The sequence below is a fragment of the Pan troglodytes genome, chromosome 23, assembly GCF_028858775.2.
Source record: "Pan troglodytes isolate AG18354 chromosome 23, NHGRI_mPanTro3-v2.0_pri, whole genome shotgun sequence".
NCBI lineage: Eukaryota > Metazoa > Chordata > Mammalia > Primates > Hominidae > Pan > Pan troglodytes.
In genome coordinates, this window is record NC_086016.1 from 29,649,099 (window position 1) to 29,775,429 (window position 126,331).

The 126,331-nt window shown below is 49.8% G+C and overlaps 1 long non-coding RNA gene across 2 annotated transcripts; it reads right to left on the reverse strand.

The window, feature by feature from the left end:
- Positions 1–11,844: 11,844 nt before the first annotated feature.
- Positions 11,845–121,688, reverse strand: LOC107970337 (uncharacterized). 2 transcript variants are annotated; one of them, XR_008541886.1, is made up of 5 exons: positions 121,434–121,688; positions 73,652–73,800; positions 40,362–40,485; positions 33,504–33,633; positions 11,845–18,869 (listed from the first exon to the last, which is right to left on the reverse strand). It is a non-coding gene; the product is annotated as an uncharacterized LOC107970337 (long non-coding RNA). The 2 variants fall into 2 exon arrangements; XR_008541887.1 differs by having other exon boundaries at positions 121,338–121,688.
- Positions 121,689–126,331: the final 4,643 nt, after the last annotated feature.

Genomic DNA, 126,331 nt, shown 5'->3' on the forward strand with positions numbered 1-126,331 from the left:
CGATTCAGGTGTCCACCATAAGCCTTTGTCCTTAGCCCATGTCCCCACCTGAAACCCCCCAACGAAATTATGCCAGCCAGGCTGAAATTCCAGCCTGGTGTCCAGGATCCACCCCTTGGTCATGTCTACTCTCTGAGAGAGGTCCTGGCTGGCACAAAGGGGCCACCCACAAATGGGTCAGTGGGAGGATCAATTACCTTGCTTGGGAATCTAGGCAAGTGGCCAGAGATGGTTTTGGCACTGAGCGGCCCCTCCCACTTTACATCTACCCTGAAGCCATCCTGACAGAGGTCATGGGCCAGGACAAGGAGGTGTCCAAATAAATAAACAAGCCCGTAGCCAGGAGGTGCAGCTGCTAGGTGGCTATAAACAGGGAGCATATTGGGAGGCTGAGGCAGGCAGGCAGATCACAAGGTCAGGAGATCAAGATCATCCTGGCTAACACAGTGAAACCCCGTCTCTACTAAAAATACAAAAAATTAGCCGGGCATGGTGGTGGGCGCCTGTAGTCCCAGCAACTTGGGAGGCTGAGGCAGGAGAATGGCGTGAACCTGGGAGGTGAAGCTTGCAGTGAGCCGAGATCCTGCCACTGCACTCCAGCCTAGGCAACAGAGCAACACTCCGTCTCAAAAACAAAAACAAAAACAAAAACAAAAAAAACCCAACAACAACAGGGAGCATAGAGCACTGGATAGACAGCCCAGAGCCCCCCGTCCTTTTTATTTTCTTTTTTGGTCGGGGGTGGAGATAGGGTCTCCCTCTGTCTCCCACGCTGAAGTGCAGTGGCACAATCCTGGCTCACTGCAACCTCAAACTCCTGGCCTCAAGCGATCCTCCCACTTCAGCCTCCCAAAGTGCTGGGATTACAGGCATGAGCCACTGTGCCTAGCCTGCCCAGGTGCTATTTATTCACTGATCCACCCCCATGGGCTGGGCGCCTGGGTCGACACGCCCCCTCTGCGCCTCAGTTTTGGTCTCAGAAAGCTCTGGGAGCCCTCCCATTTGAGCTGCACATATGCTTTGTGTGGGGCTGTTTCTGGCTCCTGGACAGCCTGGACCATGCTGGTGTGGCCCGGACGTCCCTCTCCTGCTAGATGGGGCTGGGCAGCCGTAACAGATGATCACAAACCTGTGTGGCTTTGAACAACAGGATTTAGTGTCTTACATTTCTGGAGGCCAGAAGTCTGAAATTGAGGTGCCAGCAGGCCGTGCTACCTCTGAAGGCTCTAGGAGAGTATCCTTCCTTGTCGTTTCCGACTTCTGGTGGCTCCAGGCATTCCTTGGCTTATAGCCGCATCCCTCCAGTCTCTATCTCTGTTGTCACCTGGACTTCTCTTTTCTCCCTGTTTCTTCTCTATGTGTCCCTTATAAGGACACTTGTCACTGGATTTAAGGCACCCCTGGATAATCTCAATGATCTCACCTCGAGATCGTTAACTTCATTACATCGGCAAATAAGTTCAATTCGCAGGTTCCCGGGATTAGGATATAGATGTATCATATACATGTATCATATACACCTATATCCATAGGGTACACATCTTTCTCCACCCCTCATGCCCTCTGCTTCAGCACAGTGCCTTAGCACATGCTTGTTTTCTCAGCCCGGGACACTCCTTCCCGCATGTGTCAGCAGTTTCTTCCTGACCCTGTCTGAGCTCCCAAGGTGGGCCTAACTCCAGCTACAAATCGTTAGCACTCCCAGAACTTCTCCCTCGAAAAACATGTTATCTTAAGTGAAATAACTCTCAGTTTCTTTATCTGTGAAATGGAGCCAATATGATACCTCCCTTGCCAGGTCACTGTGAAGATTCAGTAAGGCCCTGGCTGGCCATGTGTTCAGCTAGTGGCCCAACATGTACCAAAGGCTCAGTAAGAGGAAGGCTGTGTATCTGTTTTAATGAAAAGTCAAAGCTCTTTACCACTTGTCACCCAGATCTGAGCACTTGTTAGGCATTCTGGCCTATGACAGAGATGGACACCTCAGAAGGGGCTCAGGAGGGTAACATAGGAGTTTACTGAAAGGAACTCAAGTGCAATGAAAAGAATAAAAGCAGGATGTGGGAGTGACTGGGACAGTAGAGGCAAGAGGCACCTTAGTTGTGGTGGCCATGGAAGGTCTCAAAATGCTGAGTGACAAGAAGGAGCCAGCCGAGTGCAGCATGATCCTGCAGAGGCAATAGGTGAGGCAAAGGCCCCGAGGTGGGAAGGAGCTGAGTGCTTCCAAGGAAGAGAAGTAAGGTCAGTGTGGCTGGAGCAGAATAGATATGAGCAGGACTGGCGAGGCCTGAAGTCAGAGAGCTGGCCGGAGACTGGGTCAGGAGACACTTGTAGGCTGGGGTAGCGTGGAGTGGGCTGGAATAGGATGGAGTCTGTTCCCAGTGCAAAGAAGAAGCCATTGGCAAGTTTAAGAAGATATAAGATCCGTTTTAAAAGTTCTTTGATCCTAAGGGGAACAGTTTGGAAGGCCCCAGAGTGGAAGCTGGGAGACCAGGGAGAAGGCTATTGTGATAACAAGGTCTCTGGGACGTGGGATGAAGGGCAGATTCTAGAAAAATAATGGAGGGACTTGTGACAGAATGTGCTGGCAGGTGGTGTCTCCATTGCTTATTGTGTGTAACAAATCACCCAAACTTAGTGGCTCAGAACAACAATCATTTTATTGCTAATGGTTCTGTGGGTTAGGTGGGCTCAGCAGGGATGGTTCATCTCAGCTCTACAGGGTGTTGCAGGGGTAATTCATAAGGCTACATACACTCAGCTGGGGGCTGAACTGGCCTGGAAAATTCCAGCTGCATCTACCCATGCCTGAAGCCTTGGGGCTGGCTGTCAAGTGGGGCAACTCAGTCCCTTCTAGGTGGCCTCTTTGTCTAACAGGATAGCCTTGCCTTCCATCCCTGGCAGCTTAGGGGAGCAGAAGAGTGAAAGTGAAAGTCGCTAGGCCTCTTGAGGTCTAGGCCCAGAAATATTGGAGTCACTTCCACCACATTCTGTTGACTACAGTAATTCACATGGTTGAGTCCAGGCTCAAGAGCAAGGAAAATAGACTCTGCCTATTGGTGGGAGAAGCAGCATGCACGTACTGGTGGGAGGAATTGATGGCCACCATATTTGCCAATGACTAGCACAGATGGGATGTGGGTGGGGGTTGGGGGTGGAACTCAAGACAATGCCCAGGGCTTTGGCTGAGCCCTGGGTGCACAGTGGTGCCACTGAGATGGGGAAGACCCAGGGAGGACCAGCTTGATGGAAGGGAAGGGAATCAGGAGTTCTGCTTGGGCCGTGTGGATGCCAAGCTGCCGGGTGGCTGATGGAGCATCCCCCGTAACAAACAGGACTACATGTGGAAGAGGAGGGAACTCCTTGTATGTGCAACGACCCTAAGAGTTAAGGCTAATTTGCCCCATTCTAGACATGAAAGAGCCTGAGGCTCACAGCGTTTTACCCACAGTCACCTGACAATTTAGTCTCAGAACAGTGATTCGAACCTTGGGTGAGAAGCAAAAAGCATTTGATCTTCCCCCTCTTGCTTATCATGGACCTAAGGGAGGCTGGTTGGGACATAGTGTGTTTCTATTAAAAACGAAAGCAATCACCGGTGTGGTGTTCCTTCAGGGCTCACCATGCACCAGGCATTGCTAACTTGTCATCCCAACAATGAAGTAGAATAGGCACTGTTACTGTCCGCATTTTACAGAGGAGGGAACTGAGGCTCAGAGAGGGGAAGTGGTTGGCCCAAGGTCACACAGCAGTCGCTCTTCAGAGATAGGAATCAAACTCAGGCCTGTAAGACCTCAGAGCTTGCAACCATTCACCTCACCCATCTGTCTATCATTTGGGACTCATGGCATGGCAACCCTGTGAAACTTTGCCCAAAAATCTACACCAACGGTTGGCAAACCACAGCCCACCGTGGGCCAAATCCAGCCCACTTCCTGTTTTTGAAAATAAAGTTTTATTGGAACTCAGCCACACTCATTTGGTTCCATATTGTCTGTGATACCTTTCGTGGAATGGTGGCAGAGTTGAGTAGTTCCAACTGCTACTACTGCATATCCAAAAACATGTACTGTGTAAAGGCCCTTAGAGAACAGTTTTAGAGAAAAGGTGTACCAAGCCCTGATCTAGAACAAAGACAGTAGGATCCTGGCTCTTCATTATGGAAATGAGGAGAGTGATGCCTGAGGGGGCATCCCTCAGCCGAGGCCACAGAGTGGCAGGGCAGGGACAAGAGCAGAGGCCTCGGGACTCTGTCCCTCACTCATGTAGCTGATGGAGCTCTCAAGAAGAAATATGCTGCCAGGCTGGGACTCAGGAGAGATATGCTTTGATGGGAAGGCAAGGGAAACTGAGAAAGGCTCTTTGCCCAACTCAGAGGACGTTCTCATCCAGTAGAGATGAAAAGCCAGAGATTTGGGCTGCTCTGAAGTTTTGCTGGACTGGTTTTCAGGCAGCTCACCCACCCTGCCCCTTTCTCTTCAGCTCAAGGGCTCCTTTCAGGGCTCTGGCATGTTCTAGGGAATGTAGCCCCTGACTTTCTAAGTCATCAGGGACCTCCGCCCCCAAGGGAGCCCACCTTGCAAGGACTCTTGGAATCGAATGAAAGGTCAGCGAGAAACCCAATCTGGGCTATCAGGTGGGGGCTTAGCCAGCGCCTCTTTCTCCCCGAGATGGGCAAGATCCCTTTTCCTCTCACAGCCGACGACCATGCATTCCAAGCACCAGTTGGATTCTCCCAGTCGAAAATAAAAGTCCTTCGAACATTGCAGAGGTTCAGAAGACTTCTTTTAAAAGTAACCCCCCAAACAGCAGCTTTGCAAGCCACCCACAGACAGAATCAAGCTCCATTTGTTTCCAGAAGGCCGAGGGGCAGGGGCTTCGAAAAAAGAACCTTCTCTGAAACTCACGGGGAGGTGAAGGCAGGGTCAGAGGGCACATTCCGATTGCTAAGATGCATTGACGAGAGCCCAGGCCCCCCTGGGCCCTGCCAGGAGACCTGGAGAAAAGGAGGGGGCTACAGCAGGGGGCACCGGGGCCTACAAGGCAGCCGGCCTCAGAAACACTCCCCCGGGAGCTGGCCACAAAGAGTCGGAGAGCAAACCATCCTCCCTAGCTGGGCCCCTACCTCCTGCAGATATACCGAAAAAGAATCCTCAGGTCTTCTGGAAGGAACAGAAAGCAGCGAGGTTTTGCTAAGAGGGTTATTTATTATTTATTTATTTTTGATTGGTTTGGTTGGTTGCATTTTGCCCCAAAATCGGAAGCTGCAAGGGGGAGTGATGAGTGATGAGCAAAAGCTGGGCAATGTTTTGTTTCTTTACCATTTGCAAGAGGGGAGCAGGCAGGATGGACAGGATGTTCTGGAATGAGTCCTGGTTCGGCCATCCAGGGCTGGGTGATCTTGGACAGACGTCCTCACCCCTCTGAGCCTTGGCTTCTTGCACCTTGACTGGGCCCCTAGTTCCTGCCTCCCGAGGTTGAGACTATCCACTAAGATGACAGAAGGGTACAAGCGCCTGTGTGTGGCTAGCACAGAGGAGCTGCTCTGAAATGCTGAAGGTGACGGTAGCTAGAGGGTCAACTGGGAGGCAGGATGGCACGGGAGTCTGTGAGTTGAGGCCCCAGTGCTGGGCAGGGAGGAATTCTGCTCGGAAAGAAGGAGCAGCTGGTGAAGTGATCTTGAACTATGAAGTGGCTCAAACAGAAAGAAGCTCTGAGAGCATCTTCTGAAAATCTTTCCAGAGGTAAACTGAGGCTGAGAAACACATGGGCAAGTCAGTGAGTGAACTCTTGGTGTCATCTAATGCCCCAGTCCATAGTTTTCTCAGCTCACCTTCTCTTGGAAGCACTTTGGCCAAACGCTTCGGTCCATCCCTTTAAAGGTGGGTCAGGGGTACCTCTTTTCCCTTCAGAAAAGTGGGGCTGGGGGGAGGTTCCCTAAAATATTAAGAAATGAGGAAAGAAAACTTGCCTTACTCCCTACTAAGGAGAAGAACTCACAGCCTATGTATTTTGGCCTCCGCTGGAAAATAGCACAGAAAGTAATAGCCCATTATTCAAAATAAATTCAAGGAGCTTGATGGTGGAGTCACTCTGGGCTGGGGCAGCCCAGGAAGCCTTGGGCCCTGCAACTCCTGTAGGTGCAGAGGGAAAAAATAACAATAGGCAATGGGGAGTGAATTTATAAGACAACTTCTTGTAATCCCAGTGCTTTGGGAGACCAAGGTGGGAGGACAGCTTGAGGCCAGGAGTTTGAGACCAGCCTGGGCAACACAGTGAGACCCCCACCTCTACAAAAACTTTTAAAAGTTAGCCGGGCATGGTGGTGCAGGCCTGTAGTCCCACCCACTTGGGAGGCTGAGGCAGGAGGATTGTTTGAACCCAGGAGTTTGAGGCTGCAGTGAGCTATGATTGCACCACTGCACTCCAGACTGGGTGACAGAGCAAGAACCTGTCTCAAAATAAAATTTTAAAAAGATGCTTTGAACTCACCTCTGTTGACAAATAACTGGGAACTGAGTTCCATGTACTTAGGGGGAAATAGTATAGCACAGTGGCTCCTCATGGGGACTGAACCTCCACAGGATGAATGAGTGATCTCATTTTCGCCAATGAAATTGTCAAGATTGGAGGTGATGAAAAGGCCCTGGGGTAGGTAACCCCAGCTCATGGGTCCTTCCTGGGTGTTTCCCAGCATGTGTGTCATCCCTGTTTCTTGCACAGTGCCTGGGACCTGGCCTACGCTGCTCTCATACAAACTGCTCACTAATAGGTGGCTCCAGGCACTGAAAAAGGAAGGCCACACCTCCAACTGCCCCCTCTGGGTCCTTAAACTCACTGGCCCCAACAAATCCCTAACAAACATGTGACAACTCAACCCCCTCAGTTCCTACCCATGTCTCCCCCATCCCATCTCAAAAGCTCTTCCCACAAGGAGGAATTTGTACTTCTGGAATGTCTTGGGCCTTTCCTGTCTCTGCAGTTCTTCCATCAGCTCTTTTTTATATGTTTAATTTTTTTTTTTTTTTTTTTTTTTGACTGTGTCACTCAGACTGGAGTGCAGTGGCACCATCTCGGCTCACTGCAACCTCCACCTTCCGGGGTCAAGCGATTCTCCTGCCTCAGCCACCCAAGTAGCTGGGACTACAGGCATGCGCCACTATGCCCAGCTAATTTTTGTACTTTTAGTAGAGATGGGGTTTTGCCATGTTGGCCAGGCTGGTCTTGAACAACTGACCTCAAGTGATCCACCCACCTGGGCCTCCCAAAGTGCTGGGATTATAGGCATGAGCCATTGTGCTCGGCCTCTTTATGTTTAATTTTTAGAGACAGGGTCTCACTCTGTCGCCCAGGCTGGAGTGCAGTGGCACGATCATGTCTCACTGCAACCTTGACCTCCTGGGCTCAAGTGATCCTCCTTCCTCAGCCCCTCGAGTAGCTGAGACTATAGGTGCACACCACCACAACTGGCAACGTTTTTATTTTTTTGTGGAGACAGGGTCTTGCTATGTTGTCCAGGCTTGTCTCAAACTCCTGGCCTCAAGGGCTTCTCCTGCCTCAGCTTTCCAAAGCACAGGCATGAGCCACCATGCCCAGCCCATCAGCTCTTTCTGGGCCTCTCTTAAGAGAGGACACTTTTTTTTTTATTATACTTTAAGTTCTAGGGTACATGTGCACAATGTGCACGTTGGTTACATATGTATACATGTGCCATGTTGGTGTGCTGCACCCATTAACTTGTCATTTACATTAGGTATTATCTCCTAATGCTATCCCTCCCCACTCCCCCCACCCCCCGACAGGCCCCAGTGCGTGATGCTCCCCACCCTGTGTCCAAGTGTTCTCATTGTTCAGTTCCCACCTATGAGTGAGAACATGCGGTGTTTGGTTTTCTGTCCTTGCAACAGTTTGCTCAGAATGATGGTTTATGAGTTCATGTCCTTTGTAGGGACTTGGATGAAGAGAGGACAATTATCGTTCCCACCACATAGGGTTGGCAGAAGGATCCTGAAGCTGCGCAGTGGCCCCTCTACTGGGATGTCTCTGAGAATCAGCCCCCTAGAAGATGCTAGTGGTGACAGGGCACCAGGGGGAAGTGTAAAGGGTAACTCCCTGAAAATCATCCTCAGTTGCACGTGCAAATGAGAGGCAAAGCCCACCCTAGGCTGGTGCACAGCCCTTCAGAGTTTGCAATATGCTTTTCCTTCCCAAGAGCTCCCTGGCTTCTCTGAGTGGCCTCAAAAGGGAGGGAGGAGAGGGATTCTTATCCCCACTGGACAGATGAGGATCCTGAGGTCAGAGAGGACCAGGAGGACTAAGCTGGAAGTAACACTGGACAGGAGACAGGAGTGACTGATGGAAGCCCTGACTCAAGGGCCAGGCTGTGGGGGAACAAATCATGGATCCACTACAGATTAGCTGTGTGACCCTCAGTAAGTGACTTAACCTGTCTGTGCCTCAGTCCCTTCATCTGTCAAATGGGGATACTAATAAATTCCTACCTCCTGGGGCTATTGTAAGGACTAAATGAGTTGATGATCATAAAGCACTTAGAACAGGCCCCAGTGCACAATAAGCACGAGAACTGTTGGTTTTTATTCTTATGGTTGTCGTTGTCATCATCGTCATCATCATCATCATCCTTGCCCCACAGCCAACCAGCGATGGGAACTTGGGTACGTTCCTTTTCCTCTCTGCGCCTCAGCTTCCCCACAGGCAGAATGATCTTGGTTTGATGGTCTCTAACAGTTTAGTGTGTCCAGAATTCCTGCTTCCATGCCCAACGTACAGACGAGAAGCGGGGTAGAAGCTGGGGGCTCACAGAGTCCCCGCAAGAGACCACCTTCTCTTTTCTAGGTCTCAGTTTCCCCATCTGCCAGGTGAGGAGGTGAACAAGCAATGCCCTGAGAAACACAGAGCACTGTGACCTCCCCAGATCCCCAGAAGCCTGTGGAGCCCTGGGGGAAACCGAGTCACCTGGCTTCAACTGCCCTTCTGCAGTGTCCCAGGCCTAAGGTCAGAGCAGGGTACAAAGGGTTAATCCCCATGGGCAAGGTGAAGGGAGCCCTGTGTGCTGTTTTCTGACCCTGGTCTGCACAGCCAGAGCCCCGGAGGGAAGAGCCCCATGTTTGTGTTGGCACCTGGGCCAGACGGTGGGAGGAACCGGCGCTCAGTGGGGCCTGGAAAAGTCGGCTCATCCTGCAGCGGGGCTGGGCCAGCCTCGCCCGGGTCCCTGTTCCGCCACCTGCTGCCCCATTACCTAAGCCCCACACAGGACATGAGCACATGGGCCGGGCGTGAACAGCAGCAGCAGCTCAAACAGGATGGCCATTCACACAGCCGCCCCCAGCCCAGCCCAGACACAGCCCCAAGTGGGGTCTGCAGCCGGCCTCCTCTTGCTCTGCCATTCAGCATGAGGCCTGTGGGTGCCAGGCATGGAAGGAGCACACCTGGCAGGGGAGAAGGGGACAAGACAAACCAAACGTGTGCCCCCCACCCCCGAGAGCTTGTGGGCCAGGAGGAAACGTGCTTTAACAGGGGTCTGAGGCACCAGTGATTAAGGAGCAAGAGGAACGTTCCAGAGACTGAGGAATGGGGGCCTCCATGAAGGCTTCTTGGAGAGTACAAGCCCTGAGCCCATTTAGGAGCTTGTCCAGGAAAGGTGATGGCTTCAGGGAGGACCACGGAAGGCTGCAGAACAAACACAACACTTGAACTGACCCTCGAAGGATAAGGGGACGTTTGACTCATTACACAAATAAGGGAGGACTCCAGGTGGAGAGAGCTGCATGCGCAAAGCCTTGGCGGTGTGAGGCCCTAGGAGGGTGGAGCACACCTGAAGCATCACATGGGCATCTCTGACTGGGAGGGGAGGAGTATTCCCTGCAGTGACAGCCACAGCCCCCTCCTCAAGCAAAGCTGTGGGGTACTGTGGTCTGAGTGGCAGACTCAGGCCCAGATCTCCTGGGGGTAAACCCCTGCTCCACCCCTTGCCCTCTGTGAGACCTTGGGTGAGCTCTGAGCATGGCAATTTGTCTTGCCTCAGTGTCCTCATCTGTAAAATGGGCACAGTCAGTGGGTTACAGATGAGGTAGAGTGTGCCTGACTTAGGTAGACTCCCTAAGTGGGTGGCCTGCCCTCCTTTAGCCCTGGGTCTCCCTCCCAGAGGCACTGAGTGGAGGCTGGGAGCCCTGGTTCTAGGCCTGCCCCACTGAGCAGCTCCTCGTGCCTCTCTGGCCCTTGGTTTGCTCATCTCTGAAATGGGCTATCCTCTACCCCTGATCACCACAATTGTACTCATGACGGTCCCTAGGATGGGAAATCAAAGGCGCTTTGCCAATAATGGAATTTGTTTTCTTACTGGGTCCCAGACTGGGGCTCTGGGTTGACACCAGCCTGGGCTCCAGTCCTCACAGCAAGTCACTTTGCCTCCTTCTGCCTCAGTTTCTGCATCTATAAAATCAAGGCCACTGCACTGCCTGCCTCACAGTGGTGAGGGTGAAATGAACTAGACAGGAACCATCTCTGGGGCTCCTCCAAACACAGACTGCTGGACCCCACCTTCAGAATTATCATTCAGAGTTTGCGTTACTGACGAGCTCCGAGGTAATACTAATGCTGCAGGTCCAGGGGCCACACTTTGAGAACCGCTCATCTACTGCACGCAAAAGGCTTGACGTGGCCAGGCACGGTGGCTCGTGTCTGTAATCCCAGCACTTTGGAAGGCCAAGCAGGAAGAATCATTTGAGCCCAAGAGTTTGAGACCAGCCTGGGCAACATAGTGAGATTCTGTATCTACAAAAAAATAAAAATAAACAAACGAGCCAGGTGTGGTGGTGTGTGCTTGTAGTTCCAGCTACTTGGAAGACTAAGGCAGGAGGATCATCTCATCACTTGAGCCCAGGAGTTCAAGGCTGCAGTAGGCTATGATCACACCACTGCCTTCCAGCCCAGGCTACAGAAAAAGGCCCTGTCTCAAATAAAATAAAATAAAATAAATAAGAAATTTTATTAAAGGCTTAACACACCTATACTAATATAGGAAGCATTCAAAATTATAGCTCAGGACAATCATATTCCTGTTTCAGTTTGAACTTCTGGCCATGTAGATCCTGAAATTTGACCCAGACCCTGTGCCCAGTTTTATGCCAGCCCCAGGCCCCCAGCCAGGTGGTCACAGCCCTGGGTCAGCAGCTGCAGCCCCTGAGCTCAAGATTCCCCCTAGTAGTGTGCCCAGCTCTTCTCACACAGAAGGAGGCAAAACAATTAGCTTCTGGGGAGGTATGAGCCAGTCTCAGGCCCTGTTCCTCCTCCCTACCCCCACCGACCTCCCTACCCCCAACCTTACCCTTCACTCCCCTGCTCCCCCACAGCAAAAAGACCTCTAAAAGGAAATTTGAGCTGCCCCTTTCTCTCCCTTCCCTTTATCCTGCCCAGGCTGGGGGCTGTCACTGGAGCTGTTTGCTCTCCCCAGGCAAGCCCAGACACCCTTCCCTGGAGCCATCCCTCGAGGTCCCTTCCTTCCCTAGAAAATGTCCGAGCCAGTAAGGAGATTCAGACATTCACATGCCCCTCCAGGGCAAAGCTCAGCTTGCTGGGATGGCAGGTGACATTCTGGGTCGCTGCTAGCAAACTGAGAAGGCTTAGGGCCAGACAAGGAAGGTAAATATATAACTGAACAGAGTGCAAGGCAGTAGGGCATGGTGGGAACTGTGGCAAACAGCAGAGCAAAGGCCCTTCCTGCTCTACAGTTATCGCCAGGCAGGAACGTGGGCCCAGAACGCACACTTCTTATTTCTTAGAGCAAAACTGCAAATTTAGTTTTTAAAAATGTTTGGCCGGGCACGGTGGCTCACGCCTATAATCCCAGCACTTTGGGAGGCCGAAGTGGGCGGATCACGAGGTCAGGATATGGAGACCATCTTGGCTAACATGAAATCCCGTCTCTACTAAAAATAAAAAAAAATCAGCCGGGTCTGGTGACGTGGGCCTGTAGTCCCAGCTACTTGGGAGGCTGAGGCAGGAGAATCACTTGAACCCAGGAGGTGGAGGTTGCAGTGAGCCAAGATCGCCCCACTACACTCCAGCCTGGGCGATAGAGCGAGACTCTGTCTCAAAAAAATAAATAAATAAATAAAAATTTAAAAATAAAAATAAAAATGTTTAAATAAGAGTTATTGCCTTTTAAAACCCTACAAGGGCCTAGTGAAAAATATCTGAAGCTGGATTTGACCTGTGAGACAGTAGTTTGTGACCTGATTCCAGGTCAGTGTGTCCTGCAGACCAAGAATTCCACAAAATAGTCACTGATAAAAGCATCCCCTGGTCAATACCACTGGGCAACTCAGCACTCTTAATCCCCTCTGGGAATCCCAGAGTTTATTAGCATATTAAAGGCTCTGAAAAGGTCTGTAAGAAAGAGATCTGATTAACTTTGTGAAGACCAGAAGGGCATTAGTGCTCCATAGGACCTGTCTTGTGACATAGCCGCTCATAGAGCTGTGATCTCTTCAGTGTGCTCACCATTTCAAAGGGTCACAGGCCCCCGGAGGCCCATCTCAGCCCTGAGTTAGGAACCTACCTCTTTCATCTGCTAATCTGACAATAGTTATGAAGCCTGTTTCTGGGACAGGCATGGTGTGAGCACCAGGGACACAGTGATGACCTGACAGGTGTATGTCCCCTGCCCTGCTTTGTAGAGACCACACCTAATGACCCCTTTCTGTAGGTTTACTCTCACCTCCAACTCCAGCCCTTCCAATCGCACAGCATTAATGCACACATAAAGGCCTTGTCAGCCCAAAGCAGGCACCGGTGTTCTCTCCCAGAAGAGCCAGGTTCTATCCTGGCTCTATCCTGAACACACTGTGAGACATCCAGTTTACATTTAGCCATCATATACCTGCTGGGCAGCTACTATGTCCAGGCATTGAGCTCAGTGCTAGGGACAAACGCAAGAAGAGGAGAGACTCCAAGAGCTGGCTCTGGCCATCATGGAACCCGCAGCAGAAAAGAGAGACAGAAAATGATAATAATAATAAGGAACAGCAAGGACGAAAACACAAAATAATTAAGTTGTTCTTGGGTTTTTGTTTTGTTTTGTTTTTTGAGACGGAGTCTCACTCTTGTTACCCAGGTTGGAGTGCAATGGTGCAATCTCGGCTCACTGTAACCTCCACCTCCCAGGTTCAAGTGATTTTCCTGCCTTATCTGCCAGAGTAGCTGAGATTACACCATGCCCAGCTAATTTTTTTGTATTTTTAGTAGAGACAGGGTTTCCCCATGTTGGCCAGGCTGGTCTCGAACTCCTAACCTCAGGTGATCTGCCCGCCTCAGCCTCCCAAAGTGCTGGGATTATAGGCATGAGCCGCTGAACCCGGCCTGTTCTTGTTTTTATTTTAACTTTTATGAAGCACATAAACAAGAGATTGAAATAGAGAATGTAATAGACTGAGAAACTTAACTTTTGATGGGATGGTCCAAGAAGGTCTAAGGAGGTGGCATTTATACTGAGACCTAAAGGGCAGGAAGAAAAACATGACAAAAGCTGTCCAGATGGAAAGCACTATATGGGCAAAGGCCCTGAGAGAGGGAAGAGCAATAATTATAGAGGAGAAGGACAGGAGATGAGATTGGAGAGGTCAGAAGGGCCCAAATCATGCAAGGGCTTATAGACAACATGTATCAGTTAGCTTTGCTGCATAAGAAACAATCCCAAAACTTGATGGTGTGTAACAGCTATCATCTATTATTATAGCTCACACTTCTAGGGGTCAGTAGTTGGCTTGGGGAGTGTTCTTCTCTATGTTTGGCTTGGCTGGAGCATTTAGCTGGAGCAAATTTGCCCCTAGCTTTCTCATCCTCTCCTGGGATTGAAAGCTAGCCTGGGCATGTCCTTCTTATAGCCATGGCAGAATCTCAAGAGAGTGGAAGCCACAAGGCCACTGGAGGTCTTGACTGGAACTGACACATTGATACTTCTGCTTCATTCTAGTGACAAAGTCACATGGCCACCTTCAGGAGCAGGCAATTCCATCCCAACCACAGTAGGAGAGCACAGCAAGAGAGAGGGAGAGGTGGTGGCTTAGACAAGGATGGTGATCATGATGAGTAGAAAAGTAGATTAATTCTGGAGACATTTAGGGGGCAGAAACAACAGGAATGTTGATGATGGGTTGGACCAAAGAAGTGGGGAAAAGGATAGACTCAAGTTAGGCTTCTCAATGTCTTCCAGAGTGAGGGGTTGGATGGTGAGGGTATTGGAGGCAGGAGAAAATAGGTGTGGGACTGACCTCAGCCCACTCTGGCCCCCAGCTTCCTCATCTGAACCATAAGAAGATAGGGAAGGGCCTCCCGGGCTAGCCCATGCCCCTCTTCACCCCCAACCCCAGACAGAGCCCAAGCTGCCTGCCGACTGTGGCCTCCATGGTGTACAGGGAAGACCAGCCAGGCCTGCTGTGATATATGACCCCCATAGCTCACAGCCGGGCTGCCGCTGGGATGATGTGTTGTTGCCATCCATCACCAGCCTGACGGGCACCCAGCGCCAGAATTCGGCAGCTGCCCTTCACCGGGACACTTAATTATAAAGGTCTGAAATTTTTCCCCACTGGCCTGGGAAATAAAGGCTTTGTTTACCAATGGCAAGTTGGGAGGCTCCCAAGAGAGGGCCAATATATCAGAGCAGCCTGGCAGACGCAGCGCAAATCCTGATGGGGTGGCGGAGGGGTGGGGGCTTCCGAGGAGCTGTCACCTCGACCCCCCTGGCCACTCCCTAGCCCTGCTCTCCAACGCTGCACGAGAATATTGATTCCCGAAGCTCTATGCCATCGTCTCACCTGTGCCATGTTTGAGTTTGCTGAAAGCCTACTCCATTGCTGCAAAGCCCTCGGATCCACTCTCTGGACTTCTCCTCTGGGTTTGCCAGAAAACTCGCAGGACATCATCTGTCAGGACCCATGTGAGCAGAGTCACTGGGGAAGTGGGTCACGGATCACAAGGGAAACCAGCGGACTCAGCAGTACTTGGAAGAAACCATTCAATGTCACTACTCAAAAGAATCTGAGTTCATCCAACCAAGTGGTTCTCAAAAGTGTGGTCCCTGGACCATCAGCATCAGCATCTCCCTGGAACTTGTCAGAAATGCACACTCTTGGGCCCCAACCCTGACCTAATGAATCAGCAATTCATTGCTGGGGGTGAGCCCGGTGATCTGTGTTGTAACGAGCCCTCCAGAACTTTCTGATGTGCACTCAAGCTTGAGAACCACTGACTAGTTCACTCACAGCCTCCTTTTGTGCTTCTGGGTTACCAAAGCTCCAGAGAAGGGGGCATGGCTTGCCCAGGTGACCCAGAAAGCAGAAACAGCTGCGACATCGGACCCAGGTACCAACACTCTCTAGGTTTCTGTGCGCAATCCTGGGATGGTGGTTAAGTCTCTCCAAGCCTCTGTTTTCTCTTCTGTAAAATGGGGTTAAGAGTGCTAACCATGTAACTTGGGATCAGGGTTGAGTGAGGAAAACCCTAGCGCACAGAAGATGCTGGACACAGATGGGCCTTTACTGGGTCTTCCTGCAGTGGGATGTGGACATTCCCTCCCATCTAGACAGAGGGGCCTCCCTGGCATGACCAGGACCTACCTGCTGCAGGCAGGGGATCAGTCCTTGCTGAGGCTCAGCTCAAAGCCAGGGCAGAAACCCATGCCAGCTGGCATCTGAAAGATTCCCAAGCAAAGATGTCTTCTTTCCACTCATTCTCCAGCCTTACTCCTGGGATACAGGAATTGGAAGGGCAAAAGAATGGCAGGGGTAGGAAGGGGGCTTCAATTGAGAGAAGAGGGCTCTCAGAAGCACAGAGGCCAGAAATGAGAAGGCAGCCCAGGCGCGTCTCAGTCACGTCCACAGATGTATCTGGAGCCCTCACATTCGTGGCTTAAGGTAAGGCAGGGCTGGGCAGGTTCATCCTCACATCCACCATCTCTTTGAATCCTGAGTTTTTTTTGTTTTTTTGAGACGGAATCTTGTTCTATCACCCAGGCTGGAGTGCAGTGACATGATCTCGGCTCACTGCAACCTCTGCCTCCTGGGTTCAAGCAATTCTCCTGCCTCAGCCTCCTGAGTAGCTGGGATTACAGGCACCCGCCACCAGGCCCGGCTAATTATTGTATTTTTAGTAGAGACAGGGATTCACCATGTTGGCCAGGCTGGTCTCCATCTCCTGACCTCGTGATCCGCCCACCTCGGCCTCCCAAAGTGCTGGGATTACAGGCATGAGCCACCGCACCTGGCCTGAGATCTTAAGGTAAAGGGCAGAGTCCCGCAGTCCATCAGTGCCAGAGTCAGGACTCAAACCCAGGTCTGTCTGGCTCCTCTACCTTCAGGGTTCTAACAAAGTGTTGGAGTTAGAGAAGGGCAGATCTCCTCCTGGGAGAAGGAAAGTGCTCCTGGTGCAGGCCAACCCTGGATCAGGTGCTTCAGGGGGAGGGAGGCAGGTGAAGCATGGGCAGCCTCTCATCAGAGTTTCATCTCTGCCAGGTGACCAGATCCAAGAAATATCCTCTTCCAGATCTAGTCTCCTCGGGGACGGTGGGGAGACTGTGGTCAGAGTGGGTCAGAGAGGGCTCTGTAAACCACCAAGTGTGATGCACAGGTTACTGTGGAAGGACCGTCCCATGGGCAGCCTTCAGGGGCTAAGTCTTTCTCTGGGATTTGCTTTCCCCACTTGTACAACCAGAGGATTGGACAAAGTGATCCTGCAGTCTCCTCCTCTGCATCCCTGAGTCCTTTTGTAAGATGACCACAAATGACATTGGTCTACAGGGTCCAGGCACACAGCAGGTGCCTACTAAGTGCAGAAGTGCTCAGGGAGTGACTGCCCCAAGCCACATAGTGGTGCAGGATCGAAACCCAGGCTTCCGAACCCCCAGCACCTATCTCCTTTCTCCTTCCCCCTGCCACCACCCCCCAGAAATGATATCTGCAACTTGGCTTTTGGTTCCTGGTCACCAGGGAACCTACTCTCTAGTGGCAATTGGTTTATTGAGCACAGAAAGGTCAGCTCCCTCATTGTCCAGCTAAGGAAGTGGCTGCAAAACACCAGCCTTTCATCGACTGCAGGATCTTAGTAATTGGCATTGTTAATCCGCCCCGGCTTCTGCTTCCCAGGCTTAGGAAAGACCTAGCCAACTCTCCCAGAAGCTCCTCAGAGTGGGGCTGAAAGGGACAAACAGCATTTTGGCCAGCAGCCCCACTCCAGCAAACCAGGTTATTCTCTTGGCAATCATCTCCTCCAAACCTAAATGGGGATACCCAAACTGATTGCTGGAGAGAGGAGTGGGACTGAGGGCTGGGGCTAGCACAGTGTCTGGGGCATGGTAAACATTTAACTAATCTTTTCCAAAAGGGGCTAGGAAGGAAAGGAGGGAGGGGGTGATCTTGGGGACTTTTATTAGTCAGACACTTGGTATGCACATTACAGAAAACCCAATTTGAACTGGCCTAAGCCAAAATCTTTTTTAAAATAATAGGACAGGGAGGGGCTATAAGAACATTTGATGGGGTGGGAGTGGTTAATGGAACTGTCTGATATTCCAATTTGTGGTAGTGGTTATATGACTATATGTGTTTGTCAAAATACATAAAACTATACACTGAAGAATGTGGATTTTACCATGAGTAGATTATACCTCAATAAACCTAACCCTCATCCAATAAAAAAGAGAAATATATTAACTACATGTTGAAGTCCAGATATGCTGCTTTCAGGCAAGGCTTGATCCAGCAGCTCAAACAATGTCTCCAAAGTCCCAATTTCTCTGTTTCCTCACTCTGCCTTCTCTGGTGCTTGTTTCTCTCTCACTTCCCTCTGAGGCATCCAGCAAGCTTCAAGGTGTCTCCTATAAGGAACCCAGAGGCTCCAGAGTCTCTTGACCTGGTAACAATTTGACCGTATCTATCACAGAGATTATATCTTTACTTCTCACTCTTAAGTAGAAGAAAGAGGAAGTATCTCTTTTCTAGAAATCCCAGCAGATGCCTTCTTGCATCTCCTTGGCTTGTGATGGGCTCTCATGGTCTAGCCTTGAACCAATCACTACGACTTGACAGTAGAAAATGATGACTGGTATAAGCCAATCAGGGCACTCCCTGCAGTGGAGAGTGAGTTCCACTCTCACTCTAACCCCAACCCCAGGGCTAAGAATAAGAGAGGGGTGATGCATCCCAAAGCAACAAATTAGTCAGACAGGAGCGGGGAAAAGACAAATGCCCATTATAGCTTCCCTTGGAAATTTCCCAACCTGTTACTCATGGAAGTTCCTACTCTTCTTTTTGGCTTCTTCAAATACTATCATGCTATAGAGACTCTTCCCAGCCCCACTTTCCCCAAGCGTTTTGAATGCACTCAACCACACTTCATCGATTGATTGCTTACTACTCAGAGAAGCCAACATCCAGGCCCCATCCAGCAGGGCTGGAGCTTTTTGCACAGCAGCACCTGCTGCTGGCACAAAACTAGCCGCCCCCCTACATACACACACACACACACACACACACACACACACCCTCCTGGCTGTCCCCCACCTTGTTCCAAGGGCCTGTGAGATGTGTCAGCTGCCCCAAGAGAAGAAGGTGGCTTGTGGGTGAGGGACAGGGGAGGCACACAGTGGAAACATACCTTGTACCCTGCTCCAGAGAATCATACAGTAACCTGCAGAAAAACTGAGTCACAGAGCCCTGAAAGATATACAGCAAGACATGGTGGTATTCCTGGCCTTGAATCACAGGCTCCTGGCTTCTTGTCTGCACCACACAACCACTGGCTCTGTGTTTCTGAGCAAGTCAACTTACTCTTCTGAGCTTTGGAGTCTTTACCTGCAAAATAAGATTTGGTGATGTTCCCCAGCGGGCTGGTTGCAAGCCAGATCAGAATGGGAATGGCCAATGATGATGGATACCTAGCCTAATCATTGACAATATATCACTCATCACATTTCAGGAATGTATCACATTGGTGATCCATGCTTCTTTCACTGTCTTGATTTGGATTTTCCCAAAAGCTGGCCCCCAGATGAATAGCAGTTTACTCGGAATGTGCAGAAAGCCCTTGCTGAAGAGTGGGAAAAGGAGATAAGGAAGAAGCCAGCCATACAGGATGCATTATCTATGGCAATTACCACCATGGGCAACTAGGGCTCAATTCCACTGGGGAACACTGGGAGATTCTGCAGAATATACATCTCAATGTTATTCCATCTGAGTGGGGAGGGAGCTGGGGTATTGATACAACAACTCCATCTGTTAGCAGTTGAGGGCTTCCTGGGAGTGTTAATTCCCAGCCTCTCTCTGCCTACCACTCACAAGGACAAAACAAACTCTGGTGACCAGCAAAACCCTCAGACAAAGAGCATTTGGTGTTAGCCATTGGAATGGGCCAGGTGCACATAGAAACATTTTGTGCTGAGAGCAATGTGGGTGAAGCACTAAAATACATGCCACATCCTCCTCCCTTCTCCACCTGGAGAAACACTTTATCTTCTTCAAGACTTAGCTCAGAGTATAATTTCCTCTGTGAAACCTTCTGCTAATCTTCTAAGGAGAATGGGAATTTGCTTTCTTGCAGCAACTTTATCTTGTCTCTATCACAAACATTGCTTCCATTCATTTGCTGGACATTCCCTCAAAGGCAGCTGGGTGCCAGGCACTGTACGGCTCTCTGATCTCACTGCACTATAACTGTTTTTTTTTTTTTTTAACTTGCCTGTGAGCACTAGATCATGAGTTCTCTGCAGGTAGGACTATGTCAGATTCATTTTTGCATCTCCAGCTCCTAGCACATAGTAAGCACTCCGTGTTGGCTGATTTACACTTCAAAGTAAAAGTAATCCAATAATACATGAAAAGCACTTGACTTGGAACAAGACCTGCCACAATAAAAGTCCTGAAGAAAATTGTAGTTAATGTTGTGTGGATACAAACTGTGTGGGTCCCTCTTGAACATATCACAACCCTAATCTATTCTGGAAGGCACCCACTTCACCCCAGGTGCTCCAAACAACAGAGCTTGAATTCCCTTGGGAGCCCCCGGCACAAGGGCCACCCAAAATTAGACCTGCCCCTGCTGGTGCTTAAAATTAGAAGGAGTTTGCATTCCAAGATGCCAACAGGTGCGAGCAATAGTTCATGGACCAAAATAAATTGGTGACACACTAGGGCTTAAAATTAGATGAACCCTCTCGGTTCAAACTGTTGTCCATGGCGGGTGGTTGTCTTGGGTAAAGGATAGAGGGGAGGATGCTCAAACTACTCAAAGCCTGAACTCAGGAGATGAAAGGAATCCACATGGACTGAAAATGTATCTGGTGCCAGGCCCTGTGCCGGCAGTCTGGATTAAATTATGCAGCTGGATGTGCACAGTGGTGCTGGAAAACAGTGCTGTCCTTATTATCATCATACGTTGCCAATGACAAAACAGCTTCATGCCAGGGACTTGTCCAAAGGCACCCAGCTAGCAGGAGACAGAGCAGGGTTTGAAATTCCACCTCTCACTGGCTGCCCCAGGCTTGTTTCAGGGTGCCAGACTACCCACCACCCCTACTTCCCTAAGTAGCCTTTGTCTGGCCCTGAACACACTGATTGGACAAAGCAATGGTTGTGTGCCCTAGTGCAAACCACTCATTAGCCAGAGACTTACGGGTGGAAAGAAGGAACTGAACCAATCAGATGTCACCTGGAGGAATGTGCACTAGGCAACTGTCCTAAGAGAAAGGGATGCAGTAGGCTCTACTGAGGAAAGCGAGAGGTGGGGCAGCAGCCCAGAGCAACACGGTCACATAATGACTTCAGCAAATACTAAGGAGCAGATGGGCATATTACATTGTATCCTCAACTCATCCCTGGGAATTTTACCCCCTTTTATAGATGAAAGCAGCTGGGTATTGGTGAGGTCACCAAGCAACCCCACAGAGAGGTGAAGACAAGGTTTCAGATTCCAAAGTCTTCCAGTCTACTGTAGGAACTTAGGGGTGTGTGCATATTCACATGTGTGCACAGGTATGGGAGAGGGCATGTGCGTGTGAGTGGCTGTGTGTGTGCCCATTGTGTATGTGTGCATGGATGTGGGTGTCACACAGGAAGGATGCGAGAATGGGAGATTCAGAGCAGGTTTGGTCCTCAAGGTGGCTGCAATGGGTGCCCCACACTTCAAGCCACCAGTAACTCTGTGATCCTCTTCACACTTCCCCTGTTTTCCAACAATGGGGCCACATCAGCCCCACCAGGGCTCTACTGGAAATTGTTGTTGATACCTAGACAGAAAGGGCTTTTCACTGTCCAGACCCCCATGGGCTGGTTGCTCTCCCAGGATCAGCACGAGGACTTTCTGTGAGCTCTGGAAAAAAGTAGACTGCACTTAAGAGAAAACTTCCCAAAGGAGTAGATTTTAAGTCTGCTTCAGTTGAACGCCATTGATCTCTTTCTCTAAAAGACCCTAAACAGTGAGAGAGTCCTATTCAGAGGTTCTGATCAAGGCTGGGTAAGGCTCTGCCCCCACCAGCCCTCTGTGTGCTACCGAACATAGGCATCAAGCTTTGGAAGAAGCCACTTCAAGACAAATTCTGGGTCCTCCACCTGGAGCCAGCTCAAACCTCCCTGAACCTGTTTCTCCATCAGTAACACGGCGAATATTCCTCCTTCATAGGTTGTTCCAAAGAAGTTAAAACTATAAAGTCAGAGATCAGTAATAGTCAGTTTCTTTGAGCATCTTGCATAATGACATAAAATAAACTGTACTAAGTGTCAGGAACATTGGGTTCCACTTTTTCCCCTTGCCATTGACATACTCCATGGTTTGGGGCAAGTCCTTGTCCTCTCTGGACCATATTGTTCTCTGTTCTATAATTAAAGTGTTAGCCCTGATTAATGGATTCATTCTTACTATGTACTGAGTCTTGGACTCAACATGGTAGGTGTAGATGTGAATATGACAAAGAAGGTCCCTGTGGCATCTGGGAAGGCTTTACCCAGACACCTTAGGAAACTACTATTGGTGACTGACCTTTGGAAGAAGAGGCACGTAAGCTAACTCCTTTTTTTCTTTCTTGGGAGGTTGCAAGAGTAAAGAGCATGTTCAAGGAAAAAAGGAGTCCCTCTCCAGGGTTCTCCTAGGTCTGTTTGTTGGTTGGCTCGTTGAGTCCGTAACCTACATGTGCACACACAGATCTGCATGGGCATGCGTAGACATGCGACGCACACACCTACCAGAAGGCAGGGTTCAACAGGCCCAGCAACGGCGTCTTGGGGAAAAGGACTGATTCGAGAGAAAACAGGAAGCAATTCCAAGTGTTCAAGCCTCCCTCTGCAACCCCGTTCCTTTTCCACACATTATGAAAGTGAGATTGGACGGTGGAGGGTGGAGAGGTGCGTAATGCTCCTGCTATTTCCTGACGTCCTTCCCAGTGCCTCAGAGGCCCAGATCGAGTGGAATTATCTCCTCCCCTGGCTGGGAGGGAGCTAGCTTAGAGCCAAAAACACCAAGATATGGAGAAGAAGCCTGAAGGACTATACAAACAAGCTAGGCTCGTGGCTTCAGGCCAAGAGGAACTGAGCCAACAACCCTCCCCTGTCCCAGTCCAAACCCAGATGCTGGCTGGCCCCCCAGCTATTGGCCACAGAGGTGATGGGGGTCCCACTTCAGGATCTGAGCCCTGCTTGAGTAAGACTGACAGGGGGATGGTGTGTGAATCTGGAGAGAAACAGGGGACTGGGTGCCTTCCTTTCTTTCTTTCTCTCTCTCTCTCTCTCTCTCTCTCTTCCCAGTCTCTGCCTCATCATCTTGTCACCTGTATGTATCTCTCTCTTTCTCTTTGCAGTGTCAGCCCAGTCTTTTTCTGTGGAACAAGTAGGGTGAAGCTGGCAGGATGTCTGAAAAATCCAACCTGACCAAAAACTTGCTATGAAACCCAAATTAACATAAGACACCCTGTTCTGTCTATCACACTGATAAAAATGGAAACATCAATAATATTCTTCATTAACAAGGGTAGAGCAAACAGGCTGTCTCAAAAATTATTAGTGGGAGTAAAAACCAGTATTAAATGTGCACGCTCCTGACCAAACAATACTACTGGCACAGTCAATGTGCACAAAGATGTATGAGGAAGCATAAGAATACAATGGTATTGTTTATACACCATTGTTTGTCATAATGAAACCTGCCAATAATGCAAGAATGATCTAAAGGGGACTGGTTAAATAAGTCAAGGTGTCACCATACTATGGAATATTATGCAGATATGTAAAAGAATGAGCTAGGTCTACATGTCAGGCATGGAAAGACATCCATGAACAAAGAAAGTCACATAAAGGTTTAGCTGGGGTAGCTTAGGCTATGCTTAATAACAAATATGTCTGAACACCTCAGTGGCTTACTACAAAAAGGTTCATTTCTTGCTCAAACAAAGTCTAATGGAAGCCTGGTCACTCTCCAGGGTAGCTGTGCTCCATGCTGTGACTCAGTGATCCAATCTGAGTCCATCCCATGGCTCTACTATCTCAATACTATCTCAGCATCCTGTTCACTATAGAGGGAAGAGAATGCAGAAAGAACTCACACCTGATCATGCATGCACCACCCTTTGCTGGGAAGTCACATGCCCTCTGCCTAATCACAAGGAGACAGGAAAATTGGGAGGAGTAAGTTGATTTTAATTGAGCCATAAAAAGGCAAATGTAAGAATTATCCCCACTTTACATATGGAAAAATGAAGTCTCAGACAGACCACCACTCACTGCAGTGAATGTTTTTACCTCCCTAGCATCCATCCACCTCTTCTTCAGCCGAGGATATCATTATATCCCTTCGGAAAGACCTGTCCTAATCTCACCCACACAGAATATGTGGGTCATAATTGCCTTAGGTTAGTTGCTTCCACAATTCTCTCAGTCATAGTGACTGGTTCTGGGAGGTACTATAGTTCAGTCAGAGCCAATGAAACCAATGGATACTCTCATGGGAGTTCTGTGTAAGCATCTGGATCAATCCATTCCTGAAGCTAATACCAACCACTTCGGCCAATATATTATTACTCCCTTACTCACCCGTCCCCATTTTTTTGTGTTGATTTTTGTATGGTTTGTTTGTTCCTAAGCCTCTTAGGGCCTAGAGTTTTTATCAGGACTTAATCCCAGGTCTTCCAGATTCCAATGCCCACTCTTAACCAGCATATATGATACCCTGTCTTAGATGAGGCAGCAGAAGGGAACTTACATATTTTCTGGTCCAAACCCTTTTATTTTACAAATGAGATTGAGACCCAGGGAAGTCAAGTGACTCCCCTGAGGCCACACAGCAAGCCCATCTCAGAGCCTGCATTGCCATCCACAGACCCCTGGTCTTGCCACAAAACTTCCACTCAAATTTACCTGACCTAAGCCCCTTGTGTCTCTGAGGCCCTGGGGATGTCAGCATCATTTCTGATTTAAACAGATGATGACCAAGGCCCACCCTGATACGTCTGGCTGTGAACTCTGTTCCAAGCTATCGGTTGCCAATAACAGTTCAAGTGCTGACATTTTAGAATGACTTAGTTTCTTTTTCATTTCATTTAGTGTGGATTCTAATGACATCATCCTCACTCAGTCACCTTCTGATGGGTTTTGTCCAGTGAAGAGAAAGCCAGAGATTTGCAGGTGGCCTTCTGCAGGAATTGCATGTCCAACCACTTGAGGTCTCCAAGTCTCATTTTCCTTCCCTATAAAATGGCGAAAATGATAGCAAACACCTCACAGGATGTTGTCAGAATTAAATGAAATCTCACATGGCAGAGCCACGCACAGAATGCAGTGCAAACAGTATTGTGTAAACTCCAGTTAGCATCTTCTTCAACATCCCCCGATGGGGCCCAGCAATGTCATGAATTCTCTGGACCCTAACAAAGTTCTCTCCACTCTGAGCCTCAGTTTCCCCAAGGGCAAAGTGAGACCGAGACACTCTAAGGACCTTCCAGCCCTAACAGCTGGACAGCCAGCTGGAGAATAGCATTGAGCTGATTGCTACAATTCCCTGGATAACTGCAGGGTGCCAGGTCTGTGTCCGGGCCCCTCCCTCTATGAGCTCACCAGCCCTTGTGGGGGTGGATACTTTTCCCCCAATTTGCTGAGGAGGAAATTGAGGCCAAAGAGACCCAGGGAGACTTGCACTGGCTGTCCAGATCCAGCATTCCTGGACACTTTCCTAAGCAAGCAAGTTAGACTTTATTCCAAGTTTCAACAAGCTCTACGGCATGTTTTTTATGTTTCCTTTGAAGGAGAGGCCACAGCTGACGGATGGGGAAACCCGAGTCCAGAGTGTTTGATGGACTTGACCAAAGCCACCCAGCCATAGGCAAGAGGTGCAGAGTTGGAGCCCAGGGCATGTGATTCCCAACAAATTATTCTTTCCACCAGACCACATGATTCTTTTGGATTGAGGCCTTTTCTGCTCTTTCCAAACAGAAGACATCAAGTTGTTTTCAGAGGCAAGGAAAACTTTGCTCCATATTTTGAGATCAGGAGGTGAGAAGAACTTGAGTCTGAACTCTCTTCTTATAGTTTCTTAAACTTAGGTAACTACTACTGGTGACTGACTTTTGGAATCGCTCAAACTGGCCCCAGGATGATTCCTGGGGAAGAAATGTCAGTGTGATAGACCCAAAGAGGCCAAGGTTTGGAAAAGAATAGATCTAGTGTCTGCCTCTCAATTATAATTGTGTGGCCTTGGGCAAGATACCTTACCTCTCTGAACCTCCGTCTTTTCATGTGTACTATGGAGATAATAACAGTTGGCTGTGACATTACTACGTGGCTAGAAAAAAGTAAAATTGATCTGCACGAACTGATAAGGATTATTAAATCTCTGATGTGTTATTAAGTAGAAAAGTAATATTGCAGGACACTGTGGTGTGATCGTGTTTGTGGATGTGCCTTCCTCTCCCTCACCCTCCACTCTTGTGGCAGACAGCAGGAATGGCCCCAATTCTCCAGCATTCACCCCAGCATCCATGCCCTTGGCCATGGGACCTACAGTGCCCTTCCACTCTGACCTTAGAGTGTCCTCTCACATGGTTCAACCATATGACTTGCTTTGGCGAATGAGATGTTAACAAACATGATGCTTGTGTATTTCACTTACACTTTCTGCTCCTCCATGATTGCCATGAGAACGTGACCTGGGCAGCCTTTTGGAAGATGATTGACAAGGGGGTTCAGATGAGTTGTCCCCAGCTGAGGCCATCCTAGATCAACCAACAGCCAGGCCAACCCCTGGAAATGTAAGCCAGCCCAGCCAAGAGCAGAAGAACCATCTAAGCAAACCCAGTCTAAATCATCAACCTGCAGACTCATAAGTGAAATAAATGCCGTGAATTGACACCATGACATTTTGGGGTGGTTTGTTAACATGGCATCATTGTGTCAACAGGTGACTGACACACCCCTCACCCCATCCTGTTAATTCCACCTTCCAAGTATGTCTGAACCTTTTTGTTTACCTCCTCTCCTTCTCCGCTCTCCTCTCGTTTCCCACCACCACTGTATTCTAAGCCACCAATTTCTCTCTCCTGGATTTCTGCAAGAGCCTCCTGACAGGTCATTCCCCTACAGATTATTGGCCCCTCCAATAAATCCAAGGTTGCTCCAGTCATCAACCTTACAGAAACATTTGGGGCATATGACCTTTTGTGTTTCTAAGTGTGTGAAGTGGAAATACTCAAAGGTAAAATTCAAAATGCTCTACCATCAGTATAAGTGGACACCAAGAAGACAACAGACAGCCAAGTATGGTAGTCCAAGAATTCCAATGTCAGCCCAACATAGCTGTCATGAGGATTAAATAAACACAAGTTCTACCCACTAGGAGGAAGTGGCAACTAAATAAACAGTTGGAAGGAACTTTGAAATTAGAGTTCAGTGTCCTCATTTTAGATACAAGGAAACTGAGGCACAGAGAGAAAAAGCAACCTGTCCAGAGTCACACAGTGACCAGGAACCTGTAGGGGAAGGAAGAAGGCCAGTGTCATGAGGCAGTGTTCTCCTGGTTCTTATCGCTGGTGTATTCTAGCACCCACCACATGGTTTGGCTCACATTTGTTGATAAATGAACCAAGGATCTAGACACTTCCTAACTCTTGCCACATCCCTCTCCAAACCCCTTCCCACACACACTTGCCTCCAACCTGAACAAGGGGGATGGTTCTCCCACAGCCAGCAGAAAAGAGGTCTGGAGTCACCCTTCTGTGTATTCACTTGATCAGTAAATCTGGGCTCCACGTGTACCTCGAGCAGAGCTGCTAAGAAGCCCCAGCAACACCAGGAAGAATCCACGATGGGGGGTGGGGGTTGCTGTAGGAGCTACAAGCCATTCAGACCACCCCAGGCTTGTGCCTTGGCTCAAATGGCTGCATCTTACTGTGCCTCTCTTTGCCCGTCTGTGAAATGGGTATAACAGGCCCTATCACACAAGAGGCAAATGATAAATATTAGCCCTTCTTGTTGCAGCACAAGGGCCTTGGTCACCTTCTTTCATTTTGTTAATTTTGTTTTCATTTTGCTAATTTTTTTAAATGTGGATATAAACCAAAAAAATGGCCTTTGAGGGATCCCCTCAAGGAAGGTATCTAAAAGGAGAACCTAAGAACCACCTTTCCCCATGGGTGTTTACAGGTTGGGGGACCCCTTCCCTCCTGCCTAACCTTAACAGCCACTGTGAAATACATTTTTTCCGCTCAAATATTCACTGTGCAGGATGAACTCTGGCCAGATGTGGAAAAAAGTAACTCGGGGGTGGTGGCTCAGCCCCAACAGAAGGAAAATGGAGCCAAGGCCTGATGCCTCTGGGTTTTCAGCTGGTGGCCACATGGTATCCAGGCCACACAGCAGAGTGGAGAAGAAGGTGGGTTCGAAACCAGCCCCCATGCCCAGCCCACAGCAGGGATCCCAGGAGCCAAAGGTGCTGAGGTTTGAATTCCAGTTCAGCCACCTACTGTCTGACTACAAGCAAGTCCCTGTTCCTGTCTGAGCCTCAGTTTCTCTGTCCTGTTGGGGGTATGGCAGCTGGCTGGGTCCTGGTGGAGGATAAGAGAGAAAATGACCTGAGTTTGAGCATAGGAGTCTATTGAGGTGCGCACATGTGTGTGCACACGCACGTGTGTGGATGTGTGTGTGAGCATGCACACCCCTTGCAGAGTGTCCAGTAGGTGTGACTATCTGAGCAAGTGTAAGAGCCGGGGCTGGAACCAAGGGGAGGCCTGCAAGGTGCCCGGGATGCATGCTTTATGGAGGCATCCAGTCCCAGTCCTGGTGGGGGTTCTTGTTTCCATCACTCCAACATCCCCTGGATGAACCAGGTAGGAAAAATGAGCCGTAAGCTCCCCAGTCTGGCTACCACCTCCCAAGCCCCCTCCCTCCCTAGCCAGCCTCCACAAGCAGCCTTCCAGGCAAGAAGGAGTTAACTGGATGCCCTTCCAAAGCAAATAGGACCCAGAGCACAGCCAGCCCAGAACTCAAAACACATGAGAAGAGGGAAACCCCTTCCCCCATTGTCTCCCCCATCCCCTCCCCTACTCCAGGGCTGCTTTTGTGCGGTTCCTCCCACACACCCTGCCCTTTTTCCCTCCTGCCCCTGGCTACCACTAGCAAGTCCCAAGGATTTTTCCTACTCCCTCCCTCCTTATCTCCATCTCTTGTGTCCCCAGTCTGCTCCTGCCTAGGATACAAGCAATCGGGCTACCAGCTGACCTGTACTCTGTTGCTCCCTGGCCTTCCCCAGTCCTAGACCCCCAGGCTGTGCAGGGGAGCCCTGCCTAGAGAGCCTCCTCTGTCACACACTGTTGTGGGAGCCCGGAGCCCTGTCAACACCTCTGCTGCCTCCATTGCCTCTGAAGGTGAAGACGCGCGTGAAATGCACACAATGAACCACCCACTTACTCTTAGGCGGAGAAGGACCCTTCCCTGGGGAGATCTGTGGCAGAGACGAGGCTGACAGCAGCAATATCTGGGCCTGCGTCCTCTGTATGGGTGACACATAGCCCCTATCTGGGGCTGCAGTCCTCCTGGAAAATGAAGGTGCAGCTGCCAGGCCTTCTCAGGGCAACCATAAGGCTGGAAGGAGACCAAGGGTGTGAACGCTTCACACACTGCATGGGCAGCCCACATCACGGTGTTGATTCTCAGCATCACCGTGCCTCTACCAACCAGCTTTCTCACTCCAGTGAGATGTGCTAAGAAGTAGAGGGGCATATGGCTCTTAGAATTCCTGCCCCTGTGAAACAAGGGCAGACTGGCACTGATGGTTGAGCGTTTTTGGTGTTTTTTGTTTGTTTGTTTGTTTTTTGAGACAAATCTTGCTCTGTCACCCAGGCTGGAGTCCAGTGGCGTAATCTCAGCTCACTGCAACTTCCGCCTCCCGGGTTCAAGTGATTCTTGTGCCTCAGCCTCCCGAGTAGCTGGGACCACAGGCATGCAGCACCACGCCCAGCTAATTTTTATATTTTTAGTAGAGACAGGGTTTCGCCGTGTTGGCCAGGCTGGTCTCGAACTCCTGACCTCAGGTGATCCACCCGCCTCAGCCTCCCAAAGTGCTGGGATTAGAGGGGTGAGCCACCAAGCCCGGCCTACGTTTTTACTAAAAATAAGATTATGAATATTTTATTGATCCCTGCACTTGCACCTTGTGCTATGCCCATTCTATAAATTATTTCATTTAATCTACATGCCAGTCCTGAAAGGTGGGTAGTACTGTCTCCATTTTACAGATGAGGAAACTGAGGTGTCTGGTGGTATTTATCTTCCAAGAAGAGAAAGGTTTACGTTCTCTTTACGAAACTCATCATTTAACAGTTGCCCAAAAAGGAAAAAAAAAAAACACTTTTAAGAGTCAGAGAATCTTCTAGTCTACACTGGGACCAGGGAAGGGGTGACCTGGGGGTGCCCAGAACAGCCCACCCACCCAGGTAACCCAGAAGCCAAAGTCATTTATTTCCTTATTCATAAAAGTGTTTTTAAAATGATTTGTGCAGCTGGGCATGGTGGCTCACACCCGTGAGCACTTTGGGAGGCCAAGGCAGGAGGACTGTCTGAGGCCAGGAGTTCAAGACCAGCCTGGGCAACATAACAAGACCCTGTCTCTATAAAAAGTGGAAAAAATGATATGTGTTTGCAATGCTTTATATACATCATGAGCAAGGCAGTTTGTCACCCTCAAAGCCACCTGCAAGAAAGATCCGACCTGCCCATTTTACAGATGAGGAAGCTGAGACCCAGAGCAGGGAAAAGACCTGCTTGGGGTCACAGCCAGTTAATCAGATCCAGGCGGGGCCCTCAGTTTCCTGACTCCCAGGCTGGGATTCTAGGGTTCAGCATAGTCTGTCTAGGTCTGCAACAATGGATCACAACCTCAGCACCCCCTGGAAGGGTTATTTCTGTTTGTTTTTGTTTTTGTTTTTTTGAGACAGGGTCTTGCTATCACCCAGGCTGGAGTGCAGTGGCATGATATCAGCTCACTGCAACCTCTGCCTCCTGGGCTCAAGTGATCCTCCTGCCTCAGCCTCTCAAGTAGCTGAGACTACAGTCTCGTCCCACCACGCTGGGCTAATTTTTTGAATTTTTGGAGAGTCAGGGTTTCACCATGTTGCCCAGACTGGTCTCGAATTCCTGGGCTCAAGCATCTGCCCACCGCAGCCTCCGAAAATGCTGGGATTACAGGCATGAGCCACCATGCCCAGCCATCCCTGGGAGGATTTCTTATGACACAGATGACTGCTGGACCCCAGGCTCAGAGTTTCTGATTCAGAAGGTGTAGGTGGACCCAATAATCTGTATTTCTAACAAATTCTCAGGTGATGTTGATGCTGCTGATCCACAGCCTCCACTGTGAGAATCAGTGATTATCATGAGGGACTTGTCAGGCATTTTCAAGCTATTAAAAAAAATTTTTTTAAAGATATTTCAGGTAGGGCTGGCAGCACCTCAAGTGTCATTCCATGCAATCACTTGAGTCCTCCCATTCTGCAGCTGGGAAAACTGAGGTCCCAAGATAGAATGTGCAAGAACCAGACATTGCGAAGGCTATGCCTGGACCCCGGGGCAGAACAGGCTGCATAACCTGCCAGGCCACATGCAAAACCAAAATGCAGGGCTCCTCATTTTTAAATGTGTTAAGAATTTTGGCCAAGCGCGGTGGCTCACGCCTGTAATCCCAGCACTTTGGGAGGCCGAGGCAGGTGGGTCACGAGGTCAGTAAATTGAGACCAGTGTGGCCAACATGGTGAAATCTCGTCTCTACTGAAAATACAAACATTAGCTGGGCGTGGTGGCAGGTGCCTGTAAGTCCCAGCTACTCGGGAGGCTGAGGCACGAGAACTGCTTGAACCCGGGAAGCAGAGGTTGCAGTGAGCTGAGATCATTCCACTGCACTCCAGCCTGGGCAACAGAGCGAGACTCTGTCTCAAAAAAAAAAAAAAAGAATTTTAAGATGGTAACAATAGAGCATTCAACAAACATGGCGCCCTTCTCAGCTCAAGGCCTTGTTCAATTACAGAGGTCCCAAGGCCATGAAGCCAGCCCTGCCCCCAGGTCTCCTGGCTGCATCCTATACTGAGGCCACAGTTGATAGTCTGGAGCCACAGTGGGGGTCACATGGGTGAACCCCAGCTCCCCAGATGAAGCTGGCTTCCTGGGGAGCAGCCTGAGCCATTTATCCTCCAGGTGACAAGACCAACGAGGCCACCTGCACTGAATTTCAATTTGTTTTCTTTAAGTAGAATGGCACCTTGGGAAGCTGGTGTCGGCAGAAATACAACCCCTGAAGAATTTGACCTGCCTTAGCCCGGCTCTCATGGGCCCCCACCAAGCCCCTTCATCCTCCCCCTGTCACCCCAGCCTGCGTCCTATTCTTTTTTTTTGGAGACAGAGTCTCACTCTGTCACCCAGGCTGGAGTGTGCAGTGCCGTGACCTTGGCTCACTGCAACCTCTGCCTCCCAGGCTCAAGCAATTCTCCCACCTCAGCCTCCCGAGTAGCTGGGACTACAGGCGCACCTGTAGTCCCACACCTGGGACACCACACCTGGCTACTTTGTGTATTTTAAGTACAGACGGGTTTCACCATGTTGGCCAAGCTGGTGTCGAATTCCTGACCTCAGGTGATCTGCCCACCTCAGCCTCCCAAAGTGCTGGGATTACAGGCACGAGTCACAGTGCCCGAACCTGCATCCTATTCTTAAGCGTTTTAGGAAGGTTTGTAAAGATGAAGCAGGAACCAGCTGGGCAAGAAGAGGAAGGAGAACATGACTTTTTAAGCTGCAGACCGGGGAGGTATACCACTGAGGAGCCGCTGAAAATGGGGCAAGCTTTAGGGAATAAGTTGAGGATGGAGTGATGCTTACAGCAAAACCTCCTCGCCCTACACAAAGCAAGTCCCGTGGGGACTCGGGAAGGGAGGAAGGGCCTCCCAGGAGTGGAGACCCTCCCTATTGCCTCCCTGGGACCCCGCCTGATCCCCAGGTGCCACCAGATTCCTCCTTCCACAAGGAGACACCTTGGTGGCCAGACTCCGGCAACAGAGAGAACAACATGCCAGGTCATGGGGCTGGAACCCCTGAGTGAGACCAGTGAGAAAGATTTCTAGGGGAAGGCGAGTGGAGTTCCCGCCTCGTCTCCAGTGACTTCAAAGGGAGAGGAAGAAAACCAACTGCCAACAAGATGCCTTGGAGAACTCCATTTAGGTCACTGTACAATGTGTGCGTGTGCCTGGTGTGTCTGATGTGTGTGTGTGTGAGAGAGAGAGAGAGAGAGGGAGAGAGAGAGACAACAGTCTGTTGACAATGGTTATCTGGAGAAGGAGGTGGGAGAGAGGCTGACCTTTGATTTTTGTTTTGTTAGAGACAGGGTCTCACTGTGTTGCCCAGGCTGGAGTGCGGTGGCATAACCATAGCTCACTGCAGCCTCAACCTCTCCAGCTCCAGGCGATCCTCCCACCTTAGCCTCCTGAGTAGCTGGGACTACAGGCACACGCTACCATGCCTGGCTAAATTTTTTATTTTTTGTAGAGACAGGGTCTCACTTTGTTGCCCAGGCTGGTCTCAAACTCCTGGCCTCAAGTGATCCTCCTGCCTTAGCCTCTCAAAGCACTGGGATTATAGGCATGAGCCACCATGTCCAGCCAAACAACTATTTTAAACATGAAAGTAATGCTTGGTGCACCACTCAGGAAGCCTGCTTAGCGGTGCCTGCTGAAGCCAGACACGCCCCTGCCATGGGAGCCAGCAACCCTGCTCCTAGGCAAACACCCAACATGAAGTGTGTGGGGGCACCGGAGACCCACAGGAGGATGTCAGCAGGACCACTCTTCCTACTAGCCCTATCAATAGGCAAATGCCCAGGTGCCTATCAATAGGCAAATGAATATACGGACTATGGAAGATTCACAGAAGGCAAAACTCCTTGGCAAGGAAAAAGAATGAACTGTTGATACTCACAGCTATGTGGATGAATCTTGTGGATATAGTGTGAGCAAAAGAAGCTGGACGTGAAAGAACTTGCACTCCTTGAGTCCTTCAGGGGAAATTCAAAAACTGGCACTGTTAGAAGTCCGGCTAGAGATTCCATCTGGTGGGCAGGGGGTGGGGGTGCCAAAAACAAAACAAGGAGAACAGTTGTCATAGATGGCGTATTTTTGAGTGTCCCCTGTGAGCCAGGCAGCATCTTAAGCACTCAATGTGCAATGCATCCTCATCCATTTACATACCCATTTCACAGATGAAGAAACAGAGGCTCGGAAAGGAGAAGTTCTTTTCTAGAGATCCAACAAAGAGCTAAGCGACAGAGGTTGTGGTCTGGATGCAGTTCTGCTTGGTTCCAGGGTCTGTGTTCCAAAGTATGTGGGGACTTCATCAAAGACTTATGACAGCCTCAAAATGGGACTTGGACCCCAGACCCTTCTGAAACCAAAGTCCCCCACAGTCTTAATGCCTACCCCTCTAAGTTAAGGTGTGGAAAATGCTTAGCACACAGCAAGAGTTCACCTATGTTGGTTATGATAATCAATAATAATACTAGGGGGCCTTGTCTAGCAAAAAGTGTAGGAAGAGGGAGAGCACAGCTTCCCTAGGGGAGCAGACTTGTGACCCCCATGGTAAACCCAGCAGTGCAGGGGGACAGGGCAGAGGCCCGTTGCTCAGGAGGCTGCAAGCCAAGGAGGAATTTCCTACACCCGAGTCCTGACTCCTAGGGCATGCTGTCCTAGAGCCCCCAGGCCCTGGTCCTTGGCAGATTTTATTGATCAACTGGAGCAAACTGCATGGTCCACGCCAGGGCTGGCCTGCATGGAAGGAGCCGGAGCATGTGCTTAGACAACCCTGGATGGAGCAGCTGGGGAACCAGGGAGGTAGGTTCTGAGCTATTCCTCTGTGAAGTGTGCGTTAAAAATACGTCTGTATCGATCAGAGGCCTGAGGTCAGGCTCCAAGGACAATGTGTATTCCCTGCATGATAGGATGTCCCTTGCAATTTCAGAAATGAAAATTGAGAATGCCTTAATTACCTCTCTTGGGGCAGACAGGAGCGAGCTGCCCCGTGTCCCCTTCCAAGGCTGGCTTCTCACACTGGCTGAGGCCATCCCAGGCTGGCAGAGCTAGAAATTGCCTCAATTTCATCTACTCCAATACCTCCATCCTACAGATGGGGACACTGAGGCCCAGAAGGGGAAACGGGCTTACCCAAGGTCAAAGAGTGAGAGGTGGATGCAGAACAAGAATTCAAACCCAGGTTTCTGGACTCCCAGGCAAGATTCTCGCTCAACACCCCATCTCTTGACTAAAGTACTCATTCTCTAAAGGAGGTCTTTGAACCACTCGTTCATTTCACAAATATTTATCAAGTACCTACTATAGACCAGGCTTTATGTTAGAAATTAGGAAAACCACAGAAAGCAATTCCAGGCATGTCTCTACCCTTGGAGAGGTTATAGTCTGAGGTGGTGGAGTTCCCAGACCTGCTGGCCACTCTTGTAAACTCATTCCCAGTCACCTTGGCATTTAATAGAATTTCAGGGGCTCTTACTGATGCCAGGCACGGTGTCAAGACTGGGGAATGCAAAGAGGAAGCAGGCATAGTTTAAGGTCCCAGAAAATCCAGTAGCTTGGATAGCGCACCTACACAATCACAAACTGAAGGAAACTCATGATGGAAGGTAAAATAGACAGAGAGGGTGTCACAGAACCCAGGAAGGTTAACAAGGGCTTCTCGGAAAATGTGGCCTTTGGTGTGGATGTTGAGACTATGAAGATTTTAGGGCTGGGCACTGTGGCTCACGCCTGTAATCCCAGCACTTTGGGAGGCCGAGGTGGGCGGATCACTTGAGGTCAGTTGTTCAAGACCAGCCTGGCCAACATGGCAAAACCCCCTCTCTACTAAAAGTACAAAAATTCAGCCGGGTGTTGTAGTGCATGCCTGTAATCCCAGCTACTTGGGAGGCTGAGGCAGGAGAATCGCTTGAACCCAGGAGGCAGAGGTTGCAGTGAGCCAAGATTGCACCACTGCACTCCAGCCTGGGCTACACGGAGTGAGACTCTGTCTCAAAAATAAATAAATAAATAAAGATTTTGGAAGGGAGGTGATAGAGGGATAGGGCATTCCAAGTGGGAGAAATGGTTATGAGCGAAGGAAGGTGCAGAGGTGAGACCATGAACATTCTGTTCAGGAAATAGCAAATAGCCTCACTAGTTGGCACAATGGATAGAAGCCAGAATAGTAGCTTAGGGTTATATCATAGAAGGAGGTCAAAGTCAAACAAGGAGGTTATTCTTTAATCTGTAATGTAAGGGGAGAATGGTTGGAAATTTAGGTTCCTCCTCTCTACCCGAGACCTATTAACCCAGTATGCCTAGGACCAGTCTGGCCATTCCTCAAAAAGTGCAATATAGAGTTACCACATGACCCAGCAATTTCACTTCAGGTATTTATCCAAGAGAAGTGAAAACACTTGTCCACACAAAAACTTGCCCACGAGAGCTCACAGCGGCAGTCTTCATTCTAGCCAAAAAGTGAAAACACCCCAAATGTCCATCAACAGAGGAGTGGATAAACAAAATGTGGTCTATGTGTGCAATGGAATATTATTCAGCCATGTAAAGGAATGAAGTTCTGATCTGTGCTACAACATGGATGTTTCAAGGATGAACCTTGAAAACATGGTGCTAAGAGAAAGAAGCCCATCACAGAAGGCCACATATTGTATGATGCATTTATAGGGAGTGTCTAAAACAGGTAAATCTATAGAGACAGAGACTAAATTAGCAGTAGCTAGGGATGGACTGGGGTGGGGGTTGGTAGCAATGGCTAAGGGTTTAAATAGGGTGGTCCAGGGAGGTCTCCAGGGGAAGGTAATATTGAAGCCAAGACATGCAGCAGGTGGGGCTCTGGCCTTTTGCTTTCCAGAGAAACGACTCAGACTCATGGCCAGCGGGCAGAAGGCAATGAGTGGAAGCTACTGATTTATTGATCCTGTCGTGTCTAGGTTTTCCTCCATACTCTTCTCACCAACAGCAGAAGTCAGACAGAAATGCTCACCTCTTATAAAGAGGAAACTGACGCCCAACGAGGGTTGCTTGTCTACTATCACACAGCAACTTACTAGTCCATGTGGGGCTTGGGCATAGGAGTCTTCCCGCTCCATTCCAGCTGGTGAGGCAGGCAGGGGCAACCTGCAACACCCCCCAAATCTCAGGACACAGCAAAGGGAAAATGCCTCCCCACCCACTGCCACTGCCACAGCCACCTGCCTCAGGTGTGCCTTCAGGAGTGTCCAGGGAAAACACCCCCGGGGCAGCTCTGCAGACCACCAGCCCCCACCCCGCCCCACAGGCATGCACAGGACCAGCCCATGATCTCACGGAGGCTCTTGCCAAAGCAATTGAAATTGTTCAGGGCTTGGCGAGCGCCTGCTGGCGAGGCTGTGGGTGGGAGGACCTGGTGGGGGCCGGGGGGTGGATACTGGGGAAGGGGATGGGGAGCAACAAAGCCTTCCTCCTTAGAGACAGTTTGTTCTCTCAACAGCTGTTAGAAATTTGAGGTTTTTCCATGCTCCAGGCTCAGAAAGGAAAGGGGGGAGACAGCTCTAGGGACACATTGCTTGCCAATGCCTGTGTCCTGGGAAGGAGGATGTGCACCTACCAATCACCTACTTTGTGCAACCACTGTTGGCCATGCACCCGCTTCACCAGCCCTGTGGGCAAGCAGCAGGCTCTAGCTGGGCATCCAATGGGTTCTCAATAGTGTTGAATTCACGACTCCACCACTGAAATCCTGCAAGCAACTTTGCCACTCCTAGCCTCAGCTTCCTCATCTATAAAACGGGCATGGTAATCACCCCCTTCTTCACAGGGCGACTGGGAGAGTCATCAGTGTCAAGCACTTAGCACATGTGCAGTCAATGCAATTTATAGTAATTACTTCTGTATATGAGATTGTAATTGTAATTGTTACAGCAGCACTGTGAGATTGAGAGGACTATCTTCCTTTTCAAATCAACAGTTAAGGTCCCAGGGAGGTTAAATGACTTTTCCACGTTCCCACGGCCACAGGAGCAGCTACGTGATTTGTGGGGCCCAGCGCAAAATAAAAACATGGAGACTTTTGTTCAAAAATTATCAAGAATTGCAAGGTGACAACAGCCGAGCATTAGGTCAAGCGTGGGGCCCGATGTGGTGTCCATGAGGACAGCTCTGCATGGCCAGACTGAGCCAAGCCAGAATGCATATCCAGGTCCCCCCAACTCAAAAGCCAGTGCTTGTTCTACTTCTAAACTCCACCGTGGCCTAGAACTTCACCCTGCCAATCCAGCAGTGATTGTGCTGGAAAATAGCATTTTCCAAAAAGCATCCTCTGTTACCTTAAAGAGAAAACAGATATGCACATGTTTAGGGGGATACCCAGTGACTGGTAAAGTTCAGACCAAGCCCTGCCCAGAAGTTGCCAGGAGGTGCCTCCACCTCTCCTGCATCCAGGGAAGCTTCCCCAAGGCTCAGATGGAAGGCTGCCTCTTTCCAAAAGTCATCTGTGATTGGATCCCTTCTTCTCTGGCATTCCTTCAATTATCAGAAGATGCTTGCTGATACCTATACGTGTGGGTCTCTGTCCTAGGCCCTGAGAGTTGGGCACATACAGAAGGTGGGCCCCATCTTCAAGGGAGACTTGTCATTAGAAGGAAATAAAAACATTACACATCAACAGCGGGTCTCATCTATGCAAAAAATTAGACCTAGAACAAAAGACTGGAAGGAAGAACTTCCACATGAGGGGTACTCAGCCCCGGATGGTGGAACTGAAGAGGGCTTTCTTTGCAGATAAAAAGCAGTAGCTTGCCCTGGGGCTGCTATATCTGGCACGGGGACTTCTGAACTGGGGGGTTTAAGTTTTAGGAGGCAATAATGTTCAGATTTAGATTTTTTTTTAGATATAGCTTTTGTATTTTTTTTCCAATTTCCTATAAGGATCCTATCACAGTTGCATATTTAAGGACTACGAAATGAACGTATTTTAAGGCATGAACTGTGACAAAATGATGGGGCAGGGATAGGAGCCTATGTGTGCCTGACTCCCAAACTTGTGTATCACCTCGTTGCTCCATGCCTCAGTTTCCCCATCTGTTGATAAGGCAATGGGATCTGCCACCCTTTGAGGTCCTGCTACCCTGACATTCAGAGTGTATTTGACACCATAAGCTGCCAAGCAGGGAAAACTGGGGTGGTTTGTGGCCATCATAGGAACCCAATCAACTCCATCACATATATGCTCACTGTACACCTATGATGTACCAAACCTGGGGACACCATGAATAACAAGCCCACATGCCACTCATAGCTTCGGAGGGAAACAGCAAACAAATGATCCCAAATGATCACTTATATGAGTCCAAGTGTGCAACCTGCTGCAGAGGAGAAGGCAGAGCATTCTGGGATCAAAAGCGTGAGACTTAATGCAGAGGTCAGGGGAGGCTTCCACATGGAAGTGGCACTTCGGGTAAACGAGAGCCAGCCAGGGGAAGGAAGGAGAGAAACGCACACAAGGACCCTGAGTCAGGCGATTGTGGCTCTGGGAAGGATGTCTAGAACAGCTGAAGCAGAGAAAACCAGAGAGACCAAGCTAGAGGATGAGGCCTCAGAGACCAGAGGGGCCAGCTCACATGGGCCCTTGCGAGTCACCGGCAGGATTCTGCACTTTTCTCAAGGGCACTGGGAAGCCATGGATGGCTCAACCTAGAAGGAGCCTGATAAGCTCATAGAAGACCAGAGTCCTCTGCCCCGAGCAGCAATTCCTGTGGGGCCTTTTGTGGCCACACTTGACTAGGTACTGGGGATGGGTTCATTCATAAATTAGGTTTAGCCTGAGTGCCAGGAGGAGGGGCCTCACAGGCAAGACGTTTGTTCAGGGTCAGGTACCTAGAACATTCCCTGGCTGCCACCAGAAGGCTCTGTCTTTACCAAAAAGTCATCCCAGGGGAGCTCACAGCCAGGTTTTATCACTGCTCTCAACCCCAAGGCCACATTTTCTCATCTCAGAGCCTCACACCTTGAAGGCCGGCAGGCTCAGTATAAAACATCCCAGCACGGGGCCAGTGCACAGTAGGTGTTTCACGACAAAAGCCACCATTCTTTGAGTAGTTACCATGTTCTCATGGTTCTGAGAATTTCTATTCATAAACATAGTTAACCATCATATTACTCCATGAGGTAGGAACCAGTATCCTCTTTGTTCTGGAGATGTCTGTCAGACTGATGCTTGGAGACGTTTCTTTTCAGGGCCAAGGCCTCAAAGAGGCCTCACAGCAGGTCTCCATCACAACCACCTGTCTTCTTAACTCCTTCTCTGCCCCACTTCCTCTTTACACATAGTAGGGCATCCTCCGACTCCTTCCAGAGGCCATTTGCACGTATTTTCTTGTGGGTAGCAGAATGAGGGTCACAGCCAACAGCAGGGTTAAAGTCCCTGCACATGGGCTGTGGTAAGGGTTGAGACAGCACTGGTAAAGCACTGGCTTAGTAGTTGGTATTCCATACCCACTTGATAAATGATGGAGGGTTCATGATGATTGGACCCTCACATCACCATTGAGCCAGGGATAGCTCTGTGGTATTCATTCCACTGGTCAAATAGGTCAAGGGAGGCCCAGAGAGCTAATGTCAAGCCAAAAGTCTCACAGCAAGATCAGAGTCGGGACTGTCCCAACCCCACACACAGGATCCACGCATTGCTCCATAGAAGTTTCCTGAGGGCAGGACCACATCTATCTTGCTTACTATCAATAGTACTAGTTGAGATGGGGGCAGTGGTTCATACCTGTAATCTCAGCTACTCCAGAGGCTGAAGCAGGAGGATCACTTGAGCCCAGGAGGTCAAGGCTCTAGCAAGCTGTGATTGCACCACTGGACTCCAGCCTGGGCCACAGAGCAAGACCCTATCTCTACAAAAAATGAAAGAAAAATAAAAAATTATACTAGCTGAATGAATAAATGAGCCATTGCAGCAGACAGACTCTTCTCCTAATGTTTATGCCCTTATGTAGCCAGTCCCTTTTCCTGGCATGTGGGAAGAGCCTGTGACCTGCTTCTAATCCACAAAATAGAGCAAATTGACAAGATGTGTGTGATTACATACTTAAGATTACAGCACCCATCTTCCTGGAATCTCTTGCTTCCTGACAGCTTTGAAAGCAGCAAGCTGCCAAGGTGTAGGCTGCCTATGTTGGGAGGCCCGTGTGGCAAGGAAATGTAGGGGTTTCTAGGAGCTGAAGGTGGCCTCTGACCAACAGTCACGAAAAAGCTGAAGTCTTCAGTCCTACACCCACAAGGACCTAACTCCTGTCAATCATCTGCATGATCATGGAAGCATGATCTCTCTCCAGTTGAGCCTCAGATGAGAACATAGCCACAGCTGACACCTTGGTTGCAGTCTTGTGAGACCCTAAGCAGAAGACCCACCCACACCATGCTCAGACTCCTGATCCACAGAAACTACGAGATCATAAATGTAAATTGTTTTAAGCCACAAAATTAGTAGATGTTACACAGCAGTAGATAACTAACACAGCCAGAGACAGCCATAGCCATAGTTCCCAATTTGACTCATTCACAAACCAGTTCCTCTTCCATAGTTTCAGTCAAGGGAGATTTTACCAAGACAAAATGGCCGAGCATGGTGGCTTACACCTATAATCCCAACACTTTGGGAGGCCAGACAAGAAGGATCATTTGAGGCCAGGAGTTCAAGACCAGCCTGAGCAACATAGCAGGACCCCATTTCTATTTAAAAAAAAAAAATTAAAAATTAGCCAGGCATGGTGGCGGCACCTGTAGTCCCAGCTACTTAGGAGGCTGGGGCAGGAAGATCACTTGAGCTCAGGAGTTCAATATTGCAGTGAGTTATGATGGCACCACTACACTCCAGCCTAGGTGACAGAACAAGACCCTGTCTCAAAAGAAAAAAAAAAGAGAGAGAGAGAGAGAGAAGAAAGAAAACCATTTGGAGCCATTTGGAGCTGGGAGTGTAGGGAAAAGGGGAATTCTTAAAACCGTCCCTGGGAGCTCAGACGTGGTTGAACATGAAAATACACTCTTCTTACAAGTGGCTTGGAAATGGGACCTAATGTAATTATCTTAAACAAATTCACAAGAGGAGAACATTCCTGCTTGAGGTCATCTCAACTAACCAACGCAGCCTTGCTCTGCTCAGCCTGACACCGTGCTTAGCCTGGGAACCTGATTTGGACTGAGAAAAAGACCTCTCTGGCTGTCACTGTTCCATGTGGATTCTCTGAATGTCAGAATGTTCCAGGCATCAACTCCTTAAGTCTATGAGTCATGAAATTCCAGACCTCTGCAGGCACTGGAACGTAGACTGTGATAACCACCACGTTTGTCCTAATCACCAATTTGTTTCTAGATAATCTAGTTTGGGTGGTAGAGACATGGATGAACACAGCTGGGAGTGTGTTGATGAATGTTGAGGCAGTTGATAGGTACCTGGGGGTTCTTTATACTACTGTTCTTTTTGCTTTCACACATTTGAGGTTTTCCATAGTGAAAAATTAAATCAGCAGAAAGGCAGTGCAGTGCAGTCCAGTGGTTATGTGCATGGACTCTGGGTCCCGCAGATCTGGGGGTGTGTCCTGGCTCATCCAAACTACATCATCCCAGGCTGAGTCTCCACAGTAGTAACCTCAGTGAGATTTTTTGTTTTGGTTTGGTTTGGTTTTGAGATGGAGTCTAGCTTTATCACCCAGGCTGGAGTGCACTGGCGTGATCTCAGCTCACTGCAAGCTCCGCCTCCCAGGTTCACACCATTCTCCTGCCTCAGCCTCTCGAGTAGCTAGGACTACAGGCACCCGCCACCATGCCCAGCTAATTTTTTTGTATTTTTAGTAGAGATGGGGTTTCACTGTGTTAGCCTAGCCAGGATGGTCTCGATCTCCTGACCTCGTGATCTGCCCACCTCAGCCTCCCAAAATGCTGGGATTACAGGTGTGAGCCACTGCGCCCAGCCAAGATCTTAGCTCCATTTTACAGATGAGGCCACTGAGGCTCAGGGAGCGGCTGTGACTTGCCCAGAGTCTCACAGCTGGGAAGGCCCGAGCCAGGATTTGAACCAAGTCCTTTTGCCTCCAAAATCTTCTAACTGGTACACTCAGGACTGGCTGTATAATTTGTGGGACCCACAAAAAAAATGAAATGCGGGGCCCCTTGTTAAAAAACAATGATGATTGCTTCTCGGAATAGGGGATTTGAAAAAATAATAAGAATGATGAATTTCAAGTTGATGGCAGCAGAGCATTAAACCAAGCACAGGGCCCCCCGTGAAGCTGGCCCTGGCTACATTGTAGTGATGTTAGCTGCCATTATTCTTATTACAATTGCACATTCATAGTCCCCTGGAGTCTTCAAATCAAAGAACAATAGAACAGAATTCTGGTGTCTCAAGGATCTTGACCATCCCAGAATTACAGAACAGTGTCCACTCCCACAAATTCTTGCTAAGTCAGAACCCAGAACATGAGAAAGAATAAAAAATACTTTGGCAAATACAGAGTGCTGGAACCGGAAGAGGTCATCAAATCGGCCCATTTCACAGATGTGGAAATCAAGTCCCAGAAAGCAGTAGCGGCTTTCCTAGTATTCAGGACCCCAAGACCCCAGGGTTCCTCATCACCCCTGAGAGCAACTCTCTGGATCTTCCCATTCAGCTGACGGGCCTCCCCCATTCCTTCAGTTTCCAGTCCCTGGAGTGGGATTCTCCCTCCATTGTCCTCCTTTTGGGCCAACCTTCTCCCACACCATCGCCTCTCTTAGCTCAATGTCCCAGAAGAGCATTACCAGCAGCTGCTTAGCTCAAATTATAGCTTCTTTAGACAGAAAGAAAACATGGGATAAGAGATCCAGGCAAACATTGCCACTCTAAAGAGGCTCTCGTCAGCCTGTTATGAGTGAGGAGTTTGTTTTTTGTTAATATTTTTTCTGCATGGCGTGCTGCAAATAAGAACATTCAGAGAGCAAATTGGTGGCGTATTTATTGCTGTTGGTTCTTCAGCAGCACTAAGCCAGTAATAACGGAGAAGCTGCTTGAAGTGTGAGCTCAATTCCACCTGGTTAAAGCGATCAGGGCTCCGCTCCGGGGCTGTGTTTTGTCAAGTAGACACAGAGCACAACCCCAGAATGCCCAAACTAATAGCATAATCGGATTGAGACTTCCGCATGCTCCCCACATCCCTGCGGGTTCCCTGGGGCAGCAGGCTGGGCTCCGAGCTCCAGGTGCCCACCCGGCGCCCAGCCCAGACCTAGAGAAGACTGGTGCCTCTCCCTACCCAGCCAAGCCATGCTCTTAGCATTGTAACTTGCCCCTGGGTGCCTGAGAGGGATGGCAGTGTGAGACCTAAGTCATGCACCCAGGAGGTTGGGGGTGTCCCCTCAAGTAGAGGGTTTCACAGAGAAGATACCAAGAGGGTTGCCTTAAAGTCCAGCACTGGCAGTTCCTGGTTGAATGACCTTGAGCAAGTTACTTAACCTCTCCATCCATACCTCTACTTCTCTGTAAGTAAAATGGGTATAATAATAAATACCTACATCGTAGAGTCACTATGAGGATTAAACTGAGTTAATACATGAGAAGGGAATCCTTTAGAACAATGCCTGGCCCTTGGTAAAAATTACACAAGCACTGGGTTTTATTTATTTAAAATCTGTCACCTAGGCTGGAGCAGAGCGGCGCAAACATAGTTCACTGCAGCCTCAAACTCCTGCACTCAAGTGATCCTCCCTCCCCAGCTTCCATAGTAGCTGGGACTATAGGCGTGCACCACCATAGCCAGCTAATTTTTTTAAACTTTGTGTAGAGATAAAATTTTAATTTTGTGTAGAGGGGCATCTCACTGTGTTGTCCAGGCTGGTCTCAAGGCAGAATCCTGGTGGCTCAAAAATCTTGATGATCCCAGAATTACAGAACTCTTGGGCTCAAGGGATAGCCCCACCTCTGTCCCCGAAAGCTCTGGGATTACAGGTATAAGCCACCATGCCTAGCCTTGGGTTTTTACGGGAAAGATAACAAGGTCTGGAGTCTGCAACCTGGACTTTGCACACTGTGTGAACCTGAGTGGGTCACTTCAGCTCTGGCTTCTTTTTCTGAACAGACACGAGGTGATAACTCATGCCTATGTCACCAGGGCCTGTGAGGGTTAACCAGGGTAAGCAGTGTTGATGGGTTTTGTAAACAGTGCTGTACAGATACTGGTTTTGTGGCCCGGTCGGGGCCTCTTGGGAAACAGTGTAGTATGCTGCTGGTGAGAGTGTGAATTATGACAACCACTTGGAAAAGAATTTGGCAATGTAGCCTCATGTGGAAGATGCACATACCCTCTGACTCAGCAATTTCACCCCTAAGAAGACGCCCAAAAAGAATTCTGGCTGATGTGCTCAAGATATACACATGGATGCTCATAGCAGTATGTTCAAGGGAGTTTTGGGCGAGAAAACACCTTAGTGCCATGGCCAGGAGATCGCATGAATCAACTGTGGCACAGCTAAGTGAAGGACTCCCACACAGCCCTAAAAATGAATTAACCACATCACTATGGAACGATACCAGGGAATCTTTTCCTGGTGGAATAGCTCTGTATCTTGACTGTTGGGATGGTTATTCAAACCTACACACATTTTCAAGAACTGTACACCTGGGGTCGGGGGAAGAAATAAAAGATGCATGTAAAAAAAAACAAAAAAAACAAAAAAAAAACTGATGACATCTGAATATGGTCCACCCCTGAGTTAATAGTATTGTCCAGTGGTTAGGTGCATGGGCTCTGGGTCCCACAGATCCAGGGGTGTGTTTTGTCTCATCCAAGCTAAATCATCCCAAGCTGAGTCTCCACAGTAGTAACCTCAGTGAGATTGTACTATTGTGTCAATTTCCTGTTTTGATCATTTTTACTATGGCCTTGAAAGGTATTATCATTGGGGGAAGCTGGGTGAAGGGTTCACAGGTTCTCTCTGTATTATTTTTTCAACTTCGTGTGATTCTTAAATGATTTCAAAAAAAAAAAGAATTAAAACTGATTAATTAATTAATTAATTACGGTGCATGCGACAACATAAAGGAATCTCAAAACAGAATGAGGAAAGATAAAGAAGAAAATACACAGTGGGATTCCATTTATACTGAGTTCAAAAACAGGCAACCCCTACACTATAGTATCTAGGAATCTTATACACGTAATAAGTCACTAACAAAGAGCCAACCCTGAACCCGGAAGAGGGGTTCGCCTTGGCAATAGAGACAGGTAGGTAGCAAGTGTGGTGGAGTCCACAGGGCTTAGCCGCATGGGTAGCATTGCATTTCTCAAGCTCGGTGGTGGAGAGGCTATTGTTTGTTTGGTTTTGCTTTGTCCCTTATGCCTACCTTATGTATTTCATTTTATTTGTATAAAATATCTCCATAAAAATATGTTTTAAAAAGGGTTTGGTCTTTGGGGTCAGAAAGTCCTGGGTCAAGTGCTGGCTTTGCTGCCTAGCAGCCAAGTGACCTTGGCCAAGTCACTTCTAGGCCTCAGGGTCCTCTGTGTGGAGCCTACTGGGAAGGAAGACGGTTGTCTTATTATAGGGCCTTCCTGGAAAAATGACCTCCCAGCACCTTCAGGTATCTGGGCCTCCCTTTTTCTACAGGGACTTGGAGTAAGGCCTGAATGGACAGCTTTGCCCAACTGTGCGGCCCTGTAGGGGCACTACCCACCCATGTCCCTGATGTTTTCTGCTGGGAAAGGGAATGTGAACTCTATTATTATTATTATTTGACAGGGTCTTACTCTGTTGCCCAGGCTGCAGTGCAGTGGCACAATCATGGCTCACTGCAACCTTAAATTCCCAGCCGTCATCCTCCCTCAGCCTCCCAAGTAGCTGGGACTACAGGCACACATCACCATGCCCAGCTAATTGTTTTGTTTTGTTTTGGTTTTTTTTTTTTTTTTTGTAGAGACAGGGTTTTGCCATGTGGCCCAAGCTGGTCTTGAACTCCTGAGCTCAAGTGATCCTCCCACCTCAGCCTCCCAAAGTGCTGGGATTACAGGTGCATGTTTAACATTGCTCCAGGTGTGTGCTTGCCCTCTCTCAACAACCCCTTCCCCAGCTTATCTCTCCCACTGAGAAGGAGTCACCCCAAGTTGCTTAGATTTGGGGCAGTGACTGGGCCAGGTTTGCTAGTGGCAGGGCCTTCTCCTGCATGGAATGGCCAAGCTTCCCTGCTTCCTATCTCTTCTCTGATTTACCCACATGGGTACAGATCTTGTTGCTTTTCTCTTCTGCAACACGCTAGAGCAAGGCAAGCTTCCTCATTTGACTTAGATGGATAGTCAGCCCCTTAGACCTCATGCCTAGACCCAGCTGGGCCAACCCTCATGAACAACCATGCAAAGTTCACCTTCCTATCCCACTCTTCCCATCCATATTACACTTGCAGACCTTTTCCCATTTATTGCTTTGAACAATTTAATTCTACTCCTCAGAGGGACAGACCTGGTTCTGTGTTTAAAGCTCAAACACCAAGGCAAGCTCAACCGCTATTCACCTCTCTTCATTTGCTCTTATGAAACATCACTGCTGTCCAGAATAAACCTTAGTCTTTTTTTTCCCTTGCTCCCAGCTCCCTAGATATGTGTGAATATAAAATATAAATATATGTAAATACAATTCTTTGGCCGTTTGTGTTCAAGATTTAGAATTTCCTCCTAGAGGGAAAAGGCAGGAAGGGAATGGCTTGTAAGCACAGGCTGTGCTTCATTAAGAAGCGTGTTTGGGGTGGCGATCACTTTTCTCTAAGCTAGACAAGCCGGCTGGAAGCTGACCTCTGTACATCCTGAAATTTCATCAACTCCTTCTCTCCTCCAAAGAGCCTCTCCCAACCCCTCCTCCACCATAACAGAGCCCCTTCCTTCCTGTCTCCCCAGGGACCTCCAGGGGTCACAGGGACTGCGTGAAATGCGCTCCTCCACTCCGATCCAAGGGGCTCTGGGCTTCCAGACGGCTTTAGATGCCTGGCAGTCGGCCCACCGGCACGTGATGGGGCCCCAGGTCACGAACAACGGGGCTGGAGGGCTACAGCTGAGCGTCTGGAGGGGACAGCCGCAGCCTGCCGCCTGAATTGATGGGAAGGAATCCTTGCCCTAATTTTCGCAACAGACACATGTTGTAACACTCTGTGTCTTTAACAAAACCCTTTCATAATAACAATAAACAGCAATGTCAATAATAACACTGATAATGATAATTGCCCTATTTGAGAGCTCACCATCTCCAAGAGGGCTGGAAATGGTGACAGCCACTGACTGGCTTGCTTCTTAGATGCCACCGTTTTATCAACACTAGAGCATCCAGTTCTCACATCTATCCTCCAAGGGAGGACTGATGATTCTCCCCATTTTACAGACAAGGAAACTGAGGCTTAAGGGAGGGTTGACTCCTGTCAGGGGCACTTACATGGTAAGGGGTAGAGCCTGGAGTTGTAACTTAGGCCACATCTTTCTCTCCAGTCCCAACATTCAGCTCTGTAAGGAGACATCAGAATGATGCTTCCTCCTGGATTTAGTTCAATGAGAAGGCTCATCCTGAGCCAGAACCCTTGCTAGGTGACCCTGGGGCTCCCAAATGGCCTCAACTATAAAATTCCAAGATTCCCAACCAAGGCCTATCCCGACACAGCCTTATGAGAAGGCAGTTGCCTGCCAACCCCCCAGCATGTGGGCTATCCCAGCCTTTGTAATATCAGAAATATTGAAAATAGCTTACAGACACTCACCCGCCACTGTCACCTTTGCAGCCAACAGGGTACCCCCCAGTGCCTGACTTTCTGGGGACAACCAGGGCCACCATGCTGGTTTCAGTTCTGGGCAGGCCAGAGGGCAGTTCCGCAGGAGGTAGAACCTCCTGGTGTTCGGGACTTAACCTCTCTCGCCCAGAGTCAGCTAGTTGTGAGGGAGCAGGGGTGGGGGTGGAGGGCCCCTCAGCTGGCAGGACATCAAAACCCACACAAAACGCTTCCATGTGGTACCAGCCCTCGGCCCGCGTCCTTCACGTCGGATTAATCCTCCGGCTTCTCGGACAGACGTGTCCTCACCACTCTGCTTTCATGTTTGCCCACAATTTGAATGTCATCACACAAAATCAAGGCTAATTGTGAACAGACCTCCCCCTCTCCCCAGCCTGCCTCCCCTCCCCCTTCCTCCTTCCCTGTCCACATCTGGATCCCACAACCTCTCTCGGGGACCTTGGAGACCTGCTTAGGCTGCGAACTCTGAGAATCTAACCTGATTTCCTTTTCCCGTCTCCCAGCCTCCTAAATATATATCGTGGAATGTTCTTTACTTTCCTTTGCCATTGACTTTGCTGTAGCCATTGCCCAGATGACCGTAGGAATTCTCCACCTTTCTGGGCTCTCTCCAAGTGGAGAGCAAAGCTCTGGGCAAAGTTGGCTGGGTGCCGTGGCTCATACCTGTAATCCCAGCACTTTGGGAGGCCAAAACGGGAAGATTACTTAAGCCCAGGAGTTCGAGACCAGCCTGGGTAACAAAGTGGAACTGTGTCTCTACAAAAAAATACGAAGATTAGCTGGGCATGGTGCCATACACCTATGGTCCCAGCTACTTGGGAGGCTGAGGTGGGAGGATTTTTTGAGCCCAGGAGTTAGAGACTAGGCTGGGCAGCATAGTGAGACCCCATCTCAAAAAACAAGGCAAAATAAAATAAAATATCTCTGGCAAAGCCAGGGGAAACCTTCCCTCTACTCAGCCTGCCAGCCACATCCCGCTCTCCCAACACATACCCATTTCACATGTGCTGCAGCCCATCAGGCTATATCATATACTCACCTGCCTCTTGTGCCCAGACCAGGTTGTGACATGTCACTCATAGTACATGGGACATGGTCCAGCTTGATAAGGCTCCCTGAGCTGAGAAAAGGAATTTGGTACAGGAGAAACGGGAGTGTTTGTCATCCTCAGAGAACTCCAAAAAGAGAATCTTTGGTGTTTCCTGGGAGCCTGTTTGCTACAGGGAATCTCTGGGTGCTGAGAGTCCCTCAGGGGTGGAATGGGTGTTGGCAGTGACTTGGGGCTCCAGAGAAGGAAGGTCTCTGGGGACAGGAATTCTAGGAGAAGGAGTTTTCAAGCACTGGTGAATGTTAACTGTGTGGTCCAAGCACCCCAAACAGCAATTCCTCGGGTTGTGGTGACACCCATCCTCTCCACTTAAAAAGTCGTATCATTTCAGAGTCCAAAAGAGGCTGATATGACTCAAGGGCCCACTGCCTACAGGAGAAAGCTGAGGCCTGGAGAGAAGAGAATGGCAAGCCCAAGGTTCAAGAGAAAGTCAATTCTTTGGCCCCAGGGGGACCTTTGCCTAATGTTGCTTTCTGGAAAAGATGGCAATGAATACCACTTATAGCCTGCACTGGCTGCTGGGGAATCCTACAGAAGATGACCCCACCCTAGAGACATCCAAGAGGCAACCTAAGAATCTGAGTTTGGATCTGCGCTCTGCAAATACCACTTAACTGTGGAGCTGATAGTGCAGGGCTATCACCACACCCAGGCAACACGTGCAGAAGAGCAGATCCTAAGGAAGGAATAAAGGTTCCGGAACCAGACCCCTGGGCTCAATCCACTTCATCCACACACCACGCTGTGAGCAGCGACCTAACCTCTGCAGGATGGAGTTAGTTTCCACGACTCCCTCCGCAGCCACAGTACCAGCTCCTTCCTGCGGGTGTTTGCCGAGTGCCAGGGAGTAAACAGAGCGCCAGGGAGTAAACAAAGTGTTTAGCCCTCGTGTCATCCTAAACTATCATCATTCCCATTCCCAGGAGCAGAAACTGAGGCTCTGACATACATAAGGACACACAAGAAGTCAAGATTCAAAGCGATTAGAGGAATGACTAAATGACAACAAGAACTATTTAATAAGCCAGTTACTATAATCAGCAAGGGGAGAGATGAATGAGTGAGTGAGTGAGTGAGTGAATGAATGAATGAAAATTTGCCCTTCTCCTGGGCTCTAGGACACATTTGGCAATTTCCTCTGCACTGATGGAGAAATACCCGCACTTCATTTCCAAGGACTGCAGAAGGGAATTTAAACGCACACGCTCCCCTATCGTTGGCATCTGCCAAGAATGAGGCTGAAGCTTGCTCGGACAAATGAAATTCTGACAAAGCATGTCACAGGCTTGAAGCATCTGTCACTGACTGGGAGAGACGCACATTTGAATCTGAGAGAAGTGCCGCTCACCTGCGAATGACAATTGTGCAGTCCGGTCCGACTTTCCCTCTGACCTTCTGGCCAGCTCCAAAGGGCTCTCTCCTGTAAACATCCTCCAAATAGTTTATCTTAATAAAAGCGCCTGTAATGGAGACGGAGTTAATTTGAAATGGTTTCCTTGGCCGTTTGTCTTGTCAGCCAATTGCTGAGAGAGGGCTGAAGTCAATATTGCCTTAGCCGTGGTGGGGTCCTGCAGGCCTCGGACTCATCCTGGGATCATGCAACTGACGTGACAGCCGACACTGTTCCATGAAGCACGGAGGAGCCTCAGTGGGTGATGGCAGCCAGTGCTGGACTTGATCTCAGACAACTTTGCAGGCTAAGCTCCCACATACCATGCTCCTTGTCCCGCAGTTCAGAAAGCAGAAGATAGGCAACTAGATGACCACTTTACAGATATAGAAACTGAGGCACAGAAAGAAGAAATGGCAAATTTGCAGTCACCTAGCAAATTATTGGGAAGACTAGAAATAGTGTTTCTTTTCCTGAACACACACGCAATCACTGGCTAATTGCTTGGTGCTGCAGATGCAAAGATAAATAAATCACAATAGGAACCCCCAGGGCTCCCTATCTCCAGTTAGTAAAAAGAATAGGGGCTTTGGAGACGGAAAGACCCGAATACAAATTCTGTATCAGCTGCTTCCTGGCTACATCACTCAGAGGACATCGCTTAACTTTTCTGAGTCCCAAAAAGAAAAGTGATACTATTTTCGCAGGAAGGCTTTGAGGGTCAGATGTCTTTGCACGGGGATAGAAAGGCCTCGCGCCGTGCCTGCCACAGAAGTGTTCTCTCACCAAGTGTGAATTCCCTCCTCCAGTGCCTAATCCAGCGCCTTTTCACCCAGTTCTCTCTGTCGTCCCATTCTGCTGAAGCCTGAGCCTCCCCCTGCCCAACCCTGGACCTTGCAGATGTGGCAAACGCGGAAAACATTAGGCTCGCTGGCGATTGTCTGCACGGCCATGTTTATGTTTGCAATAAAAGCAAGCAGGTGCTGGCAATTTAGCTAATCAGGTACCATCCCGGCCCCAGACGCCTGCCCGACTGCCCGCCGTCACTGCTCAATGTGGCTTTCTCCAAGCCTGCAATTAGCCTGGTCCCCCAGCCCTGCACACGGCTCAGATTACCCCCACAGGATGCACAAATGGCCAAATGGATGGTCCCTCGGCAGTCCATGACCAAAGGCATGGGGCTGAAACCTCTTCAGGCCTGTGCCCTCTGCAACATCAAAACAGGCCTCTCTTGCCCTCTATGGAACCGTTTTTTGGGGTCAAGCCTGCTAGAGGAATGGGCTCTGTCTGGAGTTTCCTCAGGGGAAGATGAACAACATATAGAAGTGGTACAGTCCTCAGACCCTCAGACTCACCCCAGCCTGGGTCAGGCTATGTCCGTCAAAGTCACTTGATCACCTTGGCCTGCAGAATCTAACAGAACAATCTCTAACCCTGAGCATTTAGCAGTGTCAGGTACACCACCCAGGGATGGACATTCATGAGCCCTGCTTGCCAGGCTCTGTGTGACCCCCAGATACACCCCACTGACCGGTCTGAACCTCAGTTTCCTCATCTGTCAAACAGGTAGATTAGACCAGTTCAAGGTCTCTCAGCCTCAGCACTACTAATGCTTGAGCTTGGAGGGTTCCTGTTGGGGAGCCGTCCTGTCCATTGCAGGATGTCAAGCAGCATCCCTGGCCTCTACCCACTGCATCCCAGCAGCCGACCCCTCCAGTTGTAACAACCAACAACATCTCTAGACATTGCCAAACCTCCTCTGGGTGCAGAGACAACATCACCCCCAGTAGAGACACTGGAGTAGAGCCAGCCCCAGCTGCACAGCAGACCCCCTTGGGAGGACTTTGAGAGGTGAATGGTGCTCTGCTCCATAGTTCAGATGCAACCGCTCTGGGTGGCAGCCCAGGCATTCATGCTGTCGGTTTCAAAAGTTCCCCAGGGATTCGAATGACCTGATAAGGTTGAGACCCACGGGGGGCTCAAAGATCTGTGAGGACCACCGCCCCCACTTTTTGTGGGCAGAGATGTCCTTACAGAAGTTCAGCTCAGCCTTTCCCAGCCCAGGTCCAACCCATTTCCCCAGCTGCACCACAGGCCTCTAGGGACCCCCACCTGGAGGGTCTTGTGTGGTGCTTTTATTTTTCTTAGCAGACATTATTTAACCAATTCCGAGTTGAACAGAATCCAATAAAATGCAGTCCCTACGACATTTTATGGCTAATTGGTTTAACTGGTACATTGTAAATGTGTAAAGGGACTCTAGTGAGGGAAGCGGGAACCTGGTTAACCTTTCCATGGGGCTTAGCTCATTGGGGTGTCTTAGGCCTGTCCAGCCTAGGGAGCACCTCCTCTTGCCCATTGAGGGGACTCCAGCCCTCAGAGCTTCCAGCTCTTCTCCCAGGTAAGGTGTCCCAGGACCAAGGCCTCCTGGCAGCCCTGAGCACTGATCTCATCCCGCTGAGACAAGGTCCCTTGGGGAATCCTGGCCTGGCCCTCCCTTCCTTCTTCCTCCCTCCTCCCTGTCTCCCTCTTCCCTATATCTCTCCTCCCTGCTCCCCACCTCTCCTCCTTCCTCCCTTCCTCTTTCTTCCCTGCCTCCTCCCCTCCCTGCCTCTTCTTCCCTCCTGCCTTCCCTCCTCCTTCATCTTCCCTTCTCCCTGCTCCCCTCCTCCCATGTGTCCAGCCACACTGGTGTCCAGGTGGTTCCTTGGACAACCAACCTCTTTCCTTTCTTATGGCCCTCATCCATGCTGTTCCCTTGACTTAGACATCTGTTCCCAGCATCTTGGCTGGCTTCATGCCTCTCCATGCCCTCAGAGGTCAACACAAATGTCACTTCCTCCAGGAAGCCCTCCCTGTTGCCAACTCTCAGCACAGGTGATCTCCTTCAGAGGACCGATTACTGACTGTAATTAGGGAAGTTTATCTGGGCAATTCTCTCTCTCCTCTAATTCAAGCAGAGAGACCGAGGACAGGCTCTGGTCTGCCTGGTCAGTCCTGCTGTGGAGGAAGGTCACTGTGGTAGGGCAGGAGCTGGGTACCAGGAGTAGAAAGCAGGTGGGGCCCAGCCTCTGCCCTTAGGGGGTCCCACCAAGTATAAGGTCAGATGAGCCCAGAGTCGGTACCAGGGAGGCTGAGAATCCGTGCTAGCTCTCAGCCTGGCTGCTTCTTGCAAATGTGGAAACAACCACCATGTCTATTATTGGGAACAAGATGTGGCCAGGCTGGAGGGATGCCGTGCAACCTTAAAAATTAGAAATCTGACCTCCATGGGCTGGGGTGGGACCTGAGCTGCTGAGAGCTTCCTTTCCCCCTGAGGACCTTGAAGACGGTTTAGGTAGTCTTTTATGGGAAATTGTCACTTTTTATAATTAATCTTTTATTTTCTGTAAAAGGAATGCAGGCGGCCAGGCTCGGTGGCTCACGCCTGTTATCCCAGCACTTTGGGAGGCCGAGGTGGATGGATCGCGAGGTCAGGAGATCAAGACCAGCCTGGCCAACACGGTGAAACCCCGTCTCTACTAAAAATACAAAAATTAGCCGGGCATGGTGGTGCATGCCTGTAGTCCCAGCTATTCGGGAGGCTGAGGCGGGAGAATTGCTTGAACCTGGGAGGTGGAGTTTGCAGTGAGCTGAGATCACACCACTGCACTCCAGCCTGGGTGACAAGAGTGAAACTTCATCTCAAAAAAAAAAAAGAAAAGAAAATTAAAAAAAAAAAAAAAAAAAAGGAATGCAGGCTCATAGTTAAAAACAAAATCCAGTAGCACTGTAAGGCTTGTAAACTAAATGAGGGGTCCCCACCCCACCCCCCACTCCCTCCCTCCCCATGTTGCTTCCCAGAGGCAGCTATTTTCCACACTTTCACCCATTTCTTAACTCTACGTTTCTCAATAATATGTATCACTGTATATTTGATTCCTTCCATTTTAATTATGTTAAAAAAAATTACATAGACATGTTTTCCCTAAAAATACATGTTTAAAAGTCTGACAGACACAGTGCTTGAGATCCCACTCCACTGCTTCCTGGCTGCGTGGTCCTGAGCTGATTTCTTGACCCCTCTGAGAATCCATTTCCTCGGCTGTAACGTGGGAATAAGAACACCTGTTTGGTTCAATTGCTGGGATTTAAAATGGGATGATTGTGTAAACCTGGGGGGCTCAAGGGACGTGCAATAAACCACTGCTGTAGTTTGGGGACGTGCTTGCTAGAGTCCCCGCTTGTGGAAAATGAGTAGCTCAGTACACAGCACTTAGAAGGCATGATAATGACAGATCCATCTCCCCAGTGCTGTGAAATCTGAGAGAGGAGAGAGAGTAGTGGAAAGGCTGGCAGATAGGAGCAGAGCAGGAGGAGCAGTCTGATGAACATTCTGCTATGAGTTAGATTTCTGTGTAGCCCACATCAGCTCCTTCATAACAGACTGATGGTGTGTGCAGCGTTCAGGAGCCCCAGCCCCTGGCAGCCCCACCCTCCAACCTCCTGTCTCCCGTGTTCATATTGCAACCTAGTTTTGGCATCCTCCCCAGACCCCCAATTCACTGGACAAATGGTTGCCTTTGACCTTGTCCTGAGCCTGAGCCAGCACATCTCAGAGGTCCCCTCCTCTGGGAAGATGCTGGTGATCTTCCCAGCACTCAGCCCCTCTTCCCCTTCTGCAGTACCTACATGTCCAGCAAGGGCACTGGCCACCCTTGTCAGGTGCAAGTTCTCCCACTCAGATCCTGTTTTTCCCCAGCACTACAAGCTCTAAGTACAGAGGCCTCTGCTGTTCCCTCTCACCTAGAGAATTTCAGCCCAGCTTTTTGTTGGGAGACCAACAGAATGACCACATAGTAGGGCAATGGCCAACATGTGTCAACAGAGGAGAAGGGTCCCATGTGAGATCCATGTGGCTCCAAATGCCTATTCTGATCAAGCCACTCAGAACTCTAGCCACATATTTCCTCTGTACCTACATTCCCTCCTCCAGCCAAGTTTTATTGAGCACCTACTATTTGCCATGCATTGTCCTGGAGGCTGAAGAAAAAGCAACTTTTATTCACAACTTTTAGACACAAACATTTATTAAGCACCTACTGTGTGCTGGGCAGTGTGGGTGTACATTAGTCCATTCTCACACTGCTAATAAAGACATATTAGAGAGTGGCTAATTTATAAAGGAAAGAGGTTTAACTGACTCACAGTTCTGCCCGGCTGGGGAGGCCTCAGGTAACTCACAATCCTGGGGGAAGGGAAAGCAGACACATTCCTCTTCACGTGGTGGCAGCAAGGAGAAGTGCCGAGCAAAAGGGGAAATGCCCCTTATAAAACCATCAGATCTCGTGAGAACTCACTCACTATCACGAGAACAGGATGGGGGAAACCGCCCCATGATTCAATTATCTCCACCTGGTCTCTCCCACGACATGTGGGGATTATGGAAACTACAATTCAAGATGAGATTTCGATGGGGACACAGCAAAACCATATCAGGATGCAACAGTTGCAATGCAGACAGTGTCCCTGCCCTCCTAGGGATGCTTTTGATCACATCTAAGAAAGAAGGCTGTATACCAGCAATGGGCACAGAGTTAGAGCTCAAGATACAACTGCTGAATTGAATAAGAAGTCTTTATCTTCTTATGCATATGAGAACCAAATGGCTGTAAGCTGGTCATGAGCTTTCACTGAGCACTGATGCACACCACCGAGCTGGACTCTGGACATGCTGAGATCATCACCAGCCTTCCCACTTTGCAGGGAGGAAGCTGAGGCTCAGAGAAGCTGGTGCGTCCATGGTGACCCAGGTAGAAATGAAACACGGGCCGGGCACAGTGGCTCACGCCTATAATACCAGCACTTTGGGAGGCCGAGGTGGGGAGATCACGAGGTCAGGAAATTGAGACCATCCTGGCCAACATGGTGAAACCCTGTCTCTACTGAAAATACAAAAATTAGCTGGATGTGGTGGCACGCGCCTGTAGTCCCAGCTACTCAGGAGGCTGAGGCACAAGAATCGCTTGAACCCAGGAGGCGCAGGTTGCAGTGAGCAGAGATACGCCACTGCACTCTAGCCTGGCAACAGACAAGACTCCATCTCAAAAAAAAAAAGAACTAGACTAACAAACTGAAATAACTGCATTTATTAACTATAGTAAATTATAATTAATAATGAGTATTATTATATAATAAATATGTATTGTAATGTTAATGTCATGTCATGTCATGTTAATGTTAATAAGTTAATGTAGTAACTTACTATATGATTATACATCATATATATATATACACACATAAATTATAAAACGGTGTTGGCCTGCTGGGCGCAGTGGCTCACGCCTGTAATCCCAGCACTTTGGGAGGCCGAGGCAGGTGGATCACAAGGTCAGGGAATCGAGACCATCCTGACTAACACGGTGAAACCCCGTCTCTACTAAAAATACAAAAAATTAGCCGGGTGTGGTGATGGGCACCTGTAGTCCCAGCAACTCAGGAGGCTGAGGCAGGAGAATGGTGTGAACCCGGAAGGTAGAGCTTGCAGTGAGCCAAGATCATGCCACTGCACTCCAGCCTAGGCAACAGAGGCAGACTCCGTCTCAAAAAAAAAAACGGTGTTGGCCAGGCATGGTGGCTCACGCCTGTAATCCCAGCACTTTGGGAGGCTGAGGCAGGTGGATCACCCGAGGTCAGTAGTTCGAGACCAGCCTGGCCAACATGGTGAAACCCCTGTCTCTACCAAAAATACAAAAAATTAGCCAGGTGTAGTGGCACATGCCTGTAATCCCAGCTACTCGGGAGGCTGAGGCAGGAGAATCGTTTGAACCTAGGAGATGGAGCATGCAGTGAGCCGAGATCGCGCCACTACACTCCAGCCTGAGCAACAAGAGTGAAACCCTGTCTCAAAAAAAAAAAAAAAAAAAAAAAAAAAAGGTGTTATTTGTCATTTACGAATCGGGAAATTGAGGCTTGAAGAGGCTAAGCGACATAGCAGAAAGCCAGCCCTGACCCATCAATCTAACTCTAAAACTATGCTCTGAACATGATCTGTGAAGTTTCTATCTGCTCTTAATGTTTGTGATTACCTTCTCACTGTGGGTCGAGAAAGGAAAACAAGTTCAAGGGGTGATGGAGGGAGAGCACCTAAGAGGTCTATCTGGCCTGACTGCAGGATCTTTGGGGAACCGTGGCAGAAACCGGAACTCATAGGCCCCAAGGAGACCATGAACCCCAGAAAGGACCAGGTTCAACTCAGGCTCTGAAGGTTTCCCCCGCTGCTAGGATCCTGAGGAGGTTCGGGGGCTGCTGCTCCCCACCCAAGAGAGGCCTCTGGGGGCCTTGGCCTCCCTGTTCAGCCCGCCTAACGTTTTCTATTTAAATGCAAATTTTGACTTTTCACTTGGCAGCTAGGAAAAGTTTTTTGCACTGGAATGAGGGTCACGATAATAATTTATCCACAGGCCTTTTTCTAACAATTATTATTTGTTCAAGGGAGAAGGTGGAGGCCCCAGAGGCTGGGAGAGGGGGCTCGGTGCTGGAACACCACACACATGGACTGGCCTGCAGGTGTCAAGGCGGAGGCCAAGACCCTCTCTCTGGGGCAGAGGGAGCGAGGTGTAAGTAGAAGCTGCCCATCCTGGGGCCCCCAGCCCTGGGAGCTTGCTGAAAGGGAGCTGATATTTACTCAGCCCTCAGCTCTGCACTGAGAAGACTCTCCAATAATCAAAGTCTCAGGCCTCAAGTCTTGGGGAGCTGCCAGTCCGATGACAAGAACAGAAAAAGAAATAGTCCATTACAATACAGGGTGCCACATGCATGGCGCCGGGATGGGGTCCCAGGCAAGGCTCCTGCGCTAGCTTGAAGGTCTAGGAAGGCTTCCTGAGGGAGGTGACCACTGTTCACAGTCCTCAAAAACACTGACCCATCAGTCAGTCCACGGCTGGGGAAAGTGTCCATTGCTATCCTCTATGGGGGATAATTAGATACAATCTAGCAATATAATAAATTGGTAATTTCGGGCCTAGGAAGGAATGCTATAGTTTCTCCCCTAGATGCAGGTAGATGTACAATATTATTCAATGAAGCATTTTAAGTCATGGCGAAACACCAGAAACAATCTAGATACCCATCAACAGGAGACTAGATCAATAAATGAGGCTGTGTCCATGCAGCAGAATACCATGCAGCTCTGTAAAATGAATGAGGAAGCACTTTATTTACTGATCTGGAAGAGCTCCAAATTACAGTGAGTGGGAAAAGATGCAGGGAGTATTGTACATTTTTGTGTAAAAGGCAGCAGGTGGATAATCTTTTTAAGATGTCCTTATATTTGCATAAAATGTCTCTGAAAGGATTCATATAAATTGAACACATGGTTTGCCTGTGAGGAGGGGCCTGGGGGGACTGAAGAATAAAAATGGGAGAGAGCTTTGCAGTTTCAGTTTTCGGTGTATACATTTCTGTACCTTGTGAATTTCGATGCATCTGAATGTGATGCTGATTCAAAAACTGAGTTAAAAAAAAAAAAACAGGCGGGACACAGTAGCTCATGCCTGTAATCCCAGCGCTTTGGAAGGCCGAGGCGGGTGGATCACGAGGCCAAGAGATCAAGACCATCCTGGCCAACATCGTGAATCCCCGTCTCTACTAAAAATACAAAAAATTAGCTGGGCGTGAGGGTGCACGCCTGTAGTCCCAGCTACTTGGGAGGCTGAGGCAGGAGGATTGCTTGAACCCAGGTGGTGGAGCTTGCAGTGAGCTGAGATCGCACCACTGCACTCCAGCCTGGTGAGAGAGCAAGACTTCATCTCAAAAACAAAAAACAAACAAACAAAAAAAAACACAAAATCCAAAGGGCTGACCAGGCTATCGGGAAGACAGCTGGAGTCTCAGGCAGAAGGAACAGCATGTGCAAAGGTTGGGCTCACTTTCTGGGGTGAGAGAGAATCTGCAAAGAGAATGACTGGAAGGGTAGAGGTGAGGCGGGAGAGTGTGGCCTGGCTCACTGGGCTCAGTGCTGGCTAGCTGTGCTCAAGTCTGCTCTTGTCCTGAAGACCCCAGGGGCCACTGGAGGGTTTTACACACAGGAGAGGCAGCCAGACTTGCTGTTTGGAAAAATTACTCTGGGGAAGGCATTTGGGGAGGACAGCGGGAGGCAGGGAGGCCAGTGGGAGGCTGCTCCAGGGACACACTCATTGCTTTAATCCCTCACGATAACTTTCATTTTAGAGAGGAGGACATTGAGGCACAGAGAGGGGTAGTAACTTGCTCAAGGTTACAGAGCTGGGATTAGAAACTGATCTGTCTGATACTTGGCTTTGCATGCACCCAGGATCTCCCAAGAAAAAACACTTTGCTGGGAGGTGGCGGCCTTGGTCCCAGGCAATTCGTATGTCTCTGAGCAGGCAGCTGCCTCTGTCTGAGCCTCACTGGACTCATCTGAGGATGAGGTGCACTGTGCCTCTTGGCTGAGGTCACTTGGTTGTTGTGACAGCCCAGGACCAATGGTAGGGAAAGGGTTTTATAAACCGTAGAGTGCTGTGCTCCTTTTGTGTTTACTCTTCTTCCAGCAGGAGCCATGTTGGGGAGTGTCGCATTTGCCTGATCAGTGGCTTCTCCCCATCCCCCAACGGGACACCCCTGCAGCTTCAGGATGACTCCCCTCTGGGTGTCCCAGCCAAGCCTCCACCTGACCCAGCAGACGGTGAAGCCCCTATCTTTGCACAAGAAAGCAGTCACTGAGACAAGGACTTGAGGACTTGGGGAGGAGATTCCAGAAAAAAGCAACAAGGGAACAGAGAGAGTGAGACAGGGAAGGAGGGAGAGCCAGGAAAGGGGTGATTTGGGGGATGACTCTGTGGGCACCCAGGGCTCTGTTCCTCTGGAGACCTTCCCAGAAACCAAATACAATATGCCTCAGGATTGTCCCCTCCAAAAGACAGGAGGCTGGGCCATTTATCCAGGATCCCAGTTCCCCATCCATAGTTGGCATCCTACAGAGCCAGGCTGCACCTGCGCAGGCTGAGGGGCTCCTTCAAGACCGGAGACAGACAACAAGGCTATGCCAGGGCTCAGGTGGGGTGCTAGCACCATGCCCCAGTCTGTGCACACAGCTGCCCTGAAATCAGAGTGGAGGCCAAGGGTCTGTGACACGGGACACAGGAAGCTCCTACTTCACTGGGCGGGCACACCTCCCCTTCCAGCCTTCCTTTCATGCCCCATGCCACCTCCAACCTCTGTTCCCCAAGTTCCCCCATCTCAGGTGGAGGGCGGGGAACAACCATTGGGGGAGAAGTCACACCGATGAAGGAAAACTTCAAAACCAGATGCCAGAAAGGTGTGTGGCCAGAGTGGAGGGGCAATGAGCTAAAACCCCTCCATGACGGGCTAACCTGTGTCCCCCTCAGATTCACATGATGAGGTCCTAACCTCCAGGACCTCAGAATGGGACTGTATTTGGAGATAATTCAGGGGAAATGGGGTCAACAGGGTGGGCCTTAATCCAGTATAACAGTCCTTATAAGAGAAGACTAGGCCACAGACAGAGACGCCAGACCTTTGCTCTGTGTTCACACAGAGCAAAGACCTCCTGGGGGCGCAGTGAGAACGTGATCATCTCCAAACCTGCCAACACCTTCATCTTGGACTTCCAGCCTCCGGGTCTGCCAAAGAACACATTTCTGTTGTTTAAGCACCCAGACTGGGGTGTTTTGTCATGGCAGCCCTGTGACACTGACACACTCTCCTACCGGAATGGGTGGGGCAAGTAAATGGTGTGGGTTCTCCACGTACCTTCTCATGCACCCCTGATGTGCTTTGGATCTGTGTCTCTGCCCAAATTTCATGTTGAAATGCAATCCTCAGCGTTGGAGTGTGGGGCCAGAGGAGGTGATTGGATTATGGGGTAGATCCTTCATGAATGGTTTAGCACCATCCCTGTGGTGCTGTTCTCACAATAGTGAGTTCTCTTGCAAGATTTGGTTGTTTTAAAAATGTGTGGTGGCCGGGTACAGTGGCTCACGCCTGTAATCCCAGCACTTTGGGAGGCCAAGGCGGGCGGATCACGAGGTCAGGAGATCAAGACCATCCTAGCCAACACGGTGAAACCCCATCTCTACTAAAAACACAAAAATTAGCTGGGTGTGGTGGTGTGTGCCTGTAATCCCAGCTACTCGGGAGACTGAGGCAGGAGAATTGCTTAAACCTGGGAGTCAGAGGTTGCAGTGAGCTGAGATATCACTATTGCACTCCAGCTTGGCGACAGAGCGAGGCTCCATCTCAAAAGAAAAAAAAATGTGTGTGGCATCTCCCTCAGTCCCTCTCCTGCCACGGAAGACACCTGCTCCTGCTCTGCCTTCCGTCATGAGGAAAAGCTCCCTGTGGCCTCCCCAGAAGCAGATGCTACCATGCTTCCTGTACAGACTGCAGAACCATGAGCCAATTCAACCTCTTTTCTTTATAAATTACCCTGTCTTGGGTATTTCTTTATAGCAGTGGGAGAACAGACTAATACAATCCCCTTCTGCGCACGCACACACACACAAACACACACACACACACACACACACACACACCAGTCACTGGTTCCCTAAGCACATTTAGGCCAAGATCATATTTTTAGTAAATGTCACCTCTTCTGCATCCTGCCATGTACGCTGTTAAAATAAGCAACAGCAGCAGCCGCCTTCATTCACACTCCTACTGCTACATGGTAGGATGAGAACCCAGACCCACGACAGCTATTCCTCAAACACCAGGATTGTCTACAGGGTTGCATGATTTAGCCCCCATCCATCTTTCACCCACATCCCATGCCACTCTCCTTATTCACCACACCCAAGCCACATCAGCCTCCTTTCTGTCCCCAAAACAAGCCTTTGCATTTTCCACCTCAGAGCCTCTGTGCTTGCTGTCCCCTCTCCCTAGAATTCTCTTCCTGCAGCTTTTCTCACCACTACTACTTTCTGATCCTTTGGGCCTCAGACAAAATGTCACCCACTCAGACTGACTTTTTGTATCAGTTAGCTACTGCTGCATAACAAAACATCTCAAAACTCTGTGGCTTACAAAGAGCAGGCATTTGTTTGGCTGCAGAACTTCTGTGGCTGAAGGTTGGATGGGCAGTTCTACTGATCTGGGCTCATCAAATGATTGCTCTGCCTTTGAGGTTAGCTAGCAGATCAGCCCAGTTCTGGTTGATCTAGGTTGGCTTCAACTGGGACAGCTCATCTCTGCTATATGTGCTTCTCATCCTCCAGCAGAAGAGCCCAGACTTATACTCAAGGTGGTCACAGGGTTCCAAGTGAGTAAGCAGAAATGTGCAAGGCCAGGCCAGTGCAGTGGCTCACATCTGTAATCTTAGCACTTTAGGAGGCTGAGGCAGGAGGACCACTTGAGGCCAGGAATTCAAGATCAGTCTGGGCAAAGTAGTGAGAGTCCCATCTCTACAAAAAATATAAATTAAAAAGTTACCCAGGCATGGTGGCATGTGCCTGTAGTTCCAGTTACCTGACAGGCTGAGGTGGTAGAATGGCTTGAGCCCAGGAGTTTGGGGCTGCAGTGAGCTATGATCACGCCACTGCCCTCCAGCCTGGGTAACAGCAAGACTCTGTCTCTAAAAAAAAAAACAAAAATGAAAGAAAGAAATGTGCAAGGCCTCTGTGGCCTCAGGTCAGAGCTGGACACGTATCACTTATGCCACATCCTATCAGCCAAAGCAGGGGACATGGCCAAGCACAGGTTCAAGGGATGGGAAGTAGATTCCCCTTCTAGGTGGCTGAGTCATGCGGTAAAGGGCAGTGGCTACCAGGAGGAGTGAAAGGTTCAGGGAATTTTTGCCGTCAACTTTCCCTGACCACTTTATCTAAGAAATACCCTCAGAGAGTGTCACTTTGCCTATTTGATTTCCCTCCTTGCACATGTTCCAATGTGTCATTATTATTATTATTGAGACAGAGTCTCACTCTGTCACCCAGGCTGGGGTGCAGTGGTGTGATCTCAGTGCACTGCAACATCTGCCTTCCCAGTTCAAGCGATTCTCCTGCCTCAGCCTCCCAACTAGCTGAGTGTACAGGCACAGGCCACCACACCTGGCTAATTTTTGTATTTTTTAGTAGAAACGAGGCTTCACCATGTTGGCTAGGCTGGTCTCGAACTTCTGACCTCAAGTGATCCACCAGCCTCAGCCTCCCAAAGTGCTGGGATTACAGGCGAGAGCCATCACACGCAGCCCCAATGTGTCATTATCTTGTTTATTTAGTAGTTAACCCCTTCTTGTGTGTGGCTCCTGAGGGCCTAGACAGAGAGACAAGCACACTGCCTGGCACATAGGAGTTTAGAAAACGCTGCCCTGCCCCCATCTCCACCAGCACAAACACTTCTTCCTACCCCGAGAATAAGCCAGAATAAGCCAGATCTTAGCAAGCTCAGGGTTGAGGGTGTGGAGGGTGCCAGACCTGTTGGGATATTTCCTCTGGAAAGCAGGGGTACAGGGCTCAGCTCAGCCAGGACTACACAGCCCAGCCTAAGAGCCACAAATCCTCCTCCCCTTTCTGGGGCCCGCTCTGAGGAAGCCGTATCTTGCCTCATAATTGTATCTGAATGCAAATAGCTCTGCCAGTGTGAATATATTAAAATCTGCGTCGTCAGCAATCACAGCGGAGGGCGGGGAGGGGAGGGGCCATGCAGAACCCAGAACACAAATGACTGTCTGGATGATCGCTCCATCCAAGGAGGCCAGGGGACGGGAAGCTCATTGTGTGCCTGGGGGGGTTCTTGCTTTGCTCACTAAAAATGCTCACGTTTAAAGCTGAACTAATCCTGGCTGTGGAGCTGAGGCCCCAAGAGAAGGAAGAGGGGCCAAGATGGTGCAGGTGGTGCTTTCAAAAGGGGACACCTGCCAGGTGGGGCTGATGTTGGGGGAAAGGGATAAAAAAGGGTGGGACATCGAACTTCAGGAGGGCACAGTATGTGTACGGTGCTGACTCACCAACTCACTCACTCATTCATTCTTTCATTCACTCAGCATTTCCTGGGCACCCACTCAAACTTCTCACTGTGCTGAATCCTTTCCTTAACACATCTCCCTGCAGCACCAAAGACCAAGCCTACAATCCTCCCTGGGCCTGTGAGGCCCTTTTCTAACTGACATCTGCTTGCCTTGCCTCACCAGTCCCCCCACCAACCTGCGCCCGTCAGCAGCACTGCATTCAAAACTCTGCTATGGTTGCCTCCTTCAGGAAGTCCTCCCTGACTGCCCCCTTGACAATAGCATCATTCCCAATCCCTTACGCTGTTCTATATTTCTTCATAAACACTGACACCATCATGTATATTTTTTACTTTTAACCTCAATCTCCCCATTTAAAATGTCAGCTTTGTGCCCATCTTATCCGAAAGCTGGGTCCCAAACACTTGCACCTTGCCTGGCATAGGACAATAAATGTTTGCTGAGTGACTGAATGAGCGGTCAGGATAAGGGGTGGCTGTTACTCATCAATGCTGCCCAGCTCATGTTGTTTTTTAAAAGAGGGGGCAATAATGGGATCACCCCTCGGCTCTGATTCAGGAGGTCGGTGGACACAAGCCCCAGGATGAGATCCAGGGATGGCCCCACCACAGGCCTGGAGGTTATGCGTGAACCCATTTATGAACCTGGGGACACAATGCCTGATCTCAGGAGCTCATGGGCCAGCATGGGAGGCAGACAATGATCCATTGAACACATACATGATGTGGTATAAAGCAGTGATTTGTGCAGAGAAGGAAGATAAAGCTGAAAAGGGGGTTAGGTAGTGACAGATGGGGAATCAGGGAAGACTTCTCAGAGGTGGTGTTTAAAGCAGAAACTTGAATGGAGAAGGGGGCAGCCCTGTGAGGACCTGGGGGAAGGACATTCCAGGCAAAGGGAACAGCCAGCGCACAGGGAACACAGTTGGCATATTCAAGGGACAGCAAAAGTTCCGGGGAGGTGTGAATGGAGCAAATAGGAGGCAGACAGGCAGTAGTTGTGGGTAACAGGGGCCGGGTTATGAGGGCCTTGAGATGGGGGTCATCGGAAAGTTCTGAGCAGATGGGGGAGATCCGACACATGGATTCAAGGCTTCCCTCTGCTTTGTGAAGAGGAAGGACTGAAGGGCCCGGGGAGAAGCAGGGAGCAGAGACAGGCCACTGCAGGTGCCAGGTAAAAGGTGTAGGGAGGGGGTGAGAGCTGGTGGCCTTGAGATGTGGTTTTGTTTTGTTTGTTTGTTTGTTTGTTTTGAGCCGGAGTCTCACTCTTGTCACCCAGGCTGGAATGCAATGGTGCGATCTCGGCTCACTGCAACATCCGCCTCCCAGGTTCAAGCGATTCTCCTGCCTCAGCCTCCCGAGTACCTGGGATTGCAGGCACCCACCACCACGCCTGGCTAATTTTGATTTTTAGTAGAGATGGGATTTCACCATGTTGGCCAGCCTGATCTCAAACTCTTGACTTCAAGCGATTTGCCCACCCCGGCCTCCCAAAGTGCGGGGATTATAGGCGTGAGTCACTGCACCACTCGAGATGTTTGAAAGATGAAGTTACCGAGGTCGAGCACGGGGTGGTGGGTAGGAGAAGATTCAAGGATGCCTCCCAGTATGGGGCCCGTGTGATGGAAGCAAAATGAGGCCAACTGCTATAGGGTCTGGGGATGGAGTGGGTTGTGTAGGGAACAAAGCAGGACTGGAAGTGGGCTGGTTGCAAGGTGGGTACCGGTTCCTCAATCCACGTGGCAACTGTTGGAACATCCTCACCAGGTTGGCATTGGCTTTGGCTTCCACTTACACCACTCGGATGGTGGGGAGCTCATCACCCACCCAGGGAGCCAGTTTCACTGTCAGAAACACGTCCTTTAAGCTGCACTCCTCTCTGCTTTCCTGAGCTCTCCCTCCACCCGGCCCCAGCACAGCACTCATCATGGAGTTCTAGAATCCATGAGAGAAAACAAAGAGAGGAGGTAAAAGAGGGAGAGAAAGAGAACGGGCCAGGGACTTCAGCTCACAGAATCTCCCTTTTTCCTCCATGCTACTCCACTACAATGATGTCACTACCCTCACAGAACAGACAGGGGGCTGTGGTTCAGAGAGGTGAACCCACTCACCCAAGGCGCCTCAGGAAGTAAATGGCAGAGGTGAGATTCCAGCCTCAAGATCCCATACAGTCTCTGAACAGAACTGACTGGGGTGTTCGTGTTGTCCAGCCCCCTGCCTCGCACCAGGCACGAAGAGAGGTGAGTACGAAACCCAGGGCAGCCTCCTCCTTCGATGCTGAAATACAACCCATCTGTGCAAAGATGGGGCCAGACAGTTTCCAGGCCCCTCTGCCTTGGGGGAACTTAGAGAAATGATTTGAGGCCCACAGTCTCCCACATCAGTGGGGCCTACGATGATCTCTCCTGACACCTGGACCAACCTGGCTTGCTGATCTGTCTGCCGGTTCAAAGTCCAATGCCCAACCCCAGCACCCAGCAGAGACCCTTGGCACACAGTAGACACTCAATAAACATTGTTGGGTACGTATCTGAATCATAGGATGAAGTCATGACCTGTGTGTGTTCCTTCCTCCCTAAAGAAGAAAAGATCAAACCATATATATATATATGTATATAAAGAAAATCAATCCATCCATCCCAGAGTTTCTATTGCAGGGGCCAAGACTGAGCAAGTACGCCAAGTTGAGTCAGGACAGAGAGACAGCGCCAGCCCCACTGTGAGCCACTGATAAGAGGGGGTTGGCTGGGGAATCCAGGCGGCTTGTCTATCAGCCTATTAAACACCATTCTTACAAGTTTTTTTTCCCTCCTCCCTTTTCATTAATATGGAGGGTGAATAGAACATTGAATAAAAATCAGCCCTTGCCACACAATTGTGGGATTGAAAGGTAACTGTCAACAGAAGGATTTGGGTGACAAAGGGAACAGTTTCGGCGCTTAGCAAATGATTTTCGGCTTGTCATTTCAATGGGCTGTGTTTTTCAGAGATTGTGGGGTGGGTTTTTCTCTACTTTTTTTCTTTTTTTTTTTTTGAATAGCATTTATTACCATGCTTTTAAAAATTGTCTGTGTGTGTGTGTGTGTGCCTGTGTTGTCTTTTTCCAGACGCCCTTCCTTCACAGATGCTGTGTTCCCCTCCTCCTGGGTCTCACAAATGCGTCTTTCTCCAAAAATAAAATGAGATAAAATAAGACACACAACAGCTCTGGGAGGCCAAGGAGGGGAGAAGATGTTTTGTGAGGAATGGATAGTGGCAGTGTGGGGGACAGAGGGCAAGGGGGCCCGGAGAGGGAGACGGGCACGGCTGGGGGGGCTTAAACCCTGCCCTGTGGCTCCCAGGCCAGCTATAGCCTCGAGCCTCGCTGGTGGCCATGTCTCTCTCAGGGCAGAGATTAGTGACACCCCCTTAGCATCAAGATGCAACGCCTCTGTGGACTGGGTGGGGGTCAGTGTCAGGCAGCCCCCACTCCCTGACCAGACTCCACCATCGCCCTCAGAGCAGCTCAAGAGAGCTCTCGATCTATAAAGAAGAGGTGTCCCTACATCCAGCAATGTTGTGGGGGGACAACACATCCCTCGGAGACAGCTTGAAGCCAGCACTCCAAGTGGACAAGAATCCTGAGGGGCAGGACATCAGAGAAAGCACACCCGCCTCAGTTAAAATATCAGAATGATACTTTCCACACCTCCAAGTAAAAGTACGCATGCTTTTAAAGAGCTATTCAAAAATCTCCCTCCTCTCTGAATGGCCTATGATCAGGGTGAAAACTAGGAGATCCATGTTTATTGCAGTCTCCAGGACTCAGTTTCTCTCATCTGTGAAATGGGCCAGTGGGACCCAATCATGGTTCAAAACATTAAAAAAAAACCAGCAGACCCATTAGAGAAATGCAAATTTAAACCACAATGAGCTATCACCACTCCCCTGTCAGAATGGCTAAAATAAATTAAAAAAAAAAATAGTGGCAACACCAAATGCCAGTGAGGATGAGGGAAAACGGGCTCCCTCTCACGCTGTACAGTGGGGAAGATAGGTTGGCAGTTTCTTTAAAAAGTAAATATTCTACCACGCAACCGGCAATTGCACTCCTGGGCACTGATCCCAGAGAAATGAAGACTTATGTTCACATAAAAACCTGTACATGAATGTTTATAGCAGTTTTATTCGTAATAGCCCAAAACTGGAAACCACCCAGGTGCCCTTCAACAGGTGACTGGGTTAACACACTGTGACACAGCTACATCATGGAATATGACTTAGCGGTAACAAGGAACGATTATCGATACACACGACAACCTGGATGGATTGATGGGAAATTATGTCCAATCCAAAAAGCAAAACCCAGAGAAGTTACATGCTGTATGTACATTTACATTCCACTGTGAAAATGACAAAATTATGGACACGGAGAACGGATTAGTGGTTGCCAGGAGTTAAGGAGGTGGTGGAGGCAGGAGATAAGTGGGCGTGGCTGCTAGAAAAGGGCCACCTGAGGGATGGAAATGTTTTGTATCTTGAAATGTTTTGTATCTGTATCAACGTCAATATCAAGGTTGGGACATTAGACTTTTTGCAAGATGTCATCACTAGGGAAAACTAGGTAAAGGATACACGGTATCTCTGTATTATTTCTTACAACAGAATGCAACTCTACGATTATCTCAAAATAAAAAGATTTATTTAAAAATAAAAACCACAGAGCCCATTCTACAAGTAGAATGTTATAAGGCCCATATGTGTGCCAGGTGCACACGAAGACACTCTTTTTGAACTGACTGCCTGGCCCACAGCCCCCACTCCGTCTTTCAGGGTTACCAGCAGTTTGGAGACCCACCGGATCTAGGGTCCCCAGGGTATTCCCCAGCTCCAGAATGTGCAGGCTCTGGGAAGTGTCACTGGCAGGCATGCCAGCCCTGTTAGTGTCACTGGCGGGCATGCCAGCTATGGGTTCCCATAGCTTACATATTTGGGCTCCAGACGGCCAGAAACTTTTGGTACTTTCAGCTGGTGTGGCCACTCACCACCCGGGCCCTGTGGGGGTTGCAGGCTGCAAGTGAGTGAACAAGGCATGCCAGGCCAAGACAGAAGGGACAGCATCTTCCCTGGAGTGCTGAGGTCTGTCTAGCCTTTCCATGTGGGTGGGCCACACCATGCCCATACCCACACCATACCCCTCGGTGGCTATCTCTCCAGCACCGCCCTCCTCCCAAACCTTCAGCCACAGAGCCACATCCTCACCTCTCCAACCCAGCTGCCCCACCTTCCGGCGGGCTGCGATGAGACTGGCAGAGAGTTATGGGAAAGCCCAAAATAGGGTACAGGAGAAGCGCCCAGCATGTGGGGAATCGGGCACCTGCCTCCTGCTCCAGACTCTACCACCCACTCACTCACTGCCCAGTGGAGTACAAGACGCATCCCTTCTCCTCTTTGAGCTTCTGTGTCCACATCTGCAACTGAGCACGCACTCAGCAAAGAAATTAATATTTATTAAGCACTGCTTCTGTGTGGGGCATTTTTACCAAGGCGGGAGGGGCTGCATGGATACAACAGGCTCAGTTCACTCTCCACTAGGGGAGTTGGATGTTAAACCAGTTATCACATAAACAAGAAAATTTCACAACAAAACAAGGTGATTTAACAGGAGTGGTGTCAGGGGCCTATCTGGAGAGGGGAGGTTTGAAGAGGAGGCAGACCTTGTTCACTCCCTACTGATACACACGACAACCTGGATAGATCAATAGAAAATTATGTCCAATCCAAAAAGTAAAACCCACAGAAGTTATACATTGCATGATTCCATTTACATTCCACTGTGAAAATGACAACGCTATAGAAATGGAGAACGGATTAGTGGTTGCCAGGAGTTAAGGAGGTGGTAGCGGCAGGAGGCAAGTGGGCAACGTCAAGGTCTGGGGGGAGGAGGTTCCACAGAAAAGGAGAGTATGTGCAAAGGCCCTGGGGTCCAGGCAAGCTCAGCATCCTTGTGGCACAGAGACAAGGCTGGTGTCACTGCAAGGGAGTGGGAGACGACAGAGTTGCAAGACCTCGGGTCCCACAGGAAGAAGGGGTCTGATCCTGAGGGGCCTGGGGAGCCAAGCGTGGGGAAGAGTCTAGTTTTCCTTCTCTGGAGAGGGAGAAGGTACTGCAGGGGCTGATCTCATGTGTGCTTTAACAAGATCACTCACTGTCTGCAGTGGTAAGCTGGAGGACATGAACAGAGCAGGGAAACCTTACCTGGTTACCTGGGACCTTGCAGGTGAGGTTTTATGGATCCCACAAACTGCAAAGTATTGTTAATGCACATGACCCCAGCCAGCCTCTAACCAGCCCAACTCACCAGCTGTTGGTCCAACCCAGCTGCTGCCAGTGGCTTGAACCTCCCAGGTGTCCCAAGGACATAATCGTGACAGCAGCCCCAAGGGTCAGCCCCAGTGGTCACAGTCCAGATGTGCCAGCTGCTGGGTGGAATTAGGGCTCATCTTTCAGGACTAAACATATTTCTGAGTGTGTCCGCGAGGCATTTCTGCAAGAGACTGCCATTGAAATTGGCGGGCTGAGTAAAGATGGCCCTGCCCCATGAGGATGGGGAGGGCCTGGATAGAACAAAAGGGTGGAGGAGAGTTGAATTCCTTTGGCCTGACTGCTTGAGCTGGGACACTGGTCTTTTTCCCGCCCTCTTGCTCCAAGTTCTCAGGTCTTTGGACACCAACAAGAATCTATACCATCGGCTCTCAGGCCTTCAGCCTACGCCACTGGCCCTCCTCCATCTCCAGCTTGCAGATGGCAGATTCCCCCCGGGACTCCTCAGCCTCCACAATTGCATGAGCCAAAACCTTATAATAAATCTCCTCATATATGTTTATATATAAACCTCTTTCTATATATAAATCTTTTAAGTATATATTTTATGTAAAAATCTCTATATATATTCATATATGTGTTTATGCTTTTCTCTTCTATTGATTTTGGTTTTCTAGAGAACGCCGATGAATATAGCTGCCTTTCTGGCCCAGTTGTGTTTGCTCCACACAGCCCAGAGTAGAGAATTCTGCCCGTGAAGTAGGGCTTGGCTGCAAGCTTCGACTTCACCCTGGAGAATCCTGGGGGTTCAGGCTTTTAACGTAGAAAGAAAAGTTGGCCGGGTGCGGTGGCTCATGCTTGTAATCCCAGCACTTTGGGAGACCGAGGCGGGCAAATCACAAGTTCAGTAGTTCGAGACCAGCCTGGCCAACACAGTGAAACCCCGTCTCTACTAAATTAGCTGGGCGTGGTGGCAGGCACCTGTAGTCCCAGCTACTTGGGAGGCTGAGGCAGGAGAATCACTTGAACCCGGGAGGCGGAGGTTGCCATGAGCTGAGATCGCACCACTGCACTCCAGCCTGGGCGACAGTGCGAGACTCCATCTCAAAAAAAAAAAGAAAGAAAGAAAGAAAGAAAAGCTCTGCCCCTCCCCAGGCTCTGGAATATGCCTTGCCTTCCCCACTTGCAAGGGGAAGAAAGGTCAGATGATCTTCCAAGCCCCTTTGCTGAAATTCCAAGAATCTCCCATGCATCTGTAGTAATAAGGTCTGTCACTGAGTGAGCGCCTACTGTATTCCCCTCATGCTACCTGCCCTGCATGCAATGGCTCACTCAGTCTTCACAAGCTCCTCCCAAGGCAGGTGAGGCTAGCATCCTCATTGAACAGGTGAGAATATCAAGGCACGGAGAACCTGAGTCACTTGCTTCAGGTCACACAGCTGATACGTGGCACCACTGGAATTTGATCTAATGTCTAGCTGACCCCAAGTCTGTCCCCTTAACCACTCTCCTATGTGGCTCCTCGATCATTAACCAAAACCCCCAAAATTATGATTGAAACCCATTTGTTCATTCATAGAAGATGGATTGAGGTCCACTACACGCCTTGTAGTGCCAAGCCTCCTGGATGTTGAACAGTGAACGCAGCAGAGAGAACTTGCTGCCTCCACGAAATTTATATTCCAGTTGAGGGGAGGAAGATAATAAATAAGTAGGTGATATGGCAGAAGGTGAAAAGTGCCGTCAAGCAGGGAATAAAGCAGGGAAGGGCGATGGGAAGTCCTGGGGCCAGGATAATAACTTAAGAGGGTGGCCAGGGAGACCGTGTGGAGAAGGTGGCAGAAGTCACATTGGGAAGGAGATGAGGAAGATGGCCCTGCAGATGTCTGGACGTGGAACAGTCATGGCAGGGGGAATAGCAAATGCAAGGCCTGAGGCAGAAGGTGTCAGGGAGCCAGGAGGAGGCTGAGGTGTTGGGGCGGGACCTGAGAGATGGGTGAAGGCAGGGAAGTGTGGGTGTCCGGAGCACATTGGCGCTGTCGGTGAGAGGGGGTTCTGGGAAGGTGTGCAGCAGATGATGTCTTGTGCAGACTCATGCCTTAGGGTCCCTCTGGCTGCCGGAGCTGAAGATAGGCTACTGGGAGACAAGGATGGAGGTAGGAACGCCTTCAAGGAGGCTGCCACAATAATCCAGAGGAGTGACAATGGTGGCTCCAGCCAGGGTCATCAGGAGCCTCTCTGCACAGCCTCTCCTGCCTCCATCCCTCTGCCCTGGGAGTGGTTTTAAAGGGGTCTCCGCTGACACTCACTCCCACTGCTGCACCGTCTCCCGGGGCTTCCCCCGTCTCTGCCCTCCCCAAGGCACTGGTCATCAAGGCCACAGCTGGAGTCTCTTCCAGACCTTTGAGCTCCAGGTCAGGCACAGAGCAGCCACTTGGCAAATGTCGGCGCTCGTTCATCATTATGGAAGGTCCATACCTTGGCGAGAGAGAAAGACATGCAGAAAGAATCCTAGTCCCCGAAAGCTCTGGAGTCAGACAGGTCTGGGTTCCAATCCTGATTCTGCTGCATCCTCGCTGCGGGACCCTGGCCACATCGTTCTTCTCTCTGAGGCTCAGTGTCCCCATCTGTAAAACGAAGAGGGCCACTCAGGGTCACACTCGCCACTCAGGGTCACACTCTCCACCCAGAGCTCATCTTTGACTTCTCTTTGGAGATAACCTGACTCACCGGCGCCTACTCTTCAATGTCTTCCCAAACAGGCCCTACAACGCATACAGTGCCCCTGCCACCCCCTGGCCAGAGTTCGTGGCCACCTCAGGGCTCCGGGCTGCTGCAGCTGAGCACCCCACGAGGACAGGACATGGGCCTCGCTCTCCTCCTCTGTGCAACGGGCACCGCACCACCTGGCTCATAGCTGTCTTCAGTGATTCCTAGGGATGATGAACACAAAGTGCCTCATCCTGGGCTCAGGATCAGTGAAGCTCCCCATGAGAAAGCTACACAAAGATGGAGGTGGAACTAGAGTGATGTGGCCACAAGCCAAGGAATGCCTGGAGTCATCGTAAGCTGGCAGAGGCCAGAAAGCGTCCTCCCTGGGCCCTTTGGACAAAGCACAGCTCTTCCAGCATCTTGATTTTGGTTCTGGCCTCTAGAACTGTAAGAAAATTAATTTTTGTTATTTTTAAGCCACTAATTTTATGGTCATTTTTTATAGCAGCAACAGGAAACTAGTAACAGTTTTGGTTCACCTAATATTCCTGCATCACTATGATTGTGAATTACAGCTGCTGGCACATCTGTCTTTCCTCTAGACTGTGAATGTCTAGAATACAAGGACTATGTTTGGGGATCTACAGATAAGTGGGGTTGCCTAACCACTCTGCATTAGAGAAAGTCAGCCCCTGCTGGGCCAGACTGGAAGAGACTTCAGAAACCGTAGGAACAATCTCCTTAGGTCAGGACCAGAGGGTGGCAGGTCTTGAACCCAGAGCCCTGGACCCCACCCACAGCTCCTGCCAAGCAGACCTGCAGCCCCCGCCAAGCAGACCTGCAGCCCCCAAGGGCACATCACCTTTTCAGCCAGCAATTTAAGGCCCTGCCTGAGTGCAGACTCGGAGAGAAGGAGAGAGGAGACTTGAGGATCTCGATGGACTTGTGGTTCATTCAGTCAAGTCTTTGAGAGAGAGTGCATTTTATTAGTACCAAAGAATTGAGTGCTATGATTCATGAGACTCAGAAAGAATTGGCTCCATGCCCTGTGCCCATTGACAGGTGAGCTGGAATTATAGGCTGGTGGAGAGAGTTTGCCTGTGGGTTTCTGAGAGGGAAGTGAACTACTTATGCCAGCCACTCTCTCCACCCCCCAAACACACCATCTTCCAAGCGCATCTTCTGATGCCACATTCCAATCCCTATGCCAGGTGGGAGATATCCTGCAGTTTGTTGCCTCCTGCCTCTTCCTGGCAAAGCTTAGACTAAGGCCTTCAACATGGTTCCAGTGTCTTGTCATGATGGCTTCTGGTCAGCCCCAGGATGTGGTAGCCCTGGGGAAAGCCTTGGGGTCCCCTCTGATGCCCCAAGAAATCATTCATAGCGATTAAGGGAGGTTATTGCCCAGCACGTGCTTGATTGACATTGGATGGATGAATGGATAGATGGGTGAGTGGGTGGATGGGTGGACGGATGGATGAGTGGGTGGGTGGGTGATTGCATGGATGAATGGATGGATGGAGGGATGGATGGATGGATGGATAGATGGATGGATGATGGATGGATGAAAGGAAGGAAAAATAAATGGATGGATAGATGGGGGTGGATGAATGAATGGATGGGTGGATGGGTGGATGGATGGATGGATGGATGGATGGATAAATGGAAGCAAGGAAAAATCAATGGATGGATAGATGGAGGGGTGGAAGGATGGATGAAGGGATGGGTGGAAGGAAAAATAAATGGATGGATGGATGGATGGGTGCATGGATGCATGGATGGGTGGATGGATGGATGGGTGCATGGATGCATGGATGGGTGGATGGATGGATGGGTGCATGGATGCATGGATGGGTGGATGGATGGAAGGAAGGGTGAGTGGGTGGGTGGGTGTATGGATGAACAGAAGGAAGGAAGGGAGAAAGGAAGGATGGATGGAAAGATGAATGGGTAGGTGGGTAAGGAAATGCATGAATGAAAAAATGAGTGGATGAGTGAATGAGTGAATTATTTCAAAGTTAAACAACCCCAGTTTCAAATTATTTTCCCACTAACATCTGTGTGACTTGTTCAAGTTACTTCTCACCTTGAGCCTCAGTTTCCTCAGTTGTAAAATGGGGGTCATGTTGCCCAGCTGATGATGCTCATCCATAAAATGAGAGTGATGGTGCTGTGAGTTCTAACAACATTATGCATATAAAGAGACTGGTCCAATTTTCATCACACCCTTCTCAGAGTCTCCTGGAAGTGGCAAATCTGGCACACAGTAAGTCCTCAGGAATAATGAGTTAGCCTTAAGTCAGCTTAAGGGGGATGACTTTTAGGCCTCAAATCACCTGGTTCCCCTGAGGTCTCTGAAAGCCCTTTCCTCTATGAAGTTGGAGAGAATTTCTGATGTTGACTTCCCCTGTAGTGTGAGAGGAGCCAAGTTGGAGCATGTACCCTGCTTCCCTCAAGGTCATGTCCAACACCACCCCAAGCCTTGTTCTCTAGGGGACCCAGAGCATGCACTTCCCAGCTGACCTCTCCACAAGTAGGACCTGTAAAAGTAGCAGCCCTTTTCCTCTACCACCCCCAGAGTGGTAGAGAAGAGGGCACAGGAAGAACAGAAACAGGCCAGTGCACTCTACCACTCTAGAGGACCAGAAAAGTTTCCTGCCATCCCAACCATCAGCAAAGGGAATATCTGGGGGCTGGGGGAATTTTCCAACTGGGCTTCAAATCCACAATTCTTGTGCACGATGCAGGAAAACGTACAGACTTAGGAGTCAGGCAGAACTCACGTTGGCTCACAGGGTGTATACGCCACTCCAAAAGATTGTGTGAGCTGTCATGGGCCGAAGAGATGTGAATTATGAAAAGCGTTCTACCACGTAAGAATAGAAATTCTCAACCCATCACCCAGGACACAGGCTGAGTGTCCCCAGTGTGAGCAACAGAGGTCACGTGAGTGAGCCTGGTGGATGAAAAAAGGTGTGAAATCATTGTTCTCAGCTCTCCGCCTGCTCTATTATAGCAAGCATCAGAGGTTCTGCTGGGAAGACCTGCCATATTCTGGGATAAAGCTGCCCCATTGCAAAGTCCTGAAGGGTTAGCCCACGAATGGTCCCAGCTCTTCCTATCCAATCCTTCCTTCTAGAATAAAACAGCAGAGGACTTTCTTCTCCCTCCAGACGCATCCTCTAACAGGGGCCCCAGGAAAGAGCTCCCAGAATAATTGAATAATCCCAGACGAGTGTGAACAGCAGTCGAGGAGGTGTGTGGAGGAGGAACCCAAGGTGAAATTTATTTCTGTCAACTGGTGGTCTATTTCCCTGATACCATTTCCTTGTATACAGATAAGGAGTTATCTTAAATGACCATGTCTTTTTCAATTTGTACTTAACAGTCAATCCCATTTTCCTTATATGATACTATCGCAGCTGGATGAAAAATGCATTCAATAATCCCTAAGGATCTTCATATATCAATATCAAATGGTCTGAAATTGACCTGTTATAAAATCCAGTCCTTCAAGCTAGCAAGAGACTAAATCAAAAAGAAGCAAATTTTAGCATTCACGGTGTTTTGCGTAAGCTGAATGCTCTAGCACCAAAGCCCATGTTTTCCAGGGCCTTAAAGAGAATAAATACTTATTCATTAAAAAACAAAAAACAAAAAAAAATTGCCTGAAAGATATATCTGGATTATTGATACATCTGCCTAATGAATGAAGCTTCTTCAAGGGTCACACCTGGCAGAAATACTAATGAGCAGGGGGTGTTAACAATATCCTTCCAGTGAAAGTTCATAGGAACTCCAGGTTTGTGCTCCAAGCTGAAGAATGTTGTGGAGCCCTTGGGGAGGGAAACATCAGGAGAGAAGGCACAGATGTGCACTTCACAGAATTGTCTGTTCGTGTGTCTTGATCCCTTCTCAGTAGTAAATACGTAATAGGTATTCTTCCAAAGCTTATTTGATGGCTTGATGTGAGCGGTTAAACTAAGAGGGGTTAGTTCACAGCTCTTCATCCGCTCTTAGCAAGTCATCAGGAGTTCTACTGGGCAGAGCGATTTTCTTCCTGGCTATATAGCTGGTGTGCTCTGAAGTCTCCCAGATTCACTCTCTTAATTGAAAGAAACTCATGCCTGTAATCCCAGCTCTTTGGGAGGCAGAGGCAGGTGGATTACTTGAGGTCAGGAGTTCAAGACCAGCCTGGCCAACATGGTGAAACCCCGTCTCTACTAAAAATACAAAAATTAGTCAGGCATGGTGCCATGCACCTCTAGTCCCAGTTACTCAGGAGGCTGAGGCAGGAGAATCACTTGAAACCTTGAACCGGGAGGCAGAGGTTGCAGTGAGCTGAGATCTTGCCACTGCACTCCAGCCTGGGTGACAGAGCAAGACTTTGTCAAAGAAAGAGAGAAAGACAGAAAGAGAGAAGGAAGGAAGGAAGGAAGGAAGGAAGGAAGGAAGGAAGGAAGGAAGGAAGGAAGGAAGGGCTACATTGTATCTTATTTAATTTTCAGAAGAACCTTCTGACATTAGAAATAAAGAAATGGAAGGTCGGGGCAGTAATGGGACTTTCATAGGGCCACATCCCTAGTGGCAGAGCTTGAGTTCAAGCCCAGGCTCTCTGAACCCAGAGATCATGCCCATAACCACTGCACAGTTCACCGCAGGAGGTGCTTAATTAATATTTGCCACTTAGAGGAGCGGGAGCGAATGCAAGGGGGAGGAGAATGGTGGCACTAATGATGCCTCAGAGAGTCTGGGCTTCTCAGGGTCAGAGACAGGAAAGTAAGGTCCCCATTGTTGGGGCAATCAGGGCAGGCTTCATGTAAAAGGTGGGTTAACCAGGGCCCAAAAGGGGACGGATGCTGGAAGGGTTCTGTTTGGTGCCCTGATGTCTCACCCTTGCTGCCAGTTTGGCAACATGCTGGAATCTGTGGGGAACCAGGATATAGAAGACATGGATATTGTCCTCAGGCAGATCCAGGTTAAGAATCTGAGCACCACAGAGGTGGGACAGAACGGCAACCTCCAAGTCGAAGGTAAGCTCCCTTTTACAGAAAGATGGGAGATATAGGGGAACCAGACAGGCTGGGTCCAAATTCCAGCATGACCACCCTCAAGCCTGTGACCCTGGGCAACTGACATCACCTCACAGGTTGGTATCTGGAAAGCAGGGCAACAAAACCAACCTTGAGTGATGGTGAGCCCAAAAAAATCACGTGGGAGAAATGCCCAGCGCTTATCAGGTGCTCACAAAACACCGGCTCCTTTCTTATTCTGCAGGGAACATCAGCTCCATGAGGCCAGAGATGGCATCTGCCTTGTTCTCTGCTGGGTCCCCAGTGCCAGACACAGGCAGTGCTCAGTGAATAATCAACTAACAGATGGACAGATGGACGGACAGATGGATATGGAGTGACCCAAGCTCCAAACATCCCATCTGAGGGACAATGTCCTACAGTCCCCGTCCCCCCCCAGGGAAAGCGTCCTCCTGTACTTTTAACCAGGGAATCAGCTTTGGGGGTGGGGGTCCTGTGATCCCCAGCCCCACGCCCTCTCCAGGCTCTTCTGGCTGTTTCACTATAAAGTGCCCAGGTCACCACAAATCCCCACACAGATCTCCAAAGTGTATGAGGACCGGAAATCCGAGAAACTGGAAGTAGCAGCCAGATATCAAACCTGACACATCCTTATCCAGCACTCAAGGATTTCATGAGCCAAACTCCTGTCCACAGGACGGTGGGAGCAGGCAGCGGCAGGGTGGTGGGAGCAATGAAAGGGTAGCGGGGCTGCCCCCAAAACCTTTATTCAATAAATATCTGGGTACAGGATAACAAGCACAGCCAACAGCCATCAGCACTCACTGTGCACCAAACACCGTGGTGTGTAGTTTGTAGGCACTTGCTCTCCTACTCATCACAGCACACACCTTGACAAAGACTACTATTTCTTCACTCCTCATGGAGCCCTCCAAGGTTGCACAGCTAGCCAACGGTAGACAAGGATTTCAACTCAGTCTGATTTCACCATTGCCCACCATGCTACGCACACACTCCTCTGTGCCAGGCCTCACTCGGTGTTTGGAAGACACAGATGAAAGATGAGGCTGAGCCCTCTTGGATTCTCCCATTCAGCAAAACGGGCACTGGCTACAATTCTGCAGATATATTGGTATGTCATGGTATATTCCTGTATCCATCATGAATGCTATGGTGGAGGTGAATATGAAGCTGCTGGAGCAGAAGCACAGACGGCTTCCTGGAGGAGGTGGCATCTAAGGTCTAAGTCATAATAGTAGTAATTGCCACATTTACTGCAAGCTTCCCAGGAAATGGGTAAAATGCTAACGCTTCACTTGCCAAAGGATAGGGATCTGGTCCAAAAAATGGTGTGCTGTTAGCCTTTTCACTTCTTTTTTTTTTTTTTTTTTTTTTTTTGAGATGGTTTCTTGCTCTGTCGCCCAGGCTGGAGTGCAGTGGCGCGATCTCGGCTCACTGCAAGCTCCGCCTCCCAGGTTCACGCCATCCTCCTGCCTCAGCCTCCCGAGTAGCTGGGACTAGAGGTACCCGCCACCACACCCGGCTAATTTTTTTGTATTTTTAGTAGAGATGGGATTTCACCGTGTTAGCCAGAATGGTCTCAATCTCCTGACCTCATGATCTGCCCACCTCGGCCTCCCAAAGTGCTGGGATTACAGGCTTGAGCCACTGCACCCGGCCAGCCTTTTCACTTCTAACCATGCAACACTCTCTGACAGCTTCTTGTCTGATTCAGAATAAAACCCAGACTCTGCTGCAGTCTGCATGTGGTGTGCTCCATGCCCATCTCACGGTGCTCTCCCCTTTACCCACTCCACTCCAGCCACACTGGCCTTCTTCCTCTGCCTTGAACACTTCCGGGTCTTGTCTGCCCCTGGACCGCTACACATGCTGTTCCTCCTGCCTGGAACGTCATTTCTCCAGTTCTCAAGTAATCAGCCTCCTCTTATCTTTGGATCTCAACCCAGAAGTCCTCTCCTCAAAGAGCCCTTCTCTGTCCAGCCCTGTAGTGAAAGTAGCTGCCCCCCAGGTCCCCATCTATGTTTATCCCCTCGGGAAACATACAACTTACAGATGTTTTATAGAGTTGTGTCTTGGCTTGTTTGAGCTGTCTCCCCCATTAGACCTTGGACTCTGGGAGAGCAACAGTTACAGTTACCAAACCTGTCTCAGTCATTGCTCTTTCCTCAGTGCCTGGCATGCAGCAGGTGCTCAATACAGACTTGGCAAATGAATGAATGAATGAATGAACTAATGGCTTCCACATTTGAAGAACTGACATCAGGCAGAGGACTCAGACCTCAGGCTCCCCTTGTGTAGTTCTGAGAAACTGAGCCAGAAGAAATGAGAGGGATAGGCGCAGCAGTGTCATTACGAGTGTGACCTATTCTGTGAAAGAGGGGATCAGGGATGACTTCCCGGAGACACAGCCCAGCTGGGCCCTGACATGACCAGGAATGTGCTAGATCAAGGGAACAGAGGCCACAGGGTCTATCTTCCACATCACATGTTTTTCCAAGAGTGTTTTCCCAGGACCACCTGCATTAGTATCTCTAGGAAGGGGAAGGTGGGTATTTTTAAAATGCAGGTACCTAAGCCACCTCCCTAGCCTTGTGAATTAGAATCTCCAGGGTTAGGGCCTGAGCATCTGCATTCTCACCAGCTCTCCTACGAGGCTCTGAGCACAGCAGAGTTTGAGCAATACTGTAGTTCTGAAAGTCAGCCAGAAAATCGGGTCTGAAACTATGCCAAGGAGCGAGCCGATGACACCCAATCCAGAGGTCTAGTACCCCTCACCCCCAGATCTTTCTCTCTCTCTCTGCCTGAAAGTGGCACATCTCAGCGCAGCCCTTCCTCCCTTGGGTCACTGGAAAGACCCTGAAAACCCCTCCCTGCTTGGTTCAAAAGGACTTGGGCTGCCCCTGGGTCTCCATAGCCGCACCCCAGGAACCTGCTAAATCAGAGAATGATCTGCAAACACAAAGCAAACATCACTCATCCTGTTTGGTGGTGGGAGAGCTTTTCTTTTCTAAAGAGAAAAAACAATCCCTGATGATTGACTGCATTTTTGCATCTTCCAGCCATTTGTTGCCATGTAATATAGACATTTGCCTGTCAACAAAAACGCCGTCAGTTTTACAAACACGCTTCTTCTACTGGCTTCGTTGGGGGGAGTGTTTTGACTGGCTTCACTTGTTGAGTGTCTGTGCACTGCTCTGCCCCAACCAGCTGCAATACAGACTCGGGCTGCCCAGAGTTTCTCTTCCCAGCAAGTCTCCCTCCCTTTGGAGCAGCAGAATCCAACCACCATAGTTACTGGGTCCATGAGAAGCAGGGGCAGGAGAAAGAACTCAGATGTGGAATTCAATGCTTGGGCAAATTGCTTTCCTTCTCTGGGCCCCAACCGCCTCTGTAAAATGGAAATCAGCCTTGAATCTCCCTTGGGAAGATTAAAGAAGATCATAAAAGTCATCACAGTTTCCATCTTGCTCTCTTGGATCACGCATTCTGGGGAAAGCCAGCTGCCATTTTGTGAGGATGCTCAAGCAGCCCTGAGGACAGACCATGTGAAGATCCAGAAGAACTGAGGCCCCTGATCAAAAGCCAGCCATGAATGAGCCACCCTGGAATTAGAGCTTTCAGCCCTGGTCAGGACTTCAGATAACTGTAGCCCCAGACACACGACTGCAACAGCAAAAGAAATTCAGAGCCAAATCCATCCAATGAAGCTGCTACCAAATGCCCAATACACAGAAACTATGAATGATAATAAATGCTTATTGTTGTTTTAAGCTACTAAGTCTTAGGAGTGATTGGTTTCACATCAACATATAACTGACATACACAGTAACTGACAGATATATACCCAAAGATAAATCATCACCAATATTGTTTCCTGTGTGCCAGGTACTGTGCTCAGTAATTTACATACATAGCTCATTCCATCATTACCCCACACTGCAAGGCAGATGCCAGTATGAGGCTTGTTTTACAGATAAGGAAACCGAGGCTCAGAGAGATGCGGCAACCTGCCCAAGGTCACACAGCCTGAAATTGGCAGAAGCAGGATTTGAACCCCGGTCCCTCTGACCCTAGAACCAAAATTCTGAATTACTACACTACACAGCATTCCAGATATCCATATAAATTATTATTATCACTAGTATTAACTTTTAAAGGGGTGCTTTTCTCAGTGGGAGGGCTTAGAATAAAAGCAAATTGCCTTTGAGCCCTTCAATTACTCCATGGTTAATCAGACAAACTCCAGACCTCTCCTGCTCTCAGAACCTGAAGTTGGGCAGCTGCAGGTGACTGTGAGGAGGAGGAAGGAGGCACAGAGATGGGTGGGAATTCCCAGGACAGTGCAACAGGAACAGCCTGTCTGCTGCCTGCCGGGGCTGCAGGGGTTAAAGAGAACCGCCTGGCTGCAAGAAAATCTCTCCAACGGTGTTAGAGCAGGGGAAAAAGGCAAAATGATTGTAAATTCCGCCAGGGGAATTCTGCCATGAATCCGGCTCACCTTTCGAAGACCCCCCCCCCCACTGCCGCCCCCCGCCCCGCCTGAGAGGATAACTGACCTTTGGAGGGAAATAATGAAAAGAAGAAATTCCTTGGAGAAAATAATGTGTCCGGGCCCCAGTAATGAGATCGGCTCCTTTTATGTTGCCATGGAGACAGCAGTCATTTTATAATACAAAATACATGAATGGGTGCGGGCGGGCGCAGCCTCGCCAGCCCAGGGGGGGGTCACCGGCAGTATTCGGGGGGCAGGTTAGCCTCTTGCAGGCTGTGGTCTGGGGGTCGGGAAAATGGCTGGGGTCAGGGGCCACTGTGCCTCACTTCCCCAGAGAAGCAGGCCTGGCTCCTGGGGCCTTCTCAGGCTGGGGCCTTGGGACTCAGAGAGGGGCTGGGGGCCTGATGGGTGACAGCAGCCTCCATGACTGCTGGGAGCAGGGGGGGCCCAGGCTCCGGCACATTCATGACATCAACCACAAGGCCCACCTTTCTCGGCTGTGCCTGCTGCGTGACCTAAGACAGGGTTTTTCTGCAGCTGTCCTATGAGGGAGAGGATTGTAGCTCTGTTTTACAGATCAGGAAACTGAGGCACGGAGAGGCAAATCAACTCGATCGATGTCACACAACAGGGATTTCAGCCCAGATACGGCTAGAGCTGAAGTTTTGAGTTAAGACCAGGGACTCTGGGTGTCAGCTGGGAGGCTAGCACAAGGGAAACTTTCCGGGTGCTGAAAATGTGCTATTTCGTAATGGGTGGTGTACACATGTAAAAATGCATTGCGCTGCTCTCTTATACTCTGTATGCTTGAGAGTTTGTAAGTTAACTCTCCTTTTTAAAGCGTGAGTGTGTGTGTGTTTACTACAACATGAAGTCTCTGATGTCAGCCAGATCTACACTGAGACCCCAGCCCAAGCCCCAGCTTCATGTGTGACCTTGGCAGGTGGCTTCCTCCTCCGGGTCCCCCTGTCCTGTCCTTGCCTGTAAAATGGTGAGATATGGTACCCATCTCCTAGGGTTGTTGAAGGACATTATGCATGGGATGGACTGGGTGCAGGACTTGGGCCGGGGGGAACCCAGACATGCTGCTGAATGTCATCTCTCTCTCTCTCCTGAGGTGTTTCCAATGTTATAATGATGATGGCGACAGGAAAAGCCGGTGGGGTAAGAAGACGTCTAGAGAAAGACCTGGAAGAGAGGAGGGAAGGGAAACTGGAGCTGAGAGAGGAAGAAGGGGAAGAGGAAGGAGACAGGGAAGAGAAGGAAGGAAAGGAATACAGGAAGGGGAAGAGGAGGAAGAGTTCAGGGAGGGGAGAAGAGGCAGCAGATGAAGAAAAGAGGCAGCCGGGAAAAGCGTTCGGAGCCGGGAGTCCAGGAGAACCACGCACTTTTCTGCTGTGTGTCCTTGGAGAAAGCGCTGTCCCTCTCTGAGTCATGGCTTCCTCATCTGTAAAAAGATTACCCGGGAGGTCCTCGGAGCATAGAGTAGGTACTCTGGCTGCCGAAAAATAAGAGAGAAAGTAGAGGAAGGGCTGAGGGTGGTGGGGCTGCTCTTCCTCAGAGCATGAATTTAGCCCCCATCCCCAGGCAGTGGCTGCCACTCTCTGTCCATTCCTTGTCCTTGAAAGCCAGCTCAGAGATCTGCCACCAGCCATGGGAACGGCAGGCCAGTTCCAGCAGAGACCCTCGAAGGGAAATGCAGTGACAGCCCTTAAAATAACAGCTCCGGTCAGCTTTTTATAGGGCTGAGACTGAGTAGGTAGTGCAGGAACTAGTTACAGGGATCTTTGTCTGCAAAGAGAAATTAGGATAGGCGAGCATGGTGGCTGCAGAGAAGCTGAGGTCTTTTCTAGAGGGAAAGCATGGAAAAATGAAGTCACACGTCACCCAGGAGGCTGGCCTACAGCCAGAGCCAAGCTGTGGGCTCATCTGGCCCCGGGTTCTGCCCAGTGCTCACCTTCTGAAGGTGGCCTACCTGGGACTCGTCCCTTTGTCTGTCTGGAAAATGAGCTTAACTGCCAAGCACTTCCCGTGCCAGTCCTGCTGAGCACTGCACATCTGTTATCTTATTTAAGCCTCAAGACATACGTTCATCCCCATTTTACAGATGAGAAAACTGAGGCTCAGAGAGGTTAAGAAACATGCCCAAGGTCACTCAGCTGGTGAGAGACCTGGCGGGGATTTGAGCTCACATCTGCCTCACTCGGAAGCCCATACTCCTGACACTGACATTCTCCCTCCTTGCCACCTCCCTGAGAAGAGAGAGACAGCCCAAACCCAGCCTATAGTCGCATCAGTACGGGGCACTATAATGCAATGTCCTTGCCGTTGACCCCAAGCCTCTGAAATCTGGATTGGGGAGTCTGGGGTGAAACAGACCAAAGCCCGGGGTTTGGGAGAAGTAAATGTTATATTTGGGGGCACTGGTATTTGGACCAATTGGATGCGTCTCAGAAAAAATTCCATTTTGTTCATCAGTAACCCCAGAGAAAAATGTCCAGGGGCAAAAAGGAAATGTCAGAACAGGCCTGCTAGCAAGAAGACAGAACAATCTTTTCATTCCTGTGTTCTGCTACATGCTGCCGATGAAGAAGCTGGTTAAGTTAAATATGAGACATTTCCAGCCAAGATTGTAGGAGCCGGTTTCCAAGCTCAATTTTGCCACTAACTCTCAGCGTGGTATGAACCTTAGTTTCCCCATCAGCAAATTGAGAACTAAAGATATCTTTAAGATTCCTTTCCATTTTAAATGTGTTCAGTCCCCAAGACACCCTCGAGAGGCCAACCTGGCCTGGCTCTCCCCACTGCATGCAGTGGAAACTAAGGCTCAGGAAGGGCAGAGGGCTAGCCCCCAGTCTCATGGTAGCTTCAAACTGGACTCAGCCTTAGAATTCCTGCTTGGACCACAAAATTCAGCTCTCGTGGCAAACTGCCCCCTGCACCATGAGAGCCCAGCAACCTTGCAGAGCAATGGGTCCCTTTCAAGGGTCTGGCTCCTCTCAGCCTGGGGCCGGATGGTGTCACGGAGACATCTGGGGGCAGTCTGGCAACCCCCTCAGCCTCTGGGTCTCTGAGACATCCTGGGCCGTGGTGCACATCTGGCTAGTTGGCCGGAACCACAGCAAACATCTGTGGGAAGGGAGGGAAGGGAGGAAGGAAGCTGGTGCTCCCAGGGTCTGAGGGACAGAGTCCTGGCCCTGCTCCAGATAGCCAGGTAAGCACTTTGGCTTCAGGTTTTGGAATGTGTCTATGAGTCAGTGCATGCATGCACATGGTATACGTGTGTGTACGTGTGTTCGTGTAAGCACTGTGTCTATCGTGTGTTGTATGTGCATGCATGTTGCATATGCATATGTGTTCTTGTGCTGCATCCATGTCTTTGTGTGTGTGTTGCCTGTGTGTTTGCATGCACACATGTATTGTATCTGTGCTTGCTTGTGTGTACATACATGGATAGGTGGATGTGTCTAGGTGTATGTAACAGGGATGTATAGCAGCAAAGACTGAGCTTGAATTCCAGGCCCACCACTTCCTGGCTGTGTGACCCTGAACCAGTTAGTGTACCTCTCTGGGTCCCATTCAGCTCATGAGGCTTTGGGGAGCTAACCCATGAAGACCAATGAACACTGGCCCACAGCAAAAGCTGCATAACTGGCTGCGATTATTCCGCTTCTTTTCCTGCCGGCTGCGTCTCTGGGTGCCGCAAAGATCCAGCCATCAGGGCCGGCTGCTTGTTGATGGGCCTGCATGCCGCCCCCCGTAAATTCAGGAATCGCCTGCCGCAGGAATGCCATATTTCTATCATCTCCCAGACAGCGTCAGCCTTCTCTGAGCTGTTTCCCTTTGGCTCACAGCCAGGTTTAAGAGTTTTACGAAAATTCCCAAGACCTTTAGCCGTCTGGACTTGAGAAGACAGGGCTGCTGTGCTGGGGAGAAAATGAGAGGCTACTGAAGGCAGGAAGCAGGCTGCATTCCTGGTCCCAAGGAGGTGCGGCTGGCGGGAGGCTCAGAAAGCCCAGGACATTCTTCTCCAAGTTAAAAATACGCAGCACGTCAGCTGCAGCAAAGGCCTCTGCAACCTAAATCTATTCCAGAAAGCGGAAAGGTACAGCAGCATAGATGTTTCAGGCTAAGAGGAAAAGAAGGTCGTTCGGTCCCAACACTGAAGGCTCCCAGCCGACCTGTGTCCTCCGCACCGTCACCCCTGACAGCGGTGTTCCTTCCACCAAGTCCGCGCGTCCTTAGCGACATTCTCCAATGCACGGCACCCAGATCTGGGGTTCAAATCCCAGCTCCACCCCTTACTGTGTGTCCTCTGGAGACTTGCTCTACCTCTCTGAGCCTCAGTCCTTTCAACTTTAAAATAGGAACAAGAAGGCATTCCTTAAGAGGTGCACTGAGGGTTAACAGAGATGGTGTCTGTGAAGCGGAGCCTGGTCTCCTTCCAAACTCAGGCAGGGCCTACCCCTGGGTGAGCTCCGCCTCTCCTGACATACACACTTGTTTGAGGGGCAGGGAATGCCCCAGGCTCGGGAGTCAGGAGGTCTCAGCTGTGTTTGCTGTGTGGCTTTAGGCAAATCACTGAACTTTTCTGTGTGACACTCCCACTTCCCCACCCATGAAATAAGATGGTTGAACTGGATCAGTAAGTCCCAAAAAGAGGTTTAAACACCCCAGTGGCTGGGAGATGGTGGTACACAGGCATAAAACTTTTTGTTTTTAATTCTCAAATATTTATTTTTATGTGTATTAAAAATATCACTTCCAATTTGGGATGTCATGGATATTGTTGCTAAGGCTGAGGCTAAAATCTTTTTTAAGTGAGTTAGTGTAAAGTGGATTTAAAGAATGATGTTGGGTTAATAATGGGGCAAAAACTACCTAGGTGGCCATGAAAGACCGAGATTGGGGGATATTCCACCAAGAAGGTAATCTCAACCCCTGGCTTCTCTCCTTCTTGGTTTTGATATTATAAGTAAGGACCTGGCACAGTGGCTTATGCCTGGAATCCCGGCACTTTGGGAGACCAAGGCCGGAGGATAACTTGAGGCCAGGAATTTGAGACCAGCCTGGGCAACATAGTGAGACTGCATCTCTACAAAAAATTTTTTAAATAGCCAGGTGTGATGATGTGTGCCTGCAGTCCCGGCTACTCAGGAGGCTGAGGCAGGAGGATCACTAGAGCCCAGAAGTTGGAGATTGCAGTGAGCTAGGATTGCACCCCAGCACTCCAGCCTGGACTACAGAGCTAGATTCTGTCTCTAGAAAAACTAAAAAATAAAATTATGGGTAAGTCATGGCATCTATGAGCCTTAGTTTCCTAGTCAGTGAAATAAGGATAATAAAAGGTGCCCCCCAAGGCCACGACGAAGGTCTAATGAGAAGATGTCTTGCAAAGCACCTGACAAGATGCCTGGCAAATAACAGATGCCCAGAGGAGTGACTGTTATTGCGGAACTTGTATCATAAGCCTAAAAAATTAATCATCATATCCTGAATTACTATTAATTGTATTATTATTATCTTCCAGACACTGTTCCAAGCACTTTATATGAATACAGCAGGGATCATTTATGAAGCACTGATTGTGTAACAGGCCCTAACCACATTTTATCTCATTTAATAGCTCTGTAGTTCACACAAACGGCTCTGTAGTTCACAATTCCAACAGATGGCTATTGAGCATTTACTTGATTCAAGACACAGAAGATTCCAGAGTAAACAAGCCAGGAGAATCCCTGCCTGGTGAGGCTTCAGTGATACAAGGGCTATTTTACAGCTGAGAGGTCTTGGAGATGAGATGAAGCTCTAGGACAAGGCAGAGGGCAAATGTGAGCCTGAGTCTGTCTGATTCGAGTATTCAGGCTGTCCCCACAGGGACTCCCCATCCCCGGGTACAGTCAGAGCATCTTCACACCCAGGCAGCTGTGAAGGAGATTGGAGACCCATCCATGTAAAACACAAGAGCGGGAGCCGACAGTTACCCTCATCTTCGATGCTCCCTCCCTTGACCCCACTGGAGGACATAAGTGTCCAAGAGGCTGAGACAGCCCCAACTGCCATCATCTGCAAACAGAGAGATGGGGTTACTGTCACCCCTTGCCCATGCAAGGGGGATCACCATGGGACAGAGAGACCCCAAGGGCATGTTAATGAACCATGCATGCTGAACTTGACACACACTGGAGGCTCCAACTCGTTCCTAAGGGACCTGTACCCTAATTTTTGCCCATAATGGGCTCCAGGTACTGTCATTCGAAAGGAGTCAGTTTGTCACTTACAGAGCACTAAGGATTGAATGAGATGGGGCTGGGTGTGAGGAAGGAGGAGAAGGCAACTGCAGGAGATGTGGACACCGTGCGGACTCCTGCAAATCGGGCAGCAGATCTGGCATTCCTACCTAGGCTTTAACTTCCCAGCTCTTTGACATGGGCCATAAAACCTAAGCCTCAGCTTTGCCATCTGTAAAATGGGGATAATCCTATCAACCTTGCAGGGTCCCGTGTGTGGAACTGCACACGGGGTGCACATCACAGGCAGCAGCACAAAAGTGGCCCAAGGTCCTGCCACAGCTTTCCCAAGCAGATGCCATGAAGGGCAGCTCAGTTCTGGGTTCTGTTTCAGCAGGAATGGGCTATGCAGTCTGGCACAAGTGCTCCTCCTCCAAGAAGCCTTCCTTGACTGCCTCTTGTCAGGCTGATTTCTCCTGCCTTGAATCTACTGCAGGGCTTACACCAAAGTCACAGGTCATTCCACTGCCTCATCCTCAGGTCGTGGCAGAATTTAGTGGCACACGATTGCCCTGCTCAGCTTGCAGATGAGGAAATTGAGGCCCAACAATGGAAAACGGAGCCAGTGTGGCTCTCTCCACCTCCCTGCTTCTCTGGGCTTTGCCTCCCCACCACTCAAAAGAACAACATAAAGCAAGCAGCCGCTCACTGAAATCAGCCTTAAACCTGAGCCAAGGCTGCCCCTTGACTTCTCCAACCAGGAACCCTGAGTCATGCCCTGGCCTCAGCCCTGGTGGCTCCAGATGGGGGCACCAAGGCGGGTCGGCAGTTTGCCACCTCCTGGCCACTTCTGCTAAGTGGAAACACCAGCAGGAAAGGGGTGAGGCCATGTGTGTGCCAAACGGGCACCACACATGGGTGTCCCTCTGTGTGCAGTGCGTGTGTGCCTAAGAGTTCACCCACATGCATGTTACAACAGGAACCACACATGGTTGTGCACAAATGAGACCAGATCACACGTGTGTGCCTGAGGGTGTCCCGCATACATGTGTGTAGGCATCATATAGCAGATATGGAGGTCTTAGAACAATCTCTGAGCTCACAGTCGCACTTGGAAGAATCTGAACTCCGCACCAGGACCGCAGGAACCTGAATGTGCTGCCTTACCACTACCACTGTCACTGACCTCATTTCCACCTGCTCCGTCCGGCCTTCCTGCCACTCCTCAAGGCCTTGTCCCTCTTCTGGAACATTCTGCCCCCAGATCTTCCCAAAACCGATTCCTTCTCATCCTCCACTATTTCAATATGGGCTTCAATATGGGGTGGGGGAGGTGGGAAGATGTCTCTTTGATGCCCCCATTGTGCCCCCCATGACCCTCACCATCCTACCCCAGGTTACTTCCAGCACAGCTCCTCCCCAGTCTAAATGATTTTGTTCTATGTGGTTTGTTTTGGGCTCTCTGAGAGCTTGCCTCCCCCATTAGACAAGATGTTCCACGAGGATGTGGACTTCACCTGCCTTTCTCAAAGTCGGCAAGAGCTGTCTAACGTGACCTGCTTGAAATACACTCATCGGCTAAATCATATTGAGTGTTCACGTGTGTGTATGTGTGCAAAGGTGTGTGCGTGCATGTGCCCATGTGTATAGGGCTGGCATGTGCACCCGTGTGCTAGTGTGTCTGCATGCATCTGTCTGTGTCCATCTCTGAATAGATGTGTGTCCATGGAGACAGTGGGCGTGTGTATTTGGGGAAGATGCCCCAGAACTAAAGGCACTGGCTAGAGTCCAGGAAGGGCCCTGCCCCTTGGGTAGGTTTCACGGTTCCATCTCTGCAGAGCCTCCAGTATGGAGAAGAAAAGGTGGCCACGACTGCTGTGCCCTGAATGTCTGGGTGCATGGTCTCATTTCATCTTCCCTACTCTAGAAGAGGTGGGTCTTACTAGTCACTCCCATCTTACAGACAAGAACTTGGGGACGGGGAAGTCATGCACACAGGCCCCACAGTGAGCAAGTGGGAGTCAGAATCCAAACCCAGACCCTTGGGCCTGAGCCCTCTGGGTCCCACTGCCTCAGCCAGAGTCTTCCAACAAGACCAGAAGAGGCAGAGGGAGCGCGGGAGGGAGAGAATTCAGAAGGCTCCAGTCCCCGCCCAGCACTTGGCAGCGCTTCCCCACACATGACAACAGTGTGAACACAGAGATGGGAGTAACAGCTGGTCTCTGCCCCAATCCAGATGTGGGAGAGACAGTTTCTCCCAAAATACTCTCGCTGTGAAGTCAGAAAGCCTCCCAGTATAAACAAAATGTGCTGCTCAGTGCTGGGAAGGAACTGCTCACGTCTCCGCCAACAGTCCACCTGCTCCCGAGAGCTCATCCAGGCCCTCAGCCCTCCTGTCATTCCCTCTTAGGGTCGTCTCCAGCTAAAAGTCTCTGGGAAACCCCTGTTAAAATACAAACCCATTCATCCTGGTAGAACCAATTACAAATGCTCCTTGACTTACACTGGGGCTGTGTCTGAATAAACCCATGGTAAATTGAAAATACTGTAAGTTGAAAATGCATTTAATACACCTAACCTACCAAACAGTACAGCTTGGCCTAGCATACCTCCAGCGTGCTCAGAACACTTACATTAGCCTGCAGTTAGGCCAAATCATCTAACACAAAGTCTACTACATAGTAAAGTGTTGAATGTCTCATGTAACTTCTTGAACACTGTACTGAAAGTGAAAACCAGAATGATCATATGGGTATCCAAGGTACAGTTTCTACTGAATATGTATCACTTTCAAACCATCTTTATTCTATTTATGTATTTATTTATTGAGACAGGCTCTCGCTCTGTTGCCTAGGCCGGAGTGCAGTGGTGCAGTCACAACTCACTGAACCCTCAAACTACTGGACTCAAGCTATCCTCCCACCTCCGCCTCCCGAGTAGCTGGGACTACAGGTGCGGACCAGCATGACTGGCTAATTTTTGTTTTAATTTTTTGGAAGAGACAGGGTCTCACTATGTTGCCCAGGCTGATTGTAAATTCCTGGGCTCAAGCAGTCCTCCCATAAGTTCTGGGATTACAGGCATGAGCAATCACACCCAGCCTTGAGCCATCTTAAAGCCAAAAATGTATAGGTTCAGCTAGGGACTGTCTATACACAATTGGTTCTAAACAGAGGACAGGAACACGAGAGAATGGGACGTAGGACAGACATGTTTTGACAGGGCAAGGGGCCCAGCAGGTGATCCTAAATTTTAACTGTTCAGCCTCTTTCCTTGCCAGTCCCTAATGCTGCCTTTGTCTCCAAGGGAGAATTTTCTAGATCCCCACCTGTGTCTTGGTCTGCCCCCCTCTTGTTTGTGCTGTTTCACCTAAGATTTTATTCAAAGGAAAGATGTTGCTGCAAATTTAAAAAGTAGGGTGTGCGGGGGAGGGAGAATAAAGTCTAAAATCACTGACCTGACCTAACCCAAACATTGGACCGGAAACCAAGGCCCAGAAAGGAGCTATGACCTGCCGAAAGCTAAACAGTGGAGTTTAATAAAGTAGCGTAGCATTCAGGTTCCCCATCTGCTGAGCCAGTGGTGTCTGGCCCTCCAATGGGGGGTGGAAGGGACTCTGGGTTCCACAAGGTCCAGGAGGGACAGAGCATCCTGGACACAAGCCCCACTCCGGGCCTAAGGTCAGGTGAGAGATGGGAGAGAAATGACGGGAATGTCAAGGGAGTTTCGGGAAACAAGCAGGCCCATCGGTCATCATGGACACCCAGCCTTCAGCCTGGAGTCAAACAGAAATCCACTAGGGTGGGAATGTCGGGGTGGGCGCTCTAGGCTCTGTTCCCTCATCCCAAGAGGGTTTCCTCACCACCCAAGCCTGTCCAGGTTCCCCAGGAGAGACTAAGCCTTGTCATCATTGAGATAGACACAGGGAGGGTTTAGACACTCTAGCTAAGCACATCCATAGGGAGGATTAAGGATCCGGCAGGATTTGAATTCATACAGCCCAGCCACAGAGCCTGGGTTTGAACTTCACCCTACATGGCTGGGAAGAAGGTCTCACGGCTGGAGCCAGAAGGAAAAACCAGGAGCTCTTGTGAGCCCAGGGTGCTTGGAAACACCTTCATCGATGGGTTTTCATCCAAGAGACCCACTCAGACAGGAGACAGGAGTAGCCGCTATGTTCAAAAGCCATGAAAAAGCCCAAAAGTCAGTGGGCTCTGAGTGGGGCGTGGATCCAGCGTCGCTCCAGCAACCCTGGACAACAGCCTCATAAACAGGAGGGGCCCAGGAGGAGGCAGTGGGGGAAGGGCCCCTCCCAGCCAGCCCCAGGATCCAGGGGTGCCCTGCAGAACCAGACAGGTTTGAGGAGCCAGAAGTCAGTGTGAGGTGAGCTGGGAGCGAGGAAGGCTGAGTGCAAACGGGCTCACAGCCATCAGGCTTCGGGCAATTCCATAGCAGGGGAGCCTGGAGAGCGTCCAGCCCATAGTCACAGACACCTGGAGCTGCGAGGGGCTTTAAAAGTCTCCCAGGCCAACCCCATCACTGATGCCAGGAGCCCTGTCAAGGACTTGTCTAGGATCTGCTTGCACACTTCCAAAGACAGGGAGCTCATTCCCCATTTTAGGTACAGAGTAATGTGCTGTCTTTCCATTGAGCTTAATCATCTTTCCACTCATTCCTCCACCCTTTGGACCACACTGAACAAAGCCTGAAAAATTCCCAAGTCCCATTTATAATTTTTTTCTATTTGCCTATGCCTTCATGGAAAAATACAAATACCATGAGAATTGGATGAGTGTTTTTGCTGTTAGTTTCCTACTTCCTAGAACAGTGCCTGGCTCATGGTATAATAGATTCTCAGTGCACATTTATTAAGTGATTAAATGAATGAATGAGATTGGGGTGAACATACAGAGAGCATTCCGCCTTAAGTGTTTGAGCTAAAGTGCCTAGGCTGGACTGGTTCAGGAAAGAGTAATTTATCCAGGGCAGACAAAGGCACTTAGAAGAAGGGATGCCTAGGTGTCAATTCCAAGGTAAGACAAGGACCAGGTGAAAGGAAAGAACAATGGAAGCAGGCAGAGGCGAGGAGGGCTGAGTGTGTGGTCCAGGACCAAGGCTGGGAATAAAGTGGGAAATCAGGGTCTCTTGTTATGCCCTGTGGGGGCCATCCTAGAGATGATCGCAAAAGCTTCATGAAGCCAGATGCACGACCCTGCAAGGACAGCAAGAAAGATCCTGCAGGGTCAGGGATAATAATCTCTCTCCCAAGAATACAGCAACCTTGTGATTCCTCACAGCATCCTTCAAGGGCAGATATAAACCCAGTTTGCAGATGAGGATGCTGAGGCCCAGGAAGTAGCAGAGGCAGAACTAGAAGATGGGTCTCCTCTCTTCATGACACACTTCCCTCCCCTCCTCCCCACCATAGACCTCCAGAGGGCAGAGGAGGCAGGAAGAGCTGAAAGCACCCTGGCCCTTTGGCGAAGATCACTTGGGGCTGCCAAGTAGGTAGGCTGAGGCCAGAATGTGAAGGGGAAAGTTTGAGCTCCCTCCTGCATAGGTAGGATGCCACTGGGCAGCATTAGAGGAGCAGTGGATTAAAGTTGTGGCTGAAGCTTAGTCAACTGCTCACTTCCTTGCTGTGTAATCTGATGAGTAAACAAGCCTGTCTGAGCCCCCTTTTACTCATCTACAAAATGCCAATAATAGGAGTAGCTGCCCAAGCGGTTGATATGGACACAATGAGATGCATGTAAGTCACAGCCCCTTTCACACAGTAAGTGCCCAATAAATGTTGGTTACTTTTTTCTTTTTTTCAGACAGAGTCTCACTCTGTTGCCAGGCTGGAGTGCAATGGTGCAATTTTGCTCACGGCAACCTCTGCCTCTCGAGTTCAAGCGATTCTCCTGCCTCAGCTTCCCAAGTAGCTAGGATTACAGGCATGCACCACCACACCCGGCTAATTTTTGTATTTTTAGTAGAGACAGGGTTTCACCATGTTGGCCAGGCTGGTCTCGAACTCCTGACCTCAGGTGATCTGCCCGCCTCAGCCTCCCAAAGTGCTGGGATTACAGGCATGAGCCACCGTGCCCCGCCAGTGTTGGTTACTCTTATCAGATCTTGAGAAGTGGCATCACTCCAGCCTCTCATCACAAATTGGGCCCTCCAAGGGGAGCCTTGTCTTCAACCTTCGACAGCCCTCTCTCTACCACGGGGCGCATTTGGGCAGGGGGGTGTCATGGATGTGGCTGCCTGTTGCTGCACCCCAAGAGTCTTAAGCCAGCTCCAGCAGGGCAAGGTAAACCAACTTACTCTGTAATCTTCACAACTGCTCATTAATTCTCCTTTCAGGGACACATTTTTCCCGGCGTTCTGCCAACTACCTGTCCTGCTATATTTCCTTAGTGTGAAAGGAGGAGCAGATAGTTTACTAATTTTGGATTTGTTCACACCCAGGACCGGACAAAGATGGAAGTCCTCAGAAATCATGGCTCACTCTCAGAATTTATCCATCCCTCCGTTCTTCCACCCATCCAGCCACCCATTCTCCCATCAACCCACCCTTCCTCCCACCAACCTATCCCTCACCCATTCACCCACCCACACACCCATCTATCCATTTCTTCTTCCATTCCACCAATATTCATTGAGCACCTTCTCTGTGCCAGACCATGTGTCAGGTACTGGAGGATACAGGAGTGGACTAGATAGACCAGACTCTGATCTTGAAGAATTCACAACGCAGATATCAATTGAATAATCAGGTGAATAAATGCATCTCACCTTCTAACTCATTCCCCACTCTGGAGGCAGAGAGAGCCCTTGAAAACCCAAATCTCTGGTTCCCATTAGCCTGGAAACAATGACCCCCACTAGACTGGGAAGAAAATACCCTCTCAATCATCACTGCTGGAGATGTAAAGTGTTACAGCCTTTTAGAAAAGCAATCTTGCTACATCTCTGAAAATGTAAAATCTACCTTATGCCCTAGCAATCCCCCTCCTGGGGATCTCTCCCACAGAAACAAACACACAGCACTTAAAGCCATGTGCTCAAGAATGTTTCCTGCAGTATCATTCATAGCAGCAAAAAGAAAGGAAAGGCAAAGCCTCAGTCAGGGAATAGTGAAAGCATCAGGGTACAGCCAAGCCATGGAGTATTATGCAGCCAAGGACAGGAGGGAATAGAGTTGTACCAATCAGCTCAAGATATTACCAGGAGATGTCTGGCATGGAAAAAGCACTATGGAGAAAGTGTGTGCAATGTGATCCCATTGTGAAAAGAACATCAATCGCAATGCTTCACATATGTGATGACATGAGTATGGAGAGAATTATGAAAATTACAGGAGAATTCAGACTAGGTAGTTAACTTGGGTGACCTGACTTGGGGGGTGGTCTGCAATGGGAGGAAGCAGTGGAGGAAGCCAAGGAGAAAGAAAAAAAGGAAGCAAAACTGTCAGCACTAAAGAAACACATAAGTGACATGACACTTAGGCAGGTATATAAAATTACATATTTGGTGTCTTAGTTGGTTTGTATTGCTATAACAGAATACCAGAGACTAGGTAATTTATAAAGAAAAGAAATGCATTTGGCTCATGGTTCTGGGGGCTGGAAAGTCCAAGATCAAGGAGCTACATCTGGAGGGCCTTCTTGTTGCATCACCCCCTGGCGAAAGGCAGAAGAGCAAAAAAGTATGTGCAAGAGAGAGACAGCAAGAGCTGTCCTCTCATAACAAATCCACTCTCACCATAATGAAGCCATTCCCCATGACAGCAATATTAATCTACTCATGAGAAGAGAGCCCTCATGACCTAATCACCTCTTAAAGGTCCCACCTCTCAACACCGTCACATTGAGGAGTAAGTTTTTAACACACGAACTTTGGGGGACACATTCAACCCCATAGCACATGACTAGTGTATAAAGGAATTAAACAAAATAAATATTTAAGAAAAAGAAAACCCTAATCTGATTGTACCTCCCCATGTGCTACCCCCACACCCTTTCTTCATTCTCCCTGGCCTCACTACCTGCAATACTGACCCTGCTTCTTGTCACCTAGAACGTGTCATTGTTCCCTAACCAAACCCAGATTCCATCCCACTTCCAGGCCTTCACATGTGCTGTTCCCTCTGCCAGGGATGCCCCTTCTTGCTGCTATATACATCATGGCCTCTTTTTCAGGTTCCCTGAGAGATGTTTCTCAAGCCTGAAGACTAAGCATGAGCTGACACTGATGGGTGCCTACTGCATGCCAGGCATGAGCTGGGCTTCATCCTCACAGTGCCCTTGGGTTTCTCTGCTCTGCTCTGCTACCTAATATTTGTACCAAGCACAATCACCTCCATCCAATTTTGGCTCTTCTTCAGGAATCTTAGCTGCATTGATTCATTCCAGTTTACAGAGGAAGATACTGAGGTTGAGTGGCAAAATATAACACCGAAAATCACATAGTTAATGAGCCAGGATTTGAATCCAAGACTGATCTGAGGCCCGGCCTTCTCCTCCCTAGTCCAGGCTGCTCTTGGAGAGGAAAAACAAGATGTGAATTGGATTCAGGTACTGCAGTTTGAGGATTAGTATCTCCCTTTCAGGTGAGTTTGTTGCTCAGACGCACACTCTGGAGTGAGGAATATGGATTGCAGCAGCTGTCACAGGGCCCTGATACAGTCAAGACCTCTCAGGCTTCCCAGCTGGAGACACACCCTCGGCCCAGCTCCCAGCCTATGGTCATTGCCACTGCTCACCTAATATTTACCCAATATCATTAAACACCTTCTTCCTGATACCTTCCTGGTCCCCCTGCTTCCTACGTCAAACAAGTGCAAACATCACGCCTCCAGGGCAGGTACATAAATCACCGGGTCTAGCAAAAGAACTATTATGTCCCTCCCACCTCTGGGAGGCAGTGACTGGGCCCTGCCAGGTTCGCATTTTGGGGCTCTGCCTGGGTATTTACACCAGAAGTTTCCCCCAGGGTTTGAGGACAGAGGTTGCCTCAACACAGCCTTACCATTCAGAACCTCAGCAAAACAGGCAGGCCTAGCAGCCATAGGAGATAAAAGGACATTATAGTCCACTAACATCTCCAAGTGGGTGAGTGGTCCAAGCCCAGAAAGGGGGAGGACTTTGCCTGAGGCTGCATAGTAATTTAATCAAAAAGAATTCACATTTCTCAATAACACAGGAGGTGTCCCCTCAACAACAAAAAGTCACCAGCACCATCATCATTATCATCACCATCACCATCATCCTCACCATTATCATCATCCTCCTCATCATTACCATCATCATCACCCTCATTCTCCTCTCCTCCTCACCAGCACCATCACCATCACTATTATCATCACCATCACCATCATCACCATCACCATTGCCATCATTATCATCACCATCATCATTACATCATCATCACCATCACCATCATCGCCATCACCATCACCATCATTATCAGCATCATCATCACTATCATCATCACCATCATCATCATCATCACCATCACCATCATCATCATCATCATTGTTTTGTAGCCACCCATCCTGGAGGCCATGGTGAGCCCTTAGCATGATGCTAAGTACTTCACATGATCTCCCTTGGAACCTGACACACTTTGGCCATTCATCCACTCTCACCATTTCTGCCCCTTCAAATAAATCCTTCCCCCACTATTTGTCCATCATTTTTTTAACTTTCGGGGACACTTTTTTAATCTCGGTGTCATCTGAGGCAAGAACATCCATGAAAGTACTGGTAGAATGTGCTCATTCTATTTGTGTCCAATATACACTGGAATAAATACATGAAAGTGGAAAGTTTGCTCATGTCTTGCTCCTTCTGCTGATGAAATTCAGACCACCCCTTGGCAAATGCTGTGTCCTTTGGTTCAATCTTCAGGATGACTTTTCACATTTAGTAAACTACCCTTTCATGGACCAGATGAACTGAGACTTGGAGGGGTAAAGTAGCTTGGTCAACCAGCCCTAGAGCAGCAGAGCTAGAATTCAGACTAGGGCTTGTGTGATGCTGAGACCTAGGTCAAAACTTCTCCTTCTGCTGACTCTTTAAGTCAAACGTGCCAGGAAACTTTTAGCTCTACTCAGCAACTGAAGAATAATAGAGGTGAAAGGGACCGCCCAAATAGAAGTGCACCCATTGTACAGATGCAAAAACTGAAGCCCTGATAGCTAAAGTGTAAAATCTCAGGTGGGCCAAGATCCAGACCAGACTGAGGTGGCCCAGGAGGTAAACAATGAGCCTCTCTCACCCCCGGAAATTCTGGAATCACCATGACTCCCCTTTGGAGTCTTGACCATCCCACCACGGACCTTGGCATCACCCATCTTCTACTGGGATGCTCCTCACCCCAATTTGCCCACCTCCATTCAACTTAAATGTACCCTCAGCCAGGCGCAGTGGCTCACGCCTGTAATCCCAGCACTTTGGGAGGCCGAGGTGGGCGGATCACCTGAGGTCGGGAGTTCGAGACCAGCCTGACCAAAATGGAGAAAACCTGTCTCTACTAAAAATACAGAATTAGCTGGACATGGTGGCACACTCCTGAAATCCCAGCTACTCGGGAGGCTGAGGCAGGAGAATTGCTTGAACCCAGGAGGTGGAGGTTATGGTGAGCCGAGATCGTGCCATTGCACTCCAGCCTGGGCAACAAGAGTGAAACTCCGTCTCAAAAAATATGTATATACCCTCCTCTGCAAGACCTCCCTCTCCAGATAGGACTCCCTGCTTTTCTGTATCCCAGACTTTTTATTTTTTCACTTTATAGCTCTTCAACACAATTAATAATCATGACTTCATTGGTAGATTGATTTGATTAATGTCTCCCACTGAACTGTGAGCTCCAGGGGGGTAAGGGCCCTGTCTTCCCAGTGCCCTGCTGTTTACCAGAGCCAGGCACAAGGTCAGGGGTAAGTAAATATTTGTTGAATGAATAAATGTGTGAATGAAGGAAAATCTGCCTTGAGGGCTAGGACCCTTGTAAGACTTACCCCCTTTTTTTTTTTTTGAGACGGAGTCTCGCTCTGTACCCAGGCTGGAGTGCAGTGGCACGATCTCGGCTCACTACAAGCTCCACCTCCTGGATTAAGACTTATCTAACTCTTAGCACCCAGCATAGTGTATAACACTTAGGCGCTTTCATGAAAGTCTACAGGTAGAGGGAAGAGGAGGCAGGGAGGAAGACAGGCAGAAAAAGGAAAGGAAGAGGGAGGGAAGGATGGGAGAGAGAAAAGGAAGAAGGGAAGGAAAAAGAGAAGTAATGAACTTCCACATTTTAAAACAAGAAAGACTGAGGCCCAGAGAGGAAAAAGAGGTTCCAAGGACACACAACAAGACAGCATCCAGGTCCCCAAGTGTCACAGCCTCTCGGTACAACCCCATTTGTCCACCTGCTCTCCCGTCTTTTGTGCACACACCAGGAAGGCCTGCACCGGCCTTGAGCTATGTGCTGGCAAGGGTGTCCAGAGCTGGGGGAGGCACCAGGGCAGGCAGCCAGCCCCCTTGCTGGGTCTGCCCAGGGGCTGGACCTCTCAGAAGGCGATTGCAAGCCAAAGGACTTCCAGCTCTCCCTCCTGTGGGCCACAAGGTTCCAGGAGGAAAGCAGTTGGGGAGATCAGCCCTTTTGTCACAGACAATTGAATTCTGACCAATTTATCTGTCAGGATGGCACTTGCAGACCCGAATCCCGGAGCTCATGACGCTGTAGTCAAAATACGCTCCTGACACCTTTCCTGTGTTAATTATGCCCGGCGTCCGTCCACAGGCAGGAGCTGCCATTGCCCTACTTTTGTCTCGTTGCCCCAGCTGTCCTGAGCCTCAGAGTGGGAGGAACACACAAGCAGTGGCCAAGAGGGTCTTAACTCACTGTGGACAAATTTCTGCCCATCAGCTGTAGGAGGACTGGGCCCTGGAGTGATACCTGGTCATTCCCTGCTTGCTGGAGTCCTGGCAACTCCAGGCAAGAGTGCCTGCCAGGGTTGAGGGACCCAGCATCCACGTCCAACAGGTAGCTCTGACCCAGAATTCAGCAGCATCTAGATAAGCAAAAGGAGCTGTGAGTCAGGGGATGAATGGGGCTCGCCAGGAAACCAAGGCTGCCCGGGGCCCCTAGAGCCACATGGCTGGAGAGGGGACTACAGCATCTGTCTTGGGGTTGGTGGCATTGAGGGGACTTGTTGTGGAGCAACCCAGATGTGGGTTTCTGCATCTTCTTTTCTTTGCTTAATTCATTCATTCATTCCACCAGCCATTCCACCAGCCATTTATCATCAAGTCAGTCTATTCATTGGCCATGGGATACAACTGAGACTCAAACATTGGAGTCAAGCAGGTATCAGGCACAGCTCCTCACCTTTGGGAGACCCTGGGCCCTCCACTTCACCTCTCCATCTCTCCATGCCTTGCCTTGCTTATCTGCAAAACAGGATAATAAGAGTTCCTACCTCACGGTATCAGTGGGGGCATTTAATAAGATGGTGACGGCACTGTTTAGCACAGGGTTCAGCAGGAAGCAGCTGGTGTCAGCCTTTACAGTTATCACTCGTCCTATAATTTGGTGACAGGAAAAGAGCACAATCCTAAGAATAGAAGGCTTGAGATTTCAACTTGCTGGGTTCTGCCGGCCGGTTCGTTGGCTAATCTCTTATTAAAGGGTATGATGGAGTGAGTAATTACTACACACAAGCCACTGAAGATTAATGGAGAGAGACTGGCAAACAAATAGATGTGGCAGGGCCTGTAGGTGGGCCTTGGGGTTGAGAAGAACCTCCTTGAGAAGGTGACTCCTAGACTGGATTTTGTAGAAACAGTAGGAGTTTTCTTGAGAAATGGTGGGGAAGCTCATTCCAGGCAGTGAGAACAGCATGGTTAAACTCTTGGAGGCCTGAAAGGCATACTGGGCTTGGGATCATAAATAGTTCCAGATAACTGGAGCATGGGCTGTTCCCGGGACATAGAGGAAACAGCAGGTGCCTGATCAGAAAAGGCAGGAACAGCAAAGCTTAGAAGTAGTGACACCTTTCAGCATCGTGGCTCCTGGTGATCTGGTCATTGGTTCTAAGAGCCACCATTTCCTAAGTCTCACTTTGTGCCAAGTTATTTATCGACATTGCCTTCCCTAAACACACAGCCACTCTGAGAGATGATGGTTCTCATGACACCCTTTGGACAGGTGGGAAAACCAAGGCCCAGAGAATTAAAATATCTACCAAAAGCCAAACAGCTAGGGAGCGGCAGAGCTGGGATTTGAACCCAGGTCCATGTATCTCCTCACTCAGGCCCCCCTCACATCTTCAGGCCAGTTGTGGAGAAGCAAAAGGGCTAGTGTGTGTGGGGTGTGCATGAGTGTGCACACACATCAGACAGGCATATGTGTATGTGCATGCATGGGCATCCACAAGTGTGTGGGCATGCCTACAGTGTGGATGTAGGAGGGTACAGTGTGTTTGGCAGTTTGGCATGCATGTGTATGCATAGGCATGCATGTCTACTGGGTGTGCTTGCATGTGTTGGTGCAAATGTGCCCATGCACTAAGGCTACGTATACGCCTAGTCACTCATGGGTGTGACTGGGTGCATCCCTGAGCACATATGTATGGCTTTGTGTGTGCACGTGTGGATACATGTGGGCATGACTGCAGCATGTACACATACATGTACAAGTATGCACATGGCCTGTGGCTGGGTATAAGCATGAAAATATGTGTAACGGTGTACATTCCCTCCTCCACATATGTGCATGCGTGAATACATGTGGGCATGCCAAAAGCATGTGCACATGCATGTGTAGGCATGAACATGTACTACCAAGTACATGTTCATATACGTGCACCATATACAGGTGCATGCATTTCCAGAAGGGTGTGGGACTCCCTGCGTGTGCATCTCCTGCCATCCCCAGGCAGCTTCAGCCACAACCCACAGACAGAAGCCACAAAACAAAATTCTCCTTTTCTCTCAAAGCTTCTCAAGCTTATGGCCCAACACTTGTCAATACTAGGAGGACCAGAATATTATCAGGTAGTGATTTTCCTATTAAAAAAAAAAACAGCTACATAAATCAGGCCAATGCTGTGGTCACCACAGCCTCGGGATTAAACATACATGGTGGCTTGTTTCAGCATAAATCGCAACCTTTCACTTGGGCCAGGCTGGGTGAAACCATGTTACGTAAGTGCAGCCTCAAGTGGTGGCTCCTGTCGTGGTCCATGTCAGGCCTGAAACAACAGCCCTGCTCAGCATGTCCCTAAGAGGCTGAACGAAGGTGGGTCAACCACTTCCAGTTCTCCTGCCATGCTGGCCTCAGAACAGATGAAGGGAGGGACTGGAGGGAGGAAGGGCCCTGTGTTTATCTTTCAGCCCTGTTGCCTGCTGCTGAGTGTCTTTGGGCAGTTCACTCAACCTCTCTGTGCCTTAGTCTCTTTGTTCTGCAAAATGGGAATATTGATCATACCTCCTTGGGACGTTGTGGTATTCAATGAGATAATGAGGTGAGGGCCTGGCTCTGCAAAGGCCCAGAGTAGGAGCACAGCCCCTGTCCTCTGCTGTTGTTGCTGCCAAGGAAACTAGCCAAGATCTGGAAGGAAAGCCCCACCTTGAGGAGAGGAACCGCCTGGCTGGCTTAACCAGTCCCGATTCCCTAGAACCTATGTATCTCTCAGGCAAGGGAAGGGGGACATGTTACTGGATGGCCCAGTCAGCTCTGGTTCTATGCTGCCTAGAGTCTGTGGACAGGACAGATGGCCCAAGGAGTCACATTGGCCATGCCCCTGCCTCTGTGTGCTCCTGAACCCATCACAGAGGTGGATCTTGCACAGCATAGGGTGATGTGTAAGTGACGCCAGAATCCCAGGCCCTTCTCTTCATCTCCCTAAACCTCAGTTTCCCCATCTGTAAAATGGGGATTATAAATGTACCTGCCTCCTAGGACTGCTGTCTGGATTCAGTAAGATAATCCACGAAACACACTCAACATAAGGCCTGCCACAGGCACAGCGTTCAGAGAATGCCTGCTCGTTATCATTATTATTTTTGCCTGTGTCCTTCATGAATGTAATTCCATTTGCTGTTCCTTTGAATTGCACGCCATTCTTCCTTATCCTCCTCTCCCATCTTATCTGTAGCTTGCAGCTTCCACGGCCCCACTGGTCAAGCTGGGTCTAGAGCCAAATGCTGCAGAGGTTACCTGGAGGCATCAGTGACAGTCAAACTCTCAGATCCCAAGCTGCACCCAGAGACAGGGACCCACAAAGGTCAGGGGCAGCGGGGAGGGCTCCGTGCTGGGCACGGTGGCTCATCCCTGTAATCCCAGCACTTTGGGAGGCTGAGGCGGGTGGATCACTTGAGGCCAGGATTTTGAAGCCAGCCCCGCCAGCATGGCAAAATTCCATCTCTATAAAAAATACAAAAATTAGCCAGCCATGGTGGTGTTCACCTGTAGTCTAAGCTACTCAGGAGGCTGAGGCAGGAGAATCATTTGAACCTGGAAGCTGAGGTTTCAGTGAGCTGAGATGGTGCCACTGCACTCCAGCCTGGGCAACAGAGCGAGACTCTGTCTCAAAAAATAAATAATACATAAATTTTAAAAAGGAACAAGTGACTCGTGAACAGAGCTGAAAGGAGGCCATGACTGGCTCTGCCTGGTATCCAGACCACACCCCTCATGGCACCCTGCAAATTAATATTTTTTAAAATATAGTCATTTTCCCCTCACAACCCAATTTCCCTGCCTTGTACCCTTACTGCCTTAAAAGCTGCACTTTGGTCAAAGCGAGCATGGAAAAGACCCCTGTGTACTTGTCACCCTGGGACCCCTCTCCTTGGTTGAGAATATAGATCAGAAGGCACAGAAAGCCAAAGAGCCAGGGCTGGCCGCTTCCCTTCTCCCTGGAAAGCCCTGAGTATCAGGCACCTTTTCCCCCGCCACCACCTCCCCTCAGACTGTGGGCCCAGGAGCCCCGGCTTGCTGCACCCCCATCTCTTTCCCACTCATCTTCCTCCTAACACAGACTCCCTGTCTTTCCTCTTCTGCCTGCACCTTTTTCTTTTACTTCTTACCTAGAGCCTTGTGGATATTTTACAAAAGTTCTGTTTCTTCCTCTAAGACTCTTTCAATCAAGGATGCCAAGACATAACTCTATTTCTCTCTCTTCCTCCTCCAAATCCTCTCCTCTCACCTCTCTGTCTCATCTCTCCCTTCTTACTCTTCTCCTTTACCACATTTCTGGCCATGGATTCCAGCCAGGCCTTCCCAAATCCAAGGCCTGTTCCTTCCCAGACGGCCTTAGGTTCAAATCCCCCCTCCTCTTCTTCACAGCTATACTCCTTAGGCAGATGGCCTCATTTCTCTGTACCTCCTCCCCTGTAAACTGAAGATAATAAAAGTCTCTACCTTGTAGGATTGCTGAGAGAATTTAATGAGAAAATGCATGTAAATAAACATTTAGCACTGTACCTACGCAGAGTGGGCATGCAATACACATTCACAGCCATAGTTGCTGCTGCTGGTTCTCTGGCTATTACTGTTACTATTACCCTGGGGCATGAAAAATCTGAGAAGGGTGATCCAGAAGATGGAATGGCATGAGTAAAAGCCACTGAAGTATAATGTAACATAGCCCATATGGTGGATTTGGGGAAACGGGCCATCAAGGGAGAGGAAAACAGGGCCCTCAGAACTCGTAGGAATTTTCATAATATCTTTAGACTCAAAGTCCCCACTGTGGTGGGAAAGGATTGGTTCCCCCTGGGAACTACTGCAACATCCCCATAAATCACAGCCAGTTAAATGGAGCCAGCAGAGTCAGGAATTCCTTCCCCATCCTCCTAATTTCCACGAAGCGGCCTCCCAGGCCCCCTCCTCAATGTAGTGCTCAGATTCCAGTGCTGAGAATGGTGAGGCCTAGCCAGCTCTGGAATGCAGACTGTGGAGAGCTGGGATCCTTCCAGAGCCGAATGTCTGATCCTCCTCACCTCCTGCCTCATACAGAAGAACCAGAAGTCTCAAGCACAGCCACCCAAAAAGACTGATTTCCCTCCCATAGTCTCTCCTATTCCCAGCAAACAGCCCTCCATGGGCCCTGCTCCTCTCTTGCTCAAGAATTTATCATGGCTGCCCAGTGGCTGCCAGCTATAATCCAGCTCCTCGCTCTGACATTCAAGGCTCTTCACAGTGGGCCTCTTCTGCTTTTCCATGTCCTTTCCTCAAGCCTCCACCTTCTCACAACCCACATGCTGCCTACTTTAGCCACACCAGACAATCCAGTCTTCCCCAAATGCCTTCCAGTCTTTCCACGTTGAGGCCATCTGCACATGCTGTTCTCTCTGCCTGGAATCCCATTCACTTTCTCTTTCTCTCTGGAAAACTCCTATTAATCCTTCAGGATGCACTTCAAATGGTCCTTCTTAGTAAAACTGACCTGGAGTCAGTCCTCCCTGCTCTGTGTATGTCAGCACCTAATTCATACAACTGTGGACACATGCACACACACACACACACACACACACACACACACACACGCACCTATGTCATTACCTAAATATCATGGCAAAGCAAGCCCCTTGGGAATCATCTAGTCCTAGTCCTACTTTTTAGTGACAGAATCCTGTGTTCAAGCAAAATTTTGAAATGGAATTCCAAAGTATAAAATGGATAAATGTAGATTGGATCCATTTGAAGTGCGATGAAAGAAATGCAAGAGATGATATTCTTTGCGTCAAAAGTTACAGAAATTCAACTGGAAGTTGCTGAAGCCCAAAAAAAAAAAAAAAGAATTTATGGGCCCATATAACAGGAAAGCTCAAGACATCAGGTAGATCTGGATTCAGGAGTTGAAACAATGACACTGGGAATCTGCCTTGTATCTTGGCTCTCCTCACCTTTGCATTGGCTTCATTCTCAGACATTCTCTTCCCAAATCATGACCCAGATGGCCTCCAAAGCTGTAGCCTCCCATCCTCCTTGCTCAGCCACCCCCAAAGGAAAGAGTCTCATTCTAGACAGTTCCAGCAACGGTGCTAGGGAAAAGGTTCATCAGCTCTGATTGCCCAGGCTTGAGTCATGTGATTGTTCCAAGCCAATCACAGTTACCAGGGCAATGCACTGATCTCATGGGCCACTCCTGAGTCCTATGGCACCCTCTGGAGTCAGAGGTGAAATAATCCCTCCAGAACCACATGGACTAGTGACAAGGAAAGAGCGATTCCCTAAGGTAAAATCAGGGTGAAAGCACCCAAAAAGGGAATCTTGGTGGGTCCCCAAAACTGATGCCCCCTCCACTGAAACCTCACCCCACCTGCCTCTCTTTTAGCCCTCATGACATTTTCTGAATCCCTAGGGCTCTGCAGAACATGGCTTGAAAACTACTCATCTGGTCCTGTTTTATAGAAGAAAAGTGAAGGCCCAGAGAGGGAAAGTGTCTCCCCAAAAGTCACACAGCACACTCTATCATCAAGCTCCCAATTCCTTAAAAGTGCCTATGCCTCCTTGATGAGTCTCCTTCCCACTGGGTCCGTAGCATCTCCATTACGAGGTTTGGCTGAAAGGATTTGTCAGTTGTCAGCTTGCTTGTCTAACTAAATTAATGTTTTACATTTCTCTTCCAGTTTGCAAACTTTTTAAAAATTAATCCCATCATTTCAACAAGTGTAACAACTAAATTATCATCTTTACATGATTAAGGAGCCTGCCGCATCTTCTCTTGGCAAACACTGCATGCACATAATTTTACTAAATGTAATAAACCAACCATAGAACTATTAATTTTGCCATGGTATTCATAACAATTAGAAACGCATGAACCTTAAAATGATAAAAACTGAATGGAATACTGAAATTGCAGGAAATCCCCAATCCTCTCGCTGCAGGCTGAAGACGATGTCATGAGATGCAGATTAAGGTTGAGAAACAGAAATTGGATGTCATTTGCCTCTTAGCTCCATTGTAATACACCCAGAATGAGATAGACCAAGATGGGGGCACTTGGCTAACTCAATGAAGCTTTCCCCCAAATCTAGACATCTGTGAGGAACAAAGCATCAGGAAAAACTCTCTGCCTTTTCAGAGCTTGAGGAGCCTCTAAGAGTGTCTAGTCCTGGAATAACAAATACATGGCAAAAGTACCACCATCCCACTTCCCACACCTGTGGCAGACATTATTAATTTATCACAGCACTCTTTCCTGCTGAGTTCAGACAGCTTGACAATCTCAACACAGACCTCCAAGATAGGCACTACCACTCAATCATGAGGTGATCTTATTTGCCATTCCAGATTTAGCCCAATCTTGCAAGTTTGCAGGAAGAGAAACTTGGCTGCAGAGAGGGAAATGACTTGCTCAAAGTCAAATAGAGATTCAGGGCAGAGTCGAAGGTAGAAGTTGGGATGCTGTGGCTTTATTACAACAGACCAGGAAGCCGCACAGTCACCAACAGACTGTATTTCTCTCAACCTCTTAAAGAGGAAGCCCACTCCACAGATCCCTAGGAGGTCAAATACCCTCATGATACCCTCTCCTTTTCCTCCTCCCAGCATTTTTTTTTTATCAAATTTACCTAGGTCTTTTCTTTCCTGCATTAATGGTGGAACAACACACTGCTGGAACTTTCCTAGAGAAGAATTTGGCAGCTTGTATCAAATGCCTTAAACATCAATTCTCTTGCTTGAAATATATATATATATAATTTATCTCAAAAACATAAGGGACAAATGCCCAAAAAGAATGTACATCATGGTATTGGAAAGAATAAAATAAAAAACAGCCAGTAATTTATTTTAAACATTATAAAATGAGATTTGTATTAACACAAAAGATCATCATCTTTTGTATTTTTTAGTATTTTTTAGTAAGAAATACAATTTTTCGGCCGGGCGCGGTGGCTCACGCCTATAATTCCAGCACTTTGGGAGGCCAAGGCGGACGGATCACGAGGTCAGGAGATCGAGACCATCCTGGCTAACAAGGTGAAACCCCGTCTCTACTAAAAATATAAAAAATTAGCCAGGCGTGGTGGCGGGCACCTGTAGTCCCAGCTACTCGGGAGGCTGAGGCAGGAGAATGGTGTGAACCTGGGAGGCGGAGCTTGCAGTGAGCTGAGATTGTGCCACTGCACTCCAGCCTGGGCGACAGAGCAAGACTCTATCTCAAAAAACAAAAAGAAAGAAAGAAAAGAAATACAATTTTTCAAACAGTATGTGTAGTTTGGTGTCATTTTTGTAAAGAATAAATATTGACAGACATATACATATCCAGGGTTGCCATACACAGTTGCCCAGGCTGTGAAATGGATTACTATGGACACTCAGAATTTGACATGTATGGTGGCTTCCAGAGTCAGGGAATGCAACAACCCTGCATATAGCTTAGAAGAATTGAAAGGTTATTTGCCAAAATAGTAATAGTGGCTATGGGGGAGTACGGAGGGTGAGTGTGTAATTATTGCCCTAATTTTCTAGTATTTCTATAATGAACATGGCTCACTTGGGTAAACATAAAGTAGTAGCCCTTTCAAAGCACTTTCCTGATTATAGTCTATTTATTACATATCCTGGCTTACTCAATTACATATCCTGGCTTACTTTGGGGTGTGTATGTGTGTGTGTGTCTGTCTGTGCGTGTGTTATGATATTAACCAAGAGTTGATGGAGGACTTATGAGTGCCAGGCACTGTGCTAGGGATGCAGTCCCAGCCTTCATGAGTTTCAAATCTAATGAGACCCCAGGAAGGCATCCTTTGGGATGTTCTATAAGGTATATTATGGGAAGCCCGGCCTTCCCGATAGACCAAGCATCTGGGGGAAGATACTGTGCCTTGTCAGTATCCTTAGATCACAGAACTGAGATGCCCATACACACTGCAATGGAAGCTGGGGCCAGCTAGTTTCTAGCATGCAGCGGCAGTGAGAACATTGAGCCTCAGTCTCCAGAAGATCCATGACACTCAGAATTTAATCCCTGAGATCTTTGAAGCCAGAGCACCTGGATTTGAAACGAGACAACCGAACCTCCACTTCCTCATCTGTGAAATGGAGAGAATCACAGATCCTTAACTCCTGAAGTTTAAAAGAAGTAAGACTCACAATGCACAATGCCTGGCTTAGAGGCAATGTTTAGTTGATGGTAGAGATTATTATGTATTGTTATGATGATCATATCTGAGCCTCAGCTGATGAAGGGTCTAGACAGAAGCCCCATCCAGCCCTTCAGGACAGGGCTGGAACAGGATCAGAAAGAAAGCAATTTTCCAAGCTGGAGATCTCCAGTTGCCCTGGCCATGGACAGCAGGGCTGGCCCAGAGGACGGGGGCAGCTGCTGGCAAGAAAAGTGACATACAGCTTTGTCAGGTTCACTTCTCTTTGTTCCCCCCTCTCTGCTTCAGGTCCCTAAGCATTCAGCCCCAGGTCTTTTTCTCTGTAGACGACAGCTCGTTTCCTCTGGGGAAACTGCAATCTGTGTGTCTAAAACACCCACCACCCTTTAAGTAAAATGGAGGTGATCTGAACAGGTCTGAGAATTGGTGACTCCCTTCCTTGGCCTCCACATGCTTTCTTCTAGGCCAAGAATCTCCCAGTTTCCCCTGAGAATGAATCACAAGCCTATTCCTGAATAAACAGAGCTGGACTCAGAGTTGGAAGTCCTGGCTTTCAAGCCCAGCTCTGCTATGTGACTAAGCAAGTTCCCCCATCGTGGGTCTCAGTTTTCCACCTGTACATGGAGGATTAGATTAAAAGTCTCTTTTTATTTTTTTGGAACAGAGTCTCACTCCATCACTCAGGCTTGGGTGCAGTGGCGCAATCTCACAATCTCGGCTCACTGTAACCTCCGCCTCCCAAGTTCAAGCCGTTCTGGTGCCTCAGCCTCCTGAGTAGCTGGAATTACAGGTGCGCACCACCACGCCCAGCTAATTTTTGTATTTTGAGTAGAAACGAGGTCTCACCATGTTGGCCAGGCTGGTCTCGAACTCCTGACCTCAAGTGATCCACCTGCCTCAGCGTCCCAAAGTGTTGGGATTACAGGCATGAGCCACTGCGCTCGGCCTGCTAGATAGGATGTTTCTACAGGTTCTTTCAGCTTTGACAGTCTTACTGACATTGCACCAGTTGTGACTTCAGACAAGCCTTGGTGTTTGATGTCTCCCTCCTTGCATCCTGGAGCCGTTTCCTTTTCAAGCCTCAGTGCCTTTGCACAAACCACTGCACCTTTCAAAGTATGCCTTTCCCAGGTAGGGCTCCCTTCCCTGTCCCCTAAATAAGACTCAAACCACCTTAGCCTGACAGTCTTCCCTGAACAACCATGTGCTCACAGCTCCCAGATGGCAAGCCCATTTTACCCCCAGCCCTGAAGACCACCTCCCCACAGCTGGACCCCATGATACCCCTGTGCTGAATGTCCAGGCCCCTGGAACCCACCAAGTGCCTTGTCAAGCCCCAGTGCTTGAGACCACCTCTTCTTAGGACTTGATTGACCAGGAAGATGGAGTCATTCACTCACTCAATGAGCATGCACCCAGCCTCCAGGATGTGTTAAGGTCTCTGATGGATGCTAGAAATGCAAAAGTGAGTGAAGCCCAGACTCTGTCTCCAAGGAATCACAGCCTGGGGCAGGACAGCAACAGGAAAGCAGATCATTTCAATGTATTGTGGCTTTCCAGGCAGAAAGGGCAAGGGGTTGCAGGTTTGAGGTATGAGAGAGAAGGGAACATTCAAGGAGACGGAAGGTGGTTTGGTCTTGAGAGAAGTGAGATATCCAGAGGTGGGCGGGGCTGGGGTGGGCGGGGCCTGGAGGGTAGGGAGGGGCTATTTGTGGGCGGGGCCTGGGAGGTGGGGCTGGCAGTGGATGGGATCTGGTCCTGTAGATCCTCATGGGCTTTAGTGAGAAGCTGGGGCCCAGGAACCAAGTCCTTCCAAGAAGAAGGACTTTAAGCAGGGTGTAATCCGCATTTTGAAGAGGTACCTCTGGCTACTGGGTGGAAGATAAGTTGCAGGAGCAAGAATGACCTTAGGGAGGCCATAGTAGTCATTGAGGAGAGAGAAGATGGTGGTCTTAATGGTGTGGCGGCAGTAGGGTGGGGAGGGGCAGGACAGATTCAAAAGAGATTTAGTTGGAAGAATCTTAAGGCTTTGAGGTGGTCGTGACTGTGGGTAAGGGGGAGAAGAGTCGAGGGGGACTCCAGGAAAGACTGAGGTGGCCCTGTTATGTGTGAGACAACCCCAGAGGAGAGCCAGGTGGGTGACGGTGAGCTCGGTTTGGGACGTGGTGAGTTCTAGATATCAAGTGCCCACAGCTAAACACATAACCAATGTTCCAATAGAAAAATGGAAAAATTGAAAATCACATTGGTCAGATGACCCAGTAAATGAAGGACCAGAGAATTGACATTTGCAGCAGAAAAGAGGTCAGGAGGTGTGAAATGCAGGTCCCCAAAGCAGCTGTTGAAGCCCAGAAAACTAGCCAGGATGCCCTCATTTACCCAGAGACTGCTGCCATTCAGAAGACACAGTGGCCCAAGAACCAGAAGACCTGGGCAGCGTTGGGCCAGCCACTGGCTGATTGTGTCAGCTCGGGCAAGTCCCTTAGCCCTCTGAGCCGGGTGGGGTTGCTAGAAGGGTCAGAAATAAGACTGTGTAGGTGAGAGAGAGCAAGACAGACAGACAGACAAACTTTCTCAATGGAAAAAATGAAAAATGCTGGGCAAATTGTGCCAGGTATGGGTATCAATTTTATAGCTTATCCCACAGTGCCCAGACAGTGCCCCTGCCCAGCCAGTGCCCTAGACCAACAGCCCCCAGGCACCCAACTTGCTTGGCACTTCTCTTTGAAGAGCCTTCTTGGCCTCCCTGATTCGATCCCTGAAGATGTCTTGAGTCTGCATTTGCTGAGGAATTGGAGGAAAATCAACGGGAACAATGTAGTCAAAACAGTGTCGGCAGGCGTCGCGCCGGGCCGGGAGTGAACACTGCCGGGGACTCGATTGTGCCCCTTGTCTAGCAGTTTCTTCTCAAAAGTGAGCTCTAGCCTCACTGCGAACCCAGTAAGTCTTTCAGCTTGACTGGAAACTTCACATTTTTCCTCTTTAGAAAAATGTCACCGACATTCCTCTGTTTCATTACTCTTGGTTGCGGCTGCTCTGGCCGTAGGGAAATTGCTCAGAGAGGAAGCTGCCTATACCAGCCACCACCGCCAGACCAGGCCCCAGCTGGCTGTGGTCCCAGGCTCCTGCTGGACGTGGCCTTCGCTTGCCTTGCCTGTGACCCCCCTGCCTGGGCTGGCACTACCTCAGCTCACAGGCTGCAGTCCCCAGAAGCTGCCCAACTCCTGCCTCCCCATAGCAGGCCCGGCAGGTGTCCCCCCCCTTGCCTCCCCTCCCCCTAGGCCTTCTTGCCATTGGACCAGGTACCCTCAGCCAGGCCCTGACCGTATCTCACCAAGTCTGTCTCTCTCTGTTTCCCCCTTTTATGTCGCTGTCTCTTTCCCCTTCTTTCTGCACTTTTCTGTCTTTTTTATATCTCTGTCTGTTTTTTCATTCATCTCTCCATTTAGGTTATCAGCAAACATTTATTGAGCACCTATTTGACAGGCTGTGTTCCAGAATCCAGGGATATAGCAATGAGTAAGACAAGGTCCCAGAACTAATGAGGCAGACAGTAAACAAAGAAGCAAATAGACGCATGCAGATTGTATTTTATAAAGCTGGCCACAACAATATCTTCTGCCTCTTATGTTCAAGAGGTGGACCCCTTATCCCCATTCTTTTGAAACTGGGCAAGCCTTTATGACTGCCTGACAAACTGAGTATTTTACTTCCAAGGCTGGATCATAACAATGTCGTGTACTTCCACCTTATGCTCTCAGCCTCCATGCTCTGAGGAACCCCAAGCAGCTCATGGAGAGGCCCACATGGAGGGGAAGAGGAGCTCCCAGCCAGCATTCAACTTGTCAGTAACGGAAGTGAACCATCTTGAAAGGGGATCTTCCAGTCTCCAATCAAGCCCCCAGCCCACACTGCTTGGAACAGAGAAGCCAGCCATGCTGAGCCCTATTCAAATTATAGATTAATGAGCCAAATAAATGATTGTTGCTGTTTTAAGCCACTAAGTTATGGGGTAGTTTGCTACACAGCAACGGATAACTGGAACAGCATATGAAATAGGCATAGTAATGAGTGCTAAAAAGTGCTAGAGTGCTAGAAAAATCAAGGCCAGGCGCGGTGGCTCATGCCTGTAATCCCAGCACTTTGGGAGGCTGAGGCAGCCGGATCACGAGGTCAGGGGTTCGAGACCATCCTGGCTAACACGGTGAAACCCTGTCTCTACTAAAAACACAAAAAATTAGGTGGGCATGGTGGTGGGTGCCTGTAATCCCAGCTACTCAGGAGGCTGAGGCAGGAGAATTGCTTGAACCTGGGAAGTGGAGGTTGCAGTGAGCCAAGATAGCACTATTACTTTCCAGCCTGGGCAACAGTGTGAGACTCCATCACAAAAAAAAAAAAAAGAAAAAAAAAGAAAAGTCAAGCCAGGTGAGGAGGTAAGGGCAGTAAAGCAGGGAGGTAGCCACCTACTCCTGCCTTAGGCTTGAGATTATTGGATTAATCACCAACCCCCTGGACATGCTGGGAAGAAGAGGTCTTAGAGACAGTCCCTCTCCCAGGGTAGGAATTCCAACCACAAGGCCCCCCAGCTGCTGTCTGCACACTTCCAGTGATGGAGAGATCATTCCCTGCCCAGGCAGCCCTACTGAACAGCTCTGGCTATGAGAACAGGCTCCCTGCACGCCCTCTGGGGCCATGTGGACACATGACCGGAACACATGCCTCCTAACCACCTCTAGCCTCTCCTGCATCCATGGTGGTCCTTACAGAAGGGGCCAGTTGGACTGCTGGGACACTATGAACATATTCAGGAGAAGGATGGAGTCACAGCCAGGGAAAACATCTGTCATCATCTAAGGATGGGTATTCATGAGGACACAGTGGCAGAGTGTCTGCAGAATAGGACACTTAGAATTGGTGAGCCTAAACCACCAAACCTCTGAAATTGTATTCCCATAAGCTTTGCTGAGGAAATAGTCCACCACAAAGGCCCTGACCTTCACCCCAACCCACTCCAAAATGTTAACGACCCCTGGAATAAAGTATAGGTTTTGAAGTCACAAAGACCTGAGTTTCAGTCTTGCTGTGTGATCCTAGGCAAGTCGCTGCCCCTGTCTGAGCCCCAAAGTCAAAGCAACGCAGAAGTGTTGGTCACCTCTAACAGCTTGTCCAAACTTCCCTGGTTCAGATGCCCTCAACATGATTTCTGTCCTAGTCACACTTCCTCTCTGTGATCATCTACTTAGTATTTTTCCCTAAATTGACCTCCTTCTTTTACTTAAAAAACTTATCTATTGAGTAAATAAATAAGGACATTTATTTTAAAAACTTTTTATCATTACCTTCAATGGGAAACTAGCTCTGCATGTCATAGATATAAAAGAACCATTAAAATGAAGACAAAACAACATCGCCAGCTTAGAGGTATCCTCTGCTGCCCTCCCCACTCCACCACCAGGTTTTACAAAGGCAGATTAGCAAGCTTTGGAGAGAAGTGTTAAGATACATTAGCACCCAACGGAGACTTTCTCCCATGTTATAAGAAGGTTGATGGAGGCCAAGGCGGGCGGATCACAAGGTCAGGAGATCGAGACCATCCTGGCTAATACGGTGAAACCCCGTTTCCACTAAAAATACAAAAAAATTAGCCAGGCGTGGCAGTGTTCACCTGTAGTCCCAGCTGCTGGGGAGGCTGAGGCAGGAGAATGGTGTGAACCCAGGAGGCAGAGCTTGCAGTGAGCTGAGATCGCACCACTGCACTCCAGCCTGGGCGACAGAGCAAGACTCTGTCTCCAAAAAAAAGAAAAAAAAAAGAAGGTTGATGGAGAACCACTTTCTCGCTGCCTGATTTGGGCTGTTTAATGTCCTCTGTGTCAACAGCAGGTGATCCAGCCCTTGGAAAGACCTGAGGTCCTGACCTACAGTGGCCGAGGCAGGGAGGGGGTGATCTAAGGGGTCCCTGTGCTCACACACCCAACAATGGCTTTTGACCCAAACCCCCCACAAAAACACAGATACCAAGAATGAGAGGCCCTTGAGCTGGCTTCTGGGAGGACAGGTTGGGAATGTCTCACCTTGTGGGCCACTGTGGCCTCACAGACAGGAGACGTCAACCAGCATGGCAGCAGCTAGGCCCCAGAAGAACATTGAGGGAGAGGGGGCTTGGGGACAGGTGCAAACCCTGGGGCACAGCAGGGGTACCCCCATTTTCCTGGGGGGAACTTGGAAGCAATATGCACACACTGCGGGCCTGGACTCTTTTCAGCTTCTTTGCTAACAGGTTGTGTGTCCCTGAGTGAGTGGCCTTACCACACTGAATCTCAGGTTCCTCACTGTGCCTCAGTTTCCCCTCTATAGAGAGCCTATTTCTCCATCATGCACGGTAAGCACCGTCCCTAGGGCCCAACGATACTTTTAGGAGCTTTAAAAATGTTTTAATTTATTTAAGAATCAGAAGAAAAAAGACTTTTTGATGAAAATGTTTTCATATACAAAATTAATGTTTTCATTTTTATACCCACAGTCATGAAATATAATTTTTAATATTTTTAATGTAGAAAGGGGCCCAGGAAAGCCATCATGTGGCCTCTATAAAGTGGTGAAGATAAAAAATATTTGCATGGAGGCTGGGAACAATGGCTCACAGCTATAATCCCAGCACTTTGGGAGGCCGAGGTGAGCAGATCGCTTGAGGTCAGGAGTTTGAGACCAGCCTGGCCAACATGGTGAAACCCCGTCTCTACTAAAAATACAAAAATTAGCTGGGCATGGTGGCGGGTGCCTATGGTCCCACCTACTCGGGAGGGTGAGGCTGGAGAATCACTTGAATCCAGGAGGCAGAGGTTGCAGTGAGCCGAAATCATGCCACTGCACTCCAGCCTGGGCAACAGAGCAAGAGATCAAGACTCCATTTCAAAATCTGTGTGTGTGTGTGTGTGTGTGTGTGTGTGTGTGTGTGGAAAACTCAGCCTGCACCCAGCATCAGGTGTGTGTGTGTGTGTGTGTGCGTGGAAAGCTCAGCCTGCACCCAGCACCGGGGTGTGTGTGTGTGTGTGTGCACGCACGCAGGGAAAGCTCAGCCTGCACCCAGCATGAGGTGTGTGTGTCTGTGTGTGTGTGTGTGTGTGTGTGTGGAAAGCTCAGCCTGCACCCAGCATCAGGGCTGTGTGTGCGCGCACATGGAAAGCTCCGCCTGCACCCAGCATGAGTTCAACAAATGCTCTTAGCATTTTGTTGGTGTTGACCTCAGAGGAAGGAGCACTAGTTTAGGAGTCAGGAAACAGATAGTGTTCTGGGCTCTGTCCTGTTCTGTGTAACTTCTGGAAGCTGTCTCCTTGCCGCCCTCAGTTTCACCAGTGGTACAGTGACAGCCTTGGAGTTGGGGGTCTCCTTCTGGCTCGGATCTCTGCCTTTCCACCTGGGGAAGCAATGAAACCTTGCACCCCACCCCGGGGCAAGTGAGCTGGCAATGCACTGGCCCACTCGAAAAATCATCTCATCTAAGTATTACAGGTTCAGACAATAACTGTGGCTTCTCTAGTGCTTTTTTGTTGTTGTTTTGTTTATTTTTATAATTCCCGGATGTTTGATTAGGCCAAGCCCCACCTCATAATGTTTTCCCTGGACTGTCTCTGATCCCCCTGCTCCCAGCACCAGGTTTCCCTATAGGAACTGGTAAAGCATCTTCGAGGGGGTTCCTGGACACAGCCTGGGGTAGGGGAGGCACCTAATGGAGCCAGAGTTTGCAGGGTGTAATTACAACTAACACTTCCCGAGCGCCCACTCTGTGCCAGATGCTGTTCCATCTGGAACACTTGAGAGGTAGGTCTGGGACCTTCTTCAGCTCACCGTGTGGCAGGTAAGGCAGATATAGAGTGAGTGCATGGGGTTGTAGGGAGGGGAGTGGGAGGGGAGCAAGAAAACGCCCCAAGGAGGCAAGTTCAGATGGGTCAGCAAAAGTTTCTCCTAAAAATAAAGTGATGTCTAAGCTGAGCCCACACAGATGAGAGATGGCTAGGAGGAGAGAGGAGGGAAGGGCCTATTAGGTAGATGGGATAGAGTATGCAAAGATTGAGGTGCCTTCCAACCCAATGAAGGAGGTCAGCCCCATTTTACAGGTGAGGAAACTGAGGCTCAGGGAGGTCTCAGAGCTGATGAGCAGCGGCGGTATAACTTACACCCAAGCCTGCCTGGTTCCAAAGTGTGTTCGTAATTATTAGGCGATACTATTCCTCCCTAGCCCCCAGCTCCTGCACCCTGCATTCCCCATCCTTCCTGGCTTCCCTGCAGGAAGATCTCAGAATCCAGCAGGGAGCTCTGGGAGTGGTTTTAGGGTCTCCATAGAGGCTGGCACCTCCATGGAAAAGTAACTGCCAGTACCTCAAATTCCACCATCTGAGCTATGATGGCCCGTCACCTGCACGTGCGCCTCCCCCAGCAGGAATAGAGGCCTGGGTGCCTGGGGTGGGCAGTGCGCCTGTCACATGGAACCCAGGTGTGGAAACTGAGGCTCAGATAGCTGAAGCGCTTTGCCCCAGGCCAGTGGCCAGGGAAAGGGGCGTGGAGTTCCCAAAGGCTAAGTTCCTAAGCCCCAGCCCTGTCTGTGGGCGCGACACCCCCTCCTCGGCCCCTCAACCCGGGCCCCAGCCCCCTCCCGTCCCTTCCCCGAGGACAATGGGGCCTTTCACAACCAGACAAAGGGAAAAGTTTAAAAGGCGAGAATTATATTTCCACCGGCGAAGGGGGAGGGGCAGGGAGTGGGGGTGGGGGCGGGAGTGGGGGTGGGGGCGGGGGCGGGGCTACTGCGGCTGCAGAAACCAGAAACCGGCTGGTGTGTATTTATTCATGTCTGACACAACACAATTTGATTTTCCACATAAAAGATCAAATAATATTTCAGTTACAGTTAATTACACACCCCAAAAGCACATCAAAGGATGGTCCGCGTCCACCCAGCCCATGCTTTGCAGTTGTACATGCGCCTAGATTTCATGCCCGGCTTCTCCGTGTCTGCTGCCCAGCGGCTCCTGAATTCACTCCCACAGGGGCCTTTGAGGCTGGGACCCAGGGCCCAGGGTGCCTCCTGGGCCCTCAGACCCCTCCTGGGTCTTCCAGGACACTCCCCGTCCCCACTTGATGCCTTGTCTCCCCACCAAAACAGTAGTCCTGGAGTCTCATTCCAGCCCATGTCTTCTCCTGAAGGGAACCTTTCTCCAGCAGGCAGAAAAGGAAGGATGGTGGGCACCATTGTCGCATTTGTTATATGGGGAAACTAAGGCCTGGAGTGATGCAGTGACTTGCCCAAGCTCATACAGCCTGAAAGCCATCGAGGAGCTCTCCCTTCCTTGTTCAAAAAAGGTTCTGGTGTATATGTGCCACATTTTCTTAATCCAGTCTATCATTGTTGGACATTTGGAATACTATGCAGCCATAAAAAATGATGAGTTCATGTCCTTTGTAGGGACATGGATGAAGTTGGAAATCATCATTCTCAGTAAACTATCGCAAGAACAAAAAACCAAACACCGCATATTCTCACTCATAGGTGGGAATTGAACAATGAGAACACATGGACACAGGAAGGGGAACATCACACTCTGGGGCCTGTTGTGGGGAGGGGGGAGGGATAACACTGGGAGATATACCTAATGCTAGGTGACGAGTTAGTGGGTGTAGCGCACCAGCATGGCACGTGTATACATATGTAACTAACCTGCACATTGTGCACATGTACCCTAAAACTTAAAGTATAATAATAATAATAATAATAATGATAATGATAATAATAAAAAGGTTCTGGGACATTTTTATGTCGTTTAAAGGAAGCCCACAAATCACATAAGAGAGATGATTTCTGCGTTGTGTTTGTTGAATGAATAAATGATTGGATAAAAGAGTGAAGGACTGAGAAAATAAATGTGAAGCAGAAAGGGAGGGGAGGAAAGAAGGGAGGGAGGGAGGAAGGAAGGGAGGAAGGAAGGAAGGAAGGAAGGAAGGAAGGAAGGAAGGAAGGAAGGAAGGAAGGAAAGAATTTGGTTCTGCCTCAAGCATGTCAGCAGAGGCATACTTTTCTCATGGGAGCTCTGCTGCCTGGCAAGCCGCAGTGTAAACAACTTTGGGGGTACAGGGGCAAGTCCTAAGCAGGGGTGACACCTCTGAAGCATGACCTTGGAGGGAATCACTGGACTTCTCAGAGCCTTAACCCATCCTGCACTGCGTCTCACCCGAGATTAACCCGTCCCGCACTGCGTCTCACGCGAGATTAACCCGTCCCGCACTGCGTCTCACGCGAGATTAACCCGTCCCGCACTGCGTCTCACGCGAGAGTAACCCGTCCCGCACTGCGTCTCACCTGAGATTAACCCGTCCCGCACTGCGTGTCGCGCGAGATTAACCCGTCCCGCACTGCGTGTCGCGCGAGATTAACCCGTCCCGCGCTGCGTCTCACGCGAGAGTAACCCGTCCCGCGCTGCGTCTCACGCGAGATTAACCCGTCCCGCGCTGCGTCTCACGCGAGATTAACCCGTCCCGCGCTGCGTCTCACGCGAGATTAACCCGTCCCGCACTGCGTCTCACCTGAGATTAACCCGTCCCGCACTGCGTGTCGCGCGAGATTAACCCGTCCCGCACTGCGTCTCACGCGAGAGTAACCCGTCCCGCGCTGCGTCTCACCTGAGATTAACCCGTCCCGCGCTGCGTCTCGCGCGAGAGTAACCCGTCCCGCGCTGCGTCTCACGCGAGAGTAACCCGTCCGGCGCTGCGTCTCACGCGAGAGTAACCCGTCCCGCGCTGCGTCTCACGCGAGAGTAACCCGTCCCGCGCTGCGTCTCACGCGAGAGTAACCCGTCCCGCGCTGCGTCTCACGCGAGAGTAACCCGTCCCGCGCTGCGTCTCACGCGAGAGTAACCCGTCCCGCGCTGTGTCTCACCTGAGAACACTCAGGTGTGCACATGGTTAAGAAAATTCCAAAAAGACTTTTGAATTCTGGAGTTGGAGATTCACAGCATCTTAAAATCAAAATATTTGTGAAATAAACTTGCAGAACCTGAAGGTAATGGGATCTTAAAAATCATCAAATCAGAAAATTCAAGAGCAAGAATCCCCATGGTGTCTTCTCCATTAAGTGAGTGGTGAGGCCCAGAGAGGGTGTGTGTGACCCTGAGATCACCCTGCAGGCAGGGCTGGGTTTCCCAGGGGCAGGCTGGGTTGGAGTCCAGTGTGTCCCCCAATCCCAGGCCCTGGCAGAGCTGCTGGTGTCCCGCTCTTCTTCGAACTGGCAGTTTGCATGGTGCAAGAGGGGGAAACCATTGGGATGGGTTAGACTCCAAGTTTGTCAGAGGCCGAGAGGGCTCAGCTGATCTTTGGGGTGCAAGGAGGATCATGAATGCACACCCTGTTGTGTCACCATGCCAGAAATCCCACATCAGAGCTGCCTGCCTTCAGAAAGAGCCTTTGAAGTGCCCTGGGAAGAGTCTGTCACCTGCTGCTCCCCAGTGGCAAGAGTTCTCTGAGAGCCCTGGAGAAATGGGGTGCAGTGACAAGGGCTGGGAGTCCCAAGAAAAGGGGACTTGGATCTGCCTCCTCAGATGCTAGCTTCGCCAGAGGGTAGACCCCCAAATGCAGCTTCTCTTTCTCCGCACCCCAGATCCTGAGAGAACCCTGAGTGTGGAGCTGGAAGTGGGTTTAAGTCAGGGGTCACCATGCACCAGCTGAAACAGGCAGGGTCAGCTGCCGTTCCCCTCTGAGCCTCCATTTCCTTTCTGTGGGCTCACGACTGTGGGAGGCTCAAAGGAAGTGGCCTCACTGGTGAAGGTTCCCTGCTGTGGGCACTGGAGGGAGTTGGGGACTGCAGAAAGGCTGGCAGGGGCCAGGCTAGGAGCAGGGGGCATGGGGAGGACAGTAGCTATTCTAGGTCCCTCTCCCTCCCCCAACCCCCCGGCACCCGTGCACCCCAAGGCCTAGGCAGCAAACGACCATCCTGTTTGCCAGGCAAAGATGTTTCCTGTGCAGGCCGCAGCTAGGCTGAACCTGCCCAGTGCCCACCGCAAGCCCTCCCCAGAAGCCCCCACTCCTCAGCCGCCTTGGGACAAAGCTCAGCACACCCCCACCTGGCTCCCACTGCACCCCACAACCACCCCATCCCCCAGCCTCAGTTCCCTATTTCACAGCCAGAGTCAAAATACTCTGACCTCGAAAGACTGAGTTGATCAGTAAATTAGATCAACTGTGTAAGGCCTGCCACATGGTAGGCTCTCGATAGACTTTTGTGGGAGGAGCGGAGGATACTTCTCACCGTTTCTGCCACACGGAGGGGAGATTCGTAGCCATGAAAGATGATGGCTGCTGCCATTGTCATGTTTAGGCTCTCATTATCAGCACCCAGCACGTTGAGACACCCAGTGGGTGCTTTGGGAGTGTTTGCGACCTTGTCCCTGGGGATCTTTTTCTTTCCTTGAGGACAGGGCTGTGCATTCTCTACCTCTGTGCCTTGTATGTAGTCTATGCTTCAAAATGGTTATTGAAGGCATAGGTGAGTGGGTGGATGGATAAACGGATGGAGGGACAGGGGAGTGGATGGACGGATAGTTGGAAAGAACAATGGGTTGATGAGTAGACAGAATTTGAAAGGAGAGAAACCAACAGTGAAAAAGTACTCTTTTGCCATAAGACTTGGGGGTCCTAGATTCCAGTTTACCACCTCAACTTAATCCGCTGTGCACCAGAGAGGTTCACCCTCTCTAACCGTTTCCTCATTTGTCAAGTGAGCATGGTAACAGCTCTGCCAGCTCCCTGGGAGATCTGAAAGATTCCTCCCAGCCTGGTGGGAATTACTTCCTAGGCTGTAAAGCTCTGCCCTGGGCAGGTGGTAGCCAGTCCCGAGTCTCTTGGGGAGGCAAGCAGGGCAGATGAGCCCTGGGGCAGAGGGGGTGCAGCCTGGCAGGTGACGGAGGCGCTGACGGCTGCCACCCTAGCGGGTTCTAATATTGTATGGCCTCCCCAGTGGGCAGCAGCTCTCGCTCTAGTAAAATTTTACAGTCTCTGAGAACAGGCAGAGAACTGCCAGCCACAACTTGCTGAAGATTTATGGCCGGCCTCCCCACCCTGGTCCGGGCTTCTCTGCCCAACTCACGCCAAAGCTGAGTGAGGTCACTGGGCTTGGCCAGAGAGACCTGAGCCCCTCTCGGGGGCAGGGGGAAAAGAGTCGAATCAGGAGGGATAGATGCCGACTTCGTGGTTAAAGTCAGAGTGGAGGCTGGCTGAAAGACTTGGACCTGAGGAGCATTTGCTTGGCGAGGCTGTGACAGAGACCGAATCACACCCTGCATTAGGTTTCAGACGTGCCCATTACCTGGAGTCTTCTTGGGGAAAGCCAGGGAATGTGGCCAAAGCAGCCACATTGTCTCTTTCAGTCCCTGAGCACACTCGTCCCCTCCCACCACAGGGCCTTTGCACATCCTGTTTCCTCTGTCAGATGCACCTTCTCCCCCAGTTGATTCGCATAGCTAACCGGGAGGCACGTGGAGATCTCACACTTGTAGACACGTGGGCACATGTTGCATAAATAAATGTGTGTGTTCATGGCACATGTACCTGGCACACACATGGGCATGGGAAGAGGCCTGGCACGATCTCACCTACAAGAAAACCAGAGGACTGTCATGGAGGGGTGGGGGGAAGGCGGTGTGCATGTGTTGAGGGCTGTGTGTGGCCACACGTGGGCTGGGGTGGGGGTGGAGTTCTCACTGCTGAGACCAGGAGAGAGGAAAAAAGAGAGAAGAGACGGAGAACCCGGAGATGGAGATAAGGAAGCTGGAGAAAGCCGGAGGGGCTGAGAGAGACCCTTGGAGACCGGGCGGGGCGGGGGGGGCGGGGGGAGCCCGTCCCCGCCCCCCTGCCCCAGGCCTGCTCCACGGTCCTGGAGACCCCCTGACTTCCGAGGGCTGCGCTCTCATCGCACGGCGGCCGGCGGCGTGGTCAGCACCCGTCAGGCTGATTTACTGGCGCTCGCCGCCCGCCGCGCGCCGGCAATCAGCCGCCGCCGCCAGATCTATTATTGATGAACTTTCCGAGGCCCGCTAATTAACTGCGCGCACCCACGGCGGGCGCCGTGGCGGTGGCGGCTGAAATACGGGCCTGCACGTCCCAGCCAATGTCACGGGCGCCGCGCCCGCGGGATGGTCCCGAGAAGAGGGGCGGGATCTCAGCCGCCGGCTCAGTCCCAGCACCGCCTCCCCCACCACCCCACCCCGGGGTGGGAGCCCAGCGGGCTCTAGGAGGGCCCCCTAGCCACCCCATGCGTGGCCTTGAGCAAGTGGCTTAATCTCTCTGGGCCTCAGGCACAGATCGTCCCTGCTCCCTGCAAAGCCCTGCGCGCTCCCTGCAAAGCCCTGCGCACTCCCTGCAAACCTTGGCGGGCAGCGGGTGGCAGAAACCTCCAGTGTCTGGCCCATCCACGGAGCTGGATTCCAGTCTCGATTCTGCCACTTCCTGGCTGTGTAGGAATTTGACCTCTGGGAGCTCCAGTTTCCTCATCTAGAAAACTGGAATAACGAAATCTGGCGTGGAGACTCGAGGTGAGAATTCAGTCTGCTCCCTGGTTGGGACACCACAGGGATGAGGGACCCCCTGAACGGTGACCTTCTGGGACCCCTGCCTGGTATCATCCAGAGATGTGTGGGGAGCTCACTACCTCTGTCTTCCTTCTGGGTTGAACCCTAGCCTCACAGGCACTGGAGGACGCATCTAGTCTATCAAGCTATTTACTGAGTGCCTCAAAACCCAGATAGAGGCTCCAGAAGAAAAGCAAGCATGAGAGCGTCAGGGAGGCCAGGGCGGGGGTCAGACCTCGATTTAGGTTGTGGTCCAGGAAGGCTTTCTGGAGGCAGCTGAAGCACCAGGCAAGGAGTGGTGGGCGAGTGTTCCAGGCAGAGGGAGCAGCTAGAAGTAGCGAGGAGGTGGGCAGATGCTCCAGGAGGTGCTTGCAAATGTGCAAGAAAAGGAGACCTTACTTCCCCTTCAGTGGGACATAACATCTTCAGCCTCTCACAACCATCTGGGGTCTCCTTACCGTGCGGTGGGCAGGTGGCTCAGAAACATGTGTTCCCTGAGTTCCTGGGTGCTGAGGAATTAATTACCCTCCCCGCTCAGCCGGTCCTGCTGAGGTCAGGGGTGCAGGCCTGTGTGGGTCAGGGTGAGATTATCCAGGACAGGTCTAAGGAGCAAGGGGACAACGACAAAAACAGCTTCTGCGGCATTGTGGGGTCTAGAAATGCTGTGTGACCCTGGACAAGTCACTTTGTCTCTCTGGGCTTCCCCTGTGTCCCCGAAGCCCTCTGTGAGCCAGGGAGAATTCTCCATATGGAAAGAGTATTATTGTTCCTGTTAGTACCGTTGTTCGAAAGAAGGCTTAAAAGACTCACCTCAAGTCTCCACACCAGATTTTGTTACTTCAGTTTTCTAGATGAGGAAATTGAGGCTCCCAGAGGTCCAATTCCTGCACAGCCAGAACTGGAACCCAGCTCCATGGATGCGCCAGTCACTGGAGGTTAAGATCATAACTTTGGAGCCAC